This window comes from Scylla paramamosain, chromosome 16 (assembly GCF_035594125.1).
Source record: "Scylla paramamosain isolate STU-SP2022 chromosome 16, ASM3559412v1, whole genome shotgun sequence".
NCBI classification, from domain to species: Eukaryota; Metazoa; Arthropoda; class Malacostraca; order Decapoda; family Portunidae; genus Scylla; species Scylla paramamosain.
The window spans coordinates 14,724,307-14,832,687 of NC_087166.1; the positions used below are offsets into that span (position 1 = coordinate 14,724,307).

The window sequence follows — 108,381 nt, forward strand, 5'->3', positions numbered from 1 at the left end:
ACACTTCACTTTTCTGTCTATTTAACTTTTCCATTTTCTCACATCCCGTTCAGCCCCCATTAATTCGTCATTACCCATTCACACTCAATTCGATTTCTCGCTGCCATTTAAAGTCCTCACATAATTTGTAGTCCATTCCTGACTGTCACACTTATGCACCTCCTCCTCCATCTGGTTCAACTTTCATTCCACATAATACACTTTTCTTGTTATTCTTGAATAATTAATTCTCTCGAGTCTAATCTTCGTACTGTTCAGGAGGCAATTTTAAAAGCACCCCATTATTTCTATTGATAATTTAATTAATCGTTGTTTTCTGTTATTCTTAACTCGTTGACAAAAGTTGAAATCTTAGTAAATTATTTGTTTCATGGCACGACAACTTTAGAGGAGTATACGATGGTGTCTGAGTACGATAATTACCGCCCGTTATAAGTAACATGTGATAGCAACAACAATACGCGGGAGCGCCAGTTTGGATTCCGTGAAGGCGGGAGGTATAGTGAGGCATTGTTGTGTTGTGGGTGAGTACCTTGGCCTCTCCACACCTTCAGAGAGCAGGTTATGGCACGCATGAGCTTCTGTGTATAGAAGTGGTCTGAATACTGTGCGTCCTTGTGGTGCTACAATAAGCGAGACTCCAGTGTGGTGTTGGTGTTGTGGTCCAGTGTTAGTGCTGTGGTCCAATGTTGGTGCTGTGGTCGTGTTGGGCACTAGTGGAGATGTGGGGTTCCCGGCTGACTGGGCCGCGTCCGGCAAGTCTGAGTTACCCCTAACCTAACCTATCCTCTCCTGACCTGGTAACACTGCAAGGAAAATACACCTAGGTAAATGCAACGGGCAACTCAGACCTGCCGGACGCGGCCCAGCCAGCAGGAGACCCCACGTCTCCATTAGTGCCCAGTGTTGGTGGTGTGGCTCAGTGTAGTGTTAGTATTGTGGTCCAGTTGATGTGGTCCGATCTGGTGCTGTGGTCCAGTGTTGGTGCTGTGCTCCAGTGTGTTGTTGGTGTTGTGGAGTGTTGGTGCTGTGGTCCAGTGTTGGTACTGTGCTCCAGTGTGTTGTTGGTGTTGTGGAGTGTTGGTGCTGTGGTCCAGTGAGGTGTTGGTACTGTGGTCCAGTGGGGTGTTGGTGTTGTGGTCCAATGGGGTGTTGGTGTTGTGGTCCAGTGGGGTGTTGGTGCTGTGGTCCAGTGTTGGTGTTGTGGTTCATTGTGGTATTAATGTTGTGGTCCAGTGGGGTGTTGGTGTTGTGGTACAGTGTTGGTGTTGTGGTCCAGTGGGGTGTTGGTGTTGTGGTCTAATGGGGTGTTGGTGCTGTGGTCCAGTGGGGTGTTGGTGCTGTGGTCCAGTGTTGGCGTTGTGGTCTAGTGGAGTGTTGGTGTTGTGGTACAGTGTTGGTGTTGTGGTCCAGTGGGGTGTTGGTGTTGTGGTCTAATGGGGTGTTGGTGCTGTGGTCCAGTGTTGGTGTTGTGGTCCAGTGGGGTGTTGGTGCTGTGGTCCAGTGTTGGTGTTGTGGTCCAGTGGAGTGTTGGTGCTGTGGTCCAGTGTTGGCATTGTGGTCTAGTGGAGTGTTGGTGTTGTGGTCCAGTGGGGTGTTGGTGTTGTGGTCCAGTGGGGTGTTGGTGCTGTGGTCCTTTTTTGGTGTTGTGGTTCATTGTGGTATTAGTGTTGTGGTCCAGTGGGGTGTTGGTGCTGTGGTCCAGTGTTGGTGTTGTGGTTCATTGTGGTATTAGTGTTGTGGTCCAGTGGGGTGTTGGTGCTGTGGTCCAGTGTTGGTGTTGTGGTCCAGTGAGATGATGGTGCTGTGGTTCAGTGTTGGTGTTGTGGTGCAGTAGGGTGTTGGTGCTGGTTTCAGTGGTCATGTCATAATTTTTGGGGAATATCTAATAAACTGGTGAATTGGAATCATACTTTAACCCATACAGAGATAGGGATCTTGTCAGGTTGCATTATATTTGTATATTTTCATTTACCTCATAAAAAGAAAAAATAACAAATTGTTTGATATATACATTATTCCCATGCCATGAATGAAAGTATGGCCACCATACAATTTCGATTCTTGGAGTTTTCCCATCTCAGAGCTCATAATATCCGACTAGAGAAGCAGAATTTTATTTTTATACTTTTTAAAGCTTTTATTCTTGCCTTTACATACGCTTTTTACAACCCTAGAGTGTATATAACAAATAAGTACTTCTTTACATTACAAATAGCTATAAATAAACAAAAGTTGTACATTCAAGAAAATGGTTGGGTGTGCATCTGGCAACACCCCCATGTCTCAAGGCCATGGCTACTACACCAGCATTTCTCAGAGGATGGAACGTACTATGAATTTTATGACTCAGTTTTCCTTTCTGATTACTCTGGTCTCATTTTGTATTTCTTATGCCTTATTGGTTATAGATTTAAGAAGTAATTTCTTAAGAGAAAGTAATTTACCTTTTTATATGGTGATTTTTGGGGAAACACATCAGCCTGCCCTATGTAGCCAGCTCCACGATATTTATAACCAAAATCTTTATCCATCTCCAATACCATAGCTTTCAGTTTCACTTTATTGCTTTGATGTTATGTACATGTTGACATAGGCATAAAAACAAAATAATCCCCAAATATGTCTCAGTTTCTACAGAAATATTCAGTCTGTCCATTCAGACACTGCTAATTTTTGTCACGAAGTCAAGTGACAAAAGTGTATAATAAATACACTTGCTTTGTAAATTTACCATGTGTAAAAGCTACCCCTTTGCCCAACACATGAAAGTGATTCCTTGTCATCATCAGCCCCAACAGTGATAATAAGGAGGAGGATTGTTTCTTGATAGTGATGAGGAATAAAATATGCAGCATTTTAAGTAGGTATTATGTTTTCATAATTTGTACACCCATCGTGTCTTCTTTCCTTTCATCCATGATGTATGCCTGGAAATGACAGATTGCTTCACAAATTCTGAGCTTCAAAGTAATAGGTACAGTAAACTATACTTACAATAAGATGAGAGTGAAATGAAAATGCATAATACTTTTAAGTAATTTATACAAATAGAAGGGAGTTTTAATAGAAGCAGAGAAAATTAGAAAATTCAGCTTAATATAAATATTATAAGCTTGCAGTATGTTACAGTGTCACATAAAAGGCAAGGATAGGCTGTGTTCCCCAGGTAGCTTGTTAATACTTGATGAAAATAATCAGGTAGATTCACAGTAATGGTGGCAGTGGCAGGAGCAGTAGCATTGTCTCTCACTTTTTTTTTTTTTTTTTTTTTTTTTTTTATGTAGGAAGGATACTGGCCAAGGGCAACAAAAATCTAATAAAAAAAAAAAATGCCCACTGAAATGCCAGTCCCTTAAAAGGGTCAAAGCAGTGGTCAAAAATTGGTGGATAAGTGTCTTGAAACCTCCCTCTTGAAGGAATTCAAGTCATAGGAAGGTGGAAATACAGAAGCAGGCAAGGAGTTCCAGAGTTTACCAGAGAAAGGGATGAATGATTGAGAATACTGGTTAACTCTTGCGTTAGAGAGGTGGACAGAATAGGAGTGAGAGAGAGAAGAAAGTCTTGTGCAGCGAGGCCGCGGAAGGAGGGGAGGCATGCAGTTAACAAGATCAGAAGAGCAGTTAGCATGAAAATAGCGGTAGAAGACAGCTAGAGATGCAACATTGCGGCGGTGAGAGAGAGGCTGAAGACAGTCAGTTAGAGGAGAGGAGTTGATGAGACGAAAAGCTTTTGATTCCACCCTGTCTAGAACAGCAGTATGAGTGGAACCCCCCCAGACATGTGAAGCATACTCCATACATGGACGGATAAGGCCCTTGTACAGAGTTAGCAGCTGGGGGGGTGAGAAAAACTGGCGGAGACGTCTCAGAACACCAAACTTCATAGAAGCTGTTTTAGCTAGAGATGAGATGTGAAGTTTCCAGTTCAGATTATAAGTAAAGGACAGACCGAGGATGTTCAGTGTAGAAGAGGGGGACAGTTGAGTGTCATTGAAGAAGAGGGGATAGTTGTCTGGAAGATTGTGTCGAGTTGATAGATGGAGGAATTGAGTTTTTGAGGCATTGAACAATACCAAGTTTGCTCTGCCCCAATCAGAAATTTTAGAAAGATCAGAAGTCAGGCGTTCTGTGGCTTCCCCGCGTGATATGTTTACCTCCTGAAGGGTTGGACGTCTATGAAAAGACGTGGAAAAGTGCAGGGTGGTATCATCAGCATAGGAGTGGATAGGACAAGAAGTTTGGTTTAGAAGATCATTAATGAATAATAAGAAGAGAGTGGGTGACAGGACAGAACCCTGAGGAACACCACTGTTAATAGATTTAGGAGAAGAACAGTGACCGTCTACCACAGCAGCAATAGAACGGTCAGAAAGGAAACTTGAGATGAAGTTACAGAGAGAAGGATAGAAACCGTAGGAGGGTAGTTTGGAAATCAAAGCTTTGTGCCAGACTCTATCAAAGGCTTTTGATATGTCCAAGGCAACAGCAAAAGTTTCACCAAAGTCTCTAAAAGAGGATGACCAAGACTCAGTAAGGAAAGCCAGAAGATCACCAGTAGAGCGGCCTTGATGGAACCCATACTGGCGATCAGATAGAAGGTTGTGAAGTGATAGATGTTTAAGAATCTTCCTGTTGAGGATAGATTCAAAAACTTTAGATAAGCAGGAAATTAAAGCAATAGGACGGTAGTTTGAGGGATTAGAGCGGTCACCCTTTTTAGGAACAGGTTGAATGTAGGCAAACTTCCAGCAAGAAGGAAAGGTAGATGTTGACAGACAGAGCTGAAAGAGTTTGACTAGGCAAGGTGCAAGCACGGAGGCACAGTTTCGGAGAACAATAGGAGGGACCCCATCAGGTCCATAAGCCTTCCGAGGGTTTAGACCAGCGAGGGCATGGAAAACATCATTACGAAGAATTTTAATACGAGGCATGAAGTAGTCAGAGGGTGGAGGAGAGGGAGGAACAAGCCCAGAATCGTCCAAGGTAGAGTTTTTAGCAAAGGTTTGAGCAAAGAGTTCAGCTTTAGAAATAGATGTGATAGCAGTGGTGCCATCTGGTTGAAGTAGAGGAGGGAAAGAAGAAGAAGCAAAGTTATTGGAGATATTTTTGGCTAGATGCCAGAAATCACGAGGGGAGTTAGATCTTGAAAGGTTTTGACATTTTCTGTTAATGAAGGAGTTTTTGGCTAGTTGGTAGAAAAGACAGCAGTGGCATGGAGCCAAGAGACTTATCTTGACATCACAGTGATATCCTGATATCTTTATGTGTCAGGCACTGGGGTGGGTCTTACACATGGCAAATTTACTGAGGCAAGTGCCTTTATTATCCAATTTTGTTACTTGACCATGGTGATAAAGATTACTTGAGTTTCTGAAACAAGCTCTGTCAAAGTATGATCCCAATTCATCAGTTTGTTAGAGTATTATTCCCCCCAAAATTATGTAATATTCCCTGTGATACCCATAGTATTTTTGTTAAATAAAGCTTCTGCAGTATATAGATCCTCTACTAGGATAGTTAGAAAATATCCCTTAATATTGTAAAACTTATAATGTTATATAACTTTCTTTTGGACAATTAGATATCAATTATTATTATTATTATTATTGTTGTTATTATTATTATTATTATTATTATTATTATTATTATTATTATTATTATTATTATTATTATTATTATTATTATTATTAATACTCATACTTGTTCATAGCTTTTCAACAGTGATGTCAGGCAAGAAAGGAGAAGGAAGTAAGCAGCCTAAGAAGAGGCAGGATGAGAGGAGAAATGGCCAAGAAGATGGAGGAGGAAGGGGGGAATGCAGTGATTCAGATGAAGAAGAGAAAATGGTGAGTGTAGTGATGAAGTACTTCTTGTTCCTGCAAACTTTTATTGTGTTATAAATGCATTTTAGTGAGGACATCTCTCGCCTATGACAGCCTCACATGACATTCTTCCCCAACAATCATTTGATTCACTGTGATGACCCTACTCACGGAATCAACAGTATTTTCACCAAGTTGTATGAAGTGTGTTGTGGATTCAGTTAGTTGTATAGTATTCTTTAAGGGGACTGACTGAGTTATTTTCCATTTTCGATATTTATCAACCAAACTGCACCAAATTTTATGAACAATAAAGTTCTTATAGATGAGTTATATGTATAAGTTTCATTAAATTTGGAGTATTTTTTTTTTTCTTTTTAATGAAAATATAAAAAATTGAGATTTAGTAATTTTGTATACTTTGACAACAGTTTTTCTTGGATTTCCTTAAAAACTTATTATAAGATACTGATAATTTTCTAAGAAAATTATGTGACAATTTTAATTTTTGGTTTCGTTGTTGAGAAAAATCCAGAAATTTTCCTTATCCAGATATTTCTTAAGCTAGAAAAAAACTAAACACGGAATCAAAATTGTCTCATAATATTTTTTTATTTTATTTTATTTTATTTATTTATTTATTTATTTATTTATTATTTTTTTTAGGTATTTTAATTTCCTTTCTTATGACACCAGAATCATCAAAATCAGACAATAAATGGTGGAGAAACATGCCTCAATAGTGCAATAAGATAGTTTTGAGATACAGGACTAAAGTTTAAAGGGATGCTTACGCACTTTTCATCCATATAATATTTTCATGTACATAATGCTGGAATTTTTAGGTGCCAAGTATTATAACATATTTGTTGTGAGTTGTAGATGATTTTGAGCTATAATTGCAAGCATTAGATTCATAGATAACTTGTCTTGTTGGCATTTGGAATCTCTTAGCTGGAACATTGCATACTTCATTGTTACAATGAGGGTGTGCCACACTGATGCATGTGCCCCCTGTGATTAATGTTGAGTATCAAGCTGGAGGCTTTTTTAAATTCTGTTGTCCAGCAGCTGCTCCACTGAAAACAAAACATCTCCAGTGAATGAGATTTCTTTATCACTCTCAAAGATTTTTTATCTCTTCACTAAGATTTTCTTGTTAGTGAAGACAGTAATGTTGAAGGCAGTGGCTGTAATTGTACAGCAGCAGACACAGCTGAAGTAGTAGTTGGGACAGCAGAGACAGAAACACAACTTGTACTCGTATGTATAGTGGGAGGTGAGGTGGTGGGAAGGGCAGAGCACACCTGATGTGCTGTGAGGCTGTATGCACTCCCTCATGTTGTTCTCTGTTTGCAGCTAATATCTAGTGTGCTTTTGCCAGTACCTCACTCTTTTGGGTAAGGTAAGACTTCATCTTACCCATCATGGTGAAAGAGAGCAGAAAGTGGGGAGTGAGTGAACACTAAGCAGGTACAGAAGTTGATGAAAGAGTACGTCACAAACTCCCTCCCTCTCTCTAAGCATGTGCGACATGCACTGAGGCTTTTTCTCACCCCACTCTGCTAGGCTGCCTACAGTGACCTTGACTAAGTGACTGAGTGTAAGTGTGGGGCATTCAGATGGGTATTTAAATGGTATCTAAATGTGGATGACGAATTATCGTGAACACATTGTGAAGTATTAGGCCTAAGGATGCCATGAGATTACTTTTGCATTTTTTGATATTTTTAGAATTTTCAACTTGGTTGGTCCCCTTAACTAATCTTTATGTTTTATCTTCCCTGTGGTGGGAGGGTAAGAATACTGCCACCATATTCCTTGCACATCATAAGGGGCATCAGAAAGAGACAGAGTGAGGGGGCTTGGGAACCCTTCCTCAGTAATTGATATCCAATGAAAAGACTGAAGAGGAGGAGGAAGTGGTTTTGCTTCCTGACCACTAAGACTTGGTTTTTTGAATGTGTGTGGATGTAGTACAAATGTGTATAAGAATGAAGAGATAGGGAGAATGCTTGTTGAGTGGAAGCTTGACATACTTGTATCAGCTCTCATTGAAGTAAAAATTAAAGCCAAAGGTGAACATCAGTTTGGAAGTGTGGCTGGGAGTGTGTGTCCAGTGTACAGAGAGAGAGAGCAAGGGAGGAAGTAGCCCTACTGCTAAGACAGAGAATGCAGCAGTGTGTGATGGAATGGAAAGAAACGTTCTCAAGGCTGATGTGGGTGAAGTTAACTCCTCCACCATATTGATTTCACTAACACCCCATATAAGACATGATTCCTGTTGCAGTTTTAATGAAAGTAATGGCAGAAAATGACAATGGTTCTGACCTGGCTAAGACAATTCTCCCAAAAAATTAAGATATTTCTAGGCTACCTACAGGATTTTTTTTTTTTATAATCCTTGTAACTGAAGGTAGCAGATACACAGAAATTCATGAAATAACAAGGTTACTGAACAGAAACTGGAACAGTACAGTAAGTCATGAAAAATCCATACTGAACTGTTGTTTACACTCACAGCTGAGGAACACTTTTTGTTGATATAACCTCATATAATTTATGTATATTTTATATTCCTAATTATATCACTTTCTTGTTAACTTTAGATATTTGTGAACACCATTAGATGTTAATATACCTTCTCAGCTTAGATTATTGGTACAGTACAGTGATAATCTTTAAAAACTTGATATCACCACTGTGCTAGTGTGCACACTGAGTTCTGGAGTCCAGGTCGAGGGAAAATAGGTAATGCTGCGTAACGGCTCCAGTATATTATCAGAATCTTGAGATACAAAGTGAGTGACTTGACACCCTGGAGGGCAAACTGCAGGGTTGGAATTTTTATTTATTTATTTTTTCACCAACCCACTGGGTTTTTTGGGGGTTTTATTTTTTAGGGGGTTACATTGTTTTTTGGGTTTTTTATTTTTTTTGTTTGTTCAAAATATTTACATGTAAATTAGTTTAAATAAGCAATTAAGAAGTAATCTAGAGTGAAACAAAAGGGAGTGTTTTTTCATTTTTCATGTAGGAGGGGGACTGGTCAAGAGCAACAAAAATATAATAAAAAAATAATAAAAGACTCACTGAAGTCCCAGTCCCCAAACAGAGTTGAAAGTGGCAGTCAGAAATTACAGGATAAGTGTCTTGAAACCTTCCTCTTGAAAGAGTTCGTCATAGGAAGGTGGAAATATGAAAGTAGGCAGGGAGTTCCAGAGTTTACCAAAGAAAGGGATGAATGATTGAGAATACTGGTTAACTCTTGCATTAGAGAGGTGGACAGAATAGGAGTGAGAAAAAGAAGAAAGTCTTGTGCAGCAAGGCTGTGGGGAGGAGGTGGAGGCATGGAGTTAGCAAGATCAGGAAAGCAGTTGGCATGAAGATAGTAAGAAATGCAACATTATGGTGATGAGAGAGAGGCTGAAAACAGTAAGTTAGAAGAGAAGAATTGATGAGACAAAAAACTTTTGATTCCACCCTGTCTAAAAGAGCGGTATGAGTGGAACCTCATATACATGTGAAGCATGCTCTATACATGGACGGAAAAGGCCCCTGTACAGAGTTAGCAACTGGGGGATGAGAAAAACTGGCAAAGGCAACTCAGAATGCCTAACTTCATAGAAGTTGTTTTAGCTAGAGATGAGATGTGAAGTTTCCAGTTTAGATTATAAGTAGAAGACAGACTGAGGATGTTCAGTGTGGAAGAGGGGGACAGCTGAGTGCCATTGAAGAAGATGGAATAGTTGTCTGGAAGGTTGTGTTGAGTTGAAAGGATGGAGGAATTGAGTTTTGAGGCATTGAACGATACTAAGTTTGCTCTGTCCCAATCATAAATTTTGGAGAGATCAGAAGCCAGGTGTTCTGTGGCTCCCTGTGAGAGCTGTTTACTTCCTGAAGGGTTGGGTGTCTATGAAAACACGTTAGAAAGTGCAGGTTTGTATCATCAGCTTAGGAGTGTATAGGATAAGAAGTTTGGTTTAGACCATTGATGAATTATAGGAAGAGAGTAGGTGACAGGACAAAGCCCTAAGGAACACCACTGTTAATAGATTTAGGAGAAGGACAGTGACCATCTACCATAGCAACAATAGAACGGTCAGAAAGGAAATTTGAGATGAAGTTACAGAGAGAAGGATAGGAGCTGTAGGATGGTTTAGAAATCAGCTTTGTGCCAGACTCTATCAAAAGCTTTTGATAAGTCTAAGGCAACAGCAAAGGTTTCACCAAAATCCCTAAAAGAGGATGACCATGACTCAGTAAGGAAAGCCAAAAGATCACCAGTAGAGTGGCCTCGACAGAACCCATACTGGCAATCAGAAAAATGTGAGGTGATGGATGTTTAAGAATCTTCCTGTTGAAGACAGATTCAAAACTTTAGAGAGGCAGGAAATTGAAATAATAGGACAGTAGTTTGAGGGATTAGAACAGTCACTCTTTTTAGGAACAGGCTGAATGTAGGCAAACTTCCAGCAAGAAGGAAAGGTAGATGTTGGTAGACAGAGTTGAAAGAGTTTGACTAGGCAAGGTGCAAAACACAGAAGTACAGTTTCGGAGAACAATAGGAGTCCATAAGACTTCCAAGGGTTTAGGCCAGGGAAAGCATGGAAAACATCACTGAAGGATTTTAATGGGTAGCATGAAGTAGTCAGAGGGTGGAGGAGATGGAGGAGCAAGCCCTGAATCATCCAAGGTAAAGTTTTTAGTAAAAGGTTTGAGCAAGGAGTTCAGCTTTAGAAATAGATGAGATGGCAATGGTGCCATCAGGTTGAAATAAGGAGGAAAAGATGAAGAAGCAAAGTTATTGGAGATGTTTTGGCTAGGTGCCAGAAGTCATGAGATGTTAAATATTTGTTTAAAAAACCCATATATATATATATATATATATATATATATATATATATATATATATATATATATATATATATATATATATATATATATATATATATATTTATATATTAGGGTTTTTTGAATACCAACCCTGGTAAACTATGACTGATAGGGCATGCAGGGATGCCAACAAAGTGATCATGCAGAAGAAAACAGAGATAAGAATAGAATAAATATATAAATGATAATGAGGATAGTAATAATGATAATCATAATAATAATAATAAGAAGAAGAAGAAGAATAGAAAATTAACTTGTATATATACATGGGCATACTATCACATAGCTTGGCTACACTTTAGCTGAGGCCTTGCAGCAAACAAAGCAGGAAAAATATGGGTGGCGTAGGGTATGTCAGTAGAAAAATATCACAAGAAATGATAATAATAATGATAGTGTGTATATAGGTAACAAGAGACAATAATAATAATAATAATAATAATAATAATAGTAATAATGTAAAATATGTATATACATAGGTACAAATGTGTAATTGTGCTTAACAGAATAAGGGACACAAAAAGTAATACAGTGACATAAGAGCAAAGATATGTGGAGCACACATATCTGTTGTCTAAAGACAACTCTCTATCTTCACACAAAACTACAAGCGCCTGATTACACACACACCCTTCACTTAAAATTCAAAATTATCATCCACGACCTAGAGCAATTGGTGCAACACCCTACTTGTATTCCTGACTGATTTGGAGATACGCCCAACATTCTTGACCTTTTCCTAACCTCTCGTCCTTCTGCTTATGCTGTCTTGATATCTTCTCTGTTGGGCTCCTCTGATCACAATCTCATATCTGTATCTTGTCCTATTGTTCCAGTCCCTCGTCAGGATCCCCCTAAGCGGAAGTGCCTCTGGCGTTTTGCCTCTGCTAGTTGGGGGGACCTGAGGAGGTATTTTGCTGATTTTCCTTGGAATGACTACTGCTTCTGTGTGCCAAGTGCATAACAGAGGTGATAGTGTCTGGCATGAAAGTGTACATTTCTCACTCTTTTTCTCAACCTAAACCTTCCAAACCTTGGTTTAACACAGCCTGTTCTTGTGCTATACATGATAAAGAGGTGGGCCACAAAAGGTACTTGAGCCTTCCATCACCAGAATCTCATTTACTTTATATTTCTGCTCGAAGCCATGCCAAGTATGTTTTCTAACTAGCCAAAAGCTCCTTCATTAATAGAAAGTGTCAAAATCTTTCAAAATCTAACTCCCCTCATGACTTCTGGCATCTAGCCTAAAACATCTCTAATAACTTTGGTTCTTCTTCTCTCCCTCCTTTATTTCAACCAGATGGCACCAATGTTATCACATCTATCTCTAAAGCTGAACTCTTCGCTCAGACCTTTACTAAAAAACCTTGGACGATTCAGGGCTTGTTCCTCCCTCTCCTCTACCCTCTGACTACTTCATGCTAGCAGTTAAAATTCCTTGCAATGATGTTTTCCGTGCCCTCGCTGGCCTAAACCCTCGGAAGCCTTATCTACCTGATGGGGTCCCTGCTATTGTTCTCTGGAACTGCGCCTCTGTGCTTGCACCTAGCCTATTCAAACTCTTTCAACTCAGTCTATCAACATCTGTCTTTCCTTCTTGCTGGAAGTGTGCCTACATTCAGCCTATTCCTAAAAAGGATGACTGTTCTAATCCCTTTAACTACCATCCTATTGCTTTAAATTCCTGCCTATCTAAAGTTTTTGAGTCTATCCTCAACAGGAAGATTCTTAAACATCTATCACTTCACAACCTTCTATCTGATCGCCAGTATGGGTTCTATCAAGGCTACTCTACTGGTGATCTTCTGGCTTTCCTTATTGTCTTGGTCATCCTCTTTTAGGGATCTCTGTGAAACTTTTGCTGTTGCCTTAAGCATATGAAAAGCTTTTGATAGAGTCTTTCACAAAGCTTTTATTTCTAAACTACCCTGCTATGGCTTCTATCCTTCTCTTTGTAACATTGTCTCAAGTTTCCTTTGTGACCGTTCTATTACTGCTGGGGTAGATGGTTACTGTTCTTCTAAATCTATTAACAGTGGTGTTCCTGCTGTGGTAGACAGCCACTGTTCTTCTAAATCTATTAATAGTGGTGTTCCTTTAGGTTCTGTCCTGTCACCCACTCTCTTCCTATTATTCATCAGTGATTTTCTAAACCAAATTTCTTGTCCCATCCACTCCTACGCTGATGATACCACCCTGCAATTTTCTATGCCTTTTTGTAAACATTCAACCCTTCAGGAAGTAAACAGTTAACACAGTAAAGCCACAGAGTGCCTAACTTCTGACCTCTCTAAAATTTCTGATTGGGGCAGAGCAAACTTGGTATTGTTCAATGCCTCAAAAACTCAATTCCTCCATCTATCAACTCAACACAACCTTCCAGACAACTATCCCCTCTTCTTCAGTGACACTTAACTGTCCCCCTGAACATCCTCGGTCTGTCCTTTTCTTATAATCTTAACTGGAAACTTCACATCTCATCTCTAGCTAAAACAGCTTCCATGAAGTCAGGTGTTCTGAGATGTCTCGACCAGTTTTTCTGACCCTCCAGCTGCTAACGCTGTACAAGGGTTTTATCTGTCCATGTATGGCGTATGCTTCACATGTCTGGGGGACTTCCACTTATACAGCTCTTTTGGACAGGGTGGAATCAAATACTTTTTGTCTCATCAACTCCTCCCCTCTAACTGACTGTCTTCAGCCTCTTTCTCATTGCCACAATGTTGCATCTCTAGCTATCTTCTACCACTATTTTCATGCTAACTGCTCTTCTGATCTTGCTCACTGCATGCCTCCCATCCTCCTGTGGTCTCACTGCATAAGACTTTCTTCTTTCTCTCACCCTTATTCTGTCCACCTCTCTAATGCAAGAGTTGACCAATATTCTCAATCATTCATCCCTTTCTTTGGTAAACTCTGAAATGCCCTGCCTGTTTCTGTATTTCCACCTTCCTATGACTTGAATTCCTTCAAGAGGGAAGTTTCAAGACACTTATCCTTCAATTTTTGATTACTGCTTTGGACACTTTGGGGACCAGCATTTTTTTTTTTTTTTTTTATGCCTTTGGCCAGTGTCTGTCCTACATAAAAAAAAATCTGAAAATATCACAAGACCCAATAATAATAAGAATAACAATATGAAATATGTGTATATGAATGTATAGTGTGCATATCTGTGTAAGACACACGAGAAATGACATACGACAATTGATATAATAACGAATATGTAAACAAAGATTTCAGAGAAAATATACCTTCTGCAGGGAAAAAAAAAATTATTATATATATATATATATATATATATATATATATATATATATATATATATATATATATATATATATATATATATATATATATATATATATATATATATATATATATATATATATATATATATATATATATATATATATATATATATATATATAATTTTTTTTTTTCCCTGCAGAAGGTATATTTTCTCTGAAATTTTTGTTTACATATTCGTTATTATATCAATTGTCTTATGTCATAATGACAAGACAATTGATATAATAACGAATATGTAAACACAAAAATTTCAGAGAAAATATACCTTCTGCAGGGAAAAAAAAAAATTATATATATATATATATATATATATATATATATATATATATATATATATATATATATATATATATATATATATATATATATATATATATATATATATATATATATCACTGCAGGTCTGGCCTTACAAGAGGCAAGAAAAAGATAAATCCCTCCCAAGGGCCAAAACAAAATAGACAATCCCTTGGGACAGCAAAAAGAAAATTACATTACAAACATGAAATAGGCTCCCCCAAAAAAATTTATACATCCCTACTACGAAGATTATATGAATGTGTAGGGGAAACATAATTATGAGAGACAGGCAGAGACTGAGGCATTGGAGAAGCAGAAGAGGAGGGGATGGAAACCTGAGCCTGTCAACATGGACAATTTCTGAAATAGTAAGATTTGGATAAAAAAATTTAAAATTATTGCCTGAAAGCTCTCAGTAATGAGAAAATGGTGTGAAGATTTAGGTTCTAATTTTGACTGGTGCAAAGGTGAGGTTTTAAAGACAGTGTCACCAGCACCAAGAAACACAGGTGTGGCTATACTGTGCTGCTGACTAATCATCTCCATGTGTTAAGTCTGAAGTCTCCTCGCATAGATACATGAATGGTCTGAAAAGTGCAGATATGAGATTGTGCAGTCATCGGCAGAATACACTGACACACAAGAAGGTACAAGAATGTCATTAGGAAGACATTTCTCTATGCCAAACACGATGCAGTAAGGAGTCTTTCCTTTAGACAAATTTACAGAACCATTAATAGAAGCAGCTAAGTGCGGAAGCCAGTCCTTCCATGACTCACGGAGTGTGGATGACTCACGAAGGTGGATGGTGAGCAGTAATAGAACATTGTGAAATTTTGTACTGCTGGTGGTGTGAAGCATCTCATTCTTAAACTCTTTCCCCTTAGAAAGCAAAACTGAAAGTGTAGTGAATAGACAAAGGAGATGGGACACTAATGCATGGGCAACAAATGGAGCAGATTTGTTAGGCAATGGTGCAAGAATGACAAATGAACTAAAATGATCAACACAGACTAAAACATAGGAAGATCCTTGGTGACTGGGAGGTAATTGTAGGAGGTCCATTGCAAGTGTCAAAAGGACCGGAAGTGTAGGGTATTCTAGCATAGGACCTGTGTGTGTGTGTGTGTGTGTGTGTTACCTTTAGTTTGTGCACAAGAAAGACATTGCACTACATGATTGGTGATGTCAAGGCTTATTGTAGGCCAGTAATAATGTTTACAAGCCATAGTTAAAGATTTGTCATGACCTGAATGACTGGACTGGGGAGCGTCATGAATGAGCTGAGGCACTGAAGGAACTAATGAAATGGGGATGACAAGTTGCATCACTGTTTGTTTATGAACTGACACGGTATGACATAAGATACCATCAGCAAGGGAAAACTGAGACAAGGGTACATGCAACTTAGGTAAGGCAAACTCATCTCCCGATTCTAAGGCACAGATCACAGCAGACCATAATGGGTCTTGACGTGGGGTGTCAAAAAAAGTTCCTTGCGTGAAAAATTATTAATCTCTGACATGGTAGCAACAACAATATTTTGTGAGAGAGTGTCTGAAGCCATATTTGCTTTCCTGGGCAAATATTTGATTGTCAGGTTAAATTCTTCAACTGTGAGAAACTGGCAAGACAACCTGTTAGATTTTTACCTTTGAACGTGAAGCAAGGCAGTATGATCAGTATAAACAGTCAATTGGTAGCCATAAATGGTGTCACGAAAACACAGAGAGAGAGAGAGAGAGACACGAAGCATCTCTCTCTCTCTCTCTCTGAAAGTAAGAACAATCTTAAGGATTGCTAAAAAAAAATGAATTGTGTGAGAAAGGATGAAGCAAAAGTAACATACAATGAATGAGAGAGAGAGGGAGAGATAGGTATCACTCCCTTGTTCCTTATTACTGACAGATAAGGGGAAGTGGAGGTGACATGGAGGGAGGTTTGAGACAAGATGAAAGAAGGGAGAGGAAAGGAAAAAAAAATGGAGGAAGGGTGGATAGGTGAGCAGCGGCTCACACAGCTGGTGAGTTAGTCTTGTAACTTTTAGTTTGTTATTCCTATTAAATTTTTAAAAAATATTAGTGCTCTCATGAATGGAAAATTCATCTTCCGATTAAATTTTTATTAAAATTCCAGTGCTCGCATGAGTGGCAGGTTCATTTTGCCAGTTTTGGTTTGTTATTCCAATTAAATATTTATTAAAATTTCACTACAATATTGCAGTTGCACATTGTAATGACCATGCATTGTCATGTATCCTACTGTGTGTGTGTATATATACTCGTATATATATATATATATATATATATATATATATATATATATATATATATATATATATATATATATATATATATATATATATACAGTAAAATCCTTCTTATCCGGCATCAACGGGACCGCTGACATGCCGGATACTTGAATACTGCCGGATACTTGAATAGAAGTGAAATTATGTCCACAATCACCACCCTACACTCACGCATCTTACCATAACAAAGATCAGCTGATCTAATCATCAGCTGATCTCTAATCAGCTGCTTAAGTGTAAGCACAACACGCTTCCTCTTTTCTACAACTTTAGGCATGATGAAGGCATCAGGCGATAAACAGTACACACGCGGGACTGAGTCACTGAGTAATCACAGTGCACTGGGCTGCGGGTGGCGCGAAGCAGTGCGCTCTGGTGGCGAGGGGACAAAGTATGCCTCGCGTGGGAATTTTAATCGATTTTATGAGTACACATTGATTTTTTATTGATTTTAAGGCTCGGGGAAAAATGTGCCGGATACTTGAAGCTGCCGGATGAGAGGGATTTTACTGTATATAATATATATATATGTATATAATATATATATGTGTATATATATATATATATATATATATATATATATATATATATATATATATATATATATATATATATATATATATATATATATAAATACTCATTAGACCTAATCCAGCTGTGCAGGTGTAGGTAGGCTTGCTGCAGGAATGGTGTGCAGTGGAGGCTTGGAAAGTAGGTATGTTGCAGCATCTGTTAGTAATGATAGGCACAGGCAGATACAGGGATAAGGTCAATGCCACAGGGGTGTGAGGGGCTGACAGGCCTGCCAGGGGCACAGGGACACAGCTCAGCTGACACCAGTAACACACCAGACAGCCAAAATAATCACATGGTAACTGTAAGACAGTCACAAGGTTGAAATAAAGGAGGGAAACATAAATAAGAATGCACAAGAAAAATATTTATTGCCCTGGTAAAAATTGGAGAAAGGCAAGAAAAATTTGTGGTCTATAAAACACTGAACACAGGCATATATGTGGGTATATGAGTTGATGTGTATGTGTAGTTGTGGTTATCTATGTAACACATGTAATAGAGACAGCAAAATGAAAAAAATGCAATAAACACAAGAGCCTAACAGAAAATCACAGAATTACTCAGATAATGGTGGCTCAAATTGCAGCAGCCAATCGCAGAGTGCAGAAGAGGTGCCATGGCCAATCAGAGCACAAGAAAAGGTAAACAGAATCAGGGACTAAACAGAGAAGGGGACACAGGCTGGGTAGACAGCAGGGAACCAATGAGAGTGCAAGAAGGACCCCTGAAACAGAATAACAAGGGTGGGAAATGCAAAAGTATGTACCACACAAAAGATATGAGACTCACAGCAAAGAAAATAAACACCAGATATTTAGGTAATGGGTTTTTGAAGCTGGAGACAGGGTGGCTGGCCAGGATGATGCACACAGTGGGCAGGCTGGGAGACAGCTAGACAGTGCTGGACCAGGCCCAGGAGTCATGGAGGATGAAGCTGATGCAAGAATGGCATGCTAGGAAGTCCAGATAGTGAGCAGTATACACAGGACAGCAAACAGCTGCCCTTGTACAGAATTAGCAGCTGTGGGAGTGAGAAAAACTGGCAGAGACAACTCAGAATGCCTAACTTCATAGAAGTTGTTTTAGCTAGAGATCAGATGTGAAGTTTTCAGTTTAGATTATAAGTAAATGATAGACAGGATGTTCAGAGGAGAACAGTTGGGTGTCATTGAAGAAGAGGGGATAGTTATGTGGAAGGCTGTGTCAAGTTGATAGATGGAGGACTAGAGTTTTTGAGGCATTGAACAATACTAAGTTTGATCTACCCAATCAGAAATTTTAGAGAGATCAAAAGTTAGGCGTTCTGTGGCTTCCCTGCATGAACTGTTTACTTCCTGAAGGGTTGGACATCTAGGAAAAGATGTGAAAAAGTGCAGGGTGATATCATTAGTGTAAGAGTGGATTGAACAAGAAGTTTGGTGTAGAATATCATTGATGAATAATTGGAAGAAAGTGAGTGACAGGACAGAACCCTGAGGAATACCACTTTTAATAAACTCAGGAGAAGAACAGTGACCATCTATCACATCAGTAATAGAACAGTCAGAGAGAAAAGTTGAGATGAAGTTAGAGAGAGAAGAATAGAAACCATAAGAGAGTAGTTTGGAAATCAAATCTTTGTGCCAGACTTTATCAAAAGCTTGTGATATATGTAAGGCAAAGGTTTCACCAAAATCTGTAAAAGAGGATGACCAGGACTCAGTAAGGAAAGCTAGAATATTACCAGTAGAGTGGCCTCAATGGAACCCATACTGCTGATCAGATGTAAGGTTGGGAAGTGTTTAAAAATCTTCCTGTTGAGGATAGATTCAAATCTTCAGAGGCAGGAAATTAAGGTAATAGGATGGTAGTTTGAGCGATAAGAGTGGTCACCCTTTTTAGAAACAGGCTGAATGTAGGCAAACTTCCAACAGGAAGGAATGGTAGATATTGATAGACAGAGTTGGAAGAGTTTGACTAGGCAAGGTGCAAGCACTGAGGCACAGTTTTGGAGAACAATAGGAGGGACCCTGCCAGGTCCATAAGCCTTCCAAGGGTTAAGGCCAGTGGGGGCATGGAAAGCATCCCCACAAAAAATCTTAATGGGTAGCATGAAGTAGTCAGAGAATAGAGGAAAGGGAAGGACAAGCCCTGAATCATCCAAGGTGGAATTTTTAGCAAAAGTTTGAGCGAAGAGTTCAGCTTTAGAAATAGATGAGATGGCAGTGGTGTCAGGTTGAAATAAAGGAGGGAAAGATGAAGAAGCAGAGTTATTGGAGATGTTTTGGCTAGGTGCCAGAAGTCATGATGGGAGTTATATTTGAAAGATTTTAACACTTTCTCTTAATGAAGGAATTTTTTGTCTAGTTGGAGAACATACTTGGCATGATTCTGTGAAGAAATATAAAGTGCATGAGATTCAGGTGATGAAAGGCTCAAGTACCTTTTGTAGGCCACCTCTTTATCATGTATAGCATGAGAACAGGTGTTGTATACAATCCCCCAACTTACTTTTAATTATGAGTTAGAGTTATATACTCACTCACCAAGTACTTCAGGTACTTTCACAATTCTTCAAAGCTTAAGTCCAGGTTACTGAGAGTTAAGGCTAGGATTCTCACAGTGGGGCAAGCAATAAATGCAGTACAGATAAACTAACATTATTTATTAAACAGTAAATAAACATTCCAACAACACATGCAAGCAATAAAAGACAGTAACCACATAATTCCAGTTGATAAAACTTCAAGTAACTCCGCATTGGCAGACTAATAAGTCTTCACATCTTTTTTTAACTATATGTTAACACGACTTCATCAGCAAGACTATGTCACACAGCAATGCATCACTTTTCATCAAACACATAAAACCCATAAGTGCACACATAATATAATCACAATAAAATAATCAAACACAACATGTAAAATCAAAGACAGAATATGTGGTTATTACATGTGAAGTGCAACAGAAATTATCAAGTTTGTAGCGAAGGTACAGGTGCTACTTGGCCGCCCGGAAGTTGCTCAAGCAAGAACTGTAGGCTCCCAACTATGACTCTTGGTCATAGCAGTGTTTAGTCCTTGAAGGGTAACAGTTTCCAGTGTCATAACAGTGTAGCTCTGGCAAAGGAAACTTAGCCTGGGTATTCTCTGTTTATTCAGCAAAAACATGAACAATATATATAACAATTACTAAACATAACAAACGACACATACAAAATTATGGAAAAAGAGAGTGTATGTGTGTGTGTATGTCTGTGTGAAGAAAGGAGTAGTAAGATGTATTGAGAAGATGTGTAACACATGTGTCAAAGAGCGTGCACAGAATGTGACAAGTAAGAGAAATGTATAAAGTGATGAAAAAGATATGAAAGACTAAAGCCTGTGCAGTAGAGAGAGTGAAAACGGAAGGATGAAAATACAATAGAAAACGGAGTGCTAGGAGCGGTGACTTGTGTCCCGCTACAAGTTGCTCATCAAAATCCAGCATTAAATCAACATGTGAAACACAATATGTAATATATGAAAACCACAGTATACTGAACACAGCATATTTAAAGTTGAGACACACCAGGCACTTAGAAAAATTCTCTTACTTATGGTCAGGGTGAGGCAGAGAATGACTGGTAATCTCATGGTGCAGCAAGACTAAGTTGCACCTGTTTAAAAAATAATGGCACCACCTATATTATGGTGACTGGAGAGCTACATGAGTGTTTCTGTGCCTCCTCCTTTTTTACGATTTTTATCTGCTTACATCTACACAGCTACAAATATTGCCATCCTTAAGGTCTATAATCCAGCTATTTAGTACACTCATCTCTTCCTTTTAAAAACACTATCACCAGAATGTTCACTTGTCCACTTGGTCACCAAAAGCTTAAGGTTCATTTTATCCTGAGGGGACACTGGATACCCACTCCTATACACAGATATTGTGCACCACGTCTAGTGTGCATGACATCGGGGTCACGAGAGGTGAGGTGTTGTTGAGGTTTATGTGCTTAAGATTAGTCATGGTCATTATCAGGCTTTTCGTGGGACCTAGCTCGTCCTAGTCTTGTGCTACATCAGCAACACCTGCACTTTTGTAATGTTCGTGAACAAAGGGGGGGCATTGTTCTGACCTGGGTTGTGGACGTGTGGTAGGGCCTCACAAGGGGCCATGCTGGGGGCATTGCTTTGGGTGGCATGGGCATCGGTGGGGACAGTACTATAGGCATGGGTGCCATGGCTACAACACAGGATGTGTTAAACCAAGGTTTGAAAGGTGAGAGAAAAAGCCTCCATGCCAGACACTATTAGCTCAGTTGTGTGCTCAGCACACAGAAACAGATCTCTGACACAGAAGGAAAATCAGAATAATACCTTCTCAGGCCCCCCAATTAGCAGAGACAAAATACCAGAGGCACCTCTGCTTTGAGGGATCCTGAGGAGGGATCAAAGCAATAGTACAAGATATAAATATGAGGTTATGATCGGAGGACCCCAACAAAGAAGATACAGTGACAGCATAAGCAGAAGGATTAGAGGATAGGAAAAAGGTCAAGAATGTTGAATGTATCTCCAAGACAGTTAAAAATATGAGCAAGGTGTAGCACCAGTTGCTTTAGGTCGTGGAGGATAGCAAAGTTAAAGGCTAGTTCACCAGGATGGTCAGTGAAGGGAGAGGAAAGCCAAAGCTGGTGGTGAACATTGAAGTCTCCAAGAATGGAGATCTCATGAAAGGGAAAAGAGTCAGGATGTGCTTCACTTTGGAATTTTAAGTAGTCAAAGAATTTTCATAGAGAAGTTAGGTGAGAGGTATACAGCATAGATCAATTTAGTTTGAGAGTGACTCTTTAGTTGTAGCTAGATGGTGGAAAACTCTGAAGATTCAAGAGCTTGGGCATGAGAGCAAGTTAGGTCATTGCACACATTGATGCAGCATCTAGCTTTAGACTGAAAATGAGGATAGAGAAAGTAGGAGGGTACAGAAAAGGAGTTACTGTCAGTTGCCTCAGACACTTGTGTTTCGGTGAGGAAAAGAAGATGAGGTTTAGTAGAGGGGAGGTGGTGTTCTATCATTTGAAAATTAGATCTAAGACCATGAATGTTGCAGAAGTTAATGAAGAAAAGTTGAGGGGGTGTCAAGACACTTAGGGTGGATAACGGAAGAGCAGTCTGACCCCTTCCCAAATGGGGACTCCAAGGCTGGTGTAGGAGTTGCAATATTGAATGAAGTGTGTGTGTGTGTGTGTGTGTGTGTGTGTAATTAGGTGCATATAATTTTGTGTGAAGGAAGTTTTTTTTTTTTTTTCTTTTTTTTTTTTCAAGAGGTTTTGATTGTCCCCTTGTGTTGTGAGACACAAAGGGAAACATTTAGTGGGATCACGGTTGGCCTATTGATGAGTTCACAGCATCCCCTGATCCAGTGCTTCAGACCTCACTGGGAGTAATTGTCATTTTGGCAGGTGTCTACTGCTTCCTGTGAGTTGTGTATTGTCCCTGTGCATTCTTCCACACATGTCTTAATTCTGTTCCTTCTTTCTGTGGGGCATCTTAATTATAACTTCATTGACTATTTCTTGCATTGATATATGTATATTGTTATGAACCAGGTTCAGTCCCTCTCACAGATGCCACTGGCTCAGGTCAGCTTCCCTAAGCTACCTTCTACATAGTTTAGTGCAGGGCACAAATACACTAATACAAGCACCTACTGGTTGCCAGCAACTATCATATCTATGAGGTCGCCACTCCATTTACCTACCCACAGAGAAGGGAATATAACAAACACCAAACCAATGTGCTAGGGGATGATAGGTAAAACAAAAGACATACAAGTATGAGGTTTATAATATTCTGTGAGCTATCTCCTATTAGAGACAAAACCATCCACACTCACAGAACATTATATCCTCCTGCACTTGAACAATCTACCTGTGGTCTCTTGTGGTGCCTACAGGCAGCTACACACACAGAGTTACGAAATCCACATCCAGGATCCCCACATGACACAAACCACTAGGGTGCCGTGACAAAGAGGGTAAGATTCGTAGTCCACCATGAATTTAATTGGTATGCATACTTGGCCAAGCCTGTGACTGATGCTTATTTACCTAGCAAAGGCAGGGGCTTACTGCCTCTAACACTTGGGCAGTAATTACTAGTAATGGCCCTCTAAATTATCCCTCCAACCCACATGCCAGTGCTCCATCACTCAGTTAAGCTATCTGTGTCCATTTCTTACAACAACAAGTGTCTGACTGATGTGCTGGGACAAAGAGACGCGTCTCTCAGGCCTGCACATGTTCTCAGACATGTAGGGGTGAGTCACATGACAAAGGAAAGGGGAGGGCAACAGGGAAGAGGGGGGAGGGGTGCGGCAAGCAGCAGCACACACTCAGGAATCCTCGCACTTGCTCACTCTAAAAAGGATCGCAGTCTTGCAAAAATAATTGTGCTTTTATGGGAGGAGCTGGATAAAATTTAGAGTCTATGGGAGAGGTCAACCCTTCTGTTGTATGATGTCTTGAGCTCAACAGGAGGAGACAAAGGGAAGTTGACAAAATTAGTATGGGAAGAAGACTAGGTATGTGTGTGTGTTTTTAAGGTAAACTGGGGAGGGTAAGCAGGCACTTATTGCATCTCAGAGATCTTATGTCTTCTCACTGTCTCCCTCCTCTCTTTAACTTTTTCCTTCCTGCTTCTCTGTTCATTATTCTTATCACTACTTTTATATTTCAATTTGCATAACAATATATATATATATATATATATATATATATATATACATAATTAGCTTTTTATTTGCTTCTGCTGTCACTTCCAATAAATTAGATAAATTACTTGGTGTCCCTCCATCCTCAGCCATATTCATATTATAAAGTTAATATTTTTTTTTTTTTTTTTTTTTTTTTTTTTTTTTGCTATTTGGAGACAAGACAGTGTATATCACAAAGGTTCCATTTAACTTTTGTCTGCAGCATAAGTTGGGATTTAATGTTGTTTGCTAGTGGCAAGATCACCACTAGTAAAAAAAAAACTTTGACCTACTGTGTGGCAGAATAGGATGGTCTTCACTGTGCTGCAGAGTTGCAATGTGTGTGTCTGTGTAGGTACATGCATGCATGTAATAATTATTGTGTGCCATTAATGTTTATATCCCCTTCCCTTAACACAAATTCATATTTCATCAGCGATCATATTTGTCGGAAGAAGCTAACAAAGTTGTGAGGGAGAAGTACCAGGACCTGATGACTGTGATCCACCAACATGCAGATGAACAGAAAAATATGGACACACACAACCTCCAACTGCTGGTGCTGAAGGCCAATGAAGCATTTGATGCTGGTGAGACTTATCTTGAATTTCATACATCTGTAGCTTAAAAAAATAAAAAATAAAAAATAAATCATTGTTATCTCCCAAGATGTAGTGGTTTGTGCATTTTTTCATTTAAGAGACTTGCTTAAAGGTATTAGATGTTTTAAATGTAAAAGTTGATTGATCTTTTCTTTTTATGGAGCAGCACATTCATTGCCATTTTTACTAGGTATGTTCAAGAGTGGGACCTGCAGCTTTCCTGACTTATTAGTCTAGAACTGGGTATTACTAGAGTTTGATGCCTAAGGATTAAAGTGTGAGTCTTTCATCTCTTCTTTTGATATATATATATATATATATATATATATATATATATATATATATATATATATATATATATATATATATATATATATATATATATATATATATATATATATATATATATATATATATATATATATATATATATATATATATATGCAGTGGAACCTCATTTCTAGAACTTAACTCCTGAATACCATTTGAAAACTGAAACTATTTTCCCTATAGGAATCAGTGTTAAATGGATGATTAATCCATCCCCAGACACCTGTCCTAGTGGCTTATGACAGATGCTCCCACAGCTAAGATGGCTGCTTCACAACATCTCCACCTCACAAATTATTTATCCAGAAAGGATGTGTTGAATGAACTTAGTGACACAGAACTCGTCAGAAGATACTGTTAAGATTGTGCAGGTATTCTGTTTGTCACCGATCTAGTGAGGGAAGCCTTACAGAGGGACACTGACAGGAGCAACCCACTTATGCTTGGTGATAGTCAGGTTAGGCACTTAATGCATTTTGTGCCAGAGATAGGAAGCATAGGTTGAGGGTGTGTTTGCTGGGAGCTAGGATAGGGAAGGTAGCAGATAGGCTAAACATGTGTTTGGAAAATTATGGGACCAAGCCCATTGTTTTTCTTAGTGTGGGAGGGAATGACCTTGGTAAGGTCAAGGAGTGAGGAGCTGTTCAGAAAGTTTAGGCAGGCTTTGGATAGGATTAGGGACAAGGGAGGGATCCCTGCGGTATGTGGTGTCTTGCTGAGGAGGAAGGTTGGTGCTGAGTGGCTGTCCAGGGCTATTACAGTGAATTGCAGGCTCATGAATCATTGTAAGAGTAATGGATGGACATTCATTGACAACTGGGACCTCTTCTATGGTAAGGACACCTTGTATACCAGGGATGGAGTGCATTTATTATGTCAGGGTGGTCGGGTTTTGGCCGAACACTCGACTGGGAGGTAACTGCATTCCAGCGCTTTTTTCATTAGTCAGGAGCAAGGAAGGACTTGTGAGGATGAAATGAAGGGCAAATTAGATAAATCTAGAAAGGTTATTAACTCAGCGAAGGCGAGGAATAGCTTAAGTGTTTACGACACGAATTGTAGAAGTATTTTGAATAAAATAGACTTGTTTAGAGAAATGGTGTGTAGAGAACTTTGATATCATTGCTTTAATAGAAACTTGGTTAGATATGTCTGGAAAAGTATTTAGTCCAGAGGTTAAGATAGATGGTTGTACACTATTCTATAAAGACAGGTAAAACAGGAGAGAAGGTGTCGCACTATACGTCAGGAACACATTACAGTGTTGTATTAATAGAATTAAAACAGATAGCAAGATGGTAAAACAAATAGCAAGAGTCAATATGGGTAGAGATTAAGGAAGAATCACAGTCAGTAGTACTGGGATTAGTTTACAGACCACCGAACAGTACAAAGGAAATTAACACCTCACTATGGCAGGAAATAAATAGAGCAGGCAGGTACTGTCAGGTATTTGTGGTAGGAGATTTTAATTTTAGGAATATTGACTGGAGCCTGATGGTGGGTAACAGTGAAGCAGAGGAACTTCGTAAGGTAATTCAGGATAATTTTTTAAAACAGGTAATCTTAGAACCCACAAGGGGAAATAATATTCTGGATTTAATTCTAACTAACAGGGAGGAAGCAGTCATGCAAATAGAGGTTGGAGGACAACTAGGTAATAGTGACCATTGTGAAATTAGGTTAACTTTTAGAAGCAAAAACACTAGTAAAATGCCTGACTTTAGGAGAGCAGATTTTGAGGGATTAGAAAGGTACCTCCAAGGAGTTGACTGGCAATGGACACAGGGGGAGGTAAGCTCCAGGATGGAGTTGAGAGAGATAAGGCAGGATGAGGGAGGTGAGGTGAGGTGTGAGGGTGTAGGGTAAGAGGAGGGGAAAAGTGTCCAGAAGGGTTGGAGTGGGGGGAAATAGGTGTGAATATGTTGGAGAATCAGGTCATACTGAGATGTGCAAGGTGAGGTTGAGGTGAGTAGATGGAGTGGAGAAGATGGATGGGGCTGAGATGAGAAGATTATGGGAAGTAAATGTAGATGAGTTGTATAAATATTTTGTTGATAAATTACATACAGGACAGTCAGGAAATATCCCTTATAGAGCAATAAGATCACAGAAAAATTAGCCTAAATGGATGACTGTTAGCCTAAAATATTACGAAGGTGGAAAAGAAGTATATATAAGAGATTAAAGGCAGGGGAAAAGGTTTTTAGGCTACAATATAATTAATTAATTAGAACAGTCAGGAGGTTAATGAGGAAAGCTAAAAACAATTATGAATTAAAGACAGCCAGCCAGGTGAAGATGGACCCCAAAGGAAATTTATCAAGTATATAAGACAAAGAATAGGGAAACAATAGGTCCATTAAAGGCAGCAGATGGGGAGCTGGTTAGTTCTGGGGAGGAGACTAGTAAAATTCTGAATGAGTATTTTTAACTGTCTTCACTCTGGAAAACATGCAGGAAATGCCAAATAGTGAGCAGATGTTTAGAGCAGATGAGAGTAAGAAGCTGACAGATATTACCATAACTAAGGAGATAGTGGAACAGGAGATATAGATAGGCTAAAAAAGTTCAAGACACTAGGACCAGATGAAATATATCTCAGAGTACTTAATGAATGCAAAGAGGTTATTAGTGAACCGTTAGTTTCTGTTTTTAGATCACTTGAGTAAGCTGAGGTACCGGTAATGTGGAGGCAAGCGAATGTAGTACCCATCTTTAAGAAAGGAGATAAAACTAACATCTAATTATAGACCTGTTAGCCTAACTTCCGTTGTAGGTAAAATAATGGAGTCAATAATAGTGAGGAACATTAGGGAGCATTTAGACAAACATAACTTAATAAATTAGTCACAGCATGACTTCATGAAGGTCTTGCCTGATGAATTTGTTGAGTTTTTACTGTAAAGTTTATGAGGTGGTAGATAATGGTGATAGTTATGATATCCTATATCTGGACTTTAGTAAAGCGTTTGACAAGATACCCCCATCAGAGGCTCCTGAGAAAGGTTAGGGTGCATGGGATAGATGGGAAGGTGTTACATTGGATAAAGTCATGGCTAAGCGACAGGCGACAGAGAGTTGCAATAAGTGGCTCTAAATCTGAGTTGGGTCAAGTAATTAGTGAGGTGCCACAGGGATCAGTATTAGGGCCATTATTATTATTATTATTATTATTATTATTATTATTATTATTATTATTATTATTATTATTGGATAGTGGAATTAGTAGTGATAGTGAACTTCCAGATGACATGAAGATAGGTAGATTAATTAGGTCAGAATCGGATGCCATCACCTTTAAGGCAGATTTGGATAGGATGAATGAATGGACAGACAAATGCTAAATGCAGTTTAATATCAACAAATGCAAAGTACTTAGTGTAGATAGAGAAAACCACACAGTAGGTACACAATAAACAACGAAGCTCTGGTAGGTTCAGGTTATGAAAAAGATTTAGGAGTTATAGTTAGCTTCTGAACTCCGTCAAAGAAAGCAATGCATATAGGCCAGACACAGGCAAATAGGGTATTAGGATTCAGTTTTAGGAGTGTTAAAAGTAGAAGGCCTGAAGTAATATTAAAGTTATATTTGGCGCTGGTCAGACCTCATCTAGACTATGCTGTGCAGTTCTGGTCCCCATATTATAGGAAGGATATAGCTCTATTAGAATCAGTACAAAGGAGAATGACTAAAAGGATACAGGGGATGAGGAGTATTCCTTATGAAGTGAGATTGAAGTTATTAAAAATTACATTCTTAGAGAGACATAGGTTAGGAGGGGATGTGATAGAAGTCTTTAAGTGGTATGAGGATTATAACAAGGGGGATGTAAACAAAATTCTTAGGATCAGTAACCAGAACAACAAGAAATAATGGGTTCAAACTTGAAAAATTTAGGTTTAAAAAAGAGATAGGAAGGAATTAGTTCCAAATAGAGTGGTAGATGAATGGAATGGACTCAGTAATCAAGTTGTTAGTGCTGAGTCATTAGGGAGCTTTAAGAGAAGATTAGTCAGATTTATGGATGGGGGATGATAGTAGAAATAGGTAACTATATTTCATACAGGGACTGCCATGTGTAGGCCTGATGGCTTCTTGCAGCTTTCCATATTTCTTATGTTTTTATGTTTCTTGCCACCAAAATGAAGGTGATCATAACACTTCGATGTCTTGCTGCTAGGAAAAGCTACTGGAAAAATGCAGTTGTGTCAATAGTGATGGCATTGGGAGTCATTGAGAGAGCCACATGTGACTCGGGATAATTTCTGAGCACCGAAAACTGTTTGGTTACATTGGGGCTTTTCATTGGGATCACATTTACTTTATTTCAAAGCTTGAATTACTCTCTTACACTCTTGTGTCTCCGCGAAATATATAAAAATGAAGTAAATATTTATAGATACTATAAATTAGTTATAAACATCAGCTTTTGTTATGTCTTTTAATATTTGAAATCAAGTAACTGTTCTAGAACCAAATTATGGTACTGCAACTGAAGCAATAATGAGTTCAAAATTTTGTTTGAAAACTGATTTGTTCGAAAAAGGAGGTGTTCAGTAACTGAGGTGCCACTGTATATATGTTTCATTAAATATGATCACTAGGTCAACATTTATTATCTTTTAAGTTTTCTTTATATCTTATAAGAGTCTTATTCTCTTTTGGAATTTGGTTGATGAGTTTAGTCATGCTGGCTATATCGTGATTTCGGGTTCCTTAACCCTTCCTCATTAGCTGTGGAATGACTAGACATGCTGATATCACAATCAGAAGAGCAGATAAAACAGCAGCTTACATCATCACTGACACCTCTGAGTATCTCAGGAAGACATGACAAAATTTGCCAATATCACCTAGGACCCCACAGACATGCTCAAGACCAAACTCAACAAAATAATAGCCAAATGCAATGCTAGCAGCAACAACCTCAAGTTTAATAAGCTTGTGGGTGAGTACAGCATGGGTTACTGTTGTGGTAATGTCAAAACACAAGCCAGGAAACAAGCTGTGCCCAATAATTTCTCAAATACCTACACTGATGTACCACACCACTAAAAAGCTATGTACCATACTGGCACCTTATGTTCCCACCACCTACAGTCTGCAGTCTGCATCTGATTTTCTCCACATCTTCAAGAGCAACACTGCCAATGGTAACATTGCCTCACTTGACAAAGAATCACTTTTTACCAATGTTCCAGTCAAACATCCCAACAGCTACATCATTGAGAAAGTGTACCATAACGACTCTGCACCTTGCTTGACATTCCTGAAATTGCACTATGCAGACTTCTCAAATGCTGCACAATGGAAGCCCCTTTTACTTGCCTTTGAGGAAATGAATATTGTGAGATTGATAGTGTAGCCATGGGTTTTCCTTTGGGTGTGCTTGTGGCTAACTTCATTATAGGCTGCATGGAGCAAGAAATGTTTAAAAAGACTGAGAAGCCTGTTATATATTGCTGCTATATTGACAACACATTCATCAAGACTACAACCAGTGTTGGTGCTGACCAGCTCAAGTGTTGCCTTGAAGAGATTTCTGGTCTCAACTTCACCATAGAACACAGTGTAAACAGTACCATGCCCTTCCTCAACATCCTTGTGAAGCAACAACAAGTGAAGTTCAATACAGCAGTGTACATCAAGCCAACAAACCCTGGGCAATGTCTTAATGGAATGAGCAAATGTCATGACTGATACAAGGACTCTACTGTTGGTGCTTACATCTGAAGAGCACTCATTCACTGCAGTACTTAGCAGTGCAGGTGCATGAAGAAATAGAAAAGGCAACACAAGTATTAATAAACAGTGGCTTCAGTGAAAAGAACATTGTCCACCAAACCAAGAAGATCATCAATAAGTGGCAACTCTAGCTTCTCTGAAAACTCAAGAAAGCCTGACATCACTATATACTATCATGCCTTCTACTCCACAGCATACAAAGATAAAAGAATTATTACACATAGTGAAAAGAATGTCAAGCCCACAGACCCCAAAAAAAAGATAAAGCTCCAAATATACTACAGGGAAAAGAAAACCAGCCAGCTCCTACTTAGAAATACTCCCCACATAGAAAGACAGACAACCCAGAAGTCACATGCTGTGTATAAGTTCACCTGTAAACAAGGATACTGTGAAGTCCTTCCTTCAACTTACATCAGCATGACAATGATGAAGCTGTCTCAATGGCTCACCTGCCACCTAACATCCGGAGCCCCAAGAATACACCTACAGCAGCAGCACAGCATCAAGACCACAAGAAAAGAAATGGAAGAAAAACACTGAAATCTTAGATATGTGTCCAGATGTGAGACACCTTACAATACTTGAAGCACTGTATATAAAAGAATTCAACCCCAAGCTCAATGTACAGGCCAAAGATTTACAAGCCCTGCATGAGAAGGGACCAAGCACTGCTGCCACAGAGAGAGCCTTCCAGCCAAACGGAGCCAACTAATCAGCACCTCCCATCACCACCGCAAGGAGCCCACTAGTCATGCTGTACCAGCCAGTCAGCATCTTTAATGGCCCAGAGCAACATCACAACTCATGGCATAAATACCAGCCTCCCCCACCATGTGGCAGTAGACACCTGCCGAAACAATAATTACTCCCAGTGAGGTCTAAAGCACTGTTCAGGGGGTGCTGTGAACTTATCATTAAACCCAGCTGTGACCTCACTGAACGTTTCCCTTTGCGTCTCACAACACAAGGGGGCAGTCACAGCCTGCCCTCTAAAGACAACTCTCTTCCTCCACACAAAACTACAAGCACCTAATAACACACACACCCTTCACTCAAAAATTTTAAAATCATCATGGTGACTCCTACACCAGCCTCGGAGTCCCCATCTGGGGAGGGGACCATAAATGTCCCCAGGTCAGACTGCCTTTCTGTCAACGACCCTAAGTGTCTTGACACCCCCCCAACTTTTTCTTCATTAACTTCTGCAACATTCGTGGTCTAAGATATAATTTTCAATCTGTAGAACACCACCTCTCCTCTTCTAAACCTCATCTTCTTTTCCTCACTGAAACTCAGGTGTCTGAGGCAACTGACAGTAGCCCCTTTTCTGTTCCCTCCTACTTTCTCTATCCTCATTTTTTATCCAAAGCTGGATGCTCTGTTTATGTGCGCAATGACTTAACCTGCTCTCGTGCCCATGCTCTTGAATCTTCTGAGTTTTCCACCATCTGGCTACGACTACAGAGTCACTCTCATACTAAATTTATCTGTGCTGTATACCTCTCATCTAACTCCTCTGACTATAAGAAATTCTTTGACAACTTAACTTCCAAAGTGGAGCACATTCTGACCCTCTTCCCTTTCGCAGAGATCTTCATTCTTGGAGACTTCAATGTTCACCACCAGCTTTGGCTTTCCTCTCCCTTCACTGACCATCCTGGTGAACTAGCCTACAACTTTGCTATCCTCCATGACCTAGAGCAATTGGTGCAACATCCTACTCGTATTCCTGACCGTCTTGGAGATACACCCAACATTCTTGACCTTTTCCTGACCTCTAATCCTTCCGCTTATGCTGTCACCCTTTCTTCTCCGTTGGGCTCCTCCGATCACAATCTCATATCTTTATCTTGTCCTATCACTCCAATCCCTCCTCAGGATCCCCCTAAGCAAAGGTGCCTCTGGCATTTTGCCTCTCCTAGTTGGGGGGACCTGAGGAGGTATTTTGCTGATTTTCCTTGGAATGACTACTGCTTCCGTGTCAGAGACTCATCTTTGTGTGCTGAGCGCATAACAGAGGTGATAGTGTTTGGCATGGAGGCGTACATTCCTCACTCTTTTTCTCGTCCTAAACCTTCTAAACCTTGGTTTAACACAGCTTGTTCTCGTGTTATACATGATAGAGAGGTGGCCCACAAAAGGTACTTAAGCCTTCCATCACCAGAATCTCATGCACTTTATATTTCTGCCTGGAACCATGCCAAGTCTGTTCTCCAACTAGCCAAAAACTCCTTCATTAACAAAAAATGTCAAAACCTTTCAAGATCTAACTCCCCTTGTGATTTCTGGCATCTAGCCAAAAATATCTCCAATAACTTTGCTTCTTCTTCTTTCCCTCCTCTATTTCAACCAGATGGCACCACTGCTATCACATCTATTTCTAAAGCTGAACTCTTCACTCAAACCTTTGCTAAAAACTCTACCTTGGACGATTCTGGGCTTGTTCCTCCCTCTCCTCCACCCTCTGACTACTTCATGCCACGTATTAAAATTCTTCGCAATGATGTTTTCCATGCCCTTGCTGGCCTAAACCCTCGGAAGGCTTATGGACCTGATGGGGTCCCTCCTATTGCTCTCCGAAACTGTGCCTCCGTGCTTGCACCTTGCCTAGTCAAACTCTTTCAGCTCTGTCTGTCAACATCTACCTTTCCTTCTTGCTGGAAGTTTGCCTACATTCAACCTGTTCCTAAAAAGGGTGACCGTTCTAATCCCTCAAACTACCGTCCTATTGCTTTAATTTCCTGCCTATCTAAAGTTTTTGAATCTATCCTCAACAGGAAGATTCTTAAACATCTATCACTTCACTACCTATCTGATCGCCAGTATGGGTTCCGTCAAGGCCGCTCTACTGGTGATCTTCTGGCTTTCCTTACTGAGTCTTGGTCATCCTCTTTTAGAGATTTTGGTGAAACTTTTGCTGTTGCCTTGGACATATCAAAAGCTTTTGATAGAGTCTGGCACAAAGCTTTGATTTCCAAACTACCCTCCTATGGTTTCTATCCTTCTCTCTGTAACTTCATCTCAAGTTTCCTTTCTGACTGTTCTATTGCTGCTGTGATAGACGGTCACTGTTCTTTTCCTAAATCTATTAACAGTGGAGTTCCTCAGGGTTCTGTCCTGTCACCCATTCTCTTCTTATTATTCATTAATGATCTTCTAAACCAAACTTCTTGTCCTATCCACTTCTATGCTGATGATACCACCCTGCACTTTTCCACGTCTTTTCATAGATGTCCAACCCTTCAGGAGGTAAACATCACGCAGGGAAGCCACAGAATGCTTGACTTCTGATCTTTCTAAAATTTCTGATTGGGGCAGAGTAAAGTTGGTATTGTTCAATGCCTCAAAAACTCAATTCCTCCATCTATCAACTCGACACAACCTTCCAGACAACTATCCCCTCTTCTTCAGTGACACTCAACTGTCCCCCTCTACTACATGGAACATCCTCGGTCTATCCTTTACTTATAATCTGAACTAGAAACTTCACGTCTCATCTCTAGCTAAAACAGCTTCTATGAAGTTAGGCGTTCTGAGACGTCTCCGCCAGTTTTTCTCACCCCCCCAGCTGCTAACTCTGTACAAGGGCCTTATCCGTCCATGTATGGAGTATGCTTCATATGTCTTGGAGGGGTTCCACTCATACTGCTCTTCTAGACAGGGTGGAATCAAAAGCTTTTTGTCTCATCGACTCCTCTCCTCTAACTGACTGTCTTCAGCCTCTCTCTCACCGCCGCAATGTTGCATATCTAGCTGTCTTTTACCGCTATTTTCATGCTAACTGCTCTTCTGATCTTGCTAACTGCATGCCTCCCCTCCTTCTGCAGCCTCGCTGCACAAGACTTTCTTCTTTCTCTCACCCCTATTCTGTCCACCTCTCTAATGCAAGAGTTAACCAGTATTCTCAATCATTCATCCCTTTCTCTGGTAAACTCTGGAACTCCCTGCCTGCTTCTGTATTTCCATATTCCTATGAGTTGAATTCCTTCAAGAGGGAGGTTTCAAGACACTTATTCATCAATTTTTGACCACTGCTTTGACCCTTTTATGGGACTGGCATTTCAGTGGGCATATTTTTTTATTGGATTTTTGTTGCCCTTGGCCAGTGTCCTTCCTACATAAAAAAAAAAAGAAAAAATGTCCAGTCATTCTACAGCTACTGAAAAAGGGTTGAAGAACCAGAAATCAAGATATAACAAGCATGACTAACTACAGCAGCGTCATCAACCAATTTCCAAACGAGAATAAGACTTACAAGATATATAGAAAATATCTTAAAGAAAATGATAAATCTTGATCTAGCAATCACATTTAATGAAACGTGTAAGAGAGAATCTCCTGCCCATATATATATATATATATATATATATATATATATATATATATATATATATATATATATATATATATATATATATATATATATATATACATATATATACCTTGACTTATGAGTTTAATATGTTCCATGGCCAAGCTCATAATTCAGTTTCCTCATGTATCAAAAAAACCATCCCACTTTTTTTGTTGCATATTTTTAAATACAGTAAACCCTAAATATAATGAACCTTTAATTATCATATTTATGGTATAACGACTGTTCTTTTGGTTATATATTGCAGTCAAGCGGCCAAGAGAAGCAGCAATAGATGCACAACTCCTAAAAGTGTGTGGTAACATGGCAAAATGCAACATAGAAACAGCGCAGTCCAGTCTAGCTGTGTTCAATGCAAGAGAATTTGCTGAAAAACTCGTAAGTTGACATTATACACATGCATTCCTAGCTTTATATCTGCTTGTCTGCACACACACACACACACACACACACACACACACACACACACACACACACACACACACACACACACACACACACACACACACACACACACACACACACACACACACACACAGTAAAACCTCCATAAGTCAGCATAATAGGGACAAAGCCTTTGCCAATTTACCAAAATTTCAATTTGTGTTAAACATAATTAAAAAGATGTGGAAAAATGCAGATTGGTATCATCAGTGGATTGGACAAGTTTGGCTTAGATCATTGATGAATAATAGGAGTGGGAGACAGGACAAAACCCTGAGGATCACTACTGTTAATAGACTGAAGCTGTCTACCACAGCACCAGTGGAGCTGTTAGAAAGGTAACTTTGAAATGAAGTTACAAAGAGAAGGATAGAAGCTGTAGGAGTGTAATTTGGAAATTAAAACTTTATGCCAGACTGTCATGTTTTTTTTTTTTTTTTTTTTTTTTTTTTTTTTTGTGCCTAAGGCCATAGCAAAAGTTTCACCAAAATTCCTAAAAGAGGATGACCAAGACTCAATAAGGAAAGCCAGAAGAACACCAGTAGAGTGACTACAATGAAACCCATACTGTTGATCAGATATAAGATTGTGAAGTGACATGTTTGAGAATCTTCCTGTTGAGGGTAGATTTAAAAACTTGAAAGGTAGGAAATTAGAGCAATTTAGCATTAGTTTGAGGGATTAGAGAAGTCACCCTTTTTAGGAACAGGCAAGCCCTGAACAGGCTTCTAAGCAGAGTAGACTTTTTAGCAGAGGCTTAAGTAAAGAATTCAGCTTTAGAGATGAGATAGCATTGGTGCTATCAAGCTGAGATAAAGGGTGGAAGGATGAAGAAAAATTATGGGAGATATTTTTGGCTAGGTGCCCGAAGTCATTAGGAAAGTTAGATTTATAGAGGTTTCCACATTTTCTATTGATAAAGGATTTTTTTCTAGGTAGAGAATGGTCTTGGCATCATTTTGGGTTGAAATGTAAAGTGCATGAGTTTCAGAAGCTGGAAGGCTTACTGGAAGGAGTACTGTTTGTGGACCAGCTCTCTATCATGTATAGCACGAAAACAGACTGAGTTAAACCAAGGCATTGGAAGGTTTATGACAAGAGAAAGAGTGAGTAATGTATGTCTCCATACCATACATTATCACCTCCATATTTACTGAGCACACAGAGACAGGTCTTGGATATAGAAGCAGTAGTCATTCCAAGAAATCAGAATACCTCCTCATGTCAGTGTAATTAACAGAGAAACAACATCAGAGGCATCTTTTCTGTGGAAGATCCTTAGGAGGAATTGAAATGAAAGGACAAGATACAGGAGGAGGCAGGAGACACTTGCCAAAATGACAATTACTCCCAGTAGGGTCTAAAGCACTGGATCTCTGGGTGTTGTGAAATTATCATTAAACCCAGCTGTGACTTCACTGAATGTTTCCCTTTGTGTTTCACAACACAGGGTGGCATTCACAGTCTGCCCTCTAAAGATAACTCTTTTCCTTCACATAAAACTACATGCACACACACACCCTTCACTCAAAATTCGAAATTATCATGGCGACTCCTACACCAGCCTCGGAGTCCCCGTCAGGGGAGGGGACTATAAATGTCCCCAGGTTAGACTGCTCTTCTGGTATTGGCTGTAAGTGTTGGGACACCCCCTTCAACTTCTTCATTAACTACTGCAATATTCATGGACCTAGATCTAATTTTCAGTCTGTAAAACATGACCTCCTCTATTAAACCTCATCTTCTTTTCCTCTCTGAAACACGTGTCTGAGGCAACTGACAATAGCCCCTTTTCAGTTCCGTCCTACTTCCTTTAACCTCATTTTCATTCCAAAGCTGGATGTTGCATCTATGTTCCCAACAACTTAACCTGCTCTCTTTCCCACACCCTTGAATCTTCCAAGTTTTCCACCATTTAGCTATGACTACAGTCACTCTCAAGCTAAATTTATCTGTTAATAATAGGAAGAAAGTGGGTGACAGGACATAACCCTGAGGAGCGCCACTGTTAATAGATTTAGGAGAACAGTGACTGTCTACTACAGCAGCAATAGAACAGTCAGAAAGGGAACTTGAGATGAAGTTACAGAGAGAAGGATAGAAGCTGTAGGAGGGTAGTTTGGAAATCAGAGATTTGTGCCAGACTATTAAAAGCTTTTGATATGCCTAAGCCGACACAAAAGTTTCACCTGAATCCCTAAAAGAGAATGACCAAGACTCATTAAAGAAAGCCAGATCACTAGTAGAGTGGCCTCGACAGAACCCATACTGGCGATCAGTTAGAAGGTTGTGCAGTGGTAGATGTTCAAGAATCTTCCTGTAGAGGATAGATTCAAAACTTTAGAGAGGCAGAAATCAAAGCAATAGGATGGTAGTTTGAAGGATTAGAATGGTCATCCTTTTTAGGAACAGGCTGAATGTAAGCAAACTTAGAGCAGGAAGGAAAGGTAGATGTTGATAGACAAAGTTGAAAGAGTTTGACTACACAAGGTGCAAGCATGGAAGCACAGTTTTGGAGAACAATAGGGGGAACCCCATCAGGTCCATAAGCCTTCTGAGGGTTAAGGGGCCAGCAAGGGCATGGAAAACATCACTATGAAGGATCTTAATGGGTAGCATGAATTAGTCAGAGGGTGGAGGAATGGGGAACAACTACTGAATCATCCAAGGTAGTGTTTTTAGCAAAGGTTTAAGTTAAGAGTTCAGCTTTAGAAATAGATGAGATGACAGTGGTGCCATCAGGTTGACATAAAGGGAAAGATGAAGAAGCATAGTTATTGGAGATGTTTTGGCTGTGACAGAAGTCATGAGAGGAGTTAGATCTTGAAAGATTTTGAAACTTTCCATTAATGAAGAACAGACACTTGTTTAGGTCATGCTGAGATCTTGAAAGATTTTGAAACTTTCCATTAATGAAGAACAGACATTTGTTTAGGTCATGCTAAGATCTTGAAAGATTTTGAAACTTTCCATTAATGAAGAACAGACACTTGTTTAGGTCATGCTGATACAAGTTGGGCTGGTTGGACAAAGCCTGTGTTAACTTGTACTGTACAGGAAATGAACAGATCAGACTTGACTACTTTTACATTTTTTTATGTATATGTACACATATAGACCCTATTTTATCAATATGATATAGAACTAAATTTTGATTTGTAGAATATTTAAAAAAAAAACCCTACTTAGGCTGTTTTTTATGCCAATCCTGGTCATCTCATCATGCTGTGGTGAAGATGAAAGTAAGATGTGAGAGCATAGTAGGAATGTTGCTGGAAAGAGAGTACAATATTGGCTATTGAAAGGCTGGACAGGAATTAGCACAGAGAGGAATATGAGAAGGTATGTGGAGGACAAGGGCAACAGTTGGGGAAGGATCAAGTGTAAAGAAGGTAAATGTTTAAAGTATTTAAGGATATAGTGAGTATAGAAGCAGCTGAAATGGTAGGGTATATGTAGAAGGCTTCAAGGTGTGAGTAAGGGAAGCATGTGGTGGACAGTTGAGATCAACGAAGCTGTAAAGAGAAAAGAGCACATGAGAAAATATTGCTAAAAATATGCTTGAGGAAATTAAAAGAGGGAAAAAATGGAGTATAGGTCTTGGAATAGGAAAGAGAAGGAACTGATTAGAGAAAGTAAGAGAGAGTAGATGAAGAGTTTGGTAGGAGGCTGGGTGAAAAATTCAATGAGATTAAGTTGTTTTGGAAGGAAGTCAAGAGAGAGAGAGAGAGAGAGAGAGAGAGAGAGAGAGAGAGAGAGAGAGAGAGAGAGAGAGAGAGAGAGAGAGAGAGAGAGAGAGAGAGGATTGTAGGGCTCTGAGAATGAAGAGATAGGATGGAATTCTTATAGGTAGCAAGAAGATGGAATCTGTGTGTAAAAGGTATTTTGATCATTTGAAGGGGATAGTGGAAGCAATTATATCTAACATGGAAGCTGGTGGAGAATAAGTGCTTATGCAGAGAAGAATTGGTAGGAAGGGGATAGAGAGAGAAATAGCCAGGGTAAAATATTTCATTGCTGCAGGCATAGCTGGAATAACTATAGAAATGTTAAAGTGTGGAGATGAAGTGTTAGTAGATTGGATGCTCCTTATATGTGAACTGACATGGAAGCAAGAAGTGCCAGATATATGTAAGGCAGTTATTAAACCTCTATATAAAAGTAAATATTATAGGAATGAATGTAAGAGTTACAGAAAAATAGCTTTGCATAATATGTTATAAACAGCCAGAGATTCTTAACTTTGAGACTTAAGGAAGTAACTAAGGTGAAGGTCAGTGAGAAACAGGAAGGTTTCAGATTTCATAATGGTGTAGGATGGGCTATAGTTGCATGTCCATCACCAAAGGACATTCTTATTAGCAGGGAGTGAAAGGAAACTTCATAAAATGATGGACCAATTCCATAGTGTGTGAGATGGAAACTGAAGGTGAATGTTGGAAAAGGTAAAATGATGATGTCTAAGAGGATAAAATGAAAATGTGTGATTTTAGGATACCTTACAGGGTGAATGTGCCAGTTACAGGGAGACATGGTGTTGTTATGAGAGGAGAGAGAATGGAGGAAGTGAGTATAAGTATCTGGGTACAGTTAGTTAAATGTGGTGAGATGGATGGAGTGATGAGAGAGGATTGCTTGTCATTGGATCACTTACAATAGTCACAAAAAAAGTAAGATGTATGTGAATGTAAAAGACAGGTTTAGGCCTGGGAATAGGATTTTTCTGCCAACATCGTTGTCTAAATTAGAGACTTGGGCATGGAATAGGGCACAACACTCAAGATTGTGTGCTGTGGAAGCAAATGATCTGAAAGGAACATGTGGGGTGAGAAGATGGCAGCATGAGAGAAATTAAAATATGTATGAGAGATGTGGTATGAGAGTCAGAGCAAGTGTTGTAAATTGTTTAGTTGTGGAATGGGTGAAAAACACCTTATAAAATAAAGAGGTATGTGTGTGAAAGAAGTGTTACGAGTGGCCAAGCATTTGAACAAATAAGAGGGGAGAGGTGGAGACTTCTGCTGCGGTCATCTTCTAGGGGATGTTCCCAGAAGGAATAAGGTGTTTAATAGATAGATTGATAGAGAGGCTTTGAGAACAATTTTGTGGTTGTAAGACTGTATAAGCACCTCTCATTGTGAAACAGGTGTTGGGTTATAAATGAAATTTGCTACTAAAAATGTGGCAGAGATCATTCATTACTTTTCCACAGATCTGAATGCATTAGAACCTCTGAACACAAATTTGATTAGCTCAAACAGACAATGTGTGTCCTAGAAAAATAAAGGAAAGTAAAATAATTAGTTTTCTCCACACCTGTAATGGGCACAATACATTCAGTAATTTTCAGCATAAAAGAGGTATTATTCTTTGTAAGTAACACTCGATAAAAGTATTATATGGAAAAATATAAATTAAATAAATTATAAATCCTTGTGAGGTCAGTCACCCGTATGCTGGTCTCTTATTTTTCAATCATCTTCACTACAGTGATGATAGAATCCTTCATCTTTCTGCCAGGGACTGTCAGATTCTTCACTGAAAGTGTAGCTGGCACAGAAGAACAGGAAAAGAGTAGTAATGTAAGTCATAACACCACGGGAGACACAACACACATATGGCAATGAGTAAGGCAGTTGGACTGCTGGCAAACAGTGTTGCCAGAGAGCCTATTCTCAGGATTTCTAGGTGGTATTCAGGAAATAAATCACTTCAAATCCCTATTCCATATATTTCCATTTATGTCATAAGAACAGGCCAAGATGGCACATTCATGTTCAGAATTGAAAAGTATTTGTATGCCATTTAGATCCAGAAAAATTAATGTTTAAACTTGTTTGTATTCAGAGGTTCTGCTGTATAGTAAAAAAAAACATGTTGGTTCAGAGGATAGAGAATGAAAGAGAGGAATGATAATTTATACAGATGTGCTTTACATCTTCATCTTGCTGTCAACGTGTTTTATATCTCTCAAGTGAAATATACAACTGGAAAATGTTGAAGACTAAACAAGGACAATGAAAACAAGAGCCACACAACAACTCATATTAGAGTGATACCACATAGCCAAGCATTGTTTGAGTGTTTTTTTTGTCCTCACATTTAGTGTGGTGCAGCAGTGTGATCTTGATCTTGATGCGACAGCCCTCTTGTTTGTATCTGTGGAACTTTGTAAATCAAATGTTTGTAAATCAAAAAGTGTCTATACAGTATAAAGTACATTTGTGTGTCCTCAGGTCAGGCTGCTCTTCTGGTATTGACCCTAAGTATCTTGACACCTCCCTCAACTTTTCCTTCATTAAATTCTGCAAGATTTGCAGTCTTAGATCTAATATTCAATCTGTAGAACATCACCTTTTCTCTACTAAACCTCATCTTTTCCTCACTGAAACACAGGTGTCTGAGACAGCTAACAGTAGACCCTTTTCTGTTCCCTCCTACTTCCTCTATCCTCATTTTCAATCCAAAGCTGGATGTTGTGGCTACGTGTGCAACAACTTAACCTGCCCTCGTGCCCACGCTCTTGAATCTTCTGAGATTCAAGAGTCACTTTCAAACTAAATTCATCTGTGCTGTATACCTCTCACCTAACTCTTCAGACTATAAGAAATTCTTTGACTATTTAACTTCCAAAGTGGAACCCATTCTGACTTTTGCAGAGATCTCCATTCTTGGAGACTTCAATGTTCACCACCAGCTTTGGTTTTCCTCTCCCTTCACTGACCATCCTGGTGAACTAGCCTTTAATTTTGCTATCCTCCACAATCCCAACATTCTTGAGCTTTTCCTAACCTCTAATCCTTCTGCTAATGCTGTTACCCTATCTTCTCCATTGGGCTCCTCTGATCACAATCTCATATCTGTATCTTGTCTTATCACTCCAATCCCTCCTCAGGATCCCCCCTAAGCAGAGGTGCCTCTGGCATTTTGCCGCTGCTAGTTGGGGGGACCTGAGGAGGTATTTTGCTGATTTTTCTTTAAATGACTACTGGTTCTGTGACAGAGACTCGTCTCTGTGTGCTGAGTGCATAACAGAGGTGATAGTGTCTGGCATGGAGGTGTACATTCTTGACCTAAACCTTCCAAATCTTGGTTTAATACAGCTTGTTCTCGTGCTATACGTGATAGAGATGGTGGCCCACAAAAGGTACTTGAGCCTTCCATCACCAGAATCTCATGCACTTTTTTATTTCTGCCTGGAACCATGCCAAGTCTGTTCTCCAACTAGTCAAAGACTCCTTCATTAATAGAAAGTGTCAAAATCTTTCAAGATCTAACTCCCCTCATGATTCTGGCACCTAGCCAAAAACATCTCCAATAACTTTGCTTCTGCTTCTTTCCCTCCTTTATTTCAACCAGATGGCACCACTGCTATCACATCTGTCTCTAAAGCTGAACTTTGCTCAAACCTTTGATAAAAACTCTACCTTGGATGATTCAGGGCCTGTTCCTCCCTCTCCTCCACCCTCTGACTACTTCATGCTTCCTATTAAAATTCTTTGCAGTGAAGTTTTCCATGCCCTCACTGGCCTAAAACCTCAGAAGGCTTATGGACCTGATGGGGTCCCTCCTATTGTTAGAGCTTATATCTAATAAGCATATTAAACTTATTTTACAATCAAATCCTCCTTCTAATTAATCCTTTAAATTAATTTTCCGTATTAAATAAATTTTTTATTGTAACCCATTTTAACTTAAGCATTAGCTGCACCTTGATCTAATATATTCAACATTATTGGTAGTTTATCCAGTAATTTGTCCTATAAAAATCACCTAATAATGATGGTATACATACTACTTTACAAGCCTAAGTAAGATTCTTCATGGTGTATCGATTCAAGAACAGGTTCCTCTGACAAGACTGCCAAATTCTTCAAATTTTAAGCACATAACTATAAATACTTAGGTTTATAAAACTACTTTTTGGTATAATAGGGTATCTAATCCTAGTTTAAATCCAGTTCTTTATTGCTTCAGCTCCAATTTATAATTCTTAATTTCCCTAAAAAATAATCTAATTTCACCTTTTTATCTTCCAGATCTATCCCAAACCTTTCTGCTTAATAATAAACCAATACATTCTTATTTAACCTTAGAGTATAACTGCAACTGCTGGCACAATATTAATTAGGTTTTAACTGACTGCTAAGTCTTCATTTTTTAAATTATTTAATATTACATGCTGAGAATTAGACCTAACAAGAAAAATTTCTTATCATCAATAAACTTATACATATTAATTTCAAATTACTAAATGTTACATGCAAAAACTCTCATGTAAAATCAGTAATCACCAAAAGAACTGTACGAAATAATCAAACTTTTAGTAAAACAAATAAATTATTAAATTAAAAAAAAAATAAATTTCCATAATAATTATTAAGAATCATCCTTAAACAACTGTCTAGAATACATTTCTATACTTTTAGATTATTACCACTTATTTGTTAATCGCATTTATACTTATTCACATGCACATGTATATAAATATTATATAATATTAATATTTATAAACAAAGATTCATCTCAAATAAGAACATATATATAAAATATTTGTTTATATAAAAAGAACTAATTATCTAAAAATTTAATACAATTAAAGCTAAAAAGAAAACAATAAATGTATATATGTCATATTAAAACTCTCATAAAATAAAATATAAAACAAGAAAAATAGAAAAATAAAATATATATATATTTAAATGTAAAGTTATATCCTTGTAAACTCTGATAAAGCATACAAATTATATACTCAAAAAACTATTATATACAATTAATTATTCTATAAATTTATAACTAATCTCAAAAAGAAGTAATCATCAGACTCCTCCCATCTCCTTCTTCTGATAAGGAGGTTAAATGATATTACATAAAAGATCTATGCCTATAACTAACCTTGATATTGTTTAATGTCAATCTATTTTCAATAATGTTTCAATTAAATAAATATATAACTTTAACAAGTATTTATATAAACATAAATCAATATACATATCTGAATATGTATATATAAATATCCATACACACACACAAGTACATTCATAGTCACTCGTTATTCTCCCAGCTAAGGCTGGGAGAATAACAACATATATAAACAACAATATAATAACAACATATATAAATTTCCATTATAGTTTTCTTTTTTTTTGCTTTCCACTTTTATTTTAATTTTTAACTTCAACTTTAATCTATTTTTGTTAATATAGTGCCTGACTTAAAAGGGTAGCTTTGACAGAGCTAATAATGTATTTTTTATTCCTATATTATTTGTAATGGATTTACACCACTCCTTTAAAGATAAAATCTTTATGTGCCCTATACACCAACAAATAATATTTTAAAGATAAGCTAATTAAGCTAATGGGCTCATATCCTGTAAATGAAAGTCCAACCTTTCTCTTTTTAATGACCTTTCCAATTTCTTACTTCCTATTCTTTTGTACTTTATCAACCGGTAGTTTTTTATCCATTTCTTCTTCTTGGTTTGGAGCTTGAATCGGTCTAGAATTAAATCTCCTATCTTTTATTCATCTTGTTGCAATCAAATTATGCCCATATTCAACAGAAGCTGCAATTAAATATTTTTTAATTCAAGCTCTAGCATCAACAATTCTAATTATATCCAGTTCCATATACATATACTCAACTGACTTTTCATATACTCTTATTACTCTATCTTTACTCTTAAAACTAGGAGCGGCCCCCTTACATTTTTTATTTCCTCAGGTCATTGAAGGTTTGTCTTGACCCCAAGCCTTTATCTTATCCTCTTAACAATTCAGAAATTAGCCCCAATTCCGATTCATTCCTCAAACTTAATTTTATTAATTACCCTTGCAGCTCTTCTTTCTTCTTTAATTGGAGCCTTAGGTGGGTTAAACGTTACAAAACTACGTAAACTTATAGCTTTCTCTTCAATTAATCATATATCTTGAATACTTATTGCTATATCCATCAATGATATATGATTAATTTATTTTCATTCTACTCTTTTATTTCAGGCTCTGTCATTATTTTACTCTACTCAACCCAGTCTTCTTCAGTTTCTGATTTAATAAACCAAAATAAAAGTAAAATTGCCCTTAACTTTTTTCTCCCTATAAATCTCTTATCCCTTGGAGGATTACCTCCTTTTCTAGGATTTTCACCTAAATGAATTATAACTCAACTTTCGTCTAAAATAATAACCTTTTCTCTTCTAATCCTTCTATTTTCAAGCCTTATCACCCTTCATTTCTACCTATGTCTTTTTGTTCCTATCATTTTATTATCTTTTCCTTCGTTTACTTCTTCTCTAAAAATTAAACCTTTATCATCTTTTTCTCCTCTTTTAACTCTTTTCACTTTCATTAATATATTTGGTTTATGTTTTCCTATTCCGTTTTCAATCTAGGATTCTAAGTTATATGAAACTGAAGGCCTTCCAAGCCTAAAAAAAAAGAAATTCTTTTAAATCCTAAGTTCCAGTGTCTAAGCACATCTTTAGATTTGCAATCTAATATTATTTACATTTTACCATAGAACCTGATAAGAAAGTTTTAACTTGTTTTTAGATTTACAATCTAACGCCTTTATTTCTCAGCCATCTTATTATGCAATGATGATTCTTTTCTACAAATCATAAAGACATTAGTACACTATATTTTATTTTTGGAGCATGATCTGGTATAGTAGGAACCTCATTAAGTTTAATTATTTGAGCTGAATTAGGACAACCAGGTACACTTATTGGTAATGATCAAATTTATAATGTTGTAGTTACTGCACACGCTTTTGTTATAATTTTCTTTATAGTTATACCAATCATAATTGGAGGATTTGGTAATTGACTAGTTCCCCTTATACTAGGAGCCCCTGATATAGCATTTTCTTGAATAAATAATATAAGATTTTGACTTTTACCTCCCTCTTTAACTCTTCTTCTAATAAGAGGAATAGTAGAAAGAGGGGTTGGTACAGGTTGAACCATTTATCCACCTTTAGTGGCAACTATTGCCCATGCAGGGGCCTCAGTTGACCTTGGTATTTTTTCCCTTTATCTTTTTTTTTTTTTTTTTATGTAGGAAGGACACTGGCCAACAGCAACAAAAATCTAATAAAAAAAATGCCCACTGAAATGCCAGTCCCATAAAAGGGTCAAAGCAGTGGTCAAAAATTGATGAATAAGTGTCTTGAAACCTCCCTCTTGAAGGAATTCAACTCATAGGAAGGTGGAAATACAGAAGCAGGCAGGGAGTTCCAGAGTTTACCAGAGAAAGGGATGAATGATTGAGAATACTGGTTAACTCTTGCATTAGAGAGGTGGACAGAATAGGGGTGAGAGAAAGAAGAAAGTCTTGTGCAGCGAGGCCACGAAAGGAGGGGAGGCATGCAGTTAGCAAGATCAGAAGAGCAGTTAGCATGAAAATAGCGGTAGAAGACAGCTAGATATGCAACATTGCGGCGGTGAGAGAGAGGCTGAAGACAGTCAGTTAGAGGAGAGGAGTCGATGAGACAAAAAGCTTTTGATTCCACCCTGTCTAGAAGAACAGTATGAGTGGAACCCCCCCAGACATGTGAAGCATACTCCATACATGGACGGATAAGGCCCTTGTACAGAGTTAGCAGCTTGGGGGGTGAGAAAAACTGGTGGAGACGTCTCAGAACACCTAACTTCATAGAAGCTGTTTTAGCTAGAGATGAGATGTGAAGTTTCCAGTTCAGATTATAAGTAAAGGACAGACCGAGGATGTTCAGTGTAGAAGAGGGGGACAGTTGAGTGTCATTGAAGAAGAGGGGATAGTTGTCTGGAAGGTTGTGTCGAGTTGATAGATGGAGGAATTGAGTTTTTGAGGCATTGAACAATACCAACTTTGCTCTGCCCCAATCAGAAATTTTAGAAAGATCAGAAGTCAAGCATTCTGTGGCTTCCCTGCGTGATATGTTTACCTCCTGAAGGGTTGGACGTCTATGAAAAGACGTGAAAAAGTGCAGGGTGATATCATCAGTGTAGGAGTGGATAGGACAAGAAGTTTGGTTTAGAAGATCATTAATGAATAATAAGAAGAGAGTGGGTGACAGGACAGAACCCTGAGGAACACCACTGTTAATAGATTTAGGAGAAGAACAGTGACCGTCTACCACAGCAGCAATAGAACGGTCAGAAAGGAAACTTGAGATGAAGTTACAGAGAGAAGGATAGAAACCATAGGAGGGTAATTTGGAAATCAAAGCTTTGTGCCAGACTCTATCAAAAGCTTTTGATATGTCCAAGGCAACAGCAAAAGTTTCACCAAAATCTCTAAAAGAGGATGATCAAGACTCAGTAAGGAAAGCCAGAAGATCACCAGTAGAGCGGCCTTGACGGAACCCATACTGGCGATCAGATAGAAGGTTGTGAAGTGATAGATGTTTAACTCTTTCCTTCCGGCGCTTAAATTATTTTCCCGTTTTGTATGACGGCTAAAAATGGTAAACCTAGAAATTGTCAGAAAATTGTTTGAATATTAATAATTATTTTCTCTTTGTTATTCTGAATACAATGATGTACTTTGTAGCTCGATGTGACCTCTGAAAGTTCAGTTTATGCCTTATCAGGGATTCCTCCTCCTCCTCCCGCTGTGTGATATGTCATCCAGAAACAGCCCGGATAGCGATGACACTGCGCGCACACTCTCTCTCTCTCTCTCTCTCTCTCTCTCTCTCTCTCTCTCTCTCTCTCTCTCTCTCTCTCTCTCTCTCTCTCTCTCTCTCTCTCTCTCTCTCTCTCTCTCTCTCATCTTGGAGGGGAAATTGTACACTTCCAATGAGAGAGAGAGAGAGAGAGAGAGAGAGAGAGAGAGAGAGAGAGAGAGAGAGAGAGAGAGAGAGAGAGATTTCATCCCTTTTCATATCAAGTTTCAGGCAAATGACATTATCTCTCTCTCTCTCTCTCTCTCTCTCTCTCTCTCTCTCTCTCTCTCTCTCTCTCTCTCTCTCTCTCTCTCTCTCTCTCTCTCTCTCTCTCTCTGACAAGTTACCTTCTACCATTTTATTATAAAATCGAAGATAATGAAAAAAATTAACATGAAAGAATGATAGGTATCATCTCTCTGTTCTGATAAAACAGGTGGATCCTGTAAATCATTTTCCGAGTCCTCACTAATGTCTTCGCTTTCTTCAGTTTCTTCTTCTAAATATTCACTGTCACTGTCTTCAAACTCAGAAGCACTGCTAAATACATATGTTCTGTCCTGCTCCATGGTGAGTTATGATATGAGATCCTTCGCTCTTATCAGGATGTCTCTTCGCACTTATCATGGTGCTTTCCACCCGGCGGGTTGCTGGGGTTGCCAAGTGTCGCCTGGAGAAAGGGAAAATAGCTTAGTTACCGCTAAATTTCCAGAGCTAGTGACAAGACTACATGTGGAAACATACCAGATACTTCCACTCAAACCATCTGACTCGAGAAACTGCGCTTGGAGCTCAAAATTGAGGCGCGAAAATTCTTGATTACAGGTATGATCGCCGTCGCTACGGACGCATTTTTGCAATTGTATATATATACGATTGCCGGAAGGAAAGGGTTAAGAATCTTCCTGTTGAGGATAGATTCAAAAACTTTAGATAGGCAGGAAATTAAAGCAATAGGACGGTAGTTTGAGGGATTAGAACGGTCACCCTTTTTAGGAACAGGTTGAATGTAGGCAAACTTCCAGCAAGAAGGAAAGGTAGATGTTGACAGACAGAGCTGAAAGAGTTTGACTAGGCAAGGTGCAAGCACGGAGGCATAGTTTCGGAGAACAATGGGAGGGACCCCATCAGGTCCATAAGCCTTCCAAGGGTTTAGGCCAGCGAGGGCATGGAAAACATTGCGAAGAATTTTAATACGTGGCATGAAGTAGTCAGAGGGTGGAGGAGAGGGAGGAACAAGCCCAGAATCGTCCAAGGTAGAGTTTTTAGCAAAAGTTTGAGCAAAGAGTTCAGCTTTAGAAATAGATGTGATAGCAGTGGTGCCATCTGGTTGAAATAGAGGAGGGAAAGAAGAAGAAGCAAAGTTATTGGAGATATTTTTGGCTAGGTGCCAGAAATCACGAGGGGAGTTAGATCTTGAAAGGTTCTGACATTTTCTGTTAATGAAGGAGTCTTTGGCTAGTTGGAGAACAGACTTGGCATGGTTCCGGGCAGAAATATAAAGTGCATGAGATTCTGGTGATGGAAGGCTTAAGTACCTTTTGTGGGCCACCTGTCTATCATGTGTAGCACGAGAACAAGCTGTGTTAAACCAAGGTTTAGAAGGTTTAGGACGAGAAAAAGAGTGAGGAATGTACGCCTCCATGCCAGACACTATCACCTCTGTTATGCGCTCAGCACACAAAGACGGGTCTCTGACATGGAAGCAGTAGTCATTCCAAGAAAAACAGCAAAATACCTCCTCAGGTCCCCCCAACTAGCAGAGGCAAAATGCCAGAGGCACCTTTGCTTAGGGGGATCCTGAGGAGGGATTGGAGCAATAGGACAAGATAAAGATATGAAATTGTGATCGGAGGAGCTCAACGGAGAAGAAAGGGTGACAGCATAAGCAGAAGGATTAGAGGTCAGGAAAAGGTCAATAATGTTGGGCGTATCTCCAAGATGGTCAGGAATACGAGTAGGGTGTTGCACCAATTGCTCTAGGTCATGGAGGATAGCAAAGTTGTAGGCTAGTTCACCAGGATGGTCAGTGAAGGGAGAGGAAAGCCAAAGCTGTTGGTGAACATTGAAGTCTCCAAGAATGGAGATCTCTGCGAAAGGGAAGAGGGTCAGAATCTGCTCCACTTTGGAACTTAAGTAGTCAAAGAATTTCTTATAGTCAGAGGAGTTAGGTGAGAGGTATACATATACAGCACAGATAAATTTAGTATGAGAGTGACTCTGTAGTCGTAGCCAGATGGTGGAAAACTCGGAAGATTCAAGAGCGTGGGCACGAGAGCAGGTTAAGTCATTGCGCACATAAACGCAGCATCCAGCTTTGGATTGAAAATGAGGATAGAGAAAGTAGGAGGGAACAGAAAAGGGGCTACTGTCAGTTGCCTCAGACACCTGGGTTTCAGTGAGGAAAAGAAGATGAGGTTTAGAAGAGGAGAGGTGGTGTTCTACAGATTGAAAATTAGATCTTAGACCGCGAATGTTGCAGAAGTTAATGAAGAAAAAGTTGAGTGGGGTGTCAAGACACTTAGGGTCGTCTACAGAAAGGCAGTCCGACCTGGGGACATCTTGCAGGTGTATTCTCAATTCTCAGAGCAGTTAAGTTCATAAGAACCGTTATTAACATATGATCCTTCGGAATAAGAATAGACCAAATACCTTTATTTGTTTGGTCAATTTTTATTACTGCAATTCTCTTGCTTTTATCTTTACCCATTCTAGCAGGAGCAATTACTATGCTTTTAACTGACCGAAATCTTAATAATCCTTTTTTGATCCTGCGGAGGTGGAGACCCTGTATTATATCAATATTTGTTTTGATTTTTTGGTCATCCTGAAGTTTACATTCTTGTTTTACCAGCTTTCAGTATAATTTCGCATATTGTTAGACAAGAATCAGGAAAAAAAGAATCATTTGGTACACTAGGTATGATCTACACTATAATGGCCATTGGTATTTTAGGATTCATTGTTTGAGCACACCATATATTTACAATAGGGATGGATGTTGATACACGAGCTTACTTTACATCAGCCACAATAATTATTGCTGTCCCTACAGGTATTAAAATTTTTAGATGACTTAGAACTCTTCACGGAACACAAATTAATTATAGACCCTCAATATTATGGCCTTTAGGCTTTATTTTCTTATTTACTGTTGGAGTTCTCACAGGTGTTGTTCTAGCTAATTCATCAATTGATATTATTCTTCATGACACTTACTATGTTGTAGACCATTTTCAACATGTTTTATCTATAGGAGCTGTATTCGTTATCTTTGCCGATATTGCCCATTTTTCTGTTATATTTATTTATTTATTTTTCTATTATATTTATTGGTGTAAACATTACCTTCTTTCCCCAGCACTTTTTAGGACTTAACGGTATACCTCGATGTTACTCCGATTACCCAGATGCTTACACAACATGAAGCATTGTATCCTCTATAGGATCTATAGTTTCCCTTGTTGCTATATTAATCTTTATGATTATTATTTGAGAAGCTCTAGTTTCTAATCGACCTGTCCTGTTTTCCCCCTTTCTTCCCTCCTCAATTGAATGAAATCACTCGTATCCACCTGCTGACCATTCTTATATAGAAATTCCACTTAATACTAACTTCTAAAATGACAAATAGATGTATAGGATTTAACCTCCTACTAGGAAGATTTTTTTCTTCTTTTAGAATTCTTTCACCATTCTTAATGGCAACATGAACTTTTTAGGTCTTCAAGATGGAGCTTCCCCCTTAATAGAACAATTAATTTTTTTTCATGACCATATTATAGTTGTTCTTATTATAATTATTACCTTTGTAGGTTATATATTAGCATCAGTTCTCAGAAATTCACTTATCAACCGATTTATACTTGAACATCAAACTATTGAATTAATTTGAACTGCAGTCCCCAAAAATATTTTAATCATCATTGCCCTTCCTTCTACACGGCTTTTATATCTTCTTGATGAAGTTAACAATCCATCCATCACTTTAAAAACCGTTGGCCACCAATGATACTGAAGTTATGAATACTCCAACTTCCTTAATGTTTAATTTGACTCCTATATAATTCCTACCAATGAACTGGAATCATCAGGATTTCGCCTCTTAGGTGTAGACAGTCGAACCGTTCTCCCAGTAAATAAACAAATTCATATTGGAATTACAGCAGCAGATGTGATTCATTCTTGAACAGTTCCAGCTTTAGGTGTTAAAGCAGATGCCATTCCTGGCCGGCTCAATCAAACTAGATTTTCAATATCTCATCCAGGATTATTTTACGGCCAATGTTCAGAAATCTATGGTGCCAATCATAGATTTATACCTATTGTAATTGAAAGTGTTAACACAAATTCCTTCTTAAATTGAATTTCTTCGTATTCTGATTCACCCGATGACTGAAAGTAAGTGTAGGTCTTTTAAACCTATTATAGTATTGCGCCTACTTCTGGTGACAAGAAATTAGTTAAATCTATAATATTAATTTGTCATGTTAAAGTTATCTTCTTTAAGATATTTCTTAATGCCTCAAATAGCTCCTTTACTTTGACTTTATCTTTACTTTTTCTTTTTGTTAACATTAATTATTTTCATGTCCTTAAACTATTTCTTTAAACCCTTCAAAAAAATTGACTTGAAAGTTTCTCATTCCTATTCAACTTCTCAATCCACTTGAAAATTATAGCTAATCTATTCTCAATTTTTTAACCTTCTTTAAGAATTTTTAACTTATCACTAAATTGAGGCTCCACTCTTTTAGGAATTTTATTTATCCCTTACTTTTATTGGGCTTCTCCGTCACAATGATCCTAGTGTTGAAGTGAAATTATTTTTACTCTCCATAAAGAATTTAAAGCTCTTTTAACCTCTTATTCTTTAGGTTCGGCTATATTTTTTGTTGCCCTGTTTTCGCTAATTCTTTATAACAATTTCTTAGGATTATTACCTTATGTTTTTACAAGATCTAGGCAAATAGCAATAACTTTGGTGCTTTCATTACCCCTTTGAGTAACTTTAATGTTTAGAGGTTGAATCAGCCACACTCAACATATGTTTGCCCACTTAGTTCCCCAAGATATCCCCTCTGTCCTTATACCATTTATAGTTTTAATTGAAACTATTAGAAACATTATCCGCCCAGTCACTTTAGCTGTTCGACTAGCAGCTAATATAATTGCAGGTCATCTTCTAACTTTATTAGGAAATACTGGTCCGTCTATAAGATCTTCAATTCTTCTTTCTATCCTGATTTTTCTCAAATTTTGTTATTAACTTTAGAATCTGCCGTTGCAATTATTCAATCTTACATTTTTGCTGTATTAAGAACTCTCTATACTAGAGAAATTAACTAATGACATCATCTCATGGTTTTCACCCTTATCACTTAGTAGACATAAGACCTTGGCCTTTAACTTGTTCAATTAGAGCTATAATATTGACTACAGGCTTAATTAAATTATTTCATCAATATAATATAAATCTTTTATTATTAAGATTTGTTGCTATTCTTCTAACAATGTATCAATGATGACGAGATATTACTCGAGAAGGAACTTTTCAAGGTCTTCATACTTCTGTGGTGGTTAAAGGTTTATGATGGGGGATAATTCTCTTTAGTGCTTCTGAAGTACTATTCTTTTTTTAATTTTTTTAAGCCTTCTTTCATAGAAGACTAGCTCCAACAATTGAGAATGGGATAAATTGACCACCTTATGGTATTCAACCTTTTAATCCATTCCAAATTCCATTACTTAATACTACTATTCCTTTATCATCTGGAGCAACTATAACTTGAGCCCACCATGCTATCATAATAATCTAATCATAGACAATCTATCCAAAGTTTAGGTTTAACAATTATTTTAGGGTTTTATTTTACCCTTCTTTAAGCTTTTGAATATTTTGAAGCTCCTTTTACTATTGCTGACTCTGTTTGGTTCTACTTTTTTTGTAGCCACAGGCTTCCACGGCCTTCATGTAATTATTGGAACTTCATTTTTACTTATTTTCTTTTTACGCCTTTACTTTTACCACTTCTCATCTAATCACCACGTTAGATTTGAAGCAGCCGCATGATATTGGCACTTCGTTGATGTAGTTTGGTTATTCCTTTACGTTTTTATTTATTGATGAGGAGGCTAATTTTTTTAATATATATAAAGTATATCTGACTTCCAATCAGAAAGTCTAGAATTTCTAGAAAAAAAAAATTTCTTACTATACTTTTTTTTTATCTCCTAACTTTATTATTTGTTATATTGTTATAACTTTAGCATCATTAATTAAAAAAAAAACAATTATTGACTGAGAAAAGAATTCTCCTTATGAATGTGGGTTTGACCTAAAGGATCAGCACGGTTCCCATTTTCCCTTCGATTTTTTCTTATTGCTGTTATCTTTCTAATCTTTGATGTAGAAATTATGCTTCTTCTTCCATTAGCTTCAATTTTTAATATCACTAAAGTTTTCTCTTGATTATTTACTAGAACCTTATTTTTAATAATTCTTCTAGGTCTGTATTATGAATGATTTCAAGGGGCTCTAGAATGATCCGAGTAGTATATTTAAGACCATAGTCTATTCTTATGACATATGAGTTGCATTCATAAAGTGTTTTAATAAAACTGCTTTTGTTGAATCTTATTAGAAAGCTAAAATCATTGCATTTAGTTTCGACCTAAACTTTGGCCTCTAAGCCTCTAATAACTTTGATTGAAACCAAAATTGAGGTATATCACTGTTAATGGCAAAATTGAAGTTTAATCCTTCCAATCAGGATTGGGCATTATGACAAAAAAAGAAGCTTCTAACTTTTTTTTTAAGTGGTTAAATTCCGTTTATGTTCTTATTTTTATAGTGTAATTAACATGTTACATTTTCATTGTAAAGCTTAAATATTTCTTTTCTAAGAATGCCACTGTTTTTTTTTATATCTTGAACTCAAAGTAAATGTAACATCTTAAGTGCCACAAGCTAGCATTTTTTCTTAAACTATTTGAGTTACTACAAGACTTTTCATCTACTTTTGCTGCTTCAACGCAATATTCTTTAATTATACAAATTTAAATAATTAAAACTGTAAAAATAATAATTACAACCACAGATATCTTCATAAAAACTTTAATTATATTTAATTGTAAAGAATTTAAAATATGAAAAATATATGAAAATAAATAATATAAGCCCTGGCCTCCATAAAATTCAGATCAACCTTTATCTGCTACCCTTTCCATTTGAGAACCTAACTTGAAACTATTTTCACTTAACTTAAAAGTTCTTAATAAGGGTATATATCACATTGATCCTATTATTACAACTGAACCATAGTTACCCGTCCTCTTTAATGTGTAATTTACCCTTATTAAATTAAGTATATAACCTACCATCCCCCAAAAAATTCTTACAGCTAATACTGTTATTTTCATTACTATTCTTAAACAAATTATATAACACTCCGGAAACAACCTTCACCTCAGTGCTGATCCCCCTAAGATAGCTCCTAGCCCCAAAATTCTTATTGAATTAGTTATTAAAAAATCTTCATCTGAAAGATTAGAAATACTCCTTAAATTATACTCCCCTGAAAGAGTAAAAAATTAAATGGAGAGTATACATTACTGTTAATCCTGTTGCTATCACATAAATAAATGCAATAAAATTCATTCATCTTATAAAGGCAACCTCTAAAATTATATCCTTTGAATAAAACCCTGCTATAAAAGGAAACCCACATAGAGCTAGGTTGGCAATAGTTATATATGATACCGTTAACAGCATAAATTTAACTAAATTTCCTATAAACCGAGTATCCTGATAACCTCCTACTCTATGAATGACAACACCAGCATATATAAAGAGTAAAGCCTTAAACAAAGCATGGCTTAATAAATGGAAAAAGCCAAATCGGTGTAACGTAAAGACAAAATTCTTAATATTACTCCCAATTGCCTTAAAGTTGATAAAGCAATAATTTTTTTTTAAATCATATTCAAAATTTGCTCCTAACCCCGCCATAAATATTGTTAAACATGAAATAATAAAACCCTTTGAACCACAGACCCCTTTAAAGCAGGCCTAAATCGAATTATTAAATAAACTCCAGCAGTTACTAGCGTTGAAGAGTGAACTAAAGCTGACACAGGTGTAGGTGCTGCTATAGCAGCCAGTAACCACGCAGAGAAGGGAATTTGGGCTCTTTTAGTTATCGCTGAAATTCTTTAAAAAAATTTTAATAATAATCATCTCTCGTCTATATAATATCTATAAAATAAAAAATTTCATCCCACTAATCTTCTTATCAGCCCAATCCTCAATAAAATTGCTACATCCCCTACCTGATTTGAAAGAATAGCCAATATACCTGCATTTGCAGATTTTTCATTTTGATAATAGATTACTAAAGCATAAGATACCAACCCTAGTCCATCTCAGCCTAAAAGAATCCTAATCAAATTAGGTCTCAGTACTATAAATCTTATAGAAAGAACGAAGGCCAAAACAAGGTATATAAATCGATTAAAAGTTTTATCATGAACCATATATCTTTCCCTATAATAAAGAACTCTTCCAGAAATTACAAACACAAATCTTATAAACAATAAAGAAATTCAATCCAAAACTAAAGTGAACTCAATTGATCTTCTCATTAATCTAAAAAGTTAATTCAATTACATCCATTACCCCTCTTTTAATCTTTGTTAACGCTAAAGCCTCAGAAATAAATGAACCTGAAAATAAACTTAATATCCTAATTTCATGTATAGAAATTTTCCAAATAATTCTTTTATTAACTTAAAAGATTACTAAATTGTTAACAAAGTCCTATTAATGATCATTATATTTAAATGAAACCAATGTAAAAACAATCTCAAATATTCACTAACTTTTCCTGAACAACATGAATATAAAGAACTATAAAAAACCCCATGCTGTCTCAACCTATATATATATATATATATATATATAAAGTATAACTCACTCTAAAAAAAATAACAATCTAATACCTAAAATAGAGACCTTTCTTCAACTTAAAACTGTCAAAATAATATAATTTCTCCTGCCAAATTTAAAGGAGGTCTAGCCATATTCCTTACTCTTAATAAAAATCACCATAAACCTATTCTTGGTATGAATGCCAATAATCCTTTATTTACTATTAATCTTCATCTCCCTGTCTGTTCATAAACCATATTAGCCAAACAAAATAAACCAGAAGAACATAAACAGTGCCCAACTATTAAAATTACACTCCCAGCCAATCCTCATCAACTAAAAATTATAATACCACTAGTCTTATATGAACAACTGAAGTATAAACAATTGAAGATTTTATGTATACACATTAAACTAATATAAACCCCGCCTACAATTCCCAAACTTACTCAAAGTCAACAAAATCTTTTATTTACTTCTTGAAATATAATGAGTACTCGAATTAAACCATATCCTCCTAACTTTAATAAAACTCCTGCTAAAATTATTGAACCAGCAATAGGTGCTTCAACATGAGCTTTTGCTAACCATAAATGGAATATAAAAATAGGTAGTTTAACTAAAAATGCTAAAACAGTACTCACATATCAAAATTTATATAGATAATTTTCCCCTGTTACAGAAACTATTAAATTGATTGTTAAACTCCCAGTTATTAAATAATAAATAAATAAAGACCAATAATGGTAGAGAAAATGCTAAAGTATAAAAGTATATAAATACCTGCTTGCACACATTCAGGCTGGTAACATCCTAAAATTAAAATTAACGTTGGAATTAAAGATGCTTCAAATCTGACATAAAACATTAAATAATATATAGAAGAAAAGTCAATATTAAAAATAATAACAAAAAAAAAATTTGTAATAATAAATTTTCCACTAAAATGATCTAAATTTTTTATTTTTTTGTCTAGAAATCAAAATTAATGAAACAATTCAATACTCAATAAAATTATAATATATCTAATATAATCTATTCCCAACCTTAATCCCATATTAAATAAAAAGAAGTTATGATAACAATTTATTCTAATTAAAAATGTTTAAAAAAATAGACCTACCTGAACCGTTTTTCATTCTTTATTAAACTTTATCAATAAAATTAAAGAACTATAAACTTTAACATTCTAATGAATTAAATCTTTTAAAAACATCATTTCCATGTCTTCACACTACTAAAATCAATTTAGTTAAACCCAAAGACCCTTCACATGCAGCCAACGTAAAAAAAAAAAGAAAAATAGATTTCCCTCCCCCACTAAAGTTAACTGAGTCCTTATTAACCAGAATACTCCAAGTATCATGAACTCAAGTCTTAATAAAGAATTTAACATATGTTTATTATATATAATAAATCCTCACACTCCACAAAAAATCATAACTACAGGAATAAAAATTATACCTCTAAAACTTACCATTAGTTTTAATAGTTTTAGTTTAACTTAAAACTTTGGTCCTGTAAACCAACAATGAAAATAATCTTCTTAAAACTTCAGAGAAAAAGGAAGCATTTCTTGATCTTTAATTCGCAAAACTAATATTTTATTTAAACTATTCTCTGATATGTGTTTACTTTTTATTCCATTAATTTTAATTTTATCATTATTATTTACGCGACTGATTCATCCTTTTATCTATAGGTTTAACCTTATTGATTCAAACTATTCTTATCTCCCTTTCAGCTGGGTTAATAACATATACTTGCTGATTTTCTTATATCCTCTCTATGATTTTTTTTAGGAGGTATGCTAGTCCTGTTTATTTATGTTACTTCTCTAGCTTCAAATGAATCTTTCTCATTTTCTTATTCTACTCTTTCTTTTTCAATTCTTTTACTTCCACTTACTATTTTTTTTGAGATCCCCTACTTAATGACACCTTGACCAATTTACCCCTCTCATCCTTAAACCTTGAATCATCAAACATCTTTATTATTAGATGAATTTATAGTTTTAACTTAATAAATTTTACCTTGTATATTATTTTATATTTACTTTTAACTTTAATTGTTGTAGTGAAAATTTCTAACGTGTTTAGAGGTCCCCTATGTCTCTTTCCTTAATGACAATACCCCTACGAAAGTTACACCCTTTATTTAAAATTGTTAATAACTCTTTGATATACCCCTCCCTTCAAATATTTCAACTTTTTGAAATTTTGGGTCCTTATTAGGTTTGTCTAGTTATTCAAATTGCCACCAGCTTATTTTAAGCTATACATTATACTGCCCATATTGATCTAGCATTTCCTAGAGTAGCTCATATTTGCTGAGATGTAAATTATGGCTGACTTCTCCGAACTATACATGCTAACAGGGCATAATTTTTTTTTGTCTTTACATTCATATTGGCCAAGGTATTTATTATGGTTCCTACATAATTTTTCATGCTTGAATAGTTGGAGTAGTGATTTTATTTATAGTTATAGCAACAGCTTTTTAGGTTATGTTCTCCCATGAGGACAAATATCATTCTGAGGAGCTATTGTTATTACTAATCCCTTTTCAGTTATTCCTTACATTGGGACAGACTTAGTTCAATGAATTTGAGGTGGATTTTCAGTTGATAACGTCACACTCACTCAATTTTTTACCTTCCATTTTGTTCTTCCTTTTATTATTGCAGCTGTAACTATTATCCATATCTTTTTTCTCCATCAATCAGGTGCTAATAACCCTCTTAGTGTCTCAAGACAATTAGATAAAGTGCCTTTCCATTCTTATTTTACATTTAAAGACATTGTTGGATTTATTGTCATGTTTACACTTTTACTAGTTTTATCCCTTCTTAATCCACATCTACTCAGAGACCCTGATAATTTTATTAGAGCAAATCCATTAGTTACTCCTGCTTATATTCAACCAGAATGATACTTCTTATTTGCTTATGCTATTCTTTGGTCGATTCCCAACAAGCTCGGGGGAGTAATTGCTTAGGTTGCCTCAGTAGCAATCATTATAATTTTACTTTTTACTCATGCCTCAAACTTCTGCAGATTGATATTTTACCCCTTAATCAACTTTTATTCTGAATCTTAGTTTCAGTTCTAATCCTTCTTACCTGAATTGGAGTCTGACCCGTTGAAGAACCCTATGTTCTTACAGGTCAAATTTTAACTGTTATTTACTTTTCTGTCTTTATTATTAATCCTCTCCTACTTATAGGATGAGACAAAATACAAAAATAGTCATTTAGTTTATTCAAAATAGATATTTTGAAAGTATCAGAAAAGAGATCCTCCCTTAATGATCATGTTAATATATAGTTTTAATTATATTTATAAATTAACAACAAAACAGAGATTTTACCCCAATAAAAAAATAAATAAATAAAATAGTTAATAGAAACTGGTAAAAATCTTTTTCAAGCTAAATACATTAACTTATCATACTGTAACCGTGGTAATGTTCCCCGAACTCATACAAAAATAAATGCCAAAAATACAGACTTTAAATAAAATATTATACTATAAAGACTTCTTCCCAAAAATACAATAACAAAAAGAACCCTTATAAAAAAGAATTCTAGAATATTCTGCTATAAAAATTAAAGCAAACCCTCCTCTTCTATACTCTGTATTAAATCCTGAAACCAACTCTGATTCTTCTTCCACAAAATTGAATATTGTTCTATTAGTTTCCACCAAACAAGAAGCAAATCAAATTAACCTTAAAGGTAACAATAAAAATATAAATCAAATATAAGATTGACATTTAACAAATAATTCTAATCTAAACCCTCCTAACAAAACAATAAATAATAACAAAATTAAAGCTAATCTAACTTCATAAGAAATAGTCTGAGCTACTCTTCGTAAACTTCCCAATAAAGAATATTTACAGTTTGATGCTCAACTTGCCACCATTACCCTATAAACTCCTATACCTAAACAACAGAAAAAAAAAAAATTCTTATATTAAATCTTTCTAATCCCATATAATGAGGTATAACTCTTCACACTAATAATGATAAAAACAACCTAAAAACAGGACACAAATAATAGATAATAAAATTTGATATAATAGGTATAGTTTGCTCCTTCATAAAAAGCTTTACAGCATCAGGAAGTGGTTGAAGCAACCCCATATAACCTACCTTATTAGGGCCTTTACAAATTTGAATATAACCTAGAATTTTTCGCTCCAGCAAAGTTACAAAAGCTACTCCAACTAAAACACAAATAATTAAAACTAAATAATTTACAATTTCCACTAATAACACAAAACAATTAGACTCAATTGCTTTACTATTTATAGAATTAATTCTATTTAACTAGATCCTAAGTCTAGCACATATTATCTGACAAAATAGTATTTCAATTGAAAAAATGTTTAATTACTTAATTCTTTTGTACTAAAGTAATTTCCTCTCCATCTCTAGAAGATAGAAACCGACCTGGCTCTCGCCGGTCTGAACTCAAATCATGTAAAAAATTAAACGTCGAACAGACCTTCTTTTATAGCTGCTGCACTATAAAGACATTTTAATTCAACATCAAGGTCACAAACTTCTTTTTTGATAAGAACTCTTGAAAGAAATTACGCTTTATCCCTAAAGTAACTTGATCTTTTAATCCTTAATAAGGATCACTTACAACTTAAATCAAATATAATTGTCTAATTTCAATAGCAGTTATTTAACTTTATACCCTTGTTGCCCCAACCAAATAAATCTTTTAAGTATACTTTTATTTTAGAAAATTCATTTAACTTATTTAATTTATAAAGCTTTATAGGGTCTTATCGTCCCTCTAGAATATCTAAGCCTTTTCACTTAGAAGTTAAATTCAATCTAAATAAAAGAGACAGCTTTTTCTTTGTCCAACCATTCGTACAAGTTTTCAATTAAAAAAAATAATGATTATGCTACCTTTGCACGGTCAAAATACCGCGGCTATTAAACATTTTTGTCAGTGAGCAGGCTAGACTATATATATCATCAAATAGACATGTTTTTGATAAACAGGCAAGAAAACCTTTTGCCAGGTTCCTTTATAATTTAATCCACATTTTACTTCTCCTAAATTATCCTACAAACTTTACATTTTCTACTTATATAATAATTTCTTCTTAAAGTCTAACATTAAGTTTAATATTTTAGTACTTCATCAAAGAAAGAATAAATTATTTTTTTTCTTAAATCTAAGTTAGAACACTTTAATTTCATAGCTACTTTTAAGCTTAGAAAAACATCACCTTCATTTATATTCTATTGTTTGATTCTATTAGTGATAAGAAGCTCGTCTGTCCTACCCTTAAATATTGAATTCATTTTACTTCAATAATTAAATTATATTTTATTCCTAAAAAAACAGATATCATAAAGCTCGTTTGACATCTCATCTTTAACATTATATTACAAATCTTTTGTTACAAAAAATTGCTTATAATATTAGCTATCTTTATTTCAGGATCCTCATTTTCCATGACCAGTTTTAATTATCCCTGATACACAAGGTGCTTGCACCTTGTCTAGTCAAACTCTCAACTCTGTCAACATCTCCCTTTCCTTCTTGCTGGAAGTTTGCCTACATTCAGCCTGTTCCTTAAAAGCGTGATCATTCTAATCCCTCAAACTACCGTCTTATTGCTTTAATTTCCTGTCTATCTAAAGTTTTTGAATATATCCTTAACAGGAATATTCTTAAACATTTATCACTTCACAACTCATCCCTATCTGATCACCAGTATGGGTTCTGTCAAGGCTGCTCTACTGGTGGTCTAGCTTTCCTTACTGAGTCTTGGTCATCCTTATTTAGAGATTTTGGTGAAACTTGCTGTTGCCTTAGACATATCAAAAGCTTTATCTTGATAGAGTCAGGCACAAAGCTTTCATTTCCAAACTGCACTCCTATGGTTTCTATCCTCTCTGTAACTTCATCTTAAGTTTCCTTTATGACCATTCTACTGCTGTTGTAATGGACAGTCACTGTTCTAAATCTATTAACACTGGTTTTCCTCAGGGTTCTGTCCTGTCACCCACTCTCTTCCTATTATTCATCAATGATCTTATAGACCAAACTTCTTATTCTATCCACTCCTACGCTGATGATACCACCCTGCATTTTTCCATGTCTTTTCATAGGTGTCCAACCCTTCAGGAAGTAAACAGTTCATGTAGGGAAGTGACAGAACACTTAACTTCTGACCTCTTTGAAATTTCTTATTGGGGCGGAGCAAACTTAGTATTTTTCAATACCTAGAAAACTCAATTCCTCCATCTATTAACTTGACACAACCTTCCAGATAAGTATCTCCCCTTCTTTAATGACACAACTATCCCCCTCTTCTACTCTGAACATCCTCAGTCTGTCCTTTACTTATAATCTAAACTGGAAACTTCACATTTCATCTCTAGCTAAAACGCCAGTTTTTCTCACCCCTCCAGCTGCTAACTTAGTACAGGGGCCTTATCGGCCCATGTATAGAGTATGCTTCACATGTCTGGGAGAGTTCCACTCATACCACTCTTCTAGACAGGGTAGAATCAAAAGCCTTTTGTCTCATCAACTCCTCTCCTCTTAACTGGCTGTCTTCAGCCTCTTTCTCATTGCTGCAGTGTTGCATCTCTTGCTATCTTTTACTGTTATTTTCATGCTAACTGCTCTTCAGACTTGCTAACTGCATGCCTTTCCTCCTGCAGCTTCACTACACAAGACTTCTTTCTCTCACCCCTATTCTGTCCACCTCTTATGCAAGAGTTAACCAGTATTCTCATTCATTTCTCCCTTTCTCTGATAAACTCTGGAACTCCTTGCCTGCTTCTGTATTTCCACTTTCCTATTAGTTAAATTTCTCCAAGAGGGAAGTTTCAAGATACTTATCCTTTAATTTTTGACTACTGCTTTGGACCCTGTTCAGGGACCAGCTTCTCGGTGAGTCCTTTTTTATTGAAATTTTGTTGCCCTTGGCCAGTGCCCCTCCTACATAAAAATACTTGTATTATCACATAATGAAAGTCAAGTACTTAAGACATCACATCATATACAGCATCTATTCTGACAGGTTTGTGGAGTATTCTAGATCAATACAGAGGCACAGACAAGCACCACCAACAGTTAGACAATATATTTCACAGGACACAACATGAACACTACCAAATGCACTCTATTTCATTTAGCACTAGTTGATTATGTGTATACAGCTACATGCAGGCATCAGGACAGCATAAACCTTCCTGGAATGGGGTGGGGCAGGGCGGGAAGGCTTATTGGACCAGACCTGAATCTGGTTGAGATACAGAGAGCCAAGATGCATGACAGCACAAACAACTACAGAAGGGGATAAAAGCAGGGTTGTGTACAGTGTTGAGTTTGGGCTCAGTTACAAGTAGCAGAGGTGAGGTGCAGAGTCAAGATGTGGCTGGTGACAAGTAGGTACCAGTTGCAGTGTAAAGGATGGGCTGCCAGGATGAGCTCAAAGGTGCTGAGGAGAATCACCAATCTAGAGAGCAGGAAGGCATAGCAGACTGCAGTGCAAGACAGGGCATGACCTCTTGACTCCTGTCTGCCTTGCCTCTTGTTTCACCCATATAATAGACTCGATGGGTCCAGGAAAGCTTGCCTCGATCCCATTCCAAGACGTTCCAAATTAGGCAGTGCTGCAGGAACAGGAATGGAATAAGGTACTCACAGCACCACTAATTGAGTGAAAACTGTGATTAATATGTTATTGTGAAGGTGTGTGTGAGTGTGTGTGTGTGTGTAGGTGTGTGAGAGCACACATGCACGTGTGCATACCAGGCTTGGGTCTTAGGTACTTGTTCAGATGTTCTGCAATTTACAGTCATTTGAGTTAGAAATTTACACAGATATGAATGAGAGGCCTGGCTCAGGAACAATCCTGAGCCACCTGTACATCAAGATCACATCACTATGCCACGCTTAATGCGAGGATAAAAGACACACTCAAACAGTTTTAGGCTAGGTGGTACGACTGTTTGATATTAGTTGTTGTGTGACTCTTGTGATGCAAGTGATATGTCATGTGACTGGGAGTGATATGGATTGTTGAGTGACTAAGTGTTGTGTGGGCTCTTGTGTGGCTGGTATGATGTGTGACATGATGTAGCTTGGTGTCAACGATATTGCTGGATGGTGTAGAGAATGAGATGTGGGTTGTGATATAGCTAGATGTGATGTTCATTGTGGTGTGGCTTAATGTTGTATTACTGAGTGTGATTTGGTTTGTTATGTGGCTAGTTGTGGTATGTAGTGTGATGTAACTCTGTGGCTGAAACTGGCTCAGGAGAAATTAAGAGTCACTTGTAATAGCAAGATCAATATGTGCCATTTTGTTTACACTGCTGAAGCACTTTGTCACACTGAATTTGGGTACAAAACACACACTCTCACAGTGCTTTTTACTTTTAAATAAAATTCAAGTATCATGTATGGATTATCAAGCTCATCAAACTATGCAGTGTTATGAATGGTTCAAGATAATATTCTTTGTTTTACATAAATATCACACCATTTGACAATGTAGCTGTGTGGTGTTGTCAAGTAGGTCAAGAGCACCAGGGGCACTTACTGGTAAGGTCATGTGAGTCAGATCAGAGAGAGGGGTGACTGCACTTCCTTGCAGGCTGCCACTCACAATGGAAGCAACACAAGAAAAGGATGCAGAGCAAGACAGGAATGTTGAATATTTCCTGGACTTTTTCACAATCAACATTAGTGAATGTTCATATGATAAGCTTTCAGAATAAGGATCAGATAGAAGATTAGTTCCTACAGGGGAAACCTCATTTCTTAAAAAAAACGCACCTTGATTTTTACCACTACAGTGGTGTGGAAAAACAGTTGAAACACAAACATAAATTATAGAAAAGTATCTGATTCACACAAAAACATAAAATACTGAGAGAGAGAGAGAGAGAGAGAGAGAGAGAGAGAGAGAGAGAGAGAGAGAGAGAGAGAGAGAGAGAGAGAGAGAGAGAGAGAGAGAGAGAGAGAGAGAGAGAGAAACTGTCTGCAGTGGTACTTTTTCTGTGGTTGTGTCTGTGGGTTGTAAGCCTCTATTTGTCTCCAGTATTTACAAATGGTAGCACAGATGAGCTGTGCTGCTAAGAAACCCCATCTGAAAGTGGCCTTAGTATAGCAATTCTATATATATAGTTGAAGTGGTTCCTTCACCCCCCACATTGTATATGGTCACTAAATGCTGTGTAGCTGCATTCATTAGCCTTTCTTCATTAATGCTGAATTTCTTATGATACTAATTTGGAATTGTGATTAATGATTCCCTTTAACCTGTACAGTGTTTAGTATATATATATATATATATATATATATATATATATATATATATATATATATATATATATATATATATATATATATATATACCTTTTAGGGAAGTGTTTAGTACGTATATATACAATTTTGTTTTTAAGCCATATTGTGGCCTTCAATTTTTTTGTATATGTATGACTTGTCACTAACAGTAACAAAGAATATTTTGACAAATCAGGAGTGAATGTTTTCATATACATCCCTATCTTTTGGGCTCAAAGTTATCATTGACTAAATACTTCTGTAGGAATTGAGACATATTTGGGGATTATTATTATTATATTTTTTTTATGCCTATGCCAACATGCATATAATATCAGCAATAAAATGAAATTGAAAGTTATGGTATTAGAGAGGGATAAAGATTTTGGTTATAAATGTTGTGGGGCTGGCTACACAGGACAGGCTGCTGTTTCCCCAAAAATCATCACAAAAAAAGTAAGTTACTTTCTCCTAAGAAATTACTTCTCAAATATATAATCAGTAGGCCATAAGAAATAGGAAATGAGACCAGAGTAATTGGAGAGGAAAACTGAAAGTCATAATATTCATAGTATGTTCCATTCTTTGAGAACTGCAGGTGTAGGAGCTATGGGTTTGAGATGTGGGGTGTTGCCAGATGCACATCCAACTATTTTCTTGAACATACAACTATTGTTTATTTATAGGTATTTGTAATGTAAAAAGTACTTATTTATTACACACTATAGGATTGCAAAAAGTGTATGTAAAGGTGAGAATAAAAAGCTTTAAAAATTTTTTTTTAAATTCTGCATCCCTAGTCTGATATAAGCTCTGAGACGAGCTCATATACACACTATAGGATTGCGAAAAGTGTATGTAAAGGTGAAAGAAAAAAGCTTTATAAAAAAATATAAAAAAATTCTGCATCCCTAGTCTGATATGAGCTCTGAGATGAGCTCAAATCAAAATCATATGGTAGCCTCACTTCCATTCATGGCATGGGAATAATATATATATATATATATATATATATATATATATATATATATATATATATATATATATATATATATATATATATATATATATATATGAAACTGTTTCTTATTTTTTTCCCATTTTATGAGGTAAATAAAAAAAAGAAAAAAAAACATGTAAAAAATGCAGCCTGACAAGATCCCTATCTCTGACAATGCACCACACTATAAAGGTTAAATATTTTCAATTGTAATGAAAGGGCATAATTGTGAAAGAAAACTTTGTATACTAGGGTAAGAAGTCTCTTAAAGAGGATTAACTAAAACTGTTCCTCATGTTTTGTCACATGATGGCAGTGAAAATAGAAAAGAGGGGTTTCCTAGTTACTACATTCTGTTCCTTTTGGCTTCATCGCATGATACATGAAATATGGCAGTTGTGTTGTTCTAACCTGACTGTCTGGATGTATGGCCAGACTGTCCTTTATTACTGTTAGAACAAATGAAAATGGCAGATTTGTGAACATATATATATATATATATTAGTAACCTATCAATATGTATTTGGTTTTCTGACAGGCTTATTGTGTTTGATTCGTCTGTATAAATGAACTATAATGAAGACAGTATCAGTTCTTCATACAGTCATAAGTACCAAAAGTGGCAACACTGGAAATTGAATGATTAAGGCAGGCAGGTAGGATAGGAATTACAAAGCTCAAATAAGGTGCTTAATTCAGGAAGTCGATAAGTGTCACTCCTGTCAAAACTGAGTTAAAAATACTACTGTATTTCCCAACCATCCCTCTATCTTAGAAGCACATGGGACACTCTAGAAGTGCTTGTGGTCAAAATTCCCATTATCTACAAGTATTGTTGTGCTCTGCTGCTGGGTGAGGAGAGGTGTCATGTTCTGTAAGCAGAAAAATGGGTGCCACTCTACATATTTTTGAAAATGGCAGCCATACTGAGCCAATTACACTGTCCAGTGGATAGCATCTGGTTGATCATCAGCTAATCACATCATGCATTTGTACACTCTCCAGTACACATTCGAACACCATGCTGTGCACACCTTTCGATTCCACTTTTTTTTTTTTTTTTTTTTTAGCATAGTGATTTCGTGCTGGCATGAGTGATATTGACAGTGATATTGATCCATCCAGTACATCATCTGGCATGCCAAAAGAAGCACAATCCCAAAAATTGGGCTAAAAACATTACAAAGAAACAGAAATCTGGGCCAAGATTATACTAGTCTTCATTCTAGTAAATATGTGAAGGCAAAGGTCTGTAGTCTCACATCAACAAAATTTTGTTTAAGTACACCATATTATAGTTTCTTGGAAGTAGAAAATGACGTTATATTTTTTTTTCACCACCATTGTGCAATTCATACTGTACAGCTATATTGTTTTTTATTCTGTTATTATCCTATCAGATTGTTTTTTTATGTGTTGGCCATATCCAACAATATTCTTTAGAATTATGTATGAGTTGTATTGCATTACCTAAAATATTTGATTTATTATTGATTTTTAATGAGGTATGATAGTAAATGCCATCATACTCAAATTGGAGAAAGCCACATTTGTTTCATCATCTGAAATTCTGATAAAATGTAGCATTTTTAATGGACTCGCTCCATAGTCAAGACACTCAGCCGTTTTCAAGCATAATCCATCAAAATCATATGATTGGTTTCAAAGATATACCATTTTGAACACCGTAAAACTTTGAATGTCATTTTCTCAGCTTTTTATGTGGCGCTTTATACTTCCTTAACTAAGTTCTCAAATATCAAGTAATCCTGTTCCTGAAGGTCTCTCTCTCTCTCTCTCTCTCTCTCTCTCTCTCTCTCTCTCTCTCTCTCTCTCTCTCTCTCTCTCTCTCTCTCTCTCTCTCTCTCTCTCTCTCTTCTTTCATAAGTAACAAAATCTATATGAAAATATGTCAAAAATTAATAAGAAGACTCGCCTGATGTCACTAACCAAATAAATGGATTTGTAATGTATATTTCTACATGTTATATAAGTTGCTGCTATGTCCAGTATTATTATTACTTTTGAGGGCAGCTTGTATCTGTATGTCAATTTATTTATGCAAAATATCACATGAATATATGAGAATCTTTTTGCAGAGCACTTTTGCAGTGGAAGATGAAGAGAATAATTCAGAAAGTGATGAAGAACCCTGCCTTCTTACCAGGTGAGACTCTGCTGACTGTCTTAGTTCTATATTTTTTGCTTTGGCTTTTCTCTTATGCATTGCTGACTGTCTTAGTTCTATATTTTCTGCTTCTTTTGGCTTTTCTCTTATGTATTCAGTACAGTTGCTATCACTAACACATTTATTACCATGAATTAAGCCTAGATTTTTCATAAATTAGATTTATACCAAATCTAGGAGGGAAAATTAACATATAACTTCTTCCATTCTTTCTTGATGCACAACTGATCAATTGTTTTCTGCTCTCATTCTTGCCATCACTCATATTCCACAGGTACCAAACTTTGTCAGGGCACTTTTAATACCTCTTGTTTTGAAACACTGAGATGGTGATATAAGTATTAGCTGAGAGAGGCAGATTTAGATAAATGCTCCCCACCATCAATTCTTCCCACCCTTGATCCACACTTTTCTTATTCTTTATTTTTTTATTTATTTTGTATTTTTTTTTGCTGCACAGTCAAGTAAAACTGATTACACTATTGGGATTATCTATTGCACCAGCTATAAAGTAAATAGTAAATCTAAGTTACTGAATAGAATTGAATGTTTTCATAAGGCTATAGCTACAAATAAAGTCAAATGTACATAGCTTTGTGTGGTTGTGAGAAGAATTTATACTATGAAACAATGAGCCAAAAGGACTGCTATCATTACTTAACATTAAGTTTTGTTACAACATTGCATACAGATGTGCTATAAGGTGTTCTTCTTGCCAAATTTCTCATAATTTAGTATTAAAAGTCAAGAAAGCAGCAACCATATTTATTTTATCATTGTTATTGTAGATTTCATGCTATGAATGTAAAGCTGCGTCATATTTCTTATCAGTTTGTTCTCATGGTGCTTGTGCTCTCTCTCTGTTTTACACAGGATCTGCAAGAGTGCTTCCTACTTGTTCAGCAGTGTGTCTGGGATGCAGCCATTCTTCAGTGCAATAGAGTGGAGAAGGCCTGAGACACAGCGAAAGGCCAGGCAGAAGAAAAATTTTGAGGATATCACCAGGCATAAGGCACAGAAGGTGTGAAGCATGCATGTTTTTTATGTGTCTGGGATACTGCTGCAATGTGCAATCAGGTCACTGCTAACATAGGGCTTGGTTCTACTTGTGGCTTGTGTTAGACTTGATTTGCTTCAGTTATAATGAAAGTAATGGCAAAAAATTACTATGGTTCAATACCAGTAACAACATTTTGTCTACTTATTTTCTAACAACAATGTCCAAAACAGAATAGTCATCATCTGGATAGATATTGACAACATTGTATGAAAATTTTTGTTAGAATGCTGGGCAACATGATGGGAGCAGGATTTGACTTGGCTAAGCCTGGTCTCAGGAGACATGAAGAGCATGTTGGAGTGTGAGGATGTGTAAAGTCTGGAGATCTTCAACTATTTTTCCCAAGGCATCTGCCTTCTTGAATTTGTGGTTGTATAGTATGTGGGTGGCATTTCCTAGTAATAGGAATCCTTTGTAGCACTCAATTAACTTCACAGTGTTTTCTCTTAACCATTCCATAGTCATGTGGTTGCTGTTGGTGTTGTGTCTGTTCAGGTATATCCTCTGACCACATCAATTCATTCACGTGAACCAGGGTTGACAACTTATTGCCAATAAATCTTTACGAACACAATGGCAACAATGTTTCTTCAACAGTCAAACTTTTTGCCCACCATATTGTACATTGTTGCGGACTTGTTTTGTTGCTGCTGTGGATGCACCTTTTTGGAGACTGAGAGTTGGCTCAAATCAGAAGTTACAAAGTATCTTCTAATTTGAACCATCTGTTAGTCTCCTTAGTGGATTTCTCTATTCACTTTGAAGTGATGTCTTGAGATGAGAAAAAATTGGTCCATCTTACCCAGAGTGACATTGCTGTTTTTGACACAACATTTCCCACGTGGTTTTCCCTCTATACTAGGTGACCATTTAAGTCTTCTTTGCTTAGGAAAGGATGGGTTTATCTGTTATTCATAGATAAAAGAAATACAGCTCCAGGAATACAAGTAAAGAAAGGATGGCAAACCAGTAGTCAGGAGCACTCATACAATTTCCCTCTCTATGACACCCAACCAGCTACTGGGACCTCTCCACTTCTTGCAGCAGTCTTGACCCTATGCGCTATTTGTACACTGCTGTTCATAATTTGAAAAGGCATAATTCTTGTTGTACTTTACATCTGTTGACCATGACTCATGTTCCTTTCATTATATAGAGGAACATGGACAAGGGCTGTCAAAGATGTTACTGTTCCTATATGCAAAGGGTGTGAAGTTTGTGTCAGTCAACAGCTCTTCCTGCTGACACAGCTTAGGCTGATTCAGGTCTCATTTAGGTGAATAGAGGCCCTGACATGTAGCAAATAGTCTAAGTAGGATATAGTACAAATGTGCCCAATGGGAAGGGTATATTAGCTCTCAGTAGTCCTCTTTAAGATTTCATAATGTAGAAAGGTGAAAAATGAAAAACCAAAGCATTTCTATACTAGGACATTAATAATAGTCCTGTCAGTTACTTTTTTTGGGTGATGCCACATAATTGGATTACTGTTCAAAATTATATTTGCTATTTTTACTAAGAATTTTACTTGGAATTAGGATAATCTGATAAAATGCATGCACTATACTATGTATTTGCATTTTTAAAGAAAAATAAATAATTGCATATATTAATACAGGTGGCAGTTCTAAGAGACCATGAAGGAGAAGAGGAGGCAGAGGCAGTATCATGGATGTACAAGATCTTGAAGCAGTGTTATGTTAATGCTGGAAACATGCCATTACCATATTTCAAGTTTGTAGTAGACCCAGCTAGTTTTTCTCGAAGTGTTGAGAATCTTTTTCATGCCAGTCTGCTTGTACGGGAACAGTATGCTGAGATCATAGAAGGTAAGAAAGAGAGAAATGGTTAGGATATAAGAGTAAAAAGAAAGAATGAGAATCTGCCATGAAAGAAAGTGGAATAATAAGATTTAAAGAATATGTATAAGAATGTATTCAAAGTTTACAGAATAGTATATGAAAAGACTTGAGAAAAGAAGACATACATGCAAGAGGTGACTGCTTGGTATAGGACTTACTAAGATTTAGATTTCACTTACCATTCTGTCCTCTGCTGCAGATGAGGATGGCTTGCCTGTCATACTGCCCACACAAAACACTGGGACTGGGCCTGGGTCTCAAGGGACTCAAGGAGAGGACAAGCAGTGCATCTTGTCAATGGATATGGAGGAGTGGAGAGAACTTATTAAAACCTTTGAAATCACTGAAGCCATGATCCCACCAAAGAGACCTCCCACCAGAAAGAGAAAGTAGGCATGGGAGCAACATTTGGTTGGGTTTGGTTGGGTGATTTAATATTGAAGTGACTCCCTTCATCCCTAGTATTATCTTACATACAAACATAAATATATATACTTTTTTTTATATACGTACAGCTACTTTAGCAGTGTTTTCAGTTTAAAAATCCAAGACTACTGTCCATTTATTTATTTATCATAAACACTCACAGGTTCTCTGAAATTTTCATCTACTCTTCACATCATCATCTTCATTATGATATATCCATTTGCACCTCTAAAACTTTTTATTGATTTAAAAAAAAAAAAAAAGGTTCTCAGATTCATGGAAAGCATAAAAGTTCCAAAACCAGCATGTGCAAGTGGGAATTACATGTAGAATGGCCAGCAAATGTCTAGGATATAAGTGGTGGAAATGAAGTGATAGTTGTGGAACAATAGTGAATGGTGAGGGCAATGAAAGATGTATTAATAATGAAGGATTTTCATCACATATAGAAGAAAATGTATGAGTTGCAAGATGGTGAAAGTGGTAAAATGCTGAGATTTTTTGTTTCTGGACAGAATAAATGACAATGACATTGAAAAAATAAATGTTACAGTAGCAGAGTAGGTGTTGTAGGTCATTTGTAACATTTCCATAACTTTTTTCTTTATTGAGTAATTGATTTTTTTCTCTGATATATTTTTTTTTTGCTTCAACTCTCAGGGTAGATATATAATTTCACTAATTCTTGATTTAGTTTTATCTAATAAATTTCATAGAATTTTGCTTTTATTTTATGATCTAACAATTTTTCAGATTTTACATACAGTGGGATCTCAGTTGTCAAACACCTCCCTTTTTCAAACAAAATTTTGAAGTCATTATTGCTTCATTTGCAATAACACAATTTGGTTCTAGAACAAAGTTACTTAATTTCAAATATTAAAAGACATAGCAAAAGCTGCTGTTTATTACTAATTTATTGTTTCTATAAATATTTACTTTGTTTTTATATATTTTGAGGAGAGAGACAGAGTGTAAGACAGTAATGCAATCTTTGAAATAAGGTAAATGTGATCCTGTTGAAAAGTCTACATGTAAACAGACAGTTTACATATTATTGCACAACTGCATTTTTCCAGTAGCTTTTTCCAGCAGCAAGATGTCCAAGTGTTATGATCACCATTTTGTGGTAAGTGCGTTGCTCCTATCTGTGTCCCTCTGTAAGGCTTCCCTCAGAAGATCAGTGACAAAGAGAATACCGGCACAGTCTAAACCAGCATGATCTTCTGATGAGTTCTGTGTCACTAAACAGTATCTTCTGATGAGTTCTGTGTTACTAAGTTCATTCAACACATCCTTTCTGGATAAATTATTTGTGAACTGGGGATGTTGTGAAGCAGCCATCTTGGCTTTGGGAGCATCTATCATAAGCCAGACTGGTGTCTGGGAAAGGATTAATCCATTTTACATTGATTCCTATGGGGAAAGTAGTTTTTTCTTTAACATTCCAGATTTTGAACAACATTCAGGAATGAATTAAGTTTGAGAACTGAGGTTCCTCTGTATTAGTTAGAAAAAGGCTTAATTTTTCATGTTGGTGTAATTAATTGTAAAAAAGAGGCAGGCATAGGACTTTTACTGGTAACTAGTTGGCTTTCTGAGTGATAATATTTTGTTGATAAATTTATTAAAGAAAATTAATTGTTGCCATGATGATGCTTTTCTGGATTACATAGATGGGAGCAATATTTCATTTCTTTCATAAGATGGATTTCATGGCAAAGATTGTAATGAAAGAGTACATTTAGTATTTACAGTGATGTTCCTTCATTTTATGATGAATTCTAGACTCAGCAAATAATGCTGAGAATGCAGTGTCCTGCTTTACTGGTAATTATCACAGGAGCTGAAATTCCTTGTTCATGTTGGTATGACTGGAAAAGGGAAAAAAAACTTTCCCAGCCTCATGAGGCACAACAGGCTTACCATTAAACTGAAATCAAAGTATGAGAGATTATCAAAATGTTGCTTCTGCACCCGATTTTTCTGAAAATCTAAAAGTTCTTCTTGAAAGTTGGATATCTTCAACTTCATAGATATTCATGTCAGTATGTCAGACATTCCTTATTCATCTACATAGACATCCACCAATTTTTGTACTAGGCTGATGTTTTCCTTAACCCACATACAGTTGGGAACTTTTTTGATCTTGGATCACCTTCATATCTTTATTTAATATTTTTTATTTATTTATTTTTAGAGTTTTTAACCATTTGAATTAGTCTGTTTAAGGGAAAAGTACTGTTAATACCTGTAAATCCTCCTGTTGATTCTATTTTTTAAATGAAAATGCATTCCTTTAAGTCCATGAATGATCAATGAAATTTGGTGTGTCAACCATTCAGTGGTAATAAATGTCATGAACTTTTTGAATGGATACTTTTGTTCTTTGTGGTTTGGGAGTGGACATGGAACATGTTTCATTTTCCTATTTAATGATGTGTGCATGACAGGAAGCATGTGTATGATGAATATGATTTTTACACATATGTGCAATTTTATCTTTCCCTGTTATGGCTGTTACAGATCATTAAAAACATACATACATATGATGTAGAAACAATTTTGTGTTACACTCTGGTAACCAAATATACTGCTCTCTCCTTACAGTCAGGTTGCCATTAACATGCAATATTATAATGTGAATTGCATCTAATGTGGAGGGCCAGTTTGCTTCCAAGTCATACTCCAATACATGGAACTTAAAACTGAATGTGGGGATAGCCTGTGGGCAAGCCATAGAAAAGTCCATAATGCAGTAGGCACCTGCCTCAATGATAAATACTCCCAGTGAGGTCTAAAGCATTGGATCAGGGGGTGCTGTGAACTTATCATTAAACCCAGCTGTGACCTCACTGAACATTTCCCTTTGTGTCTCACAACACAAGGGGACAATCACGGCCTACCCTCAAAAGACAACACTCTTCCTCCACACAAAACTACACACACCCTTCACTCAAAAATTCATAATTATCATGGCGACTCCTACACCAGCCTCAGAGTCCTCATCTGGGGAGGGGACCAGGCTGGACTGCTCTTCTGATAACGACCCTAAGTGCCTTGACACTCCTCTCAACTTTTTCATCATTAACTTCTGCAGCATTCATGGTCTAAGATCTAATTTTCAATCTAGAACACCACCTTCTAAACCTTATCTTTTCCTCACTGAAACTCAGGTGTCTGAGGCAACTGACAGTAGCCCCTCTTCTGTTCCCTCCTACTTTCTCTATCCTCATTTTCAATCCAAAGCTGGATATTGTGTTTATGTGTGCAACAACTTAACCTGCTCTCATGCCCATGCTCTTGAATATTCTGAGTTTTCCACCATCTGGCTATGACTACAGAGTTACTCTTACACTAAATTTATCTGTGCTGTATACCTCTCACCTAACTCCTCGGACTATAAGAAATTCTTTGACTACTGAACTTCCAGAGTGGAGCACATTCTGACTCTCTTTCCTTTTTCAGAGATTTCCATTCTTGGAGACTTCAATGTTCACCACCAGCTTTGGCTTTCCTCTCCTTTCCCTGACCATCCTGGTGAACTAGCCTTCAACTTTGCTATCCTCCATGACCTAGAGCAATTGGTAAAACACCCTACTCGTATTCCTGACTGTCTTGGAGTTATGTCCAACATTCTTAACCTTTTCCTGACCTTTAATCCTTCTGCATGTGCTGTTACCCTTTCTTCTCTGTTGGGCTCCTCTGATCACAATCTCATATCTGTATCTTGTCCTATTGCTCCAATCCTGCCTCAGGATCCCTCTAAGTGAAGGTGCCTCTGGTGTTTTGCCTCTGCTAGTTGGGGGGACCTGAGGAGGTATTTTGCTGATTTTCCTTGGAATGAATACTGCTTCCATGTCAGAGACCTGTCTTTGTGAGCCAAGCACATAAGAGGTGATAGTGTCTGGCATGGAGGTGTACATTCCTCACTCTTTTTCTTGACCTAAACCTTCCAAACCTTATTTTAACACAGCTTGTTCTCATGCTATACATGATAGAGAGGTGGCCCACAAAAGGTACTTAAGCTTTCCATCACCAGAATCTCATGCACTTTATATTTCTGCCCAGAACCATGCTGAGTCTGTTCTCCAACTAGCCAAAAAAACTCTTCATTAACAGTGTCAAAATCTTTCAAGATCTAACTCCCCTTGTGACTTCTGGCATCAAGCCAAAAATATCTCCAATAACTTTGCTTCTTCTTCTTCTTTCCCTCCTTTATTTCAGCTAGATAGCACCACTGCTATCACATCTATCTCTAAAGCTGAATTCTTCGCTCAAACCTTTGCTAAAAACTCTACCTTGGATGATTCAGGGTTTGTTCATCCCTCTCCTCCAGCCTCTGACTACTTCATGCTGCCTATTGAAACTCTTCACAATGATGTTTTCCATGCCCTTGCTGGCCTAAACCCTTGGAAGGCTTACGGACCTGATGGGGTCCCTCCTATTGTTCTCCGAAACTGTGCCTTCGTGCTTGCACCTTGCCTAGTCAAACTCTTTCAAATCTGTCTGTCAACATCTACCTTTCCTTGCTGAAAGTTTGCTTACATTCAGCTTGTTCCTAAAAAGGGTGACTGTTCTAATCCCTCAAACTACTGTCCTATTGCTTTAATTTCCTACCTATCTAAAGTTTTTGAATCTATCCTCAACAGGAAGATTCTTAAACATCTATCACTTCACAATCTTCTATCTGATCGCCAGTATGGGTTCGTCCAAGGCTGCTCTACTGGTGATCTTCTGGCTTTCCTTACTGAGTCTTGGTCATCCTCTTTCAGAGATTTTGGTGAAACTTTTGCTGTTGCCTTACACATATCAAAAGCTTTTGATAGAGTCTGGCACAAAACTTTAATTTCCAAACTACCTTCCTACGGCTTATATCCTTCTCTCTGTAACTTCATCTCAAGTTTCCTTTCTGACCATTCCATTCCTGCTGTGGTAGATGGTCACTGTTCTTCTCCTAAATCCATTAAGAGTGGTGTTCCTCAGGGTTCTGTCCTGTCACCCACTCTCTTATTATTAATCAATGACTTTCTAAACCAAACTTCTTGTCCTATCCACTCCTATGGTGATGATACCATCATGCACTTTTCCATGTCTTTTCATGGACATCCAACACTTCAGGAAGTAAACATTTCACACAGGGAAGCCACAGAAAACCTGACTTCTGATCTTTCAAAAATTTCTAATTGGGGCAGAGCAAACTTGATATTGTTCAATGCCTCAAAAACTCATTTCCTCTATCTATCAACTTGACACAACCTTCCAGACAACTATCCCCTCTTCTTCAATGATACTCAACTGTCCCCCTCTTCTACACTGAACATCCTTGGTCTGTCCTTTACTTATAATCTGAACTGGAAAACTTCACATCTCATCTCTAGCTAAAACCTTCTATGAAGTTAGGCGTTCTGAGACATCTCCACCAGTTTTTCTCGCCCCTCCAGCTGCTAACTCTGTACAGGGGCCTTATCCATCCATGTATGGAGTATGTTTCACATGTCTGGGGGGGTTCCACTCATACTGGTCTTCTAGACAGGGTGGAATCAAAAGCTTTTTGTCTCATCAACTCCTCTCCTCTAACTGTCTTCAGCCTCTCTCTCATCGCCACAGTGTTGCATCTGTAGCTGTCTTCTACTGCTATTTTCATGCTAACTGCTCTTCTGATCTTGCTAACTGCATGCCTCCTCTCCTCCTGCAGCCTTGCTACACAAGACTTTCTTCTTTCTCTCAACCCTATTCTGTCCACCTCTTTAATGCAAGAGTTAACCAGTATTCTTTCTGGAACTCCCTGCCCGCTTCTGTATTTCCACCTTCCTATGACTTGAATTCCTTCAAGAGGGAGGTTTCAATTTTTGACTACCACTTTGAATCCTTTTATGGGAATGGCATCTCGGTGGGCTTTTTATTTTTTGTTGCCTTTGGCCAGTGTCCCTCTTACATAAAAAAAAAAAGAGAAAAAAAAACTAATGTTTCGGAAGTGAGTGTACAGCCGCTGCTATACAGTGTTGTGACTTTAGTGAGAAGGGTGGGCAACAACTGTTGCCACCATACAGTGGTGAGTTTAATAAAAAGGGTGGGTTGCAGCTGCTGCTGCCATACACAGTTTTGTGAGTTCAAGGAGGAGAAAGGCGGACTGCAGCTGCCGCTGCCATACTCAGTGATGCGAGTTTAGTAAGGTGGGCAGGCTGCCACTGCCATACACAGTGATGCAAGTTTTAGTAAGGAGAAGGGCAGGCTGGAGCTGCTGCCACCTCCATACATAATGATGCAAGTTTAGTGGGAAGGGTGGGCTGTAGCTGCCACTGCCACTGCCACTGCCACTGCTACTGCTACTGCCACTGCCACTGCTATAAACAATGATGCAAGTTTAGTGAGAAGGGCTGGTTGTAGCTGTTGCCACCACTGCTATCCACAATAATATCAACAATTAGTGTTCCAGATTTTTTCCTCTATTGTATGAGTTGGTTTATTTTTACATATAACTCTTGCCCATGAGGTGTAAGAGTATAATGAAAAGGCAGTGATCTTACAAGTGGAGAAAGAAGTAATTTCCAGGCAAGAAAGTACAACGGGTTTAACAGCTATATGTAACTGTACTGCAGGAAATTCCATATGATGATGGCAGTGGTAGTGAGGTTTTTTATTTTCCTTGTGGGAGTTGCCATTCTGGAGGTTCATTTTGGAAAGTCACAACCACCACTGTTACCAGTCATACATATTCCTGTGCAGTATTTAACACTTTTAACACTTACCTGCTAAGCTCTTTTCTGTTCTCTGGCTTAGAAATTATTTCCTTCTTCACTGTTTAGTCACTTAGTCAGTGCACTCCAAGAAACAATAATGTAATGTCACATTGCCACTGCAATGTGATGATACTGTGTGAGGTGTAGTCAAAGTATCCAACCTTGAATTTGTTAGTATAAAGTAATAAGGCATGACCAAAATCCACGTGGGTATTAGGTGGCCGTGTCCTTACTGAACATGTGCTAAAATTTTTGTCTGTAGGCAATGCCAGTCACCCACGGTGACGCATTGAGTATAGATGTGAAGAGTGTGTTGTGCAATTTTTCTTTTTGGGTCAAAATAAACAAGCACATTGAGCAAAGATACTGTATCAAATTCTGCCAAAAACTTGGTGATACACAAGTGCAGACTATTGAGAAGATTCAGAAAGCCTTTAGAGATGATGCTATGGGAAAAAACACAAATAAAGGAGTGGTACAACTGGTTCAAAGATGGCCATACCTTAGTGGACAGTGAGCCATGCTGTGGCAAACCATCAACAAGCAGAAATGATGAAATGATTGCAAAGATTCAAGGAAAAGTCTATTGTGTGTAACTATTGAAGAGATTGTTGCCAAAGTTGGAATCAGCTATGGATCACTTCAGTTAATTATAACAAAAGATTTGTTCATGAGGAAGATGTTGACCAAATTCCTACCAAATTTGTTGTCTGGCCAGTAGAAAGAAAACAGAAAGGAAATCTAGGACCTGGTAAAGTGTGGTAGCCAAGATCAAACTTTCATGAACACTATCATCACTGACGATGAGACATGGGTGTATGGCTATGACCCTGAAATAAAGTTGTAGTCATCCCATTGAAAGCATCCATCCTTGCCAAGACCAAAGAAAGCAAGACAGGTGTGCAGCAATGTTAAACTGATGATGACCTGTTTGATTATAGAGGTATTGTGCACCATGAATATGCACCACAAGGTCAGACAATTAACAAAGAATTCTACCTGGGGGTTCTTTGCTACCTTCATGAAGCTGTGTAGCAAAAACAACCTGACCTGTGGGCAGCAAAGAAGTGGCAACTCCACTGTGACAATGCATCTACTCATTCCACCCATGTCACCCAAGCATTCCTCGTCAAGCATAACACACCACTTGTTTGTCAGGGTTCCTACTCCCCAGGCTTTGCTTCATGTGGCTTTTAGCTATTCCCAAAGCTCAAAAATACTCTGAAGGGAAAAGATATCAGTCAACAGAGGACATTAAGCAAAATTCAATGGCACATCTTTACAGCATCCCAAAAAGTGATTTTCAGAAATGTTTCCAGCAGTGGCAGGAATGCTGGCAGAAGTGTATAGACTCCAAAGGGGAATACTTTGAAGGAGACTAAATCAAAATTGTGAGTTTTTAATATTACTTGTTTTTTGCCCAAAGGTTGGATACTTTTTGACTACTAGTATTATCAAATATTTTCATTCTTAAGTTTACCTTTTAAAATTCATGTTTTGGGTTCAAACTTTGGTGTGCAGTATATCTCTGATCTCACAAGCCATCCAAAAACAAATGAAAGTTGTGGGAATCTTTTCCCCTATAAAAGCAATCATTGCATCCCATTATTCCAGCAGGACAAATGATCCTTGCAATACCATACTTGGCAGCTTATAAGACACACCTTAGTTTGGGCAGGCAATGAAGAGAAAAAAAAAATAAATAAATAAAATAAATTATATATATATATATATATATATATATATATATATATATAGAGAGAGAGAGAGAGAGAGAGAGAGAGAGAGAGAGAGAGAGAGAGAGAGAGAGAGAGAGAGAGAGAGAGAGAGAGAGAGTGGGTTAAAGCTCTGAATATGAAGTGAAGAGTTTCACCTGACATTTGAAGCACTCATATGTTTTCAGATCCTTATTAGATCATAATATTTTACATTTAAAAACTTTAATATTTGCTAGAACCTACCAACACTGGTCCTTAGACCAATCCTGCTGTGAGATGTAAACAAATATGGCGTAGGCAGTGACATTGTCAGAGCTCAGAGGGACAATAAAGTTTGTACATCATACTTTTATCATCTTTCTACATATAATTCTAGTTGTAATATTTTAGTACATTTTCAAAACATGAGGATGTGTGAAAATAAATTTAACCTTATTCTCTACAACATATTTTTATTTGAAATATTCAGTACATTTCTAAAACAAAAGAATGCGTGAAAATAAATATGTTTTATTCATTATGAAATTTAGTACAATTGTAGTTTTTTTTTTTTATTCAAATTCAAATCCATGAAAATAAATTTGTTCTATTCATGTCTTACTTCAAGGAATAATGGCATCATAATATGGAACGCTGTGAATCTTTGTCACCATGTTTGGTATGTAACTGACCATGAGTTTGTTTTGCTACATGCAATGTAAGCAGTCACTTAATTTCTTCCTGACTAATGTTATTTTATGTGAATTACCAGTAAGTTACCTTGCAAAAATTAGTCGTTTTTGTGGTGCAGAAGTAATCATCACTTTGTTTACATGTGCAAATATATTTGGGATTTTATTTAAGGGCTACTGATGGCGCTCCATAGTTTCCATCGTCACTTGACAGGCACTCTGGGATGGGATGTTGACACAGACTTAGCCACTGCCCCAAAACTGAACCTTGGCCTTATAAAATGCAGTCTCATTTTCTGAGACTTTTTTTTTTTTTTTTTTTGGAAAAAAGGCACATCTTATAAGCTATCGAATACAGTGCATATACTAAGTACAGTGGAGCTTCAGTTTTCAAATTCAATTTGTTCCTGAATGCCATTCAAAATCCGAAATGTTCAGAAAACAAAACCATTTTCCCCATAGGAATCAATGTAAAATAGATTAATCCGTTCTCAGACACCCATCCAGCGGGTAATGGCCAACACTCCCACTGTTAAGATGGCCGTTCCACATTATCTCCAGCTCAGAAATTATTTATCAAGGAAAGATGTATAGAATAAACTTGGTGACAAAGAACTCGTCATAAGATATTGTTTAGATCAGTGGTTCCCAAACTATCTTACCTGACGCCCCCTTTTTGCTTCCAGTAGACCCGCACGCCCCCAGTGCCTCTTTTTTTTTTTTCATATGAGATGATTCTTACATTTATTTCTTAGCATTGTTCAGGAAAACATATTTGTTTCTATTACATTTTAATAATGAAAGCCACTCAAACAAATAATACTACATTCCAGTAACTAAAAAGGAAACATTTGGTTCAAAGTGAGCGAAAAAAAAGGTTTGAACATCAGCAAATTGGCAAAATTGAGTTGCAATTTTAAGAAAAAATAATTTGAAAACATGGCATATAATATTTGGAATGACTCATGAGACTAAGGCAAAATTTATGAACTAATTTAGTGAGATGGATGCTGCTGCTTCTTCCTCACAAGATCAGAAATTCTAGGATTGAAGGATGACAGCGCACAACTCAAGTCATTTTCTACATCAAGTCGGTTGCGCTGTTTTGTTTTCAGAACAACAAGAGCTGAAAATCCTGCTTCACAAAGATAAGTAGAAGAAAAGGGAAGAATCACACGAAGTGCTTCTTCACCTACTTTTGGGTACATGGGGAGATATTTCACCCAAAACTCTTCTAACTTCATTGTTTCAAAGTCCCTTTTCGCGCTGGAGTCACATTTCAAATTGATGGCTTCCTCTTGCAGTGATTCCAGTAACAACTCCACATCAGTGTTAAATAGATTCTGCACCAATGTCCAAAGAGAATTCTCCATTGAGACATCTGGAAAATAGTGCATAAATTCCTCAGCAAGGGAATGCAGATGTGATAAAACCTCTTTTGTCACGTCATACTGCTCAATGTTTCTCTTCTAAGATAAGAGCTCATTCAGATGTGAGAACGATGAAAAGTTCCCAACTTGTACTTTTCGTTTCCAAAGATGAATTTTTTCGGTGAAAGCTCTGATCACATCAGAGTGTGCAATGATGTTTGTGTTTCTTCCTTGTAACTTCAAATTGAGGTTGTTGATAGCCTCAAAAAAGTCCACAAGGTATGCTAGTGAGAGCTGAAAGTCTTCCTCTCTGAATGCTTCATACAGTTTGTCTTGTTTCTGCTTCTGCAAGAAAATTTCCACTTCATCTTTGAGCTCGTAAAGACGACTCAGCATGTTTCCCTTGGAAAGCCAGCAGACTTCGGTGTGAAACAGGAGAGTCTTATAATCAGTGCCCAAATCTGAGCAAAGAGCTGCGAAAAGCCTAGAATTCAAAGAGCTATGCTTTACAAAATTCACCACTTTTATTGCCAAATTCAGTGAACTGCGTAGATTACTAGGCAGAGTTTTGCTTGCTAATGATTGTCTGTGGATAACACAGTGAGTCCCAGTTACAGCAGGATTTTTTTCTTTCACCAGCTTCACAAATCCAGAGCGAGATCCAATCATTGATGGGGCACCATCAGTACAAACACCGACTAATTTTTCCCATGAAAGACTGTGCTCTTGGAAAAACTCATCAACCTTTGAAAAAACATCAATGGCCTTTGCTGTTGCCTCCAGTGCTGCTGAGAAAAGAATTTCTTCTTTCACAGTTCCTTCATCCACGAATCGAGAATAAACAAGCAGCTGGCAGAGGTGAACAACATCAGTACTTTCATCGCACTGTATTGCAAAGAAGCGAGATGCTTTTATTTTGTCCAAAACTTGTTCTTTTATGTCTTCTGAAAGTTCGTCAATGCGACGCTTCGCTGTGTTATCTGATAAGGAAATCTTTGATAACTTTCTTTGGCTTTCTTCCCCAAGCACAGTATTTGCAGCACTCAAAAGGCAGGGTTTTACAAGAGTCTCCCCCACAGAGTGAGGCTTCTTTGCTTTTGCAATAAGTAGTGACAGCTCGTAAGATGCTTCCACCAGTTTCCACGTTTCTTGATGAAAAACACTGCTTGAGTCCAGCTTCATACGATTCAGCTCATGCAGTTTGGCTGTGAAGAACTCCTTTGGCTTTTCTTTTAATGCTTTGTGGTTTGTGCTCAAATGTCGATGGAGTACTGGGAGTTTGTGACGAGTCCCTCAGTGGCGTCAGTGTGGTTGGTATCATTGACTTGTCCAAAACGTGTAAAGATAACTAGCTTAATAGAAAACGGGTTGGAGTGACTGCTATAATTATACTTTGCATGTATGTAATGACAGATATTTGTTCTTTGAATGATTTTATTATTCTAATTAAACAAATAATTTTGAGCAGATGACTTCACGCCCCCCTTGTATCCTCCTCGCGCCCCCCTAGGGGGGCGTGCCCCCTAGTTTGGGAACCACTGGTTTAGATTGTACAGGTATTTTCTTTGTCACCAATCAAGTGAGGGAAGCCTTACATAGTGACACAGAGGAGCAACCCACTCACCACCAAAATGAAGGTGATCATAACACTTAGACATCTTGCTGCAGGGAAAAGCTACAGAGAAAATGCAGTTATGCAGTACTGATGTGCGGCACTATGGGTCATAGAGAAAGCCACGGGAGACTCGGGATTACTCCTGAGCACTGAAGCTTGTTTGTTTACATTGAGGTTCTTCAACAGGATCACATTAAAACTTATTTCAAAGATTGAATTACTATCTTACCCACTGTCTCTCTCTTCCAACTATATAAAAATGAGGAAAATATTTATAGAAACTATAAATTAGTAATAAATAGCAGTATGTCTTTTAGTATTTGAAAATCAAGTAATTTTGTTAGCTTAATTTTAGTACCAAAAACAGAATTTTAGTACCGCAACCAAATCAATTATGAATTAAAAAATTTGTAAAAAATCGAGTTGTTCGGAAAGGGAGGTGTTCAGTAAATGATGTTCAACTGTATTTCGGTATGTGTTCTAGTATGGGTAAACTTACATTATAATTAAATTAAAGGAAATTATGTAATATTCTTATTATTTATTACATTAGTATCACGATTGTATGGGGATTACCTACACTAATCAAAATTACACGCATGCCGTGATGTCACATTATGATCGTATAGTAATCCTGCAGCCAGCTTACGAACTAATCCTGCAGCTGCTTACGAACTCCACACATGGGCACCAATTTGGTCTCCACAAAGGCACTTAACACTAAGTGTGGAAATTATTTCACTTGCCATCATGGCCTCAGTTCAAATAAGTTCCTATGTAAAGATATGGCCATTTCTAAAATGGGTTAATGTTCAGATGTGTAATGAAGAAATGAACCTCAGAACGTAATTATTTATCTTATTTTCTTTGATATATACCCAATGATTCCCACATGTTACATGAAAGTGTACATATCATATCTGATTCCTCTATATACCCAATGATTTCCACATGTTACATGGAAGTGTAGCTATTATATTTGATTCCTCATTATCAACAGTGCCCTTCATGGTGCATCACCAATATTCCAGGGTTATGTCCATGGTCCTGTAGTCAGGTGAGTACCAAGATGGTGCCACAGACTCATGCCTTTATTTATTATTGTTGTGCTGGTAGCCATCTCTTACTGTGGCAACCAAGATGTGCCACTGCCTCTCTTCTCTCTTTTCCCAACACTTTCAAACACTTCTAGTGCTGAAATATGTACATAAAATAATCTGATGGTATAAAATAACAATAATTCTCACTCACACCTGTCATTGTAATACATCTGACATCTTTTTGAGAATTCCTGTACATGTTCTGTGTCTTATATGATTATTTCTTACAATCTTTAAGGAAAAGATGAACCAAAGGGATATAACACACCTCATCTTATTTTGAATCGGGAGCAGGAAGTGGCAGCTAAGGTACTAGAACAGTAGTTCTTAACCTGGGAGATGTCAGTAATTTTCAAAGGGGGAACAAAACCTTAGGAAAAGAAATTTCCCTAATTATATTTGCTATTCTCTTTAACAAGAGCGTGATCTGATATTGAAAAGTTTATGAAAAATGCAAAAGTTTTAGTTTTCTATAGTGTACTAGTCTACTTAGTTTTAGGGACTCTTACTATTTCCTGTACTTTATGACCCTCTCCATGTCCCTCGAAACCCATGGGAGGGAGGGTTTTAACTCATCCTGGACCTGTATGTGTACTGTTCGTTGGTGACTGGTAAACCCTTTATTCTCCCAGTTTTTTGTACACATCTGTGACAATCCCGCACCTTTTCAGTTAAGGCTGTTGATATTTCTTTTATTTTAGTGGATATATATATATATATATTATATATATATATATATATATATATATATATATATATATATATATATATATATATATATATATATATATATATATATATATATATATATACTAAGCAGCCAAAAATTTATTGGCAAACTGTAAATATGCATGTTACTGTTTTTCACAAGTTTTTAATGCATATTCCAGTGTGAAGTAGCTGATATTTCGGATGAGGTGCAAGTTCTCAAGAACCGAATCTTGCCACGTTCTGGGTTAAGTATCTTCCTATTTACCTTCTGATGTCACACCGGGCTCTTCAAATTCTATGTTCGGATCCATGTATCTATGTGAAGCTGCCTTGTTCATGCTAGTTGTTGTCAGGACCAAATACATAAACAGGCTAAATGCTGATGGGGACTCCAACTGTGCACTCAATGGCATGCATTCAGCCACGCATTCAAGATCTAATAGCTTAGCAGTGTCTAGTCTCTCACCAGTGCTTAGTTTATACTCCATAAAAGACAAAAAAAAAAAAATTCTGGGAGGGAATTTTATTCATTGCTACAGAGGGTAGGAGGCGTGGAGGAAAGAACAGTTTGCTATATGGGGCATGGTATTAAAAAGATTAAGAAGTAATGAATTCGAAAGTTAAGTATGACAAAAACTTCTAAAAAATAACCTTTTGGCTGTGTTATGGATCTAAAGTGTCTTTTTTCCCCCTGGATTCTGTGAGAATAGGTATGTTAAGTTCAGTTAATCAACTCACACTTATCCATTTGGCAAATGGGATCATCTAATCAAGTGGGTTAATCTTCATGCCACCAGTCACACATGTTCAGTTATCCTTTGAGGTATGATATTTTTAGATTTACTGTGATTTTCTTGTTAATTAGACTAGGAATAATGTGAAAGTGGTGGCCAACCCCAGCAGTTCGTGCAGAAGAGACCGAGTGAACAAGTGGAAAAAAAAAATATATAAGAAAATAGGGACAGTAAAACTAGTGTTACAAGCATGGGTAGAGGTTTGGTGACTAGGTGTGTGTTGTACCCTTTCTTGTAGTATAAGGTAGTGAAACGAGTATGAAATAAAACCTAATCATTATTAAACTAAATATACACTACCTGAAGCGGTCATAGCGCGTGCAGCTAATCAAGGACACTGTGATCCCGCTTGGGTTCAAGTACGTATAGACAGTTAACATAACATACACAAGCTAATAAGCAGCAAAGTGAATATAACATGTACCATATAATATGCAATAAAGGAAAACAAATATATACAAAATACAACACAAATATAAGTAGCTCAGATGTGTACGTAATGAAAAACTGCGAGTGTGTTGGTTTCGTCACGTCTTCTAACTCACGTCAATGCGACCAAAGCCAGGCAGCAGGATCATCCCAACTGCGAGAAGCAGGTGAGACTAACGGGGTGTGGAGGTGGGAGTCAGTCGTCAGCTCGGTTAGCTCGATTGAGACGTGAGACATGAGTCCAAAGCTTCGACTTGACCACACCGCCACGGTCGAGACGGTATTCGAAGCCGATGGTTAGATGGAGATATTAGTGGTTGGCGAGGAGGGTACGGGGGCAGTAATACTAGCTGGATATATGATTGGTCACTTGAGTGGCAGATGATGCTCACATCATGTTGAGCATGATAATACAAAACATCAATATTTACTTTAAATTTTCTCTCGTTTTTATGTCGTTTCCCTGGTCTATTAGGGCTGGGATGGTGCCTCCTTATGAAGGACTTTGGTTTTGGCATTTGGGAACCATTATCCTGAACGGATGCCTTTCCAAACCTTCGACAGTTGCCATGCCTGGGGACCCCTCAGTCCCCAAAGAGTGTATGGTACCACTACACCATGGTAGCCTCAAGAAAAGGATTTCGATGTTACAGTCAGCAAACACTGATCTTGTATCATGGCAGCACACAATACTTCGTGAGCGCATTTTACTTAAGGCTTCTCATTAAGCATAAAAAGTGGGCTAGGACAAATGTCTTACTGGCACCTCAATTGCATCTTTCCTCCTCACACACCCATAGCAACAATGACCAATATTAAGCATGTCACCAGTGACAGTGTTCACTGTGTCTTTGGTGATGCATGACCAGCTCTGTTCTCAGGATGAAACACATTTTGTTCTGTTCATGCTGTGGTGTTTGTAGTGATGAATGAAGCTGCAAGTCACGGTGATATCATTTAACCATAGATCTTTAAATGTCGAGCTTGATTGGTGTCAATGTAACAAAATGTGAATTTAAAAACACAGAATTTATAGAACATCATACATAAATTGGTTCAGGGATGCAGTTAGGAACCGTCTTTTCACAAGACGGGTAAAGATAAAGGGGTGGCACCCCTTTATCTTTACCCCACGGCTTCTAGCTTCTCTACAAAGGTAGTTGGACTCTAATACGATTCTTACGACAAGGCAGCTGAAGGGAAGGCCTCTGCCTCTCTCAATAAATTTCCATATGAAGCTCTGAAAGTTTCGCATTTTCTAATTCACATGTTTAAGCTACATTGACATTTAAGCCCAACATGTGAGATCTATGATTGAATGATATCAATGTGACTTGTATGCCTTGCACTCATCACTACAAATACCACAAAATTAACTGAATAAAATGCATTTCAACCTGAAAAAAAAAGCCAGTTATGCGTCACCAAAGACACAATGAATACTGACAAGTAATTAATAGGTACTTGTCATTGTTGCTATGAGTGTGAATGAATAGAGATGCACTTGAGATCCCGATAAGTCAATTTGTCCCTGTCCATTTTTTATGTTTGCTGGGAGGCCTTAAATAAATGGCACTAACCAAGTAAAGGGGGTCCTCAATTTACGCCGGAATTCCATTCCTAGGGCACGATGTACTGTGATTTTCGCCCTAAGTCGGAACTGATAAGTACCCATGTCACTCACCTATGCTCTCAAACGGTCTCAAAACAATCTTTTAGACTTCTCTTGAATCAACATAAGGCTCACTGGGATATGCTGTTAATGCTGGTCTTCCAGCCAAAGCACAAATAAGCTTTCCATCTCAATAATGAGACCACTATGCTGCTTTGTAATCACAGTTGGTTTTATATGAGCAGATCCTTCCACATGTACATGTATACGCTTTTTATTGCTAATGATCGCCGAGACAGTCGTGCGACTTGGGCCAAACAACCGGCCAATGTTCGTTAGTCTTTTACCCTTCTCCGAGGGTTTTATTATATCTAATTTCACTTCTGTGGAGATGGCTTTCCTTTCCTTAGAAGTACTGCTATCAGAAGAGCCATAATGAAGGGCAAAAAGTTCCCAAAAAAGATAACACAAACAAAAGAAAGCAAATGTGGCACAATCCAGTAAGGCATACAAATAGCGAATGTAAACAAAGCTGTCTTCCTCGTATACGTTCCGTGATCTATTCGTAAATTTGTGGGAAATGGCGACATAAACACGAAACGCCGTAGGTCGAGAACGTCATAAACCGAGGACCCCATGTAATGTGTGCTGCCCTGATGCAAGATAGATGTTTGTTGACTATAATTCAGGAAAACCTAGATGTCAGGAGACACATTGCCAGAATTATTTGGGGTTTCTCTCATCCAACTGCCTCCCGGCTAACACGTGATCACAAAAAACGATTACTAAATATAATTATAAGCAAATGATGGCTGTGGATCACGTGGCTGGGAGTTATGGCGACGGCCAGTGGTGAGGGGCGGTCGGTCTGCTGGTGGTTCAAGCCAGCTGACTGGTCGTGCATTCATAGGTAAGACAAGGGCTCCCTTGTGATATCCAATTGTTCTGAATTTTAAGTTATTGCCAACTTAGTGAATTTAACTAAGGAAAACAGGTAGAATGCCGAGAATGTCTCTTAATAGGACTGAAGTGCTGCTGGCAGGCAACTGGTTCAAGCAGCGAGAGTCGCAGCCTGTTAACCATGTCAAACATCAAAGGAAATAAGATAAGAAGTAGAGGTGCATTCCGCTCACTTCTACTTCCTATTTTATATATTTTAACAACTAATACTTAGTTCATAGTAGATTAATCCTAATTACCCCTTTATGTGACTACAATTTATGTCACACCAATAACGCGGAGATATTGTGTGATACACCGTAAATATCCATACACATTGCATAAACAGTGAAGAAAGCTAATAAGGTGTTAGGAATAATAAAATGGACATATGAACTTGGATATAAAAGAACTCTAAATCATTGAATATGCCCTACAGAAATCTACGGTACCATGCCCCTGAAGGCTTTTTTTTTTTTTTTTTTTTATGTAGGAAGGATACTGGCCAAGGGCAACAAAAATCTAATAAAAAAATGCCCACTGAAATGCCAGTCCCATAAAAGGGTCAAAGCAGTGGTCAAAAATTGGTGGATAAGTGTCTTGAAACCTCCCTCTTGAAGGAATTCAAGTCATAGGAAGGTGGAAATACAGAAGCAGGCAGGGAGTTCCAGAGTTTACCAGAGAAAGGGATGAATGAATGAGAATACTGGTTAACTCTTGCATTAGAGAGGTGAACAGAATAGGGGTGAGAGAAAGAAGAAAGTCTTGTGCAGTGAGGCCGCGGAAGGAGGGGAGGCATGCAGTTAGCAAGATCAGAAGAGCAGTTGGCATGAAAATAGCGGTAGAAGACAGCTAGATATGCAACATTGCGGCGGTGAGAGAGGGGCTGAAGACAGTCAGTTAGAGGAGAGGAGTTGATGAGACGAAAAGCTTTTGATTCCACCCTCTCTAGAAGAGCAGTATGAGTGGAAGACATGTGAAGCATACTCCATACATGGACGGATAAGGCCCTTGTACAGAGTTAGCAGCTGGGGGGTGAGAAAAACTGGCGGAGATGTCTCAGAACAATAGTTGACCATGGTACACCGTTCTCTTCACTCAATTTAGATAATAATTATTGAAAAAAAAAAATCAAAGATGAACAACTCACATTATTGAAGGTGTGAGATGAAATCTTTCCCATGAAAAAAGACTTAGAGACACAAATCTAATCTCTTTGGAGATGAAGCATCTAAGATCTGACTTAAGTCTTCAAGATCATGCATAGATTTGATGGTGCGGATGTAAAACTAAAACAAAGCAAAGCAAAAAACATTACTTTCACAGCCACTCCATTAAGATATCTAGATACAAGCCTGGATGTAAAGAGAGAGAGAGAGAGAGAGAGCCCTGAACATGTCATTGATGAATGAAATAATGTTACAGGCTATAGAATAAATAAATTCAAGTAAAAAATAAATCCAATGATTCTGCCAAGAGGACTCATCACAAGTTGGAAAGAGCTGTCTGCTGTAATTATCATTTATTATTTGAAACTCAAAATTGATTATATGTAACAGTAAGCAGCATTGTTGCCTGTATACATAGGTATATTATTGAAAGTGATAAGTATTCCCAAAGTGACATGCACTTCGGACATACAGGTTGCAAAAGTACAATGTTTCAAATTTTCGTACCCCTGACTGTTGTTAAAGCACCATCAACGAGACAATTTTGTTCCTTTTTAATTTCTATCCTAAACCTGTCCATAAAATTAAATATCTGTTGAAATGGACTTATTTGTGTAACATGAGACAGTAGACACCTCAAGCACTTGACCAAGGGGTGCTGTGAACTTATCTAAGGCCTATTTGTGACCTTCCTCAATGTTTCCCTTTGTGTCTCACAATACCAGGAGGTCAGTCACAGGTTGCCCTCTAAAAGACTACTCTCTTCCTTCACACAACTCTACATTCATGTAATACACACACCTTATATTCAAAATTCAAAATTTTTCATATGGCAACTCTTACACCAACCTTGGTGTTCCTGTCTAGGGAGAGGACCACAAAATTAATATCCCTAGGTTGGACTGCTCTTCTGGTATCGACCCTAAGTGTCTTGATATCCTTCTTAACTTTTCATTAACTTTTGCAACATTCACAGCTTTAGATCTAATTTTCAATCTGTGGAACACCACCACTCCTCTTCTAAACATCATCTTTTCCTTGCCAAAATGCAGATGTCTGAGGCAACTGACAGTAAACCCATCCTCTGTTTCCTCTTGCTTTCTCCATCTTCATTTTTTTCAATATAAAGCTGATGTTGCATTTATGTGTTCAACAGTCTAACTTACTCATGTGTCCATGCTCTTGAATCTTCTAAATTTTCTGGCTTTGACTAGTGTTGCTTTCAAACTAAATTCATTTGTATACCTCTCACCTAACTACTAATATAAAGAGTTCTTTGACTATTTAACTTCTGAAGTGGACACCATGACTCTCTCCCCTTTTGTGGAGGTCTCAGTTCATGGAGACTTTAATGTTCGCCACCAGCTTTGGCTTTCCTCTCCCTTCACTGACCATCTTGGTGAATTAGCCTTTACTATTGTTGTCCTCGGCAACCTAGAGCAACATCCTACTCATATTGCTGTTTGTTATGGAGATACACCCAACATTCTAACCTCTTAATCCTTCTGCTTATGCTGTCACTCTGTCTTCTCCGATGAACTCCTCTGATCACAACCTCATATCTGTATCTTGTCCTATAACTTCAATCCCTCCTCAGGATCCTCCAAAGCAAAAGTGGCTTTGGCATTTTCCCACTGCTAATTGGGGGACCTGAGAAGGTATTATTCTGTTTCTGTGTCAGAGATCCATCTCTGTATGCTAAGTACATAACAGAAGTTATAGTGTCTGCCATGGAGGCATACATTCCTCACTCTTTTGCTCTAAACCTTGCATACCTTGGTTTAACACAGCCTATTCTCATGCTATACATGATAGTGAGGCAGCCCACAATTGATACATGAGCCTTCCATCACCTGAATCTCATGTAGTTTATATTTCTGCCAGACATCATGTCAAGACTGTTCTCCAACAAGCCAAAAACTCCAAAAATGAAATAAAAAAGTGTCAAAATCTTTCTTGATCTAACTCCCCTCATAACTTTGGGCACCTATCAAAAAACATCAACAGCTTTTCTTCACCTTTCCCTCCTCTATTTGAACCTGATGGCACCTTTGCCATTTCATGTATCTCTAAAGCTGAACTCTTTGCTCAGACCTTTGTTAAAAACTATATCTTGAATGATTCAGGGCTTGTTCCTCTCTCTCTCTCTCTCTCTCTCTCTCTCTCTCTCTCTCTCTCTCTCTCTCTCTCTCTCTCTCTCTCTCTCTCTCTCTCTCTCTCTCTCTCTCTCTCTCTCTCTCTCTCTCTCTCTCTCTCTCACTCTATTTAATTCCTACCATTAAGATCTTTCACAATGATGTTTTCCATGCCCTTGTTGGCTTTAACCCTTGAAAGGCGTGCCTGATAGGGTCCCTCCTATTGTTCTCCAAAACTGCCTAGGTGCCTGTACCCTGCCTAGTCAGACTCTACCAGCTCTTTCTGTTAACATCTACCTTTCCTTTGTGCTTGAAGTTCGTCTACATTCATCTGTTCCTAAAAAGAGGTGACTGCTCTAATTGTTGAAAGTGCTTTAATTTCCTGTCTCTCTAAGTTTTTGAATCTAATCTTAATAGGAAGATTCATAAACATCTATCACTTCACAGCTGCATCTGATCACCAGTATAGATTCTATTGAGCTCGCTCTGCTGGTGATCTTACAGAGTCTTGGTCATTCTCTTTTAGGGATTTTGGTGAAACTCACTCTTGCCTAAAAGGCGTCTCCTTCAGTTCTCCTAGGAGCCTCAAATCTAAACTCCTCAGAGCTCTGCCCACTTGACCACTGAAGAACAGACCAGTTAAGTTGGTGTGCTGCCCAAGGAAAAAGTGCTGTACAGTTCACTGGTGATGTCTTTCTCATAGAGACAGCAGCAGCCTTCAACCCTCACTGCTTGAATTTTATGATATTTAGAACTGAACAGCAGGTCTTCCAGGGCTTGTGATATTATCAGTTGAATAAAAGTAATGATATGGAGCCAATTCTTTGCTTTTTTTCTGATCGAGGAAAAGAGACAGGTAGACACATTGGTTATTCTTGTTCAATAGCTGTTACATTTAAAGAACAAGCATATAGTGATATGAGGCGTCTTCTTCACTTCTCACAAGGGCTTAGAATTTAAGCTCCTCGGAGCTCTGCCCACTTGAGCACTGAAGAACAGAGCAGCAGAGTTGCCTGGCTTGCTGCCCAAGGAAAAAGTGTTGTACAGTTGGCCACGTATCCTTCACAGGTTAATGCTAAGGCAATACAGGGAAAGGGGGGGGCAGATTGGAAGGGGAGATAGAATGAAGAATAGGTGGGTGAGGAAGGGAATTGTAGTGTGAGAAAAAGTCGCTGGGGCCTGACCCAGGTGCTGACTGATATGTATGTGTATCTGAGGGTGAGTACTTGCTCCAGGCTCTTGTAAAGGAAAAAAGGTGAAGTTCAGCCACGCCCCGTGCTCCCATGCCAGCAGGCGCAGCACCAACACCAAGCAGTTAAATAAAGATTATATTTTCAGATACTCAAAATAACTTACTTGCATGTTTTACTCCAACACTCTCACACATTATAACTCACACATATATCACTCTCACATTATAATGTAATATTTTTATAGGCACCAAGCCTTTTTCAAAGCAGTGTGCTGAAGGTGCACATATCGCGTTCGTACCTACTTTGCAGCATCAGAACAGAGAACAGAGGTGTACATCTCACTTATTAAGCCTAAATTTCACGTAAAACAATGGCATCCAAGCGTAATAGAACAGCTCCAGTGTGGATGTACATGGAACAGACGTCGTCTGTTCTGGTTGTCAGGATGATAGCGGAAGACTTACAACCATTATCTGTTGTTGAAGACAAGGAGTTCAAGAGATTAGTAAATTGACTCAACCCCAGATATGACTTGCCAAGCCACAGAGAGATAGGTAGGACTCTCTTACCTTCTATTTACAAAAGAGAGGTAGAGAGTCCATCAAGAGCTGGAGAAAGCTAAACGTATTGCTCTAACAACAGACATATTATGGACATCCTGACAAACAAAAGCATTCATCACAGTGACAGCTCACTGCATATCCCCAGAGTGGGTCCTCAAGTCTGCTATGTTTAATATTGTTCATATGGTTAAGTCCCATACAGCAGATAATAATGCAGAAGAGATAAGACTTGTCTACAATAAATTAAACATTTTTAGATAAAATTCACTCAATTGTGACTGATAATGCTGCTAACATGACTGCAGCAATAAAACAAATGAATGTTCACCACATTCTGTGCTTTGTACACACTTTGAATCTAGTTGTTCAGAATTCCATTAAGAACACTGAAGATGTCCAGAAGCTAAAAGAAAAAATAAAGTCTATTGTAAGTTTTTTTCCATCACAGCGTGAAGGCTTCTGATATGCTCATACAGGTGCAAGAGCAGCATAAGCAGCCTTCCAAAAAACTTATTCAGGATGTAGAAACTGGATGGAATTCTACATACTACATGATGGAACGATATTTAGAGCAACATGATCAGGTAATATACACTCTCTGCTATCTGGGGAAAACTAATGTGTCTATCTAATGAAGAGCTTGTAATAATCTTTGCCAGTATTCCAGATGAGTCCTGGAACCGCTACACACTAGTGGTAACTGTCTGAGTAGCGCGCTAGCAGCTCCAAGACTTTGTACTCACAATGCACGCTCTACACAATTCCCCACGGAACCGATTCTGGAACCGGCTCTGCCTGGTATTTGTTTGAGCAGCGCGCTGGCAGTTCCAAGACTCTGGTACTCAATCCACACGCTGACAGCTCCAAGACCCTGTTACTGGCCCTGTGTGCTCTACATGATTCTTCGCGGAACCAGTTCCGGAACCGGTTTTGACGGATCCACCAGCCCAAGGAACTGATTCCGTGAATACTGAAGTTATCGGTTCCTGCTCACCACTAGCGCGCCGCCCTGTTTTTTACTGCTAGATGTATGGTTCATTTCCTCAAAGCCAAAGCAATGCACAGACCTACCTCTACCCCTTCTTAAGGACACTCGTTTTATTCTCAGAAGGCATTGGCCGAGATTCGTTAGCTACTATGCCACATCACACAATTTCTCTTTAATATGTACTGTGGCCTGACTCATACAGAGAACAGAATCTTGATTCCAGTGTCCCCATATGTTTGCTGTATCACATGTGTCTTTGTATGGCTATGATAGGCATGCTTACCTGCAGTTCTTGGCTGGCTCACAGGAGTCATTTGTAAAGGCTCCAGAAGATAACCAGGATCAACTGCAATGATAAAAGGATTATTCCAGGCAAAAAATAACTTAAAAAATCTTGTTCATATATAATTAACCATCACATTATTCAAATATTCACTTCTTGTTCATGAAATTAACCTTCACTTTACTTTAATTTTCGTACAGATTGATCTTCCCCCCTCATAAGAAAAATCTTCGTATTATACAGAAACAGTTTAACTTTTCAAGTACACTTGCTTAATAACTTTTACATTTATGGGAGACATGAAAATATCGTATGATAAAAAAAAAATGCAAGTATTTCATATGTGACACTGGTAAGCTGACAATTACAAGCAAGATTTTACTACGTCAAATCACTCTCTGCTGAGTCGAGCTTTCCTATGAGATTCACTGCAGCCCACGCACCGTCAGTCGCTGGAAAGCTTTCGCGCCGATCAGACGTCAAGACCACACAGCTCCCGCCTTCACCAGCTCGTGCCACATCATCGCTACAGGTACACGGCTTTCTAAGGTGGATCTATGGTATGGGATGGGCCTACCATAGTGCCAATGGTATGGGGATAGGCCTACCATTGAGGAATGGCATGGGTTTGGGCCTGCCATATAGCCATTTTAACCATACATATGGGGCTATACAACCTTACGGCTTATGTTCTTGGTCGGCAGGCATGTCCGGCTCTGCCCCGCCACCGGACGCGGCCTTCCAAGGAATTAGGAAAAGGAGCAGCAGTGTTTCTTCAAGGACGAGGTCTCTTTCCCGGGATTGTAGCGGCAGTTCCTCCGATTTTTCGCCTTGGCACAGTCGGCGGCATAGGAGTCGCCGCCGTCAAGACCAAGAACACGTGCCGCCCCACCATGTCAACAAACCGGCTCAACCACATGGAAGTGCACAGAATCTTCCTCTGCACCAGGCATCAGCTTCCGCGCCTACAGCTCCCGAACCTTCATGGCGTTTAGTGTTGGATGAGTTGGCGGTATTGAAAGGTGAGGTAGCGAAACTTCGTGCTAACACACATACTCACCCTCCTCCGTTACCTGAGGATCATCTTCCGGGTACTTCAGGAACACACCACACAGTTTCACCTCCATTCTCGGGCTTTAATGACTCCAGCAGCGAGGATGGGGAGATTAGAGAGGTGTCACAAAGGGGCAGTGTTTTGCAACAGGCAGCCAAGGCTTTGGGGCCCCCTGACAGTGTTTCTGCAGACATTGACCAACAGGTGGCAGTTATGGTTAATCAATTGTTTGACAACGGTATGCAAGAGGAAGACTACAGGGCCATCTTAGAGGAATCAGCCACCAGACGACCAAACAACTGTCCTGCATTGGCGCCTGTGGAATGTAACCCGCAGATTTTGGGTGCCTTAAAGACTGATGCGAAGGAAGCTGATTTTCGTCTTAAGGACGTAAGTGGTGACATTCTCAAGGCAGGTACCATTTTAACTAGGTCACTTCTAGCCCTGGATGTAGTGGCACAGGAGAGTGACCACCCCGCTGTTGTGTAGGAAGTAGGTATGATTAACGGCGCCTTGGCGTTGTTGGGTCATGCCAATCACAGGTTGAATTTGGCTAGACGTTTTCTTATGAAAAGGGAAATTAACCAGAAATATTCCCACTTATGTGCTGATAAGGTCCCCATGTCGCGTTTCCTGTTTGGGGATGATGTGTCTCAATCGGCCAAGCAGATCGAGGACACAGAAAAGTTAAAGAACAAGTTCTCCCTCAAGAAACCGGCATACCCTTGGAAAACCACCAGTGGCAGGTCACGTGGCTACTGGGGGCGAACGTGGCATAGAAACTCCGCAATGAGGTTCCAACCCTATGGCCTGCAGAGGTCAGGCGCCAGGACGGGACAACGTCAACTACCAGTGCGGCAGAACGCGGACTCAAAAAACACCAGGAGCCGGGGTCCACAGAGACCCCGGCAGTAGTGGAGGTGAGTGACACCTTTGAAGCTGGTAGAATTCATAAATTCACAGCAGAATGGAAAAAACTGACACGTGACCCTGTAATTTTAGACATTGTGCAACATTGTCATTTAGATATAAATGTTGAGGAAATTGGACATTTATTCTCAAGGGAGACTACATACAAGTTCAGTGCAGTAGAAAACCTTATAATCAGGGATGAAATTGAGAAACTTTTGGACCTGAAAGTCATTGTGGCAACACAGAGGGAAATGGGACACGTTATCTCTCCAATTTTCCTAAGGCCTTAAAAGGATGGTGGGTATAGGATGGTGCTGAACTTAAAAGAACTCAATTTCCACGTCCCTTACAAACATTTTAAAATGGAAAACTTTGAACAGGCTATTAGACTGATTCATGCAGGGGACTATTTAGCTTCGGTTGACCTTAGACATGCTTACTATTCTGTCAAGATTGCTGATGAACAACAAAAGTTTTTGTGTTTTAAGTGGAACAATACTGTTTATCAATTCACATGTCTTCCTAATGGTTTTTCAGAGGGGCCACGAATTTTCACAAAGCTATTGAAACCAGTTTTTGCAACACTGAGGGAAAGAGGGCATTCCATTACTAGCTTTATTGATGACACCCTCATCTGCAATAACACTTGGTCAGGATGCCTTGCAACCATTACGGACATTATTGATCTCCAGAAGTTGGGTTTTTGTATTAACGCAGAGAAGTCGGTGTTGACACCCACCAGGACCATTGAGTATTTGGGGAATGTGATTGATACTAATTCCATGACGATCACCTTACCGGAACGGAGGAGACACAAAATTATTCAGGCGTGTCGGAATCTCTTGGGTAAAAGCAAGGATAGAATTAGGGAAGTAGCCAGAGTTACAGGTCTTTTGGTCGCTGCCACTCCTGCTGTGGAATTAGGGAAACTGCACTACAGGAAGTTGGAGACGGAAAAGACGGCAGCTTTACAGCTTCAGTATGGTAATTTTGATAATTGGATGACTATTACTGCTGACATGAAAACAGACTTGAGTTGGTGGCTTGATAACATCTATACACAGGACAGGAAAATTTTTAGGGGTGGCACGGATATTGATTTATTTATACACAGACGCTTCCAGTTTAGGCTGGGGGGGGCCATCTCAACAATCGAGCCACGTCGGGTAGCTGGTCTTTGGAGGAAAAATTACTACATATTAATGCACTTGAATTGAAAGCCATTTTGTTTGTCCTTCAGACTTTTAGACGGGAGTTGAAAGGGCATTACATTAAGGTTTATTGTGACAATACCACAGCAATGACATATGTGAACGAGATGGGAGGTACTAGGTCTCAAGTGTGCAATGTAATTGCGGGACATATTTGGCAGTGGTGTGTGGATAATGGGGCTTGGATCATGTGTTCACACATCCCAGGCAAGGACAACACACTAGCTGATTTAGCCTCTCGTAAGGTGAATGACAGGCATGAGTGGAAACTGGACATACACCTATTCCAACAATTGTGTGGCATCTTTGGTACTCCAGTGGTTGATTTGTTTGCATCTCGGCTCAATAGGCAGGTAGATTTATTTTGTTCTTGGAAGCCAGATCCAGAAGCAACTTATTTTGATGCCTTCTCTCTGAACTGGGCACGGTTTGGACTATGTTATATTTTTCCTCCATTTTCACTAATTACTAGGTGTTTGCAAAAGATGCGTGCGGAAGGGGCGACAGGGTGGATAGTAGTGCCACTGTGGATGTCGCAGCCATGGATGGGCACCCTGCTCAGGATGTTGGTGGATCACCCAAGAGTAATCATGGAGAAACACGGGGTCCTTGTTCATCCATCCTCCGACGAAGAGCACCCGATCATGCGGCACACGCGATTGATGGCATGTTCGATATCGGGGAACACTTGCAGGAACAAGGAATATCTGCGGCAGGGGCAAAAATCATCATGGCCTCGTGGAAAACAGGTACACGCAAACAATATCACCCACATCAGGAGATGGCTACTGTTTTGTAGTAGATGGCATATCAATCCCTATAATCCCACTGTACATGACATAATCAATTTTTTGTCTGAAAATTTCCACAGGAACGTGGGTTACGAATCAATTAACACAACAAGAAGTGCTCTTTCGTCACTTGGTCTTGTGGTAGACGGGTGCAGTGCTGGGAACCATCCCCTGGTTGTCAGGTTTATGAAAGGAGTTTTCAATTTGAGACCGCCTCTACCAAGGTACACTGAGACCTGGGATGTACAACCAGTTCTGCAAGAACTAAGAGCTATGTACCCACTACATACACTAACACTTAAGGACCTTATACTCAAACTTGTTATGTTGATGGCCCTCACACAAGCTGCCCGGGTTCAAACACTCCACTTATTAACTGTTAGGGGCATGCACATTGAGCAGGACTCCATTTCGGTTCAATTAAGTGATAACATTAAACAATGCAGACAACGGTTTAACATTCGTACCATTACATATCAAGCTTACTCGACGGACGCTAATCTGTGTGTTTGCACAACTTTACGGCATTATCTTGCAAGGATGGAGGAAATTAGACAGGGCAATTCACAGGCGACACACGCCTTACTCATCAGCTTTATCAAACCCCACAAAGCCGTTACTAAAGACACTATTGCCCGTTGGATCAAAACGATGCTTGATAGGGCAGGGGTGGACACAACTAAGTTCACAGCTGGTAGTGTGAGGCCGGCTGCAGCCTTGAAGGCCAAATCCATGGCAGTGCCAATTTCTTGCATGCTGGCTAAAGCAGGATGGTCTAGGGAAAGTACATTTGCAAAGTATTATGACAAGCATGTTATTAGGCCAGGTGACCCTTTCCAGGAGGCAGTACTGGGGTAAATGTTCAACCCTTATTTTGAGTAATAAGCATACATATTTGTGGTTTACAACTGAGGGTATGGTAATCAGTGATGCACTATGTGTTTGGAGGCAGGGTAGCTGGTATGGCAAGGTTTATTGGTATAAATATATGTAGAGGGGCATGTATACATCCTTTCAGTAGACAAGGCAATAAATTGGTATTTCAACAATGTACCAATATGCAAAGTGACACTGTTCAGTTGGGGAATAAAAATTTTTGTGTTTACATCATACTTTACTGTTCCTTAGCTGGAAAATTTCTCAAGGCACGCCACCCACATGGCTTCGAAGCCTCATAGGAAAGCTCGACTCAGCAGAGAGTGATTTGACGTAGTAAAATTATAAAGTACACGAGACTTACCTTTGGTCAGTTGAAGTGTGCTTGTAATTTTACGAGGCAAATCACCTCTGCTTGAGGAGAGCTTTCATATGCCCTCCTCTCCCTCCCTATTGTTTCGTTATGAGTACGTTTCCATGTAGTACTCAACTTTTGCCTGGTATTTATCAGTTTCTCATGTGGGTGGTCGTTGCTTCAAAGTCTGACGGTGCGTGGGCTGCAGTGAATCTCATATGAAAGCTCTCCTCAAGCAGAGGTGATTTGCCTCGTAAAATTACAAGCACACTTCAACTGACCAAAGGTAAGTCTCGTGTACTTTATAATTTTGCTAAAGAATTTTGGCACTAATTTTTGAGGTGAGATAATGTAATGTATTACCACTAACAGTAAACTAGTAATATAATTTGATCATTAAAAACATAGTAGTTCTGAAGTTTCATACAGATCAACTAAAAATGAATACACAGAAACAAATGAAAGGTTACTCACCAAGGAGTCACAAGGTGCAGGATTTCATGGTGAGGTAGACGATAGTAGCATAAGAGGTGGTCATCACTGACATCCAGTGAATGAAGACAATCTCTGAAGACCCTTTCCCTGACCACCCTGTTGGGTTCTATGGCCCACAGGAATTCAATGCAGACTGAAAGATAACTTTTATCAACAAGAATGTTCTTTTTTTTTACTTTTAGCTGATAGTAAAGTGAATGAAGTGAATGAAGACAATCTCTGAAGACCCTTTCCCTGACCACCCTGTTGGGTTCTATGGCCCACAGGAATTCAATGCAGACTGAAAAATAACTTTTATCAACAAGAATGTTCTTTTTTTTTACTTTTAGCTGATAGTAAAGTGAATGAAGTGAATGAAGACAATCTCTGAAGACCCTTTCCCTGACCACCCTGTTGGGTTCTATGGCCCACAGGAATTCAATGCAGACTGAAAAATAACTTTTATCAACAAGAATGTTCTTTTTTTTTACTTTTAGCTGATAGTAAAGTTTATAAGGAATAAGCACAAAGGTTGTATATGATGCTTAAGGACAACTTAAAATTCAGTGTTAGTTGCAAAAGCTTTAGTAACTTGTAAAAAAACAGTAACATTATATTGAAGAAATTTTAACTTTAATCAGTCCATAACCATCAGTGAATTCAACTTGCAATTATTCCTTTTCCATCTCTGATTTCATACAAGTTAACTTATAATTATTACTTTTTCATCTCTGGCTTCATACAAATTAATTTGAAATTATTACTTTTCCATCTCTGGCTTCATTTTTTTCTTTTTATGTAGGAGAGGCACTGGCCAGGGGCAACAACAAAAAAGAAAGAAACTGAGATGTCGTTCCCTGAATAGGGTCCAAAGTGGTAGTCAAAAATTAAAGGATAAGTGTCTTGAAACTCTTGAAGGAGTTCAAGTTATAGGAAGTGGAAATACAGAAGCAGGCAGGGAGTTCTAGAGTTTACCAGAGAAAGGGATGAATGATTGAAAATTTGGTTAACTTTTGTATTAGAGAAATGGACAGAATAGTGGTGAGAGAAAGAAGAAAGTCTTGTGCAGTGAGGCCATGGGAGGAGGGGAGGCATGCAGTTAGCAAGATCAGAAGAGAGGTTAGCATGAAAATAGCAGTAGAAGATAGCAAGAGATGTAACATTGCAGTGATGAGAAAGTGGCTGAAGAGAGTCACTTAGAGGAGAGGAGTTGATAAGACAAAAAGCTTTTGAACCACTCTGTCTAGAAGTGTGGTATGAGTGGAACACCCCCAGACATGTGAAGCATACTCCATACATGGACGGATAAGGCCCCTGTACAGAGTTAGCACCTGGAAGGGTGAGAAAAACTGGTGGAGATGTCTCAGAATGCCTAAATTCATAGAAACTGTTTTAGCTAGAGATGAGATGTGAAATTTCCAGTTTAAATTATAAGTAAAGGACAGACCGAGGATGTTCAATGTAGAAGAGGGAGCCAGTTGAGTGTCACTGAAAAAGAGGGGATAGTTGTCTGGAAGGTTATGTCGAGTTGATAGATGGAAGAATTGAGTTTTTGAGGCACTGAACAATACTAAGTTTGCTCTGCCCCAATCAGAAATTTTAGAGATCAGAAGTCAGGAATTCTGTGGCTTCCTTGCATGATCTGTTTACTTCCTAAAGGGTTGGATATCTATGAAAAGATGTGGAAAAGTGCAGGGTGGTATCATCAGCATAGGAGTGGATAGGACAAGAAATTTGGTTTAGAAGATCATTGATGAATAATAGGAAGAGAGTGGGTGACTGGACAGAACCCTGAGGAACACCATTGTTAACAGATTTAGAAGAACAGTGACCATCAACCACAGCTGCAACGAAATGAGATGAAGTTACAGAAAGAGGGATAGAAGCTGTAGGAGGGTAGTTTGGAAAAAAAGCTTTTGTGCCTAACTCTATTAAAAGCTTTTGATATGTTTAAGGCAACAGCAAAAGTTCACCAAAATCTCTATAAGAGGATGACCAAGACTCAGTAAGGAAAGCCAGAAGATCACCAGTAGAGCGGCCTTGATGGAACCCATACTGGTGATCAGACAGAAGGTTGTGAAGTGATAGATGTTTAAGAATCTTCCTGTTGAGGATAGATTCAAAAACTTTAGATAGGTAGGAAATTAAAGCAATAGGATGGTAGTTTGAGGGATTAGAATGGTCACCCTATTTAGGAACAGGCTGAAAGTAGGCAAACTTCCAGGAAGAAGGAAAGGTAGATGTTGATAGACAGTCATACAAGTTAACTTATTACTTTTCCATCTCTGGCTTCATACAAGTTAACTTATAAGTATTACTTTTCCATCTCTGGCTTCATACAAGTTAACTTGTAATTATTTCTTTTCAGTCACTGGCTTCATACAAGTTAACTACAGCTATCTCACCTTTGCCATTGCTGTTCTAACCACACCACAAAAAAATTCTACTGTCACAATCACATACCACTTCCACCACCATAAATGTTTGGCACTTGCTGTCCCCAGCACACACCATCACCACACCTGTCTTAGTATCTGGCCTACTCCCCAGCTACACACCTTCAGCATCATCACACTTACTTCTATAAAGATTTCTAAATAAATAATGAACAACACAACGCAACATCACACTTACTGTTCCTCACCACACTATTATCACCCTGCCTCCACTTCTCTGGCACTTGCTGCCATCACCCCCACTACTACACTTGCCTGCTTTGAGTTGACAAGTGAAGGTTAATTCAAGATAACTTTTTTTCATTTAACTGATTAAGCTGAGTGCAGTTTTCCAAAAAAGTATATTTCCTGCCTCCCACTATACCTTACAACCAGTTCCCCACATCACCACACACCCCCACAGACCTGCTGGTTATTTAAATGTTACTCTCATCATATAAGTTCAGGATCAATATAATGAGGGTGATTAATAATAATAAAAGCCACAAGATTGCACTGATAACTTCTGTGACTGTTGCCTCCCTGTTGTTTTCATTATACTGTACATACACACATCAATCATGTTTGTCATGTGTACTCAATACTGAACTCATCCAACAGTCCTTTCTACCTAAATAATATTAAAACACCTCAAAGCAGGGAGAAAAATGATGACACAACACTGCAACCAGCCACTCACACCGTGAGTCACTGATCTAGATCCTTTACATAGTCCCCTGCCTTTATTTTGATTATTATTACATATGTTCCAACTCATGCAACAACAGATTATAGAAAATTAGTATTCTCCTCCGTAACTCACGCATGTTAGCAGCTAGAGGATGAAATATTCTCCAGCTGATGGCACTCCTTCATCCTTGTAAAGTGTGGTCCATACTGTTACCAGCGCCAGAGAGCAGTCATAACTTAACAGGTGAGTTATCAGGTTATAAGTGTTTGCTGAATAGCAACTTGCCATGTTTGCGGAGTTACTAGGAGTTTGGTCTGATAAATGCTTTGATGAATCCACCCCCCCCCCCAGAAGCTAGTTGCCCAGCACAGCAGGGGCCTTATCCATCCATGTAGGGGGGTTCCACTCGTACACAGGATGGAATATAAGGCATTTTGTCTTAACTCCTCTCTTTTGACTGTATTCAGCCTTTCTCACTTCGCTAGTACTGCAGGTCTTGCTATTTTCTACTGATATTTTCATGTTAATTGTTCTTCTGATCCTGCTAACTGCATCCCTCTGCTCCTTCTGTGGCCTCACTGCACAAGACTCCGTTCTCATCTCTTTTCTGTTTATTTCTCTTATGTAAGAGTTAACCAGTATCCTTAATCTTTCATCACTTTTCTGATAAACTCTCTAACTCACTGCCTGCTTCTGCATTTCCTCATTCTTATGACTTGAACTCTTTCAAGAGGGAGATTTCAAGACACTTGCTCTCCAGTTAATTTTCTTTAGGGTATGGCACTTCATTGGGCCTCTTTTATGCATTTTTGTTTTTTTGCCCTAGGCCAGTGTTCTTAACATGAAAGAAAAAAAAGTTGAGTCTGCTTAATTCAATTGGACGAGAAGTGGTGTATTCAATGTGATATAGTCATTGGCAGATCTTAATTGTAACAATGGAAAGAAAAAATATTTTGACATGACGTGTTACAAATCCTTACAATCTTGAGGCAGCACCAATGCATTGTCATAGACCCAGGCACAGGCAGCTGCAGAATGCTCGCATGCTGTTAAGAACATAAGAATGTAAGAAATAAGAGAAGCTGCAAGAAGCCATCAGGCCTACACGTGGCAGTCCCTGTATGAAACATACCTACCTACTTCAACCTATCATCTCCAGCCATAAATCTGTCTAATCTTCTCTTAAAGCTCCCTAATGACTCAGCACTAACAACCTAATTACTGAGTCTGTTCCATTCATCTACCATTCTATTTGAGAATCAATTTCTTCCTAATTCTTTTTAAACCTAAATTTTTCAAGCTTGAACCTGTTATTTCTTGTTCCAACCTGGTTACTGATCCTAAGAATTTTGCTTATGTCCCCCTTGTTGTAACCCTTATACCACTTAAAGTCTTCTATCAGGTCCCCTCTCAACCTTGGTCTCTCTAAAGAATGTAAATTTAACAGCTTCAATCTTACTTCATAAGGAATACACCTCATCCCCTGTATCCTTTTAGTCATTCTCCTTTGTATTAATTCTAATAGACCTATATCCTTCCTGTAATATGGGGACCAAAACTACTCAGTGTAGTTTAGATGAGGTCTGACCAGCACCACATATAACTTTAATATTACTTCAGGACTTGTAATACTCCCAAAAAATTAATCTTAATACCCTATTTGCCCTGTTTCTGGTCTTTATGCATCGTTCTTTTAGAAGTTCATTCATCCTATATAAATTTGCCTGCAAGGCGATAGCATCTGATTTTATCTTCGTGTCATCTGCAAATTTACTAATATCACTACTAACTCCACTTTCCAAGTCATTGATATATATTACAAACAACAATGGCCCTAATACTGATCCCTGTGGCAGCCCTCTAATTACTTGACCCCACTCACAGTTAGAGGCATTTATTACAACTCACTCTCACCTGTCATTTAGCCAAGACCTTATCCAATCTAACACCTTCCCATCTATCCCCTGCGCTCAAACCTTTCTCAGTAGCCTTTGATGGGGTACCTTGTCCAACGCTTTACTAAAGTCCAGATATGAGATGTCATAACTATCACCATTATCTGCCACTTTATAAACCTTATTGTAAAAACTTAACAAATTCGTCAGGCAAGACTTTGTGAAGTTATGCCGTGACTGATTTATCAAGTTATGTTTGTCTAAATGCTTCCTAATGTTCTTCACTATTATTGACTTCATTATTTTACCTACAACTTAAACATTAAAGTGTTATCTCCTTTCTTAAAGATGTGTACTACATTAGCCTGCCTCCACATTACTCCCTTACTCAAGTGATTTCCTAAAGACAAAAACCAATGGTTCACTAATAACCGCTTTACATTCCTAAAGTACTCTGGGATATATTTCATCTGGTCCTGCTGACTTGAACTTTTTCAGTCTATCTATTTCCTGTTTCACTATCTCCTTAGTTATGGTAATATCTGTCAGCTTCTCATTCTCTTATGCTCTAAACATCTGCTCACTACTTGGGATTTCAAGCACGTTTTCCTGGGTGAAGACAGTTAAAAAAAATACTCATTCAGAATTTTACTGATCTCCCCAGAACTAACTAGCTCCCCAGCTACTGCCTTTAATGTGCCTCTTGTGTCTCTATTATTTGTCATGTATAACTGATAAAATCAGTTGGGATC

At 37.9% G+C, this 108,381-nt stretch overlaps 2 protein-coding genes and 3 pseudogenes across 2 annotated transcripts; 3 read left to right on the forward strand and 2 right to left on the reverse strand.

Annotated features, from left to right (window-relative positions):
* Window positions 1-463: 463 nt before the first annotated feature.
* Window positions 464-75,271, forward strand: LOC135108105 (EP300-interacting inhibitor of differentiation 3-like). The gene is made up of 8 exons (XM_064018779.1): window positions 464-497; window positions 5,713-5,848; window positions 24,382-24,535; window positions 35,252-35,382; window positions 69,466-69,533; window positions 70,428-70,575; window positions 72,233-72,443; window positions 72,676-75,271. The coding sequence occupies exons 2-8, from the start codon at window positions 5,726-5,728 to the stop codon at window positions 72,867-72,869; spliced, it is 1,029 nt and encodes a 342-aa protein (XP_063874849.1). The 5' UTR covers window positions 464-497; window positions 5,713-5,725; the 3' UTR covers window positions 72,870-75,271.
* On the forward strand, window positions 51,022-51,721 carry LOC135108106 (cytochrome c oxidase subunit 1-like; annotated as a pseudogene).
* On the forward strand, window positions 53,448-53,985 carry LOC135108107 (cytochrome c oxidase subunit 3-like; annotated as a pseudogene).
* Window positions 58,101-62,837, reverse strand: LOC135107831 (NADH-ubiquinone oxidoreductase chain 1-like; annotated as a pseudogene).
* A 7,630-nt stretch (window positions 75,272-82,901) lies between the features above and the next one.
* On the reverse strand, window positions 82,902-84,586 carry LOC135108187 (protein FAM200C-like). Its single transcript, XM_064018961.1, has 2 exons — window positions 83,511-84,586; window positions 82,902-83,366 (listed from the first exon to the last, which is right to left on the reverse strand). Exons 1-2 carry the CDS (start codon window positions 84,584-84,586, stop codon window positions 83,030-83,032), a joined length of 1,413 nt encoding a protein of 470 aa, XP_063875031.1. The 3' UTR covers window positions 82,902-83,029.
* Window positions 84,587-108,381: the final 23,795 nt, after the last annotated feature.

What these genes read in the sequence shown, in the direction of transcription:
- LOC135108187 (XM_064018961.1), bottom strand. Translation starts at nt 84,586, where the DNA reads ATGAAGCTGGACTCAAGCAGTGTTTTTCATCAAGAAACGTGGAAACTG. An exon ending in TCACATCTGAATGAGCTCTT is followed by an intron (nt 83,367 to 83,510) that starts ATCTTAGAAGAG and finishes GAATCTATTTAA; the next exon opens with CACTGATGTGGAGTTGTTAC.
- LOC135108105 (XM_064018779.1), top strand. Translation starts at nt 5,726, where the DNA reads ATGTCAGGCAAGAAAGGAGAAGGAAGTAAGCAGCCTAAGAAGAGGCAG. An exon ending in CAGATGAAGAAGAGAAAATG is followed by an intron (nt 5,849 to 24,381) that starts GTGAGTGTAGTG and finishes ATATTTCATCAG; the next exon opens with CGATCATATTTGTCGGAAGA. An exon ending in GTATGCTGAGATCATAGAAG is followed by an intron (nt 72,444 to 72,675) that starts GTAAGAAAGAGA and finishes CCTCTGCTGCAG; the next exon opens with ATGAGGATGGCTTGCCTGTC.